Source organism: Stegodyphus dumicola, chromosome X1, assembly GCF_044657685.1.
Source record: "Stegodyphus dumicola isolate Sdum_Otavi_A_Nest chromosome X1, ASM4465768v1".
Classification (NCBI taxonomy): domain Eukaryota; kingdom Metazoa; phylum Arthropoda; class Arachnida; order Araneae; family Eresidae; genus Stegodyphus; species Stegodyphus dumicola.
This window is the reverse complement of record NC_140780.1, coordinates 50,781,829-50,920,770: the sequence shown is the minus strand read 5'-3', so window position 1 is coordinate 50,920,770 and position 138,942 is coordinate 50,781,829. Positions and strand designations below refer to the sequence as shown.

Here is a 138,942-nt window from a genome sequence, read left to right as displayed (position 1 = left end):
TCCGAGTCAGGTCTTTGCATGTTTCCAAAGAAAGTAAGGCGGAACATTGAACCTGATAACTCTTCGAAGCAAAAAGAGCAATTTTTTTTATTTACATTACTCTTGTAAATAAAACATAAAAAATACGGATAACTTCTTTGCCTTCAATTTAACGAATTTTAACGTTTTGATAATTTGATGTCAATGCGGAAACTTCATGTGCTGTTGATCTTCAACCACTTTCTGTTGACATGCAAACTGCATATGCTGTTGACACATTCTTTTTGCATGCTGAGATTGATTATCTGCTGTACTATTCAGATATATTTTTCACAAATGGAATGTAGTAAAATGTAGCATAAATTTAATGAGCGAAGAAAAATGTAGTATAAATTTTGATCAAAATGAAAATAGTGCACTGCAGCAAAGCAGAATTTCAAAGCACAGTTTTTTATTAAATTTACTGTATGACTAGTGTACAGCACGTAAGTTGCTGTATCAACGTGATGATTTATTCTGGCTCGCAATGTGTTGTATCTTTCAGCCATATTAGTCGCACTACCATAAGTCTGGCCTACAAAAATTTTTATACATGTCTATAGACAATTCTTTCAGGTTGCTCTAACTTTTCAAAATGTTGATTTTCTATTTAAAAAAAAATCTTTTATTGTTCCTCTTTTATCGACAAATCTTACTGTAAAAGTTAACTGATTCACTAGGAGAGTGGAATTTACAATAATAGAGTAATAAAGTGCTTTTTGAACTTCTGATATTAAATATTTCAAGACTTCATCACCCACGAAAAACTCGTCATACAGAGCATAAAATACATATGATTCACGTATTCTGTGACTGAATTGCCGAACCTTTCCAAACGGGTGCTCAGGAAAATTCAGAATTCAGCAAACTGTCCTACGCAAGTTGTAAGATTTCCCTTCTGATTGGAATCTGTGTTTTCTTTGAGGCCACGAAGAGCTAATCTCAGATTAGCCAATAATTTTACATTTACAATCATACGTTACGAAACTAATCGCCAGTACTTTCGCTTACTATCAATTTGTACTACGATTTTTTCTAAGTGAGAATGTATATGCTCAGAAATTTATAATCTTTTTTGAAGCGATAACATAGATTTGACATGAGACAAAGAGGAATCCTGTTTTTTCAAGCTTCTCGCCAAATTTCTCCGATCATTTGATCAAAACTCTTTGTTTGATGACTCTGCTGATATAACTGAATGAGGCAAATCGGTTCAAGAAATGAACTGTAGACTTTGCTGTAATGACTGAATCTGTGTATTCAGTTGCTCAAAAAAGGACACTTGTAGTCTTTGTGATACATTAAAAGCAGAGATTATCCTCGTCCCCCCCGGAAAAAAAAACAATGAGTTACATTTTTTAGTTTCCATAGTCCCTTATTTACAACTTCTCGTTTATATACCGTTCGTTTTCTTTATTTTTTATCTATTAACGTTTTAGTAAAAATATTCGAGCAGATTAAGCGTTAAATATATTTTTTAACTCCCCCGAAAAAAAACTTCTAATATTGCGAAAAGAGTATTTATATTTTACTAAATTATTTTAAAAAAGAGCGGAATCTATGAAAATGCAATGAAGTGGATATTCGAAAAGATTCTCTTCGTTGGCAGTAATGATGATTTCAAAGTAAAAACAGATTAAATAACGATGAAACCACGAGCAGATTTATTTACTAATAAGTATTTCTACTTAAATATGTTTACAGATTTATTATGTAGAGTATTTTCTTTCCTTTACACATGCGATAACACCGAAAAGAAATTCTTTTGGGGTTTGTTAGACTTCAGTTCAATAATCCGGTATATTTAGTAGTATGACATCATTAAAGACCCGAACATTGCGGATAATCGGATTTTTTGCTATTCCACGTCGATACGTGGCGAAAGATATAGATAGAGAGATAGATATAGATATAGATATAGAGAGATAAAGATATATATTTAGATATAGATAGATTATATATAGATAGATTTAGATTTAGATATAGATATTAGAGAGATAAAGATAGGTAGATAGATAGGTAGATAAATATAGATAGAGAGATAAAGATAGGTAGATAGATAGGTAGATAAATAGGTATAGATATAGACATAGCCGAAAATTTTTCAACCCAAAAAGCCACATCCCTGAATTATAGCTGGATGGTTAGCAAAGCTAATTCATAAAAATAAATCATAATAATACTTTTAAATGCAATAATTTTAAAAAATTAATTAATTTGAAGTAAATTAAACCATTTTAAAATACCAGTAAGAACTTAAATTGAAAAAAAAAAAATGCTATTTGAATTTAATTAGCAAGATATATTTTGTTCCGACATGACAAGAAATTAATCATACAATATAAAAATAAAAATTATACAATATAATATCAGGAGCTGAGGTAAAAACAAATCTTAAACAACTAGTAACTTGAAAAGCAGCATGGCAAATACATAAACCATCAAAAATAGTGAAATCCAAAACGTTCTGAAAGGCAGAACAATTTCAACAGAAAAGTCAATTTTTGTAATTCTTAACTAAAAATTTAAATTAAAAATTTTGAACTGGATGAGAAGAGAGACAACAATTGTCAAAATAATTTACAAAAAAAAGATGAGAACTAAACATTTCTTATAAAACAGAAATGGTGAATTCAAAAACAATTGAATTTTAAGTCAAAAGTTCTGATAAAGATACCAAATTATAAACAAATACCTAGGTAAGTTACAGAATAATTTTAGAAAAATAGAACTTGAAATACCTGTTTGGTACAATGAACTTTCCATACTGAGGAAAAATTTGCGGATAACAAAGAAATGCAGGAAATGCGGAGTCCGGAAGCGAGTCGGGATATGCCCAGTATCATTATTTTTGGAAAAAGCCTTTATCTAGAATTTTTTAACATCGTGTATATGTTATAACGGCATGTGAGTGCTGATTATAATTATAATAATAATAACAAAATTTTATCGCTTATAGGTGTCATAATTACATATGAAGAGTTATTACGGAACAAATATTTTAATGCGCTTAATTGCAGTAACTAATGTATATTCTTGACAAATATGTTTAAAGCCTTGTTTAACACATTTTATTTAGTCTTAATAATTTAATACTTTTCTAAAAACTCTTTTTTTTAATATACTGTAAAAGAACAGAAAAACAGTATAAATTAAACATTTGATTCCAATAAAACACGAAAAATAAGGAAGCACCGAGTAACTAAACAATAATACCTTTAGTACATTTTTAGTGTTCTCGCAACGATTCTAATCATGTAGTCAAAAGTATTCTTTTCGTGTGCAATCAGATTATGGATAGAAGAAAAAACACTTTTGCAATTGACTTTGCTTACATTTACGAGCAACTGGAATTTTAAGAGAATAAAGAAATACTGAATTGCATATCAAAGCCCAATACGGTTATCTTAATTTGATAGGAAACTTTAGGTGTGAATAAAACACAAAATAAGAATATTTGTACATTTTAAATAAAAAGATAAGATTTTTGGATGCAATTTTCTACTGCATTATAAGCATCACTTGGAATTACTTTTAAAATAGTCCGAAATTATATTTTTTGAGACTATATACTTTGCCCAATTGGGATGGCATCAGTCCAAATACTGAATTGAACGAATTGTGGAACCATCCCAGCGGATGGTATCTAAAAATCGCTGGTTGAAATATGGGTGTTGTGAACCGTGAAACCAATGCGGTAAATATGTTTATAATGTGAAATTAATATCGAGAGAATTTAGAATTTTCGTGATGATGTTGGGTGTTCTGTGCTGCTTCATACACGGGTCATATAATGCAATATGTGGAAACAAACTGAACAGTCAGTGATAAATACAAGTGCGATGCCAATGAGCCTAAATTATTATGAACTGTGAACCAACAGTAACTAAAAGTAGTTGCTGCGAGGTTCTGAAAACATTTGTTAAAATACGCGTTAATTTACAAAGATCCGTTGCTAAAATACGTGTTAATTTACAAAGATCCGTTGCTAAAATACGTGTTAATTTGCAAAGATCCGGTAATCAGTTCTAACAAATTTACTTTTTCATACTCTAACAAATTCAGAATGCAGAGACCTAAATACAAGATAGGAATGGATAATTAAACTGTAATAGTACATTGAAGAAACAATGAATGTCGGTACTTATACACAAATAGTTAGATCGAGGAAGTATACGCGAGTGCATAAGAGCAATAATACGATAAAATAGATTGGCAACACAGTTGCTTAGTTGACATATTATACATTATATTAAATATAGTACTGAGGTTCTACATGTGGTATTAGATGCACAGAATCCTTTGGATACATGGTACATGAAGGATACACGTAAAAGCTTATACGGTTGCAATTATCAAACGGAGGAAAATTTATATCGAGTACCATTACAAAATAACTGTTGCACAATATGCATGTATGAGTCAAAGAAACTATGTACGGATGACTAAAAAATATTCGATGTTAATTTAATCTCTATAATGTTAACAAAATTATATGAAAATAATAACACTTCAGACAGAAGCAAAAGGGCCCACCAGTGGCCGAGCGATATAAAGTCGCTGAGCACTGGTAGTTCGGTCCGAGGCTCGAATCCTGTGAATGGGCTGGCTGCATAGGCGATTTCGTGATTTTCCCAATGTCTAACGTGTACACGAGCCATTTTCCCTCAGAAAGTCCTCCACGAAGGCATCCCTTCTCTAAGGCCAATAGCCCTCGAGGCTTTTAGTAATTAAACAAACCAAACCAGTAGCAAAAGATACATACTTATCCTACTGTTAAAAAGGCAGACATTTGAACAAGTAATAATATTACGATGTTGGATTATATTAAAAAACTAAGAGGAACAAATATTTAATAGCAATTTTTTACCTTGTGAGTTAGTAAAAATACTATGTCCAAGTACAAATGCCTTTCACATAAATTTCAAAGAAATATATTTATAAGCATTTAAAGACAAATAAATAAGTGAATATATATATGAATAAAAAATAATAAATTATAAATCTAATAGATATTTTATATACCCTTACAAAAAAACAAATTATGACTATTATTATGGCTCTGTAGCATAGAAAAGAGTAAGTGAAATATACGTAAACTAGAAAATAGATGCAAAACACTTGAAACTTACAAAACATCTAAAGGAGTATGGATATTTGCAACTGTTTGCGTAATACTGAAGGAGGGTACTACGGATACAGCCGAGAATATAAACTGACAAATGATAAATATGCCTAATCAGTTAATTAGCACCTTTTTGATGTAATTAACACGCGTACACGCCAGAAATCTGTTTTTCCGTTATACTAGCTTTGTTAGAGGTCTTTTCTAAACTCCTTATATTTCTCACATAAGTTTCGCTTTCGTCAGATAAAAAAAAAAAAAATCCAAAAGAAAATACAGCGCATAAATAAAAGCAGAATTAGATATTTTACGTAGATAAATTCGCTATTTTTAGCATGTTAGCGAAATATCTTATGCAGTTTTCAAACTTTGTTTGAAATACAAAATAGGAATAAGCAAATTTATTTTTTCTGCAGTTTTTGTTGCGTCAACGGAAAATTTGGATGAGACAGCCCACTTGCTGAACCGCTTGTTGTTCCTAACGCAACTTTCAAATATTTTCGAGCGTTATCTTAGTCACGAGCCTGGATTATTTCCTTATAATAAACCTAAAATCAATAAAGCCCTTTGGATTTGAAAAAAAAATTGGCAGTATTGGGAATGTTTGCATTCTCATAAGATTCGAATTTCTGGCAAGCAGATTTTGTATGGATTCCTTTTACTAAAATATCTAAGAATTTCACAAAATGAAGTTCCCTTTATATAATTATTTTAAATAGACACGGTGACTTTTAAGTTATTATTATTGTCTTTAATTCCAAAAATAATTATAAGAATTCCTCTTATAAATAAAATATCTATGTTGAAGCATAATACAATCAGTACCATCGTAACTGCTTTCAGTTTGAAATAAGTAAAAGCATTAGATTTTACAGAGCTGTAGTATCCTGTTTTTATTTGAAATGATGTAAATAATACAGAAAATAGCGGCAAATAAAACTTTATCTATCTGCACCCATTTTATCTATCTTTATCTATCTGCACCTATCTGCACCCATTTTATTTTAGATACCTTGTGAAAACAATAATAGTCATTTTAAATGTACGCCACGTCCGTAAGAATATTTAATGCCGCCTTATTTAGCAACCGTTGGTCGTACACACATAATTACAAAAATGCTTTAAATGGGGAAAGTGCGTATGATATGGTATTTTTAAATTTAAAATGCCAGTTTTGTAAAAATTATAAAAGCCTAACTTTTTACAGTAAGACAATCCCTGTAGTTATATTTAGTCAAAATTTAAAATCTAGTCTTCTTTGCTAACATACACTGTAACTAGATCTACTTGAAGACTGTGTTGCAACTTTTCGCAAAGACTCGAAGGTGAATACAACTGGGAAAGGGTGAAAAAGACTGTTTCATTGAACACAATAAGTTTACAGACGGCACTGACTCACGTACTTATACAGTCAACAACCACTTGTGATGAGGAACTTAATGTAACAAACTAAATTCAAAGATAAGTGTTAGTGCAAGACTACATAATTCCATTTACTCTAGCAGGCTGACTCAAACCGACGTGATACTTATTTAGCGGCAAGAACGCGAAGCCCAAGATTCACAATTCAACAGCTGGTAGAATTTAACAGTGTGCGCTCGCTCTGACGAACCGAATCGAATCGAAGTTACCAACTTTCGCAAGTAGGCCTTGACTTCGTAGAGTCTTAATACTGTCAATCATTTTCGTACCTTTGGCCTTTCCCTGGTTGTAGGGTAATGAGCGGTACGAACACCTCACCCTTGGGCGAAAATCTTACCTGAATTAATCATACATTCGTCGTAAGCAATGGCATATTTTCTTGAGAGCAATTGTAGCAATGGCATACAGTCGAAAGATTTCTGATGTGACAAGTGTTGCTTTGCAGATGGTCGTAAAACGTTTGGATCAATATAAATTTTTCCAAAAGGGTATCATATTCACAGAATCACTTAGGAGTTCCTGCTCCAGAGAACAGTGGCGGAGTTCAGTTTTAGCCCATAACCAATTCATAACACTATTTGCCTACATTTAAAAGTAGAGACTATTTCTAGTCCGATGATTTTTGTATGATCCTAAAGTAATAAATTTGCATTTGAAAATAATTAGCGTATTTTTGGCATTGAACACCTTATAAACTACTTGCGTGAAAATGGTTTCGGCGTACAGTATGTAACAGAATTACAAATTAAAGAATGTTACATGCTAATAAATCACAAATAAGTTTCTCAAAATGATATTAAAGATGGAAAATTCAACCTCGGATTATTTTAATTCATTTCTTAACCAATCTCTCGAAAGAAGCTGGGAAAAATACCAAAAATCCCAAATATTGAGATTAAAGAGATTGGACATTTTTTATCCTACGGGAATCAAACGATAAAATATAAACTCTTATTAAATACAACAAACTCTTATTAAATACAACTAAAGAAATTCGAAGGACCGTACAAAATATTTCATTTCGTACCTTCTACAAAACTAGCTTTTTAAATTTAATCACGCCATTGAAACAGATTTTATAATAAGAAGTGTAAACGTCTTACGGGTAACGTTTGCCCAAAAAGGCCGATGAATAACTCTTAAGGACACGGTGCATATTCATTTCTAAATAATAAATAAGCAAATGAAAACTTCAGGCTGACAGATAGCTTTAGATATGCATTCAGAATCTCAGAAGTAAGAGCTGGAATTTCTAATTCTTTGGGCCCAACGTAGGTTCCACCGACGGTGTTACATACGCATGTGCACAGCAAAGCAATAATATTCCTACTTGTTTAAGAAATAATAAACAAACAAATGAAAACGTCACGCTTTTGGAAATACATTCAAAATTTTTTTTTTTCAATACTTAGCATGGAATTTCCTATCCTTTGAGCCCAGGCCCAGCTCTACACCTAAACTATCGAATTTCTCCATGCATTTTCTTCAGATTTTGAGCCATTACTTACTAACCGGAAATTAGAAATGCGAAAAGTACGTAAACTTTTTCTTTGTTAGGGTCCCTGGCTTTAAAACATGATTTTGAACAACAGATTTGACATTGAAAAATTTAATTTATATTCTCCAGACGGTCTGAGATTTTGTTCAGCAAAAGCATGCATATAACAGAATTAGATGTAAATCCTCTAAAATTAAGTAGTAAACTATTGATTACTTGTAACTATAAGAATTGGACATAAATGGGTGCGATAATTAACTCCAATGCTTGGTATATTAAATCAAAATACTAATGTATTCTTAATTTTCTTGGTATGTAGCACGAAGCTCTCTCTGCCCAAGACATAGTTCCATAGACATCGTCATTTTCAAAATCTGTCAGAGTATATGCAACTAGAAATATCAGTGCTTTAAAAATTTTTTTTTAATTCTTCTTAGTTATCGTTAATGTAATTATGCACATGTTTCTATGATCCATTTACACATCCTCTTTAAACTCAGGCGCTTTGTTTTACCACTAGGCACCAAATTAAGATTACCTCGAGACTCATAGCCTGCATAAAATATTTGAATTTCATCTTTGAAGAGTTTAACTAAATATGCTAAGCACTTCAGGAATTTTTAGCATATTTAACGAACATAAGAACTCAAGCAAGAAAGAAAGTTATTTCACATGCCGGGAATGTCTCAGTAAATAAAAAAAAAAAAATTATGAAACTTCATTTAGAAAATAATGGTAATCGAGGACGAGGAAATATAAGTTATTGTCATATGATATTTGTGAGAAATCCATCAACATCATTAACAAATATTTTAAAATATATACAAAAAGACAACAGACACAAAACAGAAGAATTTTACACATATGTATTTAAAAGTATTTCAATTCCACAAATGTATTTAAAAGCATTTCGATTTTCCCTGAATATTCATATTGAAAAAAAAATTATTCTCTTAGATTAAGTTTTAAACTCATTTAATATTACTTTATGTTTAATAAAACATGCTTTTAAGTGCAAGATCACATCGTCTAAGAAATAATTAAAATTTTATATATGAAAATATGATTCGATTTATTCACTTATAATGTTGCTGCGAAATGTCCAGCTGCGGTAACATAACTTCTCTGCAAAAGAGAGTTTAGGGTTGGCAGAAAGTGACAAAGAAAGGAAGAGTTGCTAGATTTGGAGCAAAGTCGCCCATTTGGCGACAAAATTGGCGATATACCATGGACAGAACGAGAGCATTGTAGAACGAATTCTTACCGATTTACCCCAGAATGCTCTCGAAGGCAGGTCAAAAGCTGTACAAACCCTGCCGGTACGCGGAGTAGCAACATATCGTGGTGCATCGTTGAGTGTATCGTGAGTTTTAACGTGAAGAGTATCCTGAGTTTGTTAAACTCCGAGAGCGATCGACCGAGTCGGGAGCTGTATTATTGTTTTGCCGTGAAGCTGTCTTCACCGTTATAGCCTGATGGCTGTGTTGTTGATTGTCTCAGCGTGTTTATTGTAGTTTCTCCGACGACTGTAAGCGTGTCTTTGGAACTCTATTGTGCAATGCTGAGAAATAAATTGTGTTTTGATTCTTCATCAAGTGTTGCCGTCAATCCTTCCTAAACCATGAACATGTAGAGCACAACAACATTAAAACAACGGTTGCTTACTTATCAATCGCAGAAGAGAAATTTTAAATTATTTTTCATTTACAGTCGATTCCGGTTAATCGGACCACATCAGGAAGCGATCGTTTTGGTTCTAGCGATCGGATCAGCGGGTACGAACATGTCCTATGTTGTAAGACGGGACGTGCTATATGTACCAAAACAGTAAATGTACATGTAAATCATGTACTAAAATGTAATTATGACCTTTATTGTGCGATACACACGTACGGCGAACATACATGTACAAACAAGAACTACAGTCGAACTTTTTTCATTGAAGAAAATTAATTTACAAACAAATTCTAAGAAACGACCTCCACAATACTCAGCATAAGTAGCACAATAAAAACAAGTTCTTACCAAGTTCCAGTCAACATCTGAAGAACTTACTCAATATGATATGACGCACTCTCTTGACGAATTGCACATGAACGAAATTGCCACAAACATCTAACGCAACAGTGGGACTACCTTCATTTCCCTCCTGCATGATATACCGACGCAAAGTTTCAATACATTTCCTCGCATCCTGTGTTGTCACTTACACCAACTTATTAGCGGCATCATCATCATCACTTTCTTGATCTTCCGATTTCTTGGTCCGATGCTGTCGTGTGTTTTGCTGCAACTCGAGCAACGATTGCAGCGTCGTAATCTTCATTTTCATCGTAGCATTGAAGCTCATTGTCGATGGGTAAAAATTCTTCGCAATTTTGTACCTATTGAAATTTCACATGTCCGTCATCATTTTCACTTTCAATGAGCATGTCCACATCCATCTCCAAAACCAAGTGCTTAAAGCCACAGTGAGAAAAACAGTTCTGAATTGCTCACTTTTCGCCGGCTGTCGGCCACAAATATAACTGCTTGTAAGATGTTGACCTTTGCACTGACTTCGCTGGTTCACGATGAGGTCAGCAGACTTTCTTCAATTGCTTCAAGGATGTAATTAACCAACCTTGCACGATAAAGGGTCTTCAAATTTTTGATGATGCCCGTGTCAATTGGCTGGACCAAAGTTGTGGTCCTGAGAGGTAGAAATTCCAGTTGGATGTTCTTCAAGCAATCTAAATGAGGATGTGCTGCACAATTGTCAAGAAGAAGCATCACTTTTCTGGACTGGCATTGTAGCTCTCTGTCCCAGTCCTTCAGCCATTCTTGAAAAAGTTCAGAGGTCATCCACGCATTTCTGTTCGCACGATACACAACTGATAAACTGTTCACCCTAAGTCCTTTAAAGCAGCGAGGCTTAGTGCTTTTTGCTATAACTAACAGCTTCCTCTTGTCCGTTCCTGACATGTTTGAGCAGCACAAGACAGTTGCGCGATCCATCGCTTTTTTGGAACCAGAGTGCAACATGTTTGTAATTTAAAGAGCCGTCCGGTGCAGCACGATAATACAGTCCAGTTTCATCAGCATTGTAGATGTCATCTGCTGAAAAATTTTCAAGAAACTCGGGCAGTTTTGTTGATTTCCATTCTGCAGCACCCGCTATATCAGCACTTTCTTTCTCGCCATGTGCTTTCTTGAATTTTATTGTCATGTCTAGATTTCCTTCGAGACAACCAACCGTCCGCAGCTTTAAAGTCATCGTGGCCCAGCTTTTTAGCGAGTTCTTCTGGTTTGCATTTTAACATTGGGCCACTTACTCGCATAGTTCGTCCAGTAACAATGGCAAACCATTCATTAAGAGCCTCATCGACGTCTGGATCCTTGCATTCAACGCTTCCGGTTTTCGGAACTTCCTCCTCGACCTTCACATTGTGCCCAGTCTTCTCGCAGCTCATTATCTTGTTTTATCAAGCGCGAAATTGCAGTCTTTAACAATCCAGTAATTTCCACCAAACGATGTTTACTAGTGTTTCATTTGATCTTATCTAGGAAACCAAATTTCCAGCTAACGCCAAATCCCGTCGTGGCATTTTGGCAGGGGAAACAAGACATGCGCACAGTTCACTGACTAAAGTGGTCTGAAGAAACTTTGGTGTTTCGGGGTCAAGATGTTGAGGTCAAGAGGGAGATAAAATGCTCGGCATTCAAAGCTTTGGCACTAAAAATCATCCCAAAAGGGTGGTGAAATAATAGCTTTCTCGTGTAAACTTTAATCATGATGGACAAGCAAGAATTTCTTTCAGGTGGGGCCGGACACTCTTGTTCATTTCCTCAAAAATCGGAGACGCAGTGGGACCAATAACCTCGCTGACGGCTACTGGGGGCTCTGTTTTAAGAAAGATCAAAGAAAATGGTGCGCGTGTTCACCTTTCACTGGTTTTGCTCTTATCATGCACTTTAATACGCGGACGACTTGTGGCTTGTTTCTTATTCGCTCTCACGTTTTTTAGTCCGATTAAACGGAATTTTGGCCCATATAAGTGAATAATATTAGGCTTATGTACATAGGATTTGTTTCGGTTCTTTAGGATTCGGTCCGAAAAAGCGGCTGGTCCGATTATCCGGTGGTCCAATTAACCGAATTCGACTGTATTTGCTTCAGAACCTCTGCCTATCTGAATATACAGGTTGATTCTGAACAAGTGAGCAAAACTTTAGGGGGTGATAGAAGGCACCTATATGAGCAATATTCGTCATAGATTGTATCGTCGGAACGCAAGCGGTGAGAAGGGTAGTTTTTCACTGTCACATTTAAAGAATTAACACGAGAATGAGAGGAGATACATCAGAAAACATTTTATTAACAGAACATGCTCATAGAAATTGTTCAAAAGATCTTCCGCCAGCTGTAATGCAGACTTCAGACATACGGGATAGGGAGTGAGGCACATTTGCGAAGACACCAGGCATTTCCCGAATATCGCCGGCAACAACGGCGATCTTGGCGACTAGATCCATATTGGTTGCAATGGGGCACACGTAGATTAGGCTTTTTATATGAACCTGCAGGAAAAAGTCCAAACATGAGAGATCCGGTGATCTTAGTGGCCAGGCTACGGGATCACATCGACCAAGCCATCGCCCTGGAAATTTCGTGGTTCGTACAATCAGCAATCCTCTCGGCAATCCACGGTAGAAAATGCCGTTGAGTGGGAGGACCGACACTTTTTATACCAATTATTTACAATGCCCATCTAACGGCTCGGCGTTTGCGTTTCGATCATACATTCTATTGCTCATATAGCTGCCTTCTATTACCCCCTAAAGTTTGGCCCACTTGTTCAAATTTATCCTATAGATTGCATTGAATTACTTTTCTGAACTGTCATAAACTTCTTGTAATTCTTTAAGAGTATCGTCACATAACTGAATTTTTGCTTTGAGATCTGCCGATTTCGACTGTAAAATCCTACTTAAATGGCAATGTTACTGGAAAAATATTTTTGCAATCGAAAATAATGCAGTCATAAAAGCAGTTTCTATAAATTCAAAAATATATAAACCTCCGAAGATGATTTCATATCATGTCAGTTCTTTAATATTTTAATACATGAGTCGAAGGTTTTAGTAATTTCACAGTAAGCATAACAGATTCGCGTCGTTCTACTTAACAAGCGAGATAAAGATTTTTCAGAAGTTTTCTTTGAGAAGATATGTACGAAGTTGATATACTTCCTTACAAAGCAGAATTTCTGGAGTGTTTATAAAAAAGAACATTTTTTAATCACTTCCATGCAATTACGAACATCCTAAATGTGACATACATCAGAAATTACCAAATTAAAGAAATGAGAAGCACAATTTGAAAGCTGAAGAAAATTTTCCTCTCACTTTATACTGTACACGCCCAACTATCCCGAACATCATAGCCTTGACCTCTTATGTAAGTCAAGTGTAAGCATATGGTTACAGCCGAAAACATCGCGGACAAAAACGTCGCGGAGAAAACAAGGTAAGGCGAAAACGTCGTGGTACAAAACATCGCGGGAGAAAATAAAGCAGAAAGAAAACATCACAGTTTTAAAACATCGTGATTCAAAATATCATGGTCGAAAATAAAGCGGTTTAAAAACATCGTTGCGGAAAATATCGCGGTAAAAAATAAAGTACCTACAAATCATCGCACGACGATGATAACATCGCAGACATGAGTTTTTTAGGTCGCATAATGATTTGTGAGTGCAAGATGGAAAGAAGGATAATTTTTATTTTCATATTTTTATTAACTAATAAATTTATAAAAAAAAAACAAGAAATTCAAACAAAAAAGAACTAATTTTCACTATAAGCGTATCAGATTCACAAAAGTGAAGAAAATAGTCTCATAATTAACTTGGCAATTTTTTAAAGATAAGGTTATGCAGTTACTTATCTTCCTTTTTCTAATATTTTTTTAGATTATACTTTTTATAAAATATTACCGGTAAAACTTTATAAAAAATGAATTATTAATCACCTTTGTTAGTTAACTATATCAGTTTAAAATTCTATTAAGTGCTATAAGTTGAATTAATTTCATATGCTTAAGTTTCCACATTTTTAGCAAATATTTATTAGTTAATAAAAGTATGAAAGTAAAAATTAGAATTCTTTCCATCTTGCGCTCACATATCATTATGCGAGTATCCATTTACAATTATTAAAGCCTGAAAAACGTATGTCTGCGATGATAGTAGGTACTTTATTTTTTACCACCATATTTTCGACGACGATTTTTTTAAAACTGCGAAGTTTTTGAACTGCTTCATTTTCGATGACGATATTTTGCACCACGATGTTACAGAATTGCTTTATTTTCTCCCGCGATGTTTTGTGCCACAATGCTTTCGCCTTGCGTTGTTTTCTCCGCGACGTTTCCGTCCGCGATGTTTTCGGCGAACACTTCCATTACCATTTATTATTTCAATATTCACTTATATACATTTACACAGAATTGCGATGACCTCTGAATGGAAATCCACTTTTTCTCCAACAGAATACCACTGTTTTTACTTCCTTGTACAAGGTAAAGGAAGTATTGCAATCGCGAAAAATTTCGGGTTTCATATTTCAACAGCAATATCCATTTTAACCACTCGCGAATCCATTTGGACGATTCTTTTACGTAGAGATAGAATAAAGGACTGCTTTTTCCAAAACGGATTGTAATATGGATTTCAAATGAATTCAAAAGGGATTTTTCGCAACATCTGTACATACGTACGTATGGATGTATGTATCTCGCATAACTGAAAAACAAGTAGCCGTAGAACATAGAAATTTTGCATGAGACTGCTGTGACATCTTGCTGTGCACCTTCTTTTATATATATAAAAAGTCCTTAAGCGACCTTCATTTTCGCAGTCGGTCGGTCGTAGTCATATATCGATATATATACTCCCAATTACATATGTGTTTTAAATGATGAAAATATCTCTGTTTTCCAATGGCAAATTTTAAAAAAAAATTAATTTTCCACAAATAACAAAAGATAACTTTTAATACGATCTCCCGGTTCCCATATTTATATTTCACAAAGTTTTATCTTATATGAAAAAATAAAAAAATATGTATGAAAAATAAAATATCTTATGAAAAAATAAAATTAGTAGTTTGAGTCCATACGACACAAATTGGACGGTATATTTAATTTCAAAATTTGCAATTTTTAAATGTTATTTTCAACTTACCATGAGAAATCGGTTAATTAAGTTAAAATAATTCGAGGAAATAAGTTTAACTGAAGTGCAAAATAAATATGTGTATAATTTAATAGGCCGTACAAGAAGTCAAGTAGTGTCCACATCAGATTTTTTAATTCCGCTTTGCAACAATTTTAAAAATAATTTAACAGAAAATTTTATCTCTTCTTATTCAATTTGAAATTAGTGAATGGACTCAAATTTCTTGATTATATCACTCTTCCTGGGTTCCTTGATCATTAAATTAATAATGATTAATAAATGAATCTTGATAGTTCTTACATTTAAAATAATTTTATCACAAAGCCTAATTATATGCTAAATAGCAACCGAAAAAACGATATAACAATAATAAAAGACAATAAAAGACAGCTCAAGGCTGTGAAGATGATAATAGTTTTAAAATTTGAAGGGTCAGATAATCTTCCTAGATTGAATACAAAATGGGTTCTCTTCAACTTTCCTTTCTTATATGTGGAAAAGGCGCTTTTCTCATTACATATAAAATGTGCATCTGCAGAAAAATCATGGTTTGTCAGTATAACAAGCTCTTCCCCATTCAACACACCTTGCCCATTCAACTCTGTTGGAAGATTCCAATAGAGATAACATCTTCTAAATGCTATTGGGAAAGAGATGCTGTGTTTTTACTCACATTAAATAAAGAAAATGATGCCCTGTTTGAGCAGACATTTGACAAGAAAGGTCACCCAATATTAAACTAAGTTTTTCCCCAAAAAAATATATGTGAATCAGTTCATCTAGAAATACATAACAGTAAAACATTTAGCTGCTAATATTCTATAGACAGGGAGTAAAAAAACTGTAAAAACTAATATTATTTGGTGACGCCCACATTTCCAAAATTCAGTTTGGAAAATCTGGAAGGTAACCCAGCTCACTGATTCACGAAATAAAATATAAAACTCTAACGGAAGAGATACAAAGCAAAAGATACATACTTTGGCTATCAGCACATAACAACTTAAAATAAAAAGATTGAAGTTTAATCTTCGAAAACCTACACTGGAATACAAGAAATGTTGGAAGTCGCACATCTCATAGACGCACAGTCGTAACTAGGGTTTACAGCGCCCAGAGACAACTGAAGATTTTGTGCCCCCTACTGCTTGCCAAGGATGGGAAACATTTAATTCTAAAATGTCGTAACATCAGTTTGGCACCCCTTGGATTCTGCACCCGGGGACAGATGCCACCCCATGCCTCCCTCTAGCTATGCCCGTGCATAGACATGTCGTATTATAGTCATTTTAGTGCGATTAACATGAATACGAGTCAGTTTCTCTTCTCTTCGATCACTAAACATCTGGAACTCCTTCTCCTATTAATAAAAATGTTGCAAAATTTTCATTTGCCTTCTTTTGGGTACTCTGCAAGTAAGATTTAGTTTCTTCCCTCCTCCTTATATTAAGGTAGAATTTACCAGCTTTACCTTATTTAATCTCATAATATACGAATGATACATTGCTTTTTCTGATTCATTATTTGGTGAAACAACTGCGAATTAGCATCCAAATGTGTTCTCTGATTTATTTGCAGAGCAAGTCTTTTCAGTTTATGACTTTATTGAGGATTTCTTCAGTTACTTCTCTAGGACTTCCATATTGTTTTAAACATCTGTCATCAGATTTTCCAGTTTCTCTGGTATTAAGTTTCTTAATTTCTAATGTCTGGCTATATAACCTTAAAACAATGGCCAGACCAGCTGCATGTAGACTGGTGGTCATCCAGATGCCTTCTGGATTGCTCGTTGGCAATCCAACTGTAAATTATGGTCACACGGTATTATCTATGCAGCGTTGTTGAAATCACTGCACATCCTGCACTAGCTTTCCCATCAAATTCTTGAGTGCATACATTGTCCGTGTGCTTTATACCTTCTTCCTATAAGTCCCCAAGCCATGTGCCATTGTATATGCATGTCTTTAAGTGACTTTATTCTGTTGCCCGGGATTGGGTTCCCTGTTGATGGCAGATGTTCTTACATTCCCTCCAGGATGGGAACGTGGAATATGAGTTGCTGAATGCGCCTGTCAACTCGGTTTAGTTTTGGCTCATCGGCTCGACCGATAGATTAGTGACCCCTTGGATCGCCTCTAAGGGTTGGTGCATTTAACTGTGTTAAGGCAGCCTCAAGCTAACCAGGTCTGGGTGCCTCTTTCTCCTAGCGCACTGTACCAGTACCAAGTCTATCTTCTGATTGGTCTTTCAATACATTGATTTGTTCCGCTTTTATGACAGTTTCTCCACCTCGTTCTTAATTTTGCATACCACTGTATTTATAGCACCAAATACATTCATAATTTGGAAATAAAAGTCTAATCCAGCATCTCCTTAATTTTTAAGTAGTCAACTTGACTGCAAGTTAAAACAAAATTCGTAATTACTATTTCAACCTGAAACAGCAGTTCGCGTAAGAAATGGAAGGAACAAGTTTCTGCATTATCAATGCGCAGTATGGACCCAACAATGAAGAAAACAGCACTGGTTACTTACAAAAACAGAAAATTTCTATGTTTGAAAAGTGTCAAGAATTCACTTTTAATTTACCTTAGCAACAAGAAATCGTAGATGACAAACAGTATTTTTACAGATTTTCTTTTAAAAGGAGATAGTGAATTGCAAAATGAAAAATAATTTTAGTAATTAGATAATTGTGCAGTGCACATATCTCTGATCTCTTTCTGAAAAATATTTGTATTTCTTTCATTGAGACTTGACAGCAGGATATAAAAAGAACCAAATTTTATAAAGATGCAAGCATTTTGATGGAGATAAGGACATAAGTTGATATCTTTGCTAGAGGCTATACATACAAGCCACTGCAGACAGTCAATCTTGCAAAAACACAATTAATTTCAAAAATGTGGTTTTGTATGTAAAAGAAGTCTCAGAAGAACTGCAGGCTATAGCTAATGCTTCAGATATCAGTGAGGGAATTTATGAAGATTCATTTTTTAAATATGTGTCAATTCACAACAGTATTGAGACTGTGTATAAAAAATGATTCTGAAAGCGCTAAAAGAACTGCAGAAATGGATAGTGTGTGTATTGAGAATATGGCAAAGCACACTAGGGCTATCTGCCTAAGGGGAGGGATGCCTTTCGTGGAGGACTTTCTAAGAGAAACTGGCTCGTATACATGTTACACTGTTACACATGGGGAAAACCACGAAAACGCCCATGCAGCCAGCCCGTTCGCGGGATTCGAACCTCAGACCGAACTACCAGTGTTCAGCGATTTTACCGCTCGGCCGCTGGTGGGCTCGCAGAAATGGATAGCGAACATGATATGAAACAATGTGATGGCATGCCATAATCAATTGAATCTAGAAGGGCACAGGAAATTCTAAGAACTATCTTAAACTGAAATGTGGTGATCAGCAGATTTACGAAATTGAGAATACCACTGTAAAACTTATTGAACAGTATGAAACGAAGACAGATAGAATAGTTGTAGTTAAAAGATAAAATTTCATCCAAAATATTTTTATAAAAAAAAATTTTTAAAGAATTTCAAAATTGCATAAATAGTTTAATTTTAGTACTAATTTTTATTTTAATTTTAGGATTAATTAACAAATTAGTGATTAGTTATTATTTCATGTAAAAAGTTAAAAACTGATATCACAGTTTGCAATGCAGAAATAGTGGTTCAACTATTTCTGCATTGCAAATTGTGATATCAGTTATAATGCAATATGAAACTATTAAATTTAGTTTTTTAAACTCAAATATATTTGGAACTGAAGTGATTTAATAAGTGGTGAATAGTGTATATAACATTCATTTAACAAATTATTTTCATGAGATTGCAAGTCTGGGATTAGGATACTCTTCAAACTGCTCCTAATATTTTGACTGGAGATAAAATAGTCACACATGTTCTCTTTATTTATCTTATATGGTTACAGTATTAACTTAAAAGCATTAAATCACCAAATTAGCCAAAAGACTGTCATGACTTTTCATCCAATCTAGCATTTAGTTTAAATCCCAAATAAAATACAAAAAAAAAAAAAACTTTGCTATCTTGTGGGTAGGCAAACAGTTCAAGCTTTGCATGAGTTAAGTCCAACGAGAATAATGAAAGTAGCAAAACCTAGTGGCTCCTCTGACTAAGAGTTCACAAAGAAATTCTGGCAAACAGAAAATTTGGTCAGCAAACTAACTAGCAACAGCAGAAAATCTAAAGTAATGGCCAAATGCTGCTAAACACTCTCAGGCCAAACTTTAAAACAAGATGCTTATTTATACCTTAAATTAATTTGCATTCTTGTGGAAGTTTACAAAAGTAAACCAAAATAATGAGATAACTGTCTAAATATGAAAAAAAAAACTTACAATATTTTTTTTATAAACATGCAAGATTAAGTATTACAGACTGGAAACCCAACACATTTAATGAATATAATTTTTTACAAATAAATAACTGATCTATTATAAGATTATCTCACCCCGAAGAAGCAACTAATTAATAAATTTATTTTTATTTATCTGCCACATGTGCAAACCACCATAACAAAAGTTCATTATTGTAGATGAAAACGTTTTCAACCATATATCAGCCTTATTTCAACTATTAAATAACACCTGAAGTGGAGTATATAATGTATATAATTATGCAAATTCAAAAGAATCATCATTTTTTTGTTTAAATATTTTTTTTTTTTTTTGTCATGTGGAATAAAATTCATTTTTCATGAATATATAATGTGCATGCAATACAGAGGGTGAACGGACTGCAACTAATTGAGTATTTCAGTTATCTAGTTATATAAATGCTGATTTAATATTTAAAAATATGTGGAAAACACTTTTTTGAAGTTATAATCTTCACACATGTTTGCAAATCATGAAACTTGTTTTCTTTAATAAGTACAATTATTGGGTATAATAATATCTAAAATTAAAAATAACTAAAGTAAAATTAATGACTTCAGGAGCCTTTGTTAAAAAAATTTAACACGTCAAATTTGATCTATACAAGAATACAAAAAACTGTACAGTTGTTCCAATAGTAGCAATATATGTAAATTGCATTTAGTACATATATTAAAGTTCAGATATACAGATAATTTGATAACTAAATTTTTAATTTGAAACAATACCATTCTCATTCATTCTCATTGATTCTCATTGAATTTTGATACAGAAAGATAAAATCTTGGTTGCTATAGTTTAAAATTCCAAAGATTGCAAAAGAAGGCTGAAAGTAAATACTTATTTTAACTGAGTGCATAATCACTGCTGTTGAACATTAACACTACCTTAACAAATCAATGTTCTATCTTTTTATAAACATGGCTTAAAAGCTCTTTTTAACACATGCTACAATGCAGAGCAGTTTGAATAAATTGATAGCAAAATTATTAAATTTATAAATTTCATAAGTTTAGTTAAAGCAATTTAGGATAGAAAAGATCTAAAATCAAATACAACAAAAGAGTTTTAAAATGCTGATATGTAAATGCTAATAAATAAGTATCAATGACACATTTTAAAATAAAAGGAATTTTTATAATGACCACATTCTCTATATAAGCTAAATATGTATTAATTATTATCTCATAAAATTTTTCCGAGCAGATATTAGTAGATGATTTCTTGGTGATATAGATGGATCAAAAATTGGAGCAATGCAGCTTGGATAACCTAAGGAGCGAAAATACAGGTTAGTTACGATTACAAAATTATTTCAAATTCAACACTTTACATCATAAGTTGTGTAATAAATATCAAATAACCATTAAAAAAATCACCTTGTTCATATAAATAAAGCATCCTGTCTAATAAAATAAGACTCTCAACTATTGGTGCAATTATCAACCTCAGAGAATAAAATATTAGCACTCCTTTCCAATCTTTCAAACATGACTGCACTTCAGGTGATAAAAAGTATGTTTTTGGTATCTGGAATGATACTTTACTAAGGGCTCTTTCTGCATACCTAAAAAAAAATTTTTTTAAGTAACAAAATCTATTTCATAAAGAAATTTGAAATATTAATAGAAAAAGATGCTGACAAAACATTTTAAATAATGCTATGAAACATTATTATTTTTCAAAATATAACTATTTTTCTAAAAACTACAGCCTTCTGGTGAAAAGCGTTTTTCACATAACTTTTGGGTGAAAATATACAAAGATTTCAACATACCAAGTTATTTATGTTCAAAGTCAAAATAAGTTAATTTAAAAAAAAAAAAAAATCTGATCACATGACTTCCTTGTATAGTCTATTAAATTATACACATTTCTGGCTTAACTTTATTTAAACTTATTTCCTCGAATTACTCTTAACTTAATTAATTGATCCCTCAAGGCAAGTAGAAAATGACATCAAAAACTGTGAATTTTTGAAATCAAATATCCTGGTCAGTTTTCATTGTACAAAAGTGAAACTAATAATTTATTTTTTTCATAATGTGTATAAAACTTTCCCAAACATAAGTACAGGAACGAGAAAACTGCATTAAAAATTACATTTCATTAATTATCAAAAATAATTTTTTTAATTTGACGTTGCTAAAGCATAAATATTTTCGTCATTTAACACACTTCTGTAACTGGAAGTATAAGATTACGCCCAATAGTTGCAAAAATAAAGATAAGGGCATTTTAAGGCAGGTAAACATCAATGCCACTGGATACATATTTGGTATTGCTAATTGCAACAAAAAAGGGAGGTGGAGAACTAGATGAAGTTTCATATGCAAATATACAAGCTTTCTACGGCTAAATAGTTTTTGAGTTATGCAAGATACATGAATACATACATACATGCAAGCATCACAAAAATAACTCTTTTGAATCAATTTTAAAACCACTTTACAATCCGTTTTGGAAAAAAAAAAAAAAAAAGAGTCCTTTATTCTGACAGTACATACAGAAGTAATGCAAAAAAAAAGTTCAAATGGATTTAGAAGTGGTAAAAATGGATATTTCCAATAAAATATGATACTTGAAATTTTTCGCGATTACAATTAATCCTTTGCCTCATACAAGGTAGTAAATAACAAATTCTGGCATTGATTTTTAGTTTTATTCAACATCAGCTTAAAACTGTTCAAATCAGCTTAAACCACAGTTCTATTACATTATATAGTTGACTAGTTTTTAGAATTAATATGGAGGGGGATTTTAGGATTTATCTATTTCTGAAGATCCAAACAGAATCTCATTTGCTAAAAGTTACTTTTTATAACTGAAACTAAATTTTTAAGTGAAAACATTTTAATTGCCTCACTTACTTTTCTAAGACTAAGCATTTTTAATAGCCTCACATACTGTTCGAAGACTAAAAAAATTTAATAACCTAACTCATTATTCTAAGACAAAAAAATTGCTATTTAAAATGTATTGTTCTAACTGTTTTTTAAAACTTCCTGTTAAGACTAAAAACACTGCAGAAGATGCATGTTAGCTTTGACAAACACTAGTTTAATTTTGCAGTGAAATTAAGTTCAACAAAAGGATTATTCAGTTCAAGTTAATTTTCACAGCACTATAGAGCAAAAATGATTTATTTATATATCAATAATTAGCTTAAAATGTATCCAGACTCATTTTACTTATTTTAATGCCACTATAATTAATCACCTGTAATATGAATATCCACAGTTCCACGTGATTCTGGTCCTTAGGGAAGTGGCTGCCTTACAGACCAGTGATTGTCCATACTGATGTTTGTATTCTCAAATGTACACAGCAGAAGAGGTTGTCTAAGAGAGTTAGCCACCACAAAAGATTTGACTGAATTTCAATTCTGCTATTCATCAAATTAAAAAAACTTTCTGAACTTGATATAACTACAGTATCATACAGCCAGAAAGTAACCTCATGGGTACATGATGGGAAATATAGCAGACTGCAGTCTACAATTCTCTCTAGGAAATATTTAAATCTAGAGTTACTATTTCTGATAATTTCAGAGTGATATACTACTTTACTTTACATAAGATGTTAAGTGACTTGAATTTATATAAGCAAATACTGAGGTGATTACCCAAAGAATATTGAGGCGCTCTATCTCTAAAGGATATGGCTTCAACTGGAACTTTTTAAATATTTGCATTTAAAAATTACATGTTGAAGAAGTTATGAAAACTAACAAGTCCTGCTATACTAAAAAAATATAATTGCATTAATATTTTTCTAAAATCTTGTGGGGCACCAGTGGGCTCTTCACCTTGACACTGGTTGTATTAGAATAAACTGATATTTTTATTTGTCTTTGCATATGTAATCTATTAAGAAAACGGAAAAGATGCAATGTTACTACTGATAATCTACCCTCATGTCCAAACTTATCTTTAAATACCCCAAAATAATTCCATGAAATATCCAATTGATATAGTCCCTTTTTGCTGGGAATGTGCGAAAGACAAGCCTAATTACCAATATTGAATCAAAAGCGATGAAACAGTTTCTTATATACAAATCAAGGCATTATGTCACCTGACAGTAAACAGTTTATTATGGCTCTGAAGTGTTATTTGGAAGAATCTGTGAGGTGGCAAATCATCAGCCATTCAGAAGCAGGGCAGATAATCATTGAAGCAGTGAGATGTGCGAATATTTCAAGACAATCTCTAAGCTATGGAAATAATTTCGGAACTCTGAAACCATTGTAAAGAGGCCTGGACAAGCCGTAAAAAAATAATAGCTGCTTTTCAAGATCGGTATCTGGCAATAACTGCCCATTGTAACAGGGAGTCTACCGTTCAGCAGAAGGCTAAATGAAAAAGGCCTTTATGCCAGAAAGCCAAGATAATGACTTCACTGTCTCCACAGCAAAAGTGGGATCACTTTAATGGGTGCAAGGAACATCGGAACTGGAGTGAATACAAGTGGTCACATACTCTCTTCACTGATGAATCAAGGTTTAGTTTAACCCTTTCATGGGCCATTTATTTCTCTTTTGAATTTCTCCCGTTTTTTTTTTTTTTTTTTTTTTTTTTTTTTTTTTTTTTTTTTTTTATGTTTTATTATCAACTAAACAATAGCATTTAAGGAAATATATTTTATTTTGCCAAATTTTTTGTTTACATTTAAATTCTAGGGGTGGGAAGTATACTTCCCACAGGACCTTTTGCCAAATTTTTTCTTTACATTTAAATTCTAGGGGTGGGAAGTAAGGACCTTTTATGGTCATAGAGAAAATTCAATTTAAAGGCGATTATTTGCCGTGAAAAGATGAGAAACATATTGCAATGCACAAGGGTACATCACATACCGCACACATATAGCGGGTCCTCTTTTCTTGGGCCTTTGTGCTACATTTCCTACATCGTCTATAGTTGGAAACCATCTTTGGTATATGATTTCCCACATTGGCTAAGCGTATATCATCCGGAATCGCACACCTTTATGCTTGGAAGCTAGCAGGACGGCCTTTCCTTTTTCGAGGAATATCCGTCTATTTGTTGACGAGCTAATGCTATATGGAATGTTAGGTGGTCTAAACTTCTGTTTCTCTTGTTTACTTGCCACAGTATAAAACTATTTACGATGCCAAGATCAATAAGAAAATCAAAAATACGATGCCACCATTCTACAGATCTTCTTCCTATTTGGTATCTTTCTTTTCTTTGATCGAAGCAATCAACCCCCCCCACGATATCATTATATACGGCAACAGCTTTAGGGCAAGGTACTTCTGTTTTAGTACCATCCTTTTGTGTACGATTTACAGATGTAATAATCCCTGAATTGTGTGCAGTAGTCAACAATGTAACAGCCTTTTTGTCCATCCACTTTATTACAGCAACACCTTCCTTAGTTAGGAGCCTCCCCTCTTTGTATTTAGTTTGTTATTAGCCTTCAGCATTGGTGGAAGATCCTTCCTTTGCGGCCTCACAGTCCCCACAGAAAACAGACCACTTATAAGTAGACTTTTTGCAAGCCTAAAAAAGATGTCAAATAGTTATTGTAGGCTATAAGATGTCCTGCCTGTTTCACATCTTCCGTTAGTTTAGTTTGTTTCCCCTAAGCTCAATATTTTACCCTTATTATCAGAAGTTTCTTTTCCACAATAAATTTCAAATTTTTGAATATATCCACTCTTAGAGTCTGCTAAACACTACACCTTGTAACCTCTTTTTATAGGCTTCATTGGCATCTACTGCTTCAATGAAGTTCTCCCTTTGAAAGCTATCATACATTCATCTATTCATAATGTTGACGAAGGTTCGTAGACTTTAGGTATGGAATCATTGAGCTGTGAGAGGATTGGTCTGACTTTATCGAGTTTATCATGCCCAAGTTGCCCACATGGATTTGTGCTGTTATCATTTACATGTAAAATCTCAGTTACTTTTTTGAACCTCTTTGCGATTATTATTCTTGCTACTGATTGAACACTGAGAACAGGGTCTGTTCTCCAGTAGTTTTTCAGTTCAGGCAATTGATGTATACCCATGAGTATATGCATACCTACCCATGCTTTCAATTCTTCTGATGTGATTTCTTTCCAGTTCAGGATAATGTCTTTTGTGGTATGACCCAATCTCTTCCTTTTCTTAGGCTGCTTTGCATATGAGTTTCGTCAACAATATTCTGTAAAATTTCCTCGGTAAAAATCATGCCAAAATAATCCTTTTCTTTCTCAGTAGAATTGAATGTTATTTTCAAATGTATGTTCAAAAATATTCTAATTTTTCCAACATACCTATTGCACGTGGCTTTTATACACGATGCAATAGCATTTTCACTTTTCACCCATTATTTATTATTCAATATTAGATAGTTCTTGCAGAAATATACAAAATAAGAGAACGTTATTATAATAAAAACAGTGTTTTACTTACATTTGTAGCAGAATCGTATAGCAATGCAAATGTCAAATCAAAACAGGTGTCTCAATAGAACAGATCTCACAAAACGCGTTCGAACTTTCAAAACAAATGTGGTAATTCTGTTTTCAATCGATTCAACACAGATGGCAGCACAATACTGAAGTGGGAATTAGAGTTCCCAACGTTATAATACCAAAGCCAATATATTATAGTGGGTTTTGCGCTTCCCACAGGTGTATTTCCCAGGATCATGTAGGTGGGAAGTAATCTTCCCACGGCCCATGAAAGGGTTAACATCTGATTCTAAACACATTTACATCTGCAGGGAATTGGGAATGTGAAATCTTCCTTTGAACCTTATGGAACATGATCATTTCGGTAATGCAGGTGGAATGATATGGAACAGAATAATCACTGATGGACGTACATCCCTACACTTTCAACAGTGGCTCTGTGACTTGCCAGAGATACTGAGACGAGGTCTTAGAATCCTATATAAGACTTTTCAGAAGTGCACATGGAGCTGACATTCCATTTTTGGATAATACTGCTTGCCCCCATCAAATAAACCTTGTTGACAAATTCCTTGAAAGTGAAGACATTGGGCAAATATCATGGTGAGCAAAATCTCTTAATCTTAACCTGCTACAGAACTTATGGGAATACCATTGAAAAGCATTGAGAAGTTTTCCTCCTAGAGATATAAATGTGCTGGAGGAGTGGAACTCAATTTCCCAAACTCTGGTAAACAATATTATTGCAATCACAAAATCCCATTATGATATGGTATACAAATCAGGGAAGAATTTCATAAGCCTTAAATTTTTTTCTGAATTATTCTTTTTTCTCCAGACCTCTTCTTGTACCATATTATTATTATTTTTATTTTTTCATGCTGCAGTTCTATATCATATGCTGTGCTCTTATTTTTTTCCCTTCGTATTCGTGTGCTATAAATCTAATGTATCATTCTATACAGATTTATATTACAGTTCACAGTGTCTGAGGAATCTGTGATTTCATGCACGTAAAAATAATTGTGGACATGGATGTACGTTTAAAAGACAGCAAAACTTAAACTGACACTGTAAAGGGTGTTATTGTGCCACTTGGCACAGAGCCTGAAATATGCGTGACAGAAGTAATTTATTTAATCTATTCATATAAAACACTGGTTCTCAACAAGGGACAATGAACTTTTTTGGGGTGGCAGGGGGTGATGAGCATGTTTTGGGCAGTAGGGGGCAATGAGTACATGTCAACTTTCTAACTTAATTTTAAAACACAAAAAAAAAAAAAAAAATTATTAAATCGATTATCTGATTTACACCATTTGTACCAGCAATAATTGAACTCTCGTGAAAACCCCTCTCATGCAGTTCAAATAATGGTGAGACAAACCTGCAAAAAATTCATCCTGACAAACAAAATAAAGACTAATCGTTTTTCCAGAATATCAGAGCCAAGTTTCTGAAGGCACCATCTGTCTCAGGTTACTAGCAACCTCATAAAAAAATGTGATGATGGTTTGATAACCTTTTATAATATATCAAAATTAATTGCTAAGTAGAAGAAAGCTCATACCATGGACAAAGAGTTGACACAAAAAAGAGAAGTCTACTCTAAATCATGGTAAGAGGGGACTTGCACCTTCATCTCTCTAAAAATATTGAACTGAACATTCAGAAACTAGCTCTGAACCATTAAGCAAATACATCTCATTGATCATACTTGATTGCTTCAATGACTGCTCTTTAGTGTATTTTTTCTGCCCTTTTTTTAATTACTTAATTAAGAATTTTTTAAACATAAAACATTGCTTAAGCAATTTTTCTGCCATTAGTCATTTTCGTTTTAACAAAAGGAATGCAATTACGTTCCAGGCACAACTATCGCATTAAATCAGAAAATTTGGTGCGTAAGTCTACTGAAAAAAATTATGTAGAATTTTTGCCTTTTATAATTCAGGAACCTGTCTTTTCCCATACCTAAATTACAGGATTTCCACAAAAGGAGGGGAGTGTCGAAAAATTTTTCCTTCCTTAGGGGTGGCAGCTTTGAAAAGGTTGAGAATCACTGATATAAATGCATATGAAATAATGAAAACTTTTAAGTTCTAAGAAACATATAATCTAACTTTAGTATCTTAATCTCTAGTTTTTAATTTATACAAAAGTAAAGAAGGAAATTCATTAGGCATCTAAATTTTTATTGAAGACACTATTAATACTCTATATAACAGTTATTTGAAATTCTTTTTTTGTGAAAATAAATTATCTCTAAGTATGAATTTTTTTAAAGCATGCATAAATGGGTAAAAGATGTATCAAGCATTGTGAAAGAAAGAGAATTGTGAAACCCATGTTAAATTATACATAAAACCAACTGTAATATTTTTTAACCAAGCAGTTACAGAAAAATTTATAATCATTTGAAGAAAACAAACTGAAAAAAAAAATCATGTTGAAAAGAACACGTGAACTATAGATGCAAAACAAGAGAACAATTCAGAGAATTCCCAATGGGAATAACTTAAAAGACCTGGATTAAAAAAATATCAGAACTGAATGTTCCAAAATTAAGATCCTATATCAAAGTAACTGGTTGAGAAAGACATAGTTTCAGAATTCACTCTACATACTTTGTAGAGCAAGGTTATTATTTTGATTAGGTGATCATTTTGCACATTCTTACTTGTTAGAAAATTATAAGAAAGAGCAGCAGCTCACATAAGTATTGAGCTAGTGTTAAAAAATACTCTATTTACAAATACACTTGGTTGCAAAAAAATATATCAATTCAGAAAAAATTCAGTCCCAACTTAAAAAACCAGCATGTAAATATAGTTTGGCGAGTTGTGTCAATGATTAAACTTGCAGCACGAATCAGCATTGTAGAGCGATACAATGCGCATCTGAAGTGCACAGCAGATAGAATGTAAAGGGATAGATGCAGCGAGTGGCAAACATTTACAACTGTGCTAGTAGCTTGGATACACAACACTGTAATGAAAGACATCTTTAAGATGTACTCAACAGCATTACTAACAGTTGTCACATTTGAGAGGGGCCACATCATAAGGCTCAAAGAGGCTGGTTGGTCGAACAGGTGGATGGGCTAGCATATTAGTCAAAGCAGTATGGTCGTTATCCGTTCTAGAGAACCACTGGCTCAGTAAAGGTATAATCAGCTCAGGATGCCCTCAGGTCACCAATGTGTAAGATGATTATGCAATTAGAAGACTGCCACATCCACACCAACAATTATGTCATCATCGATTCAATGCCATTTGCTAATTTGCAGGTATCCTGGGATATGATTCACAGGAAACTAGGTGACACTGGACTCAGATCTCTATGTCCATTAAGGCACTTGCCATTGACATTCCATCATACCCAATGTCATCTTGCATGGTGCTGCTCTCGCTCAAGCTTGACAGCATTCTATTGGAGAAATATTATCTTCAGTGACAAATCATGCAATGACCACCCCACACATGTCTGGAGACACACAGGTGAGCAGTCCAATGTACCATTTGTTGACGAACACACAGACAGAATGCAAGGTGAGACAGTCTGGAGAGTGGTCAGTTGGGATAGCCGTTAACTATCAATCGTGCTACGAGACACTCTGAATGATCGCAGGTACATTGACAATATTTTGCAGCCAATTGTACTGCCTGTGCTAGCTCCCCCCCCGGGGGTTGACTCAAGCAAACGCTTGGGAAGCACTGGTTAGGATCTGTACCTAGGTAGTCTCAACCACTGGGGTATATAATCAGTCTTCACAGGACTAGAAACCGAGTATTGTACTTAGGTTGGTTCAGGCTTGGCAGGGACCATACTGGTACTGTTGTGTCTGTTCCTTTGGCCGTGGTGGAGCTATATCATTAGATTTTTCATGACCATCTCAATGGGGGTTTGGCCCTCAGAGTCCCATTGATGGAGACTGACGGAGTAAGGCAAGGTACCAAGATGAATGCATTCAATGCCAAGGGAGTGGTGCCCTGAAGCAAAGATGTATCAAGCGGCGTATTTAGTATTAAGTTCAATGTTTTCGTACTTTCTGAGGCTACGTATAAAGCCAGGCAGGGACTGTAAGGTCTTTGTACCACTGAGCGGTCTCCAAGGCCTGAATAACTCAAACTTGAAAGGTATGAACCAGAACGAGGGTTCTGGCTTTGGCATCCTGCCTATGCTAGCATGTCATTCAGGTTCTGTTTTCCGGCCGGAAAACGCTTGGCCACAAATAGAATGACTTTCCCCAACAATGTCTTCAAGGTGGTAATGTCCTCGACTGGCCTCGAAACCTGTCGCTTATCAAAGATGTGTGGGACATGTTGGGCAGACAAATTCAGTCATAAGCAAATATATCTCAACTTGCTGAGCAGTTACTCCATTTGTGCAAAATCTACTGCGGAGGGACCTTGACAACTTAAGACTCCATGCCCGACTAAGTATCAGCTTGTATAGCTAGCAGGGGCGACTTTACCACCTACTGATTTTCCCATTCTTTCTATTGCTAATCGTAAATAAAATGCTTTTTTCACTTCAGTTTTTGATAATTTGTTTATCTACCCGCACACCAAACTACTTGTGGCTCAATTCTTTCTGGGTGAATATTTTTTTTTTTTTTTTTGGCAACAAAGCACACTTTACTTGTTGAAATTGATATCAAAATAATTTTATTCTAGATATCAATTAAATAAAATAGATAAAATAATAAAATAAAAATCATATCCTATGTTATACATTTCATTTGAAGTATGCTACTCATTACATTGTGAAACAATAAATTTTGAGTTTTTAGTGCAAGGACCGAGTGCAAAGAAATTATACATTGTGCAAACAAAAGTCCATACCCAGCCTTTATTTGCACAACCATTGGTCATAGATATTATAAAAATTTCAATTGTAAAAATTCTTTAAATAATGCAAACATGCATGTTTGGGCATTCATAAATTTTAAAAATAAAATTGTACATATTACAAAATTTTTATATGACCCCCATCCTTATACCATAGGTCTTATATTTACTAAAAATTCCCAAGTCTTCTAAAAATGAGAACAAAGTTTGCCACTTGTAGTACAAAAACTAATCAATATATTTAACATTTGAGCTCATTCGTAAGCATCATTCACAAATTAAAGAATGAAACATTTACACTTAACAACTGTAAAATGAAATATCAGTGATGTTAAAAAGATTGAGTGATGAACACTGTTGTCCAGACTGGCATGAAAAATATTGATAAATATTGACTAACTGTAAATAAAATTAGATTTTATTCACAATATCTTGTAAAATTCATGTTCTAGAAAGCAATGCCAGGCTTTGGCATTTTAACACAAAACATTCATCACATTATTCTCATAAATTAAAAAATAAAAATATTTCTAGTTTAATGAATATTTCATATAATTATCAAAATATGATTTTAAAGTAAATTCCGTGAGAGTATTAATAATATTGGAGTTTTTAATAGATAGGATAGATCTAAAAGAATAAATGCAAAATAAAAAGCAATTCAAAACCTAATGCAAATTAAAATACATAACACGTTTAAAATGCATTCTATATTCAATTTGTAAAAAGATATGCCAAAACCAGGTGGGGAGAATGAAGCATAAAACCAGAAGCACACTGGCAAACTGCAAGAGAAAGGGGGCAAAACATGCAAAAACAAAAAATGAAATATTAAATTTGCACCAAGCCCCAGATGACGATGCTGTGAGAAATGTAAATTCATTTCATTTTTGGTTTTAACATGTTTTGCCTCTCTTTTTCTTGCAGCTTCCCAGTGTGCTTCTGGTTTTATAGTTTTTGCATATGCTTTACCCGAATTGAATATGGGATGAATTTTAAACACATTATCCATTTTAATTTTCCTTACATATGTGCTTTTTATATTGTACCTTTTGTACAATCTCTATATCTTGTGAATAATTTAAAACAATTAGGATGCAATTTAGGAAACAATTAGATAGCTTATTAACTACAGAATTTAAACAGTTTTAGAAAACTAAATGATTAATTAAAAGAAAAGGAAACTGAGCAGCTGGACTTTGTTGAATTAATATATTAACAAGCAGTGTGTGTGCCTTAAATTACAAAATTAAACTGATAACAAAGTTTCTATTAAATCGTGCTTCTTTCTCTTTTACAAACAGTATTTGCTTACTATATTTTAATTTATATTTCACTTACAGCATTTCAAAAATATAAAACAATATTATTTCTTGATTTTTGTTTTTCATTTTTTGGTACATTATTTGTTACTAATCCTTGCATTAATTTCTAATTTTATTTATGTAACAGGATTAATAAATCAACATTATGGCACTTCAGCATTTTTCTCTTTTATTAGGTCAAATCTGTTATATAAATCAATAATCAACATCAGCAATACTCACTTTCTATAAAACAACTTCCTTCACAAATGACCAAAACTGTCTACAATTTTACGTGGTTGCTTTAGAGACAGCAGATATTACAATGCAAGTATGCAATCTTTTTCTATGTTACCATATGAAAGAAAGAATGATAATTTTTTTTCATTTATCAACTACAGACCAGATGTGTAAATATTAATACTTTCATGATCATGCAAACATTCTTAAGCAAAGATCCAGAGGACTTATATGTCATATCATGAAACCTCATCAAAATCATACAAATTAAAAAAATTTCATAATAAAATCATAACTGAAGTTTTTTCTCTAAATATATGCTAATGACATTTAAAGAGACAGACAGGAGTAAATACATACTCAGAAAATTCTAAAAGTTCAGCATGCTTTACTCCTCTCAGGCCTAGATGTTTGTGTTGGGGAAAATGATGCACTATGCATTTTTCCAATGTGGCTCGATAACAATGAATCTTCAAAGATGGTGCATTAGCTGCATTAAGGTATAAGAAAAAGATTTGACAGTTGCATTTAAAATATTGAAATAATATTACACTCAGTGCATATTTCATTTTTCATGTTCCTAAAAAAGGTAAGCATTTAAATCCAAAATATGCTCACCATTTTCTAATGCTAAGTAATAAACATACCAGCTACATAAATATTATCTAATCTTAGATATATTATATACATTTTTCAACCAAGTCAGAACAAAAATAGATAAAAAGGTATATTGCACTAGGTATATTGCATTTTATGACAGTTATTAATTTATAAGGTTATGTAATAATGGTTATTAGTCCAGTAACATCAACTAATATTGTACAACAACAATAACAACTAATACTTAAATATTAGAGTAAATTTATAAAGAGTACACAGCCAGACTTTGACTGACTGAGCTTAACAACAGAATATTACATTGAAAAATTCAAATTATTAAATTTTAAGAGAATGCGAATTTAATAGAACATCAGCTAAAGCTTACAGTTTGATTCTTTAGTAAAAATAATCATTGTCGTGTGTTAATGCTCTGTTCACATTTTCACTACTGTTTTTATGACAAGAGCATGGTTGCAATATGCATTTTTCTGCAACATAATGATGTCTAGATTCTCTACATTCTGTCCGCATTTTGCAGAGATCAGTTTTCTTCAATTTATGATTAGCCTTTCATATAAAGTTAGTGTGTTTAGACACTCAAAGCATATAATACTAAATAAATATGCATTGACAACAAGGCTGCATTCATTTTGCTTTGCATCTACTGATTTATTATTTTACATTTTTCTTCCAAAACTCAATGATACAGCAAAGTTCCAAAAATCAATCATTTATTATTTTATATTTTCATTCCAAGAAACAATCATTCATAAATAACACTGTAAAATTTAGAAAAGTCCTAAAATATTGTCATTTTTCATGTTTTTCTACTGATTAACCAGCTATTTTTTTATTATTATATATTCTTAGATGAGCAGAACCACTGTACTTTTTTCAGAAACAATGCTACTGCACACAAGAAAATATTCTAAAATGACAAATCACAGATAACCTGGCTGGATAAGGGAAGGGAAATAAAGCAATGCTCTTTTCAGATTCATTAGTTCGTATTTTGAACTATCCTATCCTATGTTAGCAGGGGGGTAATGTTACCCGCGTCCGTGATTATCCTTAAGTCACACGTGCCCCCTGGTGATGCTAAATGGGTAACTGTCACAAAGTCCTGTGGCATACTGGGGTTTAGTGGGATGAGGTTCGGTCTGATGATGAGTAATCTTATGACGACCCAACGGACCGCTCTTCCCTAGGAAAACTGGCGATTGTGGGGAGGATTTGAAATTCCGAGGACCCTTGATCTGGAGAGGAGGGGTCTTGGAGGAAGCAGCCATGTAGAGGATACAGGAGAAAAGCTGAGTTTTGCGTCTCAGGCCGCCAGATAGTACAGGAGCCCGGGGCAGCCTAACCAGCATATCCTGGCTGCTCTATCAGCTGGTGTATAATCTCGCCTGCCTTGTAGTTCCAGGTGGTGCCTGGGTGGGGTCCTGCATGGCAGAGCGGGGGGCTCTTCCGAGGTCACTACTGGCTGCTGAATCTGGGGCTAGCCTCTCCAAACTGGCTCTTAGAAAATAGAAAGGAATTTTTCTCCCTCTTCTTTCAATCTTATACCAAAATGGATGCTTGCAATACAAAATTAGATAAAAACGCATCTTCTGAAATCCCCACTATATACACTGTAATTCCTTCTGAGGGAGTGAATGTGCCCTCGGGTGCGGACGCTCTTCTCTTCAGGACTACAGAAACCAGAACCGCTAGTGAAAGGATGAATGTGCCTTCGGACACGGACGCCTTGAACCCAATGGGGATGGATACTGACTCCTCTGTCAGAAGTACTGTGCCAGATGCGCAAGCTGATGACCAGTCACCAATGACGGATGTTGTAAATAAAAGAAGAGAAAAAAGGCAACGCCAGAAAGAGCGGAAACGGCTGGAGAGGGCCATGGAAGGGATCTCGATCTCTGGGGAGAAGGGAGCGAAAGAGAAAACAGATAAAGCTGGGACCTCTGGAGCGATCTCCAAACCGGTGAGGAAGAACCATCCAAGCAATGAAGAGTCTCGTAAGAGAGAATGCATTGCTGGTGACACCCCGGAAATGGCCCTCAAGAAACGACGGCTATATAGTCAAGCTGCAAGAAAGGCAATCACTCTGCGAATCGTCTGCAAGGATGACTCCAGAGACATAACATCGGTGGATTCAGATTTCATCACTTCTATCGATGGCTCTATCACCACCTGCAGGGTCCACAAGACAGTCCTGCAGCCGAATGGCCTCAACATTGCATGTGAGGACCAGGAGACTGTGGACGTCCTAAAGACTTTAATTAATGATCTACCCGGCCCTGAAAAAAACCATCCAGGTTATCATGCCATGGCTCCCGGAGACAGACCCCCCATGAAGAGGTTTTTCGCTTGGTTTCCTGGTAACAGGTCACCAAAAGATAACATCAAGCTCCTTGATGCCTGTAACAAGGGCATGGATGTTAAGAAGATCACCATCAAGGCAGTTATCCCTGGAGACGGAGGTAATACCTTGGTGCTGGGAGTGGAACATGAGCTTATGGATTATCTGGAGGCCCAGAATTTCAAACTTTTTTGTGGTGCCCGTGGCTGTGTACAGCTGAAGGAACCAAGGCAACAGGAGAAATCAATTCCTCCGCCCAAGGATCCTCCAAAGAAACAGTTGACGGAAGAAAGGGAGACCGAAAAGGAGTCGGAACCAGAGCTTTCTTTGGAGGCTCTGGAGAAGACATCTGAATAGTTTTCCCCTGTCACTACTTCCTTTGAAGTAGTATGCTAAGGATGTGGCTTTTAACTAAGTCTCTCCTAAAATCCTTCAGGGTAAGTTCTTTTCTCTCATTTAACCTGTTTTAATGGTTAAGGTTAGTCAGTTAAACCTGCAACATAGCAGAGCAGCTTCATACAATTTAGCTGCTCAATTAGGTAAGCAAGGCACTTTTGTTGCCTTAATTCAAGAATCTTGGGTATACAAGGGTAAAATCCTTGGTAGGCCCATGAACGCGCACTTCTTTTCGACAGAGGGACCTGATAAAAGACCTAGAACTAGCATTTACATTTCTAAACATATAAAGGCTACGAAATTATCCCAATTTACATCAGAGGACTTAACTGCTATTTTAATTAAGGACATAAATAGTTCACTGAGAGGAAACATTTGTTTTTGCTCGGTTTACATGGCTTATGACCTTAACATTCCGCAAGAATTTATAGATCTTGTGAGTTTCTGTGAAATAAACAATATTCCTTTGGTTATTGGTGGTGATGTTAACGCTCACCACCTGTCATGGGGCAGTTCTGATACTAATCCTAGAGGAGAAAAACTCATGGAACTTATAATGAATACCAACCTAACTTGGGTAAACAGGGGAAATCACCCCACCTTTGTTAACAGAAGAAGAGAAGAAGTCATTGACCTCACATTAACTTCTTCTGATATTTATAACCTTATTGAGAATTGGCATGTAAGTGACAATCCCTCACTTTCTGACCATCGCCTTATACAATTTTGTATTAGAGATGAAATTCCAGCTGAATATTTCAGAAACATTAAAAACACAAATTGGGACCTTTATAAGGATTTCCTGGTTTCTAATGTCATTAACCTTCAGGTTTTAGACAATAATTGTACAGTCAAGGAGCTTGATACTCAAGCAAACAATTTGACAAATATCATTATTGAATCTTATCATGCATCATGCCCTCTCAAACGAAGGAAGTACTCTCCTAGCAAGAGAGTTTGGTGGACCAAGGAGCTTGAAAGCCTCCGACTAGAGGTTCGGAGAGCTCACAGGAAAGCAGTCAGAAATAAATCTGAAGTTAACTGGTCTAACTTCAAAATTCTACAAAGGAAATTTAAAAGTGAAATCAGGAAAACTAAATACAACTCATGGAGATCGTTCTGCACAGATATTCTGTCCTACCATGAGACTGCCAGAGTATATAAGATTCTTAAAAGATCTCAGGAGTCTCAACTCTCATCAGTTATGCGACCTGATGGCAGTTATACTATAAACCCTTTGGATACACTTTCGACCATGTTGAATTTTCATCTGGGGGACAAAAGTGTCACCTCTGACCCCCAGGAAAATCCATTGGAACTACTTCATAATCCATTAGATCTGGATTTTGCTAAGACAATTGTGAATTTTGAAAAGGCTAAAGCGGCCCTTGATGTATTTCTTCCCTTTAAATCTCCAGGGAACGATGGCATTTACCCAATTCTGCTTCAGAAAGGCTGGGATATTTTTGGTCACATTCTCGTGGACATATTCGAGTCCAGTTTGATTTTAGGATATGTTCCTAAGGTTTGGAGAACTTCATGAGGTGTGTTTCTTCCTAAACCAGGAAAAGATACATATGAGAAACCAAACTCTTTTAGAATGATCACGCTAACATCCTTCCAGCTTAAGCTGTTGGAGCGATTGATTTTCTGGCACCTTCAGTCAGATAATAATCTGAAACATACCTTTGGCTTAGACCAACACGGTTTTAGGCCTGGCTTCTCCACTGAGTCGGCCTTACACCAACTCTTGTGGAGAATAGAAAAAACAATTATAGACGGACACTTTGCCATTGGGATTCTACTGGATATTGTAGGAGCCTTTGATAACATCGGTTTCGAGAAAATACATAAGGCCCTTACTGGAAGTCATATTCACCCTATGATAACTAGATGGGTCATCTTCATGATTAAAAACAGGAATATCTGTGTTAGTCTCGCTGACTATGAAGTAAAGAGAGATATTACTAAAGGGTGTCCGCAGGGTGGTATTCTTTCTCCGTTCCTGTGGAACCTGGTATTCGACTCACTCTTAGTACTTCTACGGGAGGAACCTGGCATGTCACAGGCTTATGCAGATGACCTTATTGTGTTATTACAGGGTTTCGATATCGGAACCCTACATAATCAAGCTCAGCAGATCTTAAATAAAGTTTCACACTGGGGTGATACAAATGGCCTTTCTTTCTCTGCTGAAAAATCTGAGGTCATAGTTTTCACGTGGAGAAGGAAATGGAAACTGGCAGATTTATATCTAGGTTACCAGATTATTAGACGTAAGGAATGCGTTAAATACCTAGGATGTTACCTGGATAGTAAACTTACATGGATCACCCATATAAAAGAAAAGGCACAAACGGCCACAAATGTTCTAGTACTTTGTAGGCGAATTGTTGGTAAACAATGGGGCCTTAACCCAAAATCTACTCTATGGATTTATACTGCCATAGTCCGGCCAATGCTTTCTTACGGATGCGTTGTCTGGATTAATGTTATTAACAAAAGCACGTATTTAAACATTTTACAAAAGGTGCAAAGACTTGCTTGCCTAAGCATTAGTGGGGCTCTAAATAGTACCCCTACTGCTGCATTAGAATTTTTACTGCAAATTCCACCCTTGAAATTATTCTTGAGCGGAGAAGCAATTAAAGCCATGTATAGATTGAATAAAAATGGCACATGGTGCCAGCGGACAGGTTTTGGTCATAAAAGCCACCTGAAAAGCCACATTGACATATGTCTGGACTTGGGCAATGAGATCCCTATAATCTATATGCCCAAAGACGCAATTACTAAAACAATAGTTCCAGATAAACTATTCTCAACTCATATACCAAAAAGGAATGAGATAGAATCTCTAATTGACCTAATTCCAACAGGATCAATTGAATGTTACACAGATGGATCAAAATCCAACTTCACTGGAGCTGGAGCTATTATAAGAACCAAGGGATCTGAAGAAGATTTCATTAGATTTCATCTATACCTTGGTAAATTAACAACTGTTTTCCAAGCCGAGGTTCTGGCGATCAATATGGTCGCCAGGGAGCTCTTAGCTAAAAATACAGTTGATAAGTATATATATATTCTCTCTGACAGCCAATCAGCCATCCTTGCCCTGGCTAATCGTGTCAAGTTACAAAACTGTGTTTTGAACTGTACTCAAGATCTCAATTCTCTGGCTCAGGCCCATAATACCATTAGTTTAGTCTGGGTCCCAGGTCATTGTGATTTTGCTGGAAATGAACTAGCTGATAAAGTAGCTAAAGATGCTTCGCAACTACCCATGTCTGGCCCAGAACCATTTTACCTAGTTTCATATCAAACGGTTAAAAAAGAAGTAAGAAGCTGGATAAAGAACAAACATGATGATATATGGTCTAAACTACCAGACTGTGCTCATTCTAAACTGGTGCTCAGTACACTTAACTTTTCAGGTAAACTCATACACCTCAGTAGAACTAACTTACGCCAGGTAATTCAAATTGTTACTGGACATGCTTATCTAGCTAAGCATCTCCACAAATGTGGTCTTGTCGAATCTCCTCTCTGCCCAGCTTGTGGAGAAGAGGAAACACCTTTCCACTTTCTGGAACAAAGTCCGGTGTTCTCTGTCCCTAGAAACAAATTCCTTGGGTTTCCCTATATTACCTTTGATCAAGCCCTTTTATACAAAGGGCTCTCTGGCATAATAGGGTTTCTGATGTATACTAAACACCTACAGGTAAGGTGAATATGAAACCACAAGAAACAAGCATTGAGACACCCTATGAGTTCTTTTTTTTTTTTTTTTTTTTTTTTTTTTTTAAAGAAACTATGCAGGGATTTCCCTCTCATAGCTGTGTTTTGGAATATAATTTGAAAACAGATATCAAATCTTTATACACTACCTGGCCATTTGGTTTGAGAATGCACCTCTGCCCTCCTTATTTATTTATTTATTTATTTGACTCTCCATCGCACTCTTGTTTGGTCAAGAATTTGCGTTTGGTGGTTTGGGAGGGATTGAATCGGTTTTCCATCCAATAGGGAAGTTTTCACGATCCAGCCGACACCTTGAACTTAGAGATGGGAGATGGGATCTTTTGCTGATACTATAGATTTGGTGTCAGTTTGAGATCTTATCTATTTATTACTTACCTTTTACGGGAGTTACCATTTAAATCCCTTGATTTAAATGATCAAATGGCGGAAGAGTAATGGGCAATTTTGCCTTAACTCCTTTCCTTCTTTTCATAAGAAGGAAGCGCCCCTATTGTTATGTTATTATCCTATGTTAGCAAATTATCTGTCAAGAAACAAACAGAAGTTTAAATGCAAAAACACTAATTTGAAAGAAGTGTATTGAATAAGATTATTTGGCAGGGGCAAAGTAAATTAATAAGAAAATCTTTCAATCTTCAGCTCTCAATATTTTTTTAAACAAAAATTATAAGAATCTGTTCCTCTGAAACCAAATAATTATAAAAAAATTAATTGCAAAAATGCTCTGTATAGACAGAAAAAATTATAACATATAACAATATTTGGCAGAATAAGCATTATTTTGCAGTTTTCCGAAATTTCATTTCCAAAGTCCCACTGATAAATTTTTGGCCATACAGTTATAAAATAATAATTTAACAAATCCATACAGAATCTTAATTTCAAGCATCTGTTTATTCTCTGAGTCATTCATTTAAATTATATTTGCTACTTACACTTGCCTGAATATTTTTTCACAATTAGTATTTGCTCATACTTTTGTAACAGTTCATAAAATTATATACATATAATTCCTGTTTTGAATACTAGAAAAAAATTTAATGTCTGAAAAATGTGGCTAAATTTTCCGAAATTTCTCAGTACTGCCAAATTTTAATGGAATGTCTACCTTTAGTGACAAAAAGAAATTCATATTTACTATTCCTACACAGAAATTTAACAGCTAATTTTAATAAATGTTGCAATTTTTTATTGCACAGAATCAGCTCTATAACACCTTCCAAAAAAAGTTTCAAATTCAGACAAGAGGCTATCCACATGATGGGAAATGATGACATCCGCAAGGACTTCTCGAGGAAAAATGGCTTGTATTTATGTGACACATAACAGAAAACTTCAAGCAGCCACCCATTCAACTGCCAGACATAAAACCTAGATATCAGAGTTTTGTGGTCTCAGCTATTCAATCACTAGGTGGTTTAATTTGAAAAAGACAGTGGTAACTCTTCAGTTTTTATGTATAAACAAATCAGTACTGTTATTCATATAATAATCATTATGTACTTATCAATGAGTATTATCATGTGTACGTAAGAAAATAACATTAGTAATCGAACCTATGAAGAAAACATATGTATCTAAATAAAAACACAAACATTCATGCAGCTTATTAAAGAATTAGGAAGCCCTAACAGCTTTCAGAGTAAACATGTAAGTAAACACAGTGACAGTTTAAAATTAAATTAATGATAATTAAATTTAAACAAATAATAAGAATGCCCAAGATTTATACTAACAGCAAGATGCTGTTAAAATACAAACTAATTTAAACCTTAATCAATAACAAAAATGCATGATAAGTGAATAACATTATACAGACAAATAGAGGAACTTTTTTTAAACATACCTTGTAGCCTTTGAAGATACATTTCTAAAGCATGACATGCCATTTCTCTAGCTTCATAGCTCAAATGGTGATGAGGTAAAGATCTCACAAAATAACTCAGAGGATAACCTTCATCAACTCTAAATAAGAATTGCATAGAATTAAGTAGAACTGTAAATTAAATAACAATATTGGCTATACAATTCACCTTTTTTCTGATTAAATGTTACATGTCAAATACTTTTCAGATTATTTTTTTAACATGTCGTATACTATTCAGGTGATATTTACAATAATGGGGTTCAAAAAAAATAAAATTTTTTATACATAAGATTAAATCAAGATTCAAGTTCAGTTGTGTGAATATCAACAGGATTGTAAACAATTTATCAACAAAAACTATACAAAAAAATCAGCTATCTTTAGATGGAAGAAATAAAGGACTGCTATTCCAGAAAAACCGGCAAAAAAAGTATTCTTTCAAATCTTTCAAAATCTCTTGTGACAGTAAATATAACAGGTGGCCATAATTAAACTAACAGTGTTCACAGTGTTCTGTAGCGAGATCTATTTGCGAGAATGATGCCACATTTTGTAGGAAGATTAAACAAGACCGGCAAAAAGTATTCTTTCAAATCTTTCAAAATCTCTTGTGACAGTAAATATAACAGGTGGCCATAATTAAACTAACAGTGTTCACAGTGTTCTGTAGCGAGATCTATTTGCGAGAATGACGCCACATTTTGTAGGAAGATTAAACAAGATGGGGGACGAAGGATTCCACGAAAAAAAAAATTAGTTCCAAAAGTCACCACTAGGGGAATATTTGGCGTTGTGTAATAGAAAATAGTGTTAACAAATGCAAATCAATACGGAAATTACCTTTTATTTTGCATTCAAATGAGGTTCAATGTGGTTGCCGTTGTTGTGGACCACATATTGCATTCTGTGCACAGTATGCACAACAGCAGAAAGTAACATGTCTGCAGGAATCTCCCGTACAGTGTGTGATATGTTATCCTTCAACGTAGCCAGGTCCTGGACCATTCCTTGATAGACCTTGGACTCCTTGACAGACCTTGGACAAAGGTGTTCAACATGCGGCGATATTTCTCTCCGGTAACAGGTTTCCGGTCCTGACGGGGTAATGTTCTCATAGAAGAATGGACCTACGATAAATTTTATTCCGTATTAATTTGCATTTGTTAACACTCTATTTTCTATTACACAGTGCCAAATATTCCCCTAGCGGTGACTTTTGGAACTAATTTTTTTTTCACGGAATCCTTGTTTAATCTTCCTACAAAATGTGGCGTCATTCTCGCAAATAGATCACGCTACAGAACATTGTGAGCACTGTCAGTTTAATTATGACCACCCGGTACTTGCACATTTAAAGAAATAAACGTTTAATCTACTTACGTATTTGAATTGAGCTTCATGTAGCAGCATCCAACTGAAAAAAGTACGTGGGATTCGGCACATTTGGTAAAAGTTTTTAAAATTGTAGCAGCAAGGTCACCACAGGTATGTAATCCAAGCAATGCAATTCTTTCCTAATGCAAAATATTTCATAAAATCTCAACTCATCTTCCAGTCACAATATTAGTTGCATGTCAGATTATGTAGTACAAAAAATAACAGAAGATTCAAAAAAAGATATTTTAAGATGATAAATATTTATATAAATTCTATCTTTATTTAAATCATTGAGATAAGTTCATTAAATTATTCAGATAAATTGTGTATAAACAAGGATTGAAGAAACAAATTATTGATGCTGACTTATAATAATTTGACAACAGATTTACTTACTTTGAAGATAAATTTTAAAGCAATAAAAAATTCGAAAATAAATTTTAAATATGCACAATCATTCTTCATAAATTCATTCATCATTCATCTTTAATATCATTCTTCATAAATGAAAATTCAAAACAGAATAAAGCTAAACTACAAATATTTCTAAAACTAAATTCATTATTATCTTAAAAGACCTTAAAAAATAAATTTAGATAATTTAATGTAAGAACTATCTACTGCTTCTTCAATAAAAAAAAAAAGAAGTACCGATAAAAAAAAGAAGTATCGATAAAAAAAAGAAAAATCAAGCAGCACTCAACACCCATACCGATAACATACGAAACATCACTACTTTTAATTCTTAGATTCATCCACATATGAAGAAATTATATGAGATATTATTTAAAATTTTTGGAAACCACATGCTTATACTATAACTATGCATTCAGATTGTTCAAATGTAAGTTTTAAAAAGATAACTTCTATTACTTCAGCATGATTAAATTACTAGCATTAGTTTAAAGTTACCATACATTCATGTATATGATAAAATTCATTTTTCGTTTTGCAAAACTTAATTTTATAGGAAAATTAAATTTCATGAAAATTGCATTTACTTTCCTACAGTGAAAAAGGTTTTAATTTGTTTAATTCTGATAATATTCTTAAGACTAGTTTTGATTACACATCAAAATATTTTCTAAAAGAGATTTAGTAAGCTCAGTAACTTGAACCATCTTCATTGACGATCTGTACAAACATTTTAGTTTCTTGCAGTTTCATTAACAAGTGACATGAGACTAAAATTATCATAGTTTGAAAGACTAGGTTATTTCTTAACTTTTAACCTTGGCTAGAGGAAAAACTTCTCAAAGCATATTCAAACAAGAAATCTTTTTTGACATATCCTGTACATAATCCATAGAATTATAGAATTACATGTGATTAGCGATCTGACTGAGTCAATAAAAACAAATAAGACAGGTAAGCTTATGAGTGCAGAGGCTTCAACATATAAATTATTCACATTATTTGACAAAAATATATCTAACACAACATACCTTACCATCATCAGAGGGACTCTGGCACCAAACATTTTTGAGAATCTGAAGATAAAACTAAATTTAATTATAATTTCTAATGGGATAACACACAGTAACATGCAAATAAAAGCATCACACAAAGAAATCTGAAACGTGCACATTATTACAATGAATGGGGGGGAAATGCATTCCACAACTGAATAAGGATAATCACACTTTAAGAGTACCAATAATAATCGTATAAAATATGATTATTTTACATATACATTAATCAGTGGTAATTTTTAAGTACAATCAAAAGTCGTTATTCCAGACTCGTCGGGACTCCGGATTATAGATCATCAGATTAAATCTGGTAAAATGGCATGCAGAAATTATAAGATTAAAAATATGAAACCGTAATTTACGAAATAAAGAACAATTATGATCTAAAGGGTATCAAAATTTAAAAAAAAAAAAAAACTTAATATTTATTTGTTTACTTTATTAAACATTTCTTTCAATGTAAGTTGTTTAAGTTGCTTCATTTTTTATGTGATAATACATTCTCTTTAATTCTATAAACAGACATAATTTCTTGTTCATTTACAAAGTTCCACTGTTCAAATCCTATAATTGCTGTGTCGAGAATACCGACTAATTTGTCAATCAAAATTTTTTCATTTTCAATAACCTCTGTCACTTTCTTCGCTATCGGAAGCGAATTATAATGATGAGGAATTTGATTTAAATCATATCAAAGATGGAGTACATCGAGATGAAATACTACATTTAGTAAGGAATTATAAGCCAAATAAAATAAAAACATCTGCCCTGAAGATAAGGATAGTGCTGACAGATCAACTTCCAATTCATTGCGCACTGCGGCGTAAAGTTTAGATAAGCAAAGGATATGCCTTTATCCATTTTTTGCAGCAATTCCACTTTTTGTTTAATGGACTTCGAAACATACTTTCGCTTTGTAGATCCTTTACATATTAGTAAATATAAATCAGAAATTCTATTTGACATAATCGAGAGTTCAAGCTTACTTTTATAAAAATGCTCTAACAGTCTGCAAAAAATAATAAGCTGAATCCAATTTGAAGACTAAGGAACAATGCAATCTGCAATATTAATTGAATTAGGTAATTTTAGCTTAGCTTATACCATCCGTTATACATTAAACGCGCATTCGTAAACATATTTTGAGCACGTGCACACGCATATTCGCAGCCGTAAAGGTCTTACACGCATGCGTCAACATGACGCATGCGCAGAAAGTTTGTAGTTTTGAGGTCCGGATTATGGGTGTCTGAATTAACGACTTTTGACTGTAATAGACATGCTCTTAATTCCAATAAATTTGCGAACAGTTCTAAAATTAACTATTATAAATATTAGTGCTTTAAATGCATAAGTTACTACACATTTTGAAAAAGGAAATTAATTTTGTTTTTTCAATGCAGTTTTCAGTACATTTACAGGAAAGCTAATACAGTAAAAGTCCAGAAATCCGCTAAGCTTGGGACCAGAGGTTGTGCAAATTTTAGGATTTCGCGGATTTCGAGACAGAAAAGATAAATCATAATATTCAGGCTAAAAGTGCAAAATAAATAAGGCATATTAGATACAGTTAATTAAATTATTATATACATTATTACAGTAATTCATTATATGCATTAAATTATTATTACATATATAAATTGATTATATATAGGCTCCTCTATTTTTAAATGAGCATAAAATCTGTTTCCCCTTTTTTTTTCAGGAGCAATCCTGAAATTGGTACATCATCATTTGGGCTGCTGCCAAAACCACATGTACGAGACGACATCGAGGTTTGCCAATTTCGCCTTGTGTAAAGATTTCCGGTTTCAGATTCCGGTGTTAGAATCACTGTTGCTGTAAAATTTTAACAGTTTTATTTTTCGGTATATCACACACGATCCGTGCCGCAATTCCGTACGATTCTGCTCTAAACCGAGCAGTAGCCCCTGCCTTTCATCTTTTGCAGAATTTCCACTTTTTCTATTACTGTCAATGCAATGTGATTACGTTTTTCAACATTGCAAGCAGTAAAATCATGAGTGCATTTCTTATCTATCTGTCATTGTATTAAAAAGTGCTGAAATTTAAAATATTCTTAATTTATCCACAAAATATCTGGATTAAAAAAAAAGGCAGCACTACACAATCTCGTGAAATAACAAAGCTCAGAAAGTACAACAACATGAATCGTGTACTTGAAGGAAGAGTTAAGTTAATCATCTGCTTTTTTACCCCTATGCAGACTGGGGGGGGAAAACTTTTATCATGATGTCAATAATTTGGTATTTCCATTATGACTCATTTTATTCGGTAATTATGATGTAATTATCTGGTAAGTATTTTTTCTTCGATATTTCGTACTTCATGTTGCAGTTTCCGAAACCTATAAACTGAATGTTTATATTTTGAGAGGCAACGCGGATTTCAGGAGTTGACGAATTTCAGGTCGGCGAATTTTCGGTATTTGACTGTATTTAAACTAAATTTACGGCAAATAATAAAAAATATGCAATAGGAAATAAAAACATCTGCATCAATAAGAGCAATAATCATAAAGACATAAGCACTTTTGTTAAAGCACTGTATAGTAATAATCTAGGAAATAATTTCAACTCTAGATAACTTCAAAATTTGTATAATTTAGCAGCCTGAAAATGACTGCCTCAAGAAATTACAAGCTAAAAAATTTTAGCCTCACATAAAAATATGACATAAGCAGCACATAACTCATATTTTCGCAAGTTAATTAAAAACAAATAAATCGTTTACATTTTAACTCCCACAGCAAAAAATATTTATGAAGCTTATTCTCTCTTCATTCATCTCAGCTCATCAACTTGTCTTAAAGAATTTCATATCCATATTTACACTCAAACAATTTACAATAGCTTAGCTTGTATTCTCTCCAATATTTCATTCCTCAATATCCTATGTTACCATGTGCTCGTTAATATAAGATTTAGTTTCTCCAAATTTCTGGTCATTCTTACTCCGAAAAATATAATAGTTACTTATACTGATTATAGTTAATATTTCAACAAAAATAACAGAACAGGAATAAAAAATATTCATTGAGATAACATGAGGATTATAAAACATCAAAATTCTCCATCTTAACAGCAAGAATAAAATTGTGATCCAAGATATTTCTAAGACAGCTCTTTAATACAGGTAGAAGCATTTGTTTAAAAAAGAGAAGGCCAAAACTGAAGACTTGCAATTGATTCTTAGCTCTTAAGTAAAATATTGTACTTTCAAATACAAACACGAACCTTTTAACACTGTTGGAATACAAAAAATCAAAAAGTCTCCCACAAAAACTAGGAGTTTCAGGAGTGTTCTCATGATACACGGTGAAGCAATTTGAAAAGAAATCCAAATTGACTTCAGTTCAATTTATAATGCAATATCTCAGTTATTGAACTATTTATAATGCAATTCTGATGTAAAATATATCAATACTATTGCCCAGATGGCATAGTGGTTAGGGGAGCCTGCTGTAGTACCGAAGGGCTCAGGTTCAAATCACAGAGAAGACATGGATGTTTGTACATGTATAGCGTCCATGCAGCATGGAGGCACTCTAAATATGTGCCGAGCCGAAAGTCCTCTTGTGTGATTTAGTGGAAGGGGAGAGGGGTGGGAGACCCCTGGACCACCCCCTGAGTTGCCAACGACAAGCGTAAAACTTGCACTCCCTGCCACGAGGAATTTCATGGGCTTGGGCTGACTAAGATCAGACACGTGAGCATTAGCAACAACACAACAAAGCACACTAAGGCTATCTGCCTAAAGGGCGGGATGCTTCCGTGGAGGACTTTCAAAGGAAAACTGGGTCTTACAATGGGGAAAACAACGAAAGCAGTTATTCAGCCAGCCTGTTCGAACCTCGGATCGAACTACCAGAGTTCAGCGACTTTACCGCTCAGTGCTGGTAAGCCTGTTTTATGTGGAAACTGATCTTTGTAGAACATGTGAAGAACTCATAACTGCAGCGAAAAAACATATTACACTTCTGTGGAAAGATTTTGATACATAGCAAAACTGTTTCTGGTGAGTATTAAATATAATTGAAATTTTCACATATTTACAATAGATTATGCCAATTTATTTTCATTAAGGGCTGTAATATCGTTCAGTCTTTGTTGCTAATCTGCTTTCAGCAGCCATCCAGACGGTATAGTGGTTAGGGAAGCCTGACTGCGATACTGAAGGGCCTGGGTTCGAATCTCGGAGAAGGCATGGTTGTAATTGTCCGTCCCTTCATAGGAGGCAATGGTGGCCTACCTATTAGGTGCCTCCATAATAAAGAGATCACTACATCTGGGCTTGTATACATTAATGGACTTTGTTACACTGTAACTGTTTACAATCTGCCATTGGGAAAAAAAAAAGTTAGAAACACTTTGCTTCTTTGCATACCACCTATTTTTCTTTTGCACACCACTGGTTGAGAATCGCTATCTTATCTAAATATCAGTGGAACACAAAGAAAGAAGGATGAACATCAGGTTCTCCTAAAGAATAATGGCATCCATATTGCCTGCCTTCAAGAGTATAAGGTAAATAGAAATCTTCAGTTCAACATTAAGAACTATACTATCCTACGAAAAGATAGAACTGACAGAATGGGAGAAGGACTTGCTTAAACAACGTTGTCAAATAGAGTGATCAAAATTGATCAGGTGGAAAGAAATTCAGGCCATGTGAAAATCCTCCTCCCAGGACATCCATTCAACCTGATTAGCGTATATCGCTCACACAACACAAGTATCGACAAGGAAGCCCTCTCTGCAATATACCTCACTTCCAATCTCATTTCATTGTTATGCTGGGTGATTTTTAATGCTTAAATTCCAACTCGGGGCTCGCATTCTCTAGATGAGAAGGGAAAGCAGTTGGAGAGTCTATTGACAGACCTAAATTTGGCTACCCTAAATAATGGAGAAAACACTTATCTTTCAAGAACAACAATTACATAGTCGGCTCTTGAACTCACTGTAGTGAGTTACCATGTTTTTAATGCCTGTATATGGAAGATCATTAATAATGCAATGAACAATCATCAACCAATTGTAACAAAGCTCAATTTTAATTCTGAAATCCCTGCCCAAGAAAAACCATCTTGGAATTACAGAAAGGCAGACTGAGCACGTTTCCACCAATATCTCAACAGCCTCTGCCACAGTACTGATTTCCCAGTCAAAACACTTGGAAAACAGTTGGAGAGATTCACACATAACTTCAACACTGCAGCAAAGTGATTCATTCCAAGAGGAAAAAGAAACAAAATTGGATTCCTTATTGAAAGGACTAGAATATAGACTCATTTTTTAACAGAGAAACCTGTTGAATGATCAACTTAAGGCAAACAACACAAAAGAAAACAGAAGACTGCAATCACAGGCATCAAACAGAGTGGAAACAAAAACTGTTGCCATCAAACACCAAAAATGGGCCACAATAAGCCCCTAGATCCAAGAAAAGATACTAAGTATTGGAAAACAGATCCTTCACTCCAATTGCTACCCAATCTTCAAACATCCTAGATACAGCTGGATCAATACAGGTACTCATAAAGAAGTGGCCAATGAACATGTACTGCACTTCTCTACAGTTGATAAAATTACTATCAGATGGAAGATAAGAAAATAAAAACCTCTGCCATAAAATTGCTCCTGGAGGCAAGATGGTACAGGCATGATGAACTGCTTCTCAAGAACATCACTCTAGAAGAATTAGATATAGTTATTAGACACTATTAAAGAAAATAAATCACTAAGGAAATGTCTTACTTTTGGAGAAATAGTGAAAAGCAATGCTTTTTTACCATCTCTAACACATCATGGAACATGCTTATACAGATGGTTCATCTGGTGAGATAATCACTTCTGGAGCTTCTGAAGTATTTCTGACTACCTCAGACAATAGTACTTGAAACACAAAATCAACACAAAATTGGCTCTGCAGCCATAGTCTTCACTTGTGAGCTTCTGGCAATACCAGAGGCACTTGACTTGTATAAATAGCTTCCTGTTTCTGAGCAAGTAAAAGGATTGCGACTCAAAGGCAGCTAGCTCTACAGGAAATTCTCAATATATCCTTAACCATCAGCAGAACTTAATGACATCTCAAACTCGTACTCTTGACCGAAATTCCTTTACTTTTTTCCTTGCAGATGTCATGCAGGCTGAAGAACAGCAACTCACCAAGCATGCTGAAATTTGGGAATTCCCCTTTGCTAAGCTCCTTGTAATTGTATGCTTCATAAAAGCACACCTCAGATTGGAATTGGAACTCCAGTAGCTATTCAACTGTAGCTACAAGTGTTCACTTAAAAATGTAACTAATTTACAACTGCACCACTCTTCAGCTCAGTGACTTAAAACAAAATTTTGCATAACACCAAACACAGTGATTTATTTAACTACTATATAAACAAATGTATTCTTTTCTACAAAAGAAAAAAAATGACCTAATACATTGGTATATACACATATTTAGCAAAAGTAAGCACTAGCTCTAACAAATGTATACTTTGTATGCATTTACTAAAAGGTACGTAACCAAACTTGAAATAATAGTATGAAGGATAATCTCATTTGATTTATTTCCTAAATCTGAGGATTAATTAACCCTTTTTTTTTTCAGAAAGGTGGGCACTATCTTGTCTAATTAATCAATCCTGTTCAACTGATGTTTAGCTGTATAACCTTCAATCATCCTGTATTTCATACCTAAAAGTTTAACACAGAATGGGCAAATTTTCTCTTTCATTCAATGAAAATGACACCTGCAGTACTTCATTGATTTAACTGAATAAAGTCTGTATATTTTTATTTAATGGAAATTGAAATGTTGATTCCTGTAATAATGCTTATCATTAAGGTGCAAGATCATGGCAATTAATGCACTACCCACTTTTTTTCTTTTTCTTTTTTTTTTTTTTCTTCCATAGGAACCCTCTTGCTTTTCAAGGATTTTAAATGTTTTAAAAAAGCAATTTTATAATTTTTATAGCTTTCATTATACCAATGTTTTTATTTGTAGTGTGCCTGAAAGAAAAGGATAATCTCAGATAGCCTCACAAAGTTTCGATCAAATAACTTTGAATACTTAGCTATTAATCATTATTTTTTAACACTACGTTGGATTATTAAAGTCAGCTGTTTTTCATAAATAGTGTGGAGCAATATAAGTAAAATTCCCCATTTGTCTTGTTTCAGAAAGGATACAAAAATCAAGAAAAATCTACCACCAGTTCAACAAGCTACTTAAGCTGCTTTGCAAACTGAATGAGTCAGTTTTGAAGAACCAGTTTTCAACATAGTTTGAACCTGCCCTTTTGAACACAGCTTTTGAAAGACACATTAAACATGCCCTGATTCAACAAATTCTGTTGCCAGAAGTTGCAATGGTTCATCAAATTCTGATGCTGTTTTTTTCTTTCTTACATTAGGGAAAAAGAGACTGTTGTTGCAATATTAAGCTAGATATTTCATACAAAAGGAGCAGATACATTTACAGACAACACCAGAATAAAACACACATCACAAATATAGAAAATCAACATGTATCAGGACGTATAATAAAAATTATTGGAGAAACTGAGGATGTACAGCATAAAAGATACAAAATGTAAGAAAAATAAAAAAAATTAAGAAGAGTACAATATTTTACCAACATTTTCTAAGCACTCTTTTGAAGATTTCAGAGTCAGTGAACCTTCCAGATGATGTGGTAATGTGTAATCCTCCTCTTCATTACCCTTGACTACAGTATGCTTCTTTAAGCGTTTCAAAGTGCTAAATGCCTGTTGAGTAAATGAATACATTATACTCAGCTAATATTTAGATCATGAGTAAATTCAGATTTGGAATTTCTGTCAACAATTCAGTAAGTAAACTATTTTAAAGTTTGAAAGCAAAAACACTTCAGCATCATGCACACAAAAATTCCTTTTGAATGCATGTCATACTAGTACATTGAGTAAAATAACACAAGCATATGAAAATCGAAATATAGTGACCTCAAAAACTGACAACACACTTCTGTGCATACAAAGTTTCTTATTTAATTTAATAAACTGAAAGCAGCAGATAAGAAAGAAAAATAACAAGGAATTCTGATGACTGCAAATATTTGATTGTCCAAATTTTAATTACCTATATATAAAAAGTAAATAAAAATAATATTTTGCTTGTGTTTAAGCAGAATCATGTAAAAAAATATTTTGGCAAATTTTAAAACAAAAAATTGAAAACATGCTTTAGAAAAAAATTAACTCTTAAACTTCAAGGTCATACAAAGTAAATTCTTATCAAAATTTGGAAAAGCCTACAATATCTATAAAAGCATTGTGTTTGGTTTTATTAAAAAAGAAATTAAAGAACTTAGGACAAAATCTTGTACAACAACCAGAATTTTTGTTAGAAAACTCATTTAAGACTTAAAAGCAATTCTTTTAAAAATTTTAATATAATAGGACAAATGATGTGCTTGTGCTCGAAAAATAATTGCAAGAAAGAGTGTACTAATTAAAAATAAAAGAGAAATAGGACAGAATGAAATCCATAACCCAGTAGTAAAATGGTAAATAATCAAATGGATTTTTACCATAATTTCAATAAAAATAAAAGGAAGAAGAAATGAGAACTAAGAAATGAGGATTAGTTCTTGTCAAAAGAAAAAAAAAAATTTTTTTACATTTAGATTTGTGATCTAGTTTCAAATTTATTAAATATTCTAGTTTCAGACTGAAACTAGAGCAGATTGGCTAGCTAAGAAATAATTCTAGCTAATTCTATCACATTGAATATGTTGAAGAAGTTTTGCTTGATGTTGATCCCAATCCTTATATGGAGGAAAGGTTTAAAAATCCTCTAAAATCTTGATAACACCCCCACTATAGAAAGAACAGATAGCTAAGTATGAAACGAACACTTTTTTTTTCCTATTATCATCACATGCGCTATACCTACTCACACAATTTTCTGGAAATTTTGTTTTTTAAAAGTATGAAACTTTAGTTAGAAAGTTCCTTTTTTGGCTTGACAAAGTTCCTTATTTTTTCTTTAAAATCATACTTCTTGCCATTCCATTGTTTACCTGTTAAGTATATAATGCAATAATAACCTATGAGAGACTTGTTTCTCTGGAAGATATGCTTTCAAACTCTACATACTAGCACAGCCATAAAATGTCACATTAAAATTTATGTTAGGTAAATTCAAAATCTGGAATGCTGCAAGCATGGATAATATATGCTGGAAAGCAATAGGAAATTTCATCACATCATCAAAGCAGCAAGTTTTTAGATGCTGTTATGTGGCTTTAAGATCATACAAATAATGAAGGACATAATATAACTATGAAAGTTATTAGCAGGGGATCTTCATAAAAAGTCTGCCATCCTTGGAACATGAAAACAGAGTTTAAATACCTCAAGAATTCATAAACATGCATCATCACAAAGCCATATTGAGTCGTTCTGGATTGAGAGAAGATAACTTTTAGCTTCTACATAACTAAATTTAAGAAAAATAAATTTCGTTTTTACTCACAGCTGATTAAACAGCACGAAGAGACAGAAAATCAGAGATATCTGCACTACATAATAAAATTAGGGAGTGTTGATGCTGTTAATGGAATCTGGGAGAGTTACACTACAACAAGGGCAATGTAAAGATAGCCAATGCTTATATTAACCATTTCAGTATAACCGGATTTAATTCCTAAATAATTATCATAATAGAGAGGAATGAAAAAATAAGAAAAAAACTTCTGAGCCAGCTTTCAGTCAAACATGGAGAGGATACAGTTACAACTGACTTACCATTTTCTATACTTATGCATTTGGTAAGAAAGATGTACAATTCATGAAAATCATAAAAGAAAAGGAATTCAGACACAGCTTATTCCAGCATTAAGAGAATAGTTCTCATAAAAGAAAAGAAATGTGCACCTCGAATGAAAAATAAAAAAGTGCAATTAATAAAATACAATTGCAAAATGTGGATAAAATATCTGTCTTCAATGTTATGAAATATCAGTTAAATATGCTTTTCATATGCCTAAATATAACATTTCCTTAAAATGATATATACCTGGATTACAGCATTTAAAGTACACTACAGCATATTTTAACTCTTAATTTTTTAAAGCAAATCTTGTTATTTTATATCAGAACTTCAGTTTTAATTATAAATTGTAACATTATATATGAATAATTAATACTTAGTTTTAACTTCAAAATTCTACACTTATTTGTATTAAAATAATACACTTAAATTGTAAGGAAATAATCTTATTAGCATTTCCTATCAATGCTTTATTTTTTTAGTGTCCTATTCTAGCAATTTAACAAATGAAAAATGGATTGATATCTCAGAGGTACACTGTGTCAAACTGTGTTGGACTCTCTTACAAAGTGAAGGGATATGCAAGACTCCTCTGTACTTCAGAAAGTATTTGCAAAGATGCACTCTCACTTCATCATGCCAAGCATCATAAAAATACATTGTTTTTTTTGTCTTTTGCTATGCTTAATTTCTGTCTAAGATCTTACCATTTCTCTACATCCAAACTAATTACTTCAAAATTATCTTCACTACTCTTTGTTTCACCATATTAAAATATCCCGTAGGACTGCAGGACATTTCTATTCATTCAGATGTTAATGTTGCTAGAACACCGCTTATGAATAATCAAAAGTTACTCCTAAATTTACCTACTCAACACTCGAACAATTCTGAACCCTCTATTCTTATATGGCATTTGAATCACTTTCGTTTTCACTTCTACTTTCTGCTGTTCCAATTTCATATATCACTCGCTTTAAAATCTTTTTCAACATTCTCACTTATTTCACCATATTTGAACGTCGCATTTATACCATGCATTTTGACACCAGACACTAATATTTTCTTCATCATTATTAATTTTAAGCATTTTTATAGGCTATATGCAACACACATTTACATCTCCGAGATGAAAAATAAAAAGATAGCCATTTTAATATTTTTTAACACTCTGAGCAGTATGAGTTTTTGGATCTTTTCATGAAGACCAGTACTGAAATCACATTTAGTAGCTAAATTAATATAACTACATACTTCAGTCTCTGTTTTCATAAACTTCTATTCATTAAGATGATATTTACATCATTAAAGAAAGTAAGAAAATAAAATATTTTAAATTACAAAGTAATATATCCCAAAAGACAAAAACATCTCATGACCAGATAAAGAAAGGGAGGTCATGCCACTCAGTTAAAAACAGTTATTCACCTTCTCTGTTGTTAGAGTGCAAGTCAAGTGGTGACTGAAAGTTACCTCTCAAGTGGAAAATGCTAAATACTTTTAAAACTGTATTGTTCCGTTTATCACCAATAATTCGTTTCAGACAGAACTTCTGTCTGCTGAACAATAACATCTACAGATGCTGCCAATAATTAGTTTAGATCAGAAAGCTATTGATTAAGTAAAAGAAGAATACTCAATATTTTGGTCATCTTCTTACTTCCAAGGGTTAAGAGTATGTTTAAATACAGAAGTACTGTACTAATAATAATAGGAAGAAAAAAAAAAGATGACACATTTATTTGTTCCAGATGCAAGTTCAATGCAGCCAAACACACCCCAAGAGTCTGAAAATCTTAAAAAACATGGAAATTTGGATAGATGTAGTACAATGATTCGATGCTAATTCATATTAAAAACAGTATTTGCAGTTGCAACATTAATTGATTCAATCCTAAAATCATTGACTAAAATTATAATTTTTCCCATTCTCTTCCTAACACTTTCTTATCTAGTCCTCAGGTTTTCTATGAATGGACAGTCTTCTCTTCATAACTTTAAATGATTTCTCAGAATAATGTATGACAAAACATACCCTGCCTTCTTCAGATTCTTATGATTCTAGACAGAAGATTCTCGCAAAATAATGTTTTCTTTCACAATTAATAATTATAAAATAATAAAAAAGAAATTTTTAAACAAATCAAAGTATATCAAGGAGGTAATATGCATTTTACTTTTTGTTACAGCATATTATTAATCATTTGAAGGTTACCCAAATCAACAATCAATGCTTAGTACAATTTAAAACACAATTTTTATTCCAGTGGGTTTCTAAAATGCCATACTTTTCAGTAAAAATGCATGGTATTAGATAATAAATCTTATTGCTGCTCTTCTTATAATTTTATCAGCAATTTAACTGCCTTAGATTGAATTTTTTAACAAATGCTACTCACACTGTGAAGTAATTAAAAGGATAAATAATATAAAAAATAAATTGATATAAAATACAATATTAAACTTTATGAAACATCAAAAAAATTATAGCATCATTATGTTTTCAAAGCAGCAGGCTTGAAAAATTTGCTATGCCCTTGTTGAGACTTGAATTCCAGACCTTCCACCTGCTAGCCGGACATGCTTCCAATTACACTACAACAATATGCAGTAAACACCGAGAAAATATCTTACATTCTCCTCCAGTTAAAGGGTAAATGCAGAGCACAGGACCCAATCACCAAACCCTGGTGGTGGTGAGTTTCCATCCACCAACTTTTTTTAATTTAGACACCACTAGCAGTCTTTTGGAATTTTTCAGACTCAGGAAAAGTGAAAAATATGCAAAACCTCTGCCAGGACTTAAACTACAGACCTTCCCATTGATAAGTGGACGTGCTTCCAATTACACCACAAAGGCATGCAGTAATACCATACATACCTTGCATATACAAGGAGAAAATATCACATATTTACCTACAGAACTCGCACCCCTTCCCCTCTCCTCAACGTATTTCTTCAAACTGAATTTTTAAGAAACATTGGACACAATGCTGTTAAATATTTTCAATACTAATACTGAAAAAATTCACTTCTAGTGATATCAGATTAATGATGACCAGATGAATATCATTTATCCTTGAATTAAGGCACGTTTTCAGTTGCATACTGATTCACTTCAAAATAGATATGATTTAGAAATTTATCATAAAAAAGCTAAAATATTATAAGAATATGTTTGTCACATTTATATTCATTTCATTTGTACTAAAACTGAATCAGTTTTAATTGGTAAACTTCTATAATTTTACATCACTTTTTTTTTTTTTTTTTTTTCACTTTTAAATCAACATCCCCACTTAATTCATTTTCTGAACTAATAGAGCCAGCTAATATCCAGATTTTCATCAACTGAAAACTTCAGTCGCAATGAATGCCCTCCTTATGAACCTACATGCTCTATTTCATTATTTAAATGATGTTTAATTCCCATTTTTCTCTTTGGCATGGTTTAAGCAAATAAATTTCTGTCAGAACACAGAATGAATGAAGTGTCTGGTGTGCAAATGTAGGAAAATAACACTTCTCTGACTCCAATGGAACCAATATTTTATTCCTTACGAAGTTATAGATTCTTATTCATAAGATTTATTTACATTTTACATGCACGTAGAATCGCGTGATGGAAACCCGAAGTTTGTTTTCTTCATTCTTTGCGGAGACTAGAAGGTATTGCCATTCCGCTTTAACTAAATTTAATTAGAAACTTAACGGAATTGAAGCGACACTACACACCCCCTTCCTAGTGACAGCGATTATGGAAGATAATCTTTAAAGTGACTGGGGAACTTCACATGTCTGCCGGTTCTAGTAGTCTTGGTTTCATGATGAGTTTCTGAATTTTCTTCAGTGTTCTTGAGTGCAGGTGTTTCCCCAAGTTCCGCTTTCTTGGAATGGGAGTTTTGGAAAGAAATATCAGAATCTTGCACTAGGAAACATGGCTTCAGTCTGTCTATTGAAACTCTTTTAACTTTCCCTTGGATTTCAATGTCGAAGTACTTATCCTTTCTTGCTCTTACAGGATACGGTCCAAGATAGACAGGCTGTAGCGACGAATTATTAATGTTGTTGTATAGGAATACGTGAGAACAGTTGGAAAGATGTTTAGAAACAAAGACTGTTCTATTTCCATGGGTGGTGGTAGAACTTGGCTTCATAGCTCTTATTATTTTCTGAAGGTTTTGAGAAAATTCAGACTGTTTCATATGAGGTACTGTTGAAAAGAATTCACCAGGTAATGCTAAAGAGGTTCCGTATACAAGTTCTGCGGATGAGTAACCTAAGTCTTCCTTGATGGCAGATCTTATGCCTAAAAGGACGAAAGGCAATGCTTCCAGCCATAATTTTGATTCGAGTAGATGACATTTGAGACTTGCTTTTAAAGTTCAGTGTTGTCTTTCAATCAGGCCATTTGCCTGTGTCTGGTACGCAGTTGTAGTGTTTGTATGAAAACCAAGATATTTTCCTAAAGCTTGAAAAAGTTGGCTATCAAATTGCCGACCTTGGTCAGATGTTATGCGATTCGGAATTCCAAAGCGTGAAAACCAAGTATAAATCAAAGCTTTAGCAATAGATTCTGCTGATTGATCTTCTAACAGTACCGCTTCGATCCATCGTGTATAACGATCGATGATGGTTAGAAGATATTTGAATCCTTTGCAAGGAGGTAGCGGACCCACCAGATCTATGTTTAAATGCTGGAATCTGTGTGGAGGTACTTTGAATTCTCCCAAAGATGACTGTGTATGTCTGTGAACTTTAGATCTTTGGCAAGATAAACATGCTCTAGTCCATAGTTGGCAGTCTTTATTCATATTGGGCCATATGAAACGTCGTGTTATCAATTTTATCATAGATCTTATTCCAGGATGAGATAAATTATGAATTGAAGAAAATATTTTCTACCGAAACTTTGCAGGGATGTATGGTCGATTATAATTTGTAGAAGTATCACAGTAAATTTTCTTGTCGCTGTCCGGTATAGGGATCTGCAGGATTTTTAAGTTTGGGTTGTTTTTTAGTATCTCCAAGTCGTCATCTTCTTGACAGTCTACTATAGTTTGTAAGTCTATTGCAGATGGTACAGAAATAGTGTCTATGCGAGAGAGAGTGTCAGCGACAGTATTTTCATGCCCTTGTATGAATCGGATATCGGTTGAGAACTGGCCAATATATGACAGTTGTCTAGCTTGTCGTGGCGAAGCTTTTTACAAATTTTGTTGGAAGGCAAATATTAGTGGTTTGTGATCCGTGTATATTGCAAAAATTCGTCCTTCTAAGATGTATTTGAAATGTTTTACTGCTGTATAGATGGTGTTCTTGCCGAAGATAGCTCGAACTTATTTAATGATACTTAACTTCAGTAAGTGGACTGTAATATTAACAATAACAATTTTATTTTAACAAAAACAACATTATTGAATACTAGCACACGCATGTGCTTATAGTTACCTATGTAACTTAGCTAAAGAGCGAGCAACCATATGCTCTTACATCAAGTCAGAAATCATTCATACTAATAAAGCAAAAACGAAATAACTTTAGGGTTACACTAAAGCCAAACTGCTTGGCGTAAAACAATGCTGCCAAGCAATACTCTTTCAGACACCGAACATCCCGCCCGGCGTTGAAATATTAATTTCAAGACAATAAGTAAAATTCAAAAAAGTAATAAATGTTCATACAATACAAAATGATACAATGTAAATTAATGCACAAATTATAATACAAGTAATTACACTGTAAAAAGAACAAATATGATGGATTACAATTCAAACCTTCAAATAAACATAAAAATTCGTACATTATTTCTCAATTGGCAGTACAGCAATTTTAGTAACTGCTCGTTTATAAATACCATTTTTGGTTTTGACAGAGACAACTCGCACAAGGTTGTCCTTCCCATAAAACACATCTACAATTCTCCCTAACAACCATTTACAGGTAGGAAGATTTTCTTCCTTGATCACTGCCATATCCCCTATTTTAATATTTTGTTTAGCAATCATCCATTTATTTCTTTGAATCAAAGTGCTCAAGTAATTATTAGTCCAGTTCTTCCATATATTTTGTACCATTTTTGTAGTTTTTTGCCATAAACTAAGTCTGTTATTATCTACTTCTGTTAAATTGGGTTCAATTATTGAATTGATTGGTCGACCTATAAGGAAATGACCAGGGGTCAAAACATTTAAATCATCAATATTAGAAGTTAACGGTGTAAGAGGGCGAGAATTTAAGATTCCCTCTACTTGAACTGTTACTGTCAAAAATTCTTCGTAGGTTAATACTGAATTTCCTACTGTTCGTTTAAAATGAAATTTAAAGGATTTTACTCCTGCTTCAGATAGACCATTAAAATTTGGTGCTCTTGGGGGTATAAACTTCCATTGTATACCTTCCTCGGCTAGAAAATTAGCTAAAGTTCCATTCTGCTTTAGAAAAATACTCATTAATTTTTTTATTTCTGTATTTGCACTAACAAAGTTTTTTGCATTGTCACTAAATATTTTTTTTGGTTTACCTCGTCGGGCAAAGAACCTCTTCAGACAAGCAATGAATGCTTCTGTGGTTAAGTCATTGACAATCTCTAGATGAATTGCTTTTGTCACCATACAAACAAAAATACAAACATATATCTTATGATAGTTACCCTTGCGTTGCCCTTTGTACTTTATCAAAAATGGGCCGCAGTAATCAATAGCACAACAATTAAATGTAAAGTTAATATTAATTCTCTCTTTAGGTAATTCTCCCATTAGTTGTTGAGAAATTATTGGTTTTGCCTTAAAGCAAATTATGCAGCTTTGGACTATCTTTCTAGCTATATTCCTGCCATTAATGGGCCAATAAATTTGTCTAATAGAATTTAATAGTGATTGTGGACCATTATGAAAATCCTTTTCATGAAAATAAATAAATATAAGTTCAGTTAACTTATTCTTGGCAGGCAAAATAATGGGATGTCTTTGACTATAACTTAAATTAGAATTCTTTATCCTACCACCTACCCTTAACAGACCTTTTTCATCTAAGAAGGGATCAAAATATTTTAACTTACTCTTTGATGTTATCTGTAGACCTTTCTGCAACAAAGAAATTTCTTCTGCAAAATACCTACCTTGGACATATTTAAGGAGTGTATTCCTTGACAGCTCCATTTCATCTATACTAATACTACCTGTTCGTTTCTCACTTGTGTTCCTACAGTTGTAGATAAATCTGAAAAGTAAACTAAGAATTCGTATTAGTTTCAAGAAATCATTAGTTATTTTTAGGAAGTCATCAAAGAATGAATCAGTTTTTAAAGTCAACAAGGAAGTCGTAACTGGTTTCAGTTCTGAAGAATAAAGCTCATCACTAAGTCCATTTTTATCTTGAAAATTGTCCTTGTTTAAAAAATCAGGACCTTTCCACCACAGCTTGTTAGATCCAAGAGTTGTAGCATCTGATCCTCTGGAAATGATGTCGGCTGGGTTCATTTCTGAAGACACATGTCCCCACTGATAGTTAGAAGTAAGTTGTTGAATTTGTGAGACTCTATTACTCACAAAGGTTTTCAAAAGATGCGGTGATGTATTGATCCAGGCTAAAGCAATGCTTGAATCTGACCAGAGCTTAACGTCATCAATTTTGAGTTTCAAAGCTTCTAAAACCTTTTGCATAAGTTTGGACAGGAGTAGACATGCTGATAGTTCTAATCTAGGAATAGTCATAGTCTTGATTGGCGCTACACGAGATTTGCTACAAAGAAGTTTACTACAATATTCACCAGGGCTTGTAATGCTTTGAAGATATATCACTGCCCCAAATGCCTTCTCGAAGGCATCCGCAAATTCCTGTAAAATGAGCACTGAAAAGGTCTCTTTTAAAATGAAACGAGGTACTTGTATATTTTCTATACTCTGAAGAGTTTTAATAAGCACATTCCATTCATTGGCAAGATGTGGTGGTAACTGTTCCGCCCAGTCTAGCTTAAGCAACCAAAGTGCTTGCATGAATATCTTTGCCTTGCTAATAATAGGACCGAGTAGGCCTAAAGGATCATATAATCTCGCTATTTGAGATAAAACATCTCTCTTCGTAACATCAGGATTTTCATTAACAGTAACTTTATATTGCAATCCTTCTTATTATTCCACAACATACCTAACGTCTTCACAGTTGTATTACTATTACGATCAAATGAAAAATTCTGTAAATCAGAGTTCTGAGAATCAAAACTAGTACACCACTTGTGTAGCTTCATTCCTCCTCTTTGGAGCAATTCTGTCAAATCTTTCTGGAGCTGAATGCATTCCTTCAAATTCGAAGATCCAGTAAGACAGTCGTCTACATAGAAATCTTCCAAGACCACTTTCGATGCTACAGGAAAATCCTTTTCTTCATCCTTCGCTAACTGTTGAAGAGTCCTTTGTGCCAAATATGGAGCGCATGCTGTGCCATAAGTTACCATTTTGAGTCTGTATAGTTCTATAGGCTTATCTTCATCTTCCTTCCAAAGTATTTTCTGATATTTGGTCTGCGATGGTAATATTTCAATTTGTCGAAACATCTTCTCAATATCGGCAGTAAATGCATAAATATGCTTTCTAAATCGTATCATGATGGAAAAAAGTTCCTCTTGAATCATTCCACCTTTACATAATATGTCGTTCAATGAACAACCGTTAGTAGTTTTGGCACTCGCGTCGAACACAACGCGTAACTTTGTTGTTTTACTATCAGGTTTCAGCACGCCATGATGAGGAAGAAAATATCCTCCTTCAGTTTCAGAATAGTCTTCCATCCTCTCCATATGATTTAATGATTCATATTCCCTTAAAAATGAAACATAAAGTTCTTTCATTACAGAATCACTCGACAAACGTTTCCACAACTGATTCAGTCTTTTTTCAGCGATTTCCTTTGAATCCCCTAATTGTATGTTTTCACCAATATCTGGCTTGAACGGCATTTTAACCACATATCTTCCATCCGTATGCCGGTAAAATGAGTTTTTAAAAAGTTCGTTGCAATAATTTAATTCAGAATTAACTGTAGATTTAGTTTCATTTACTTCTTCAACTTCCCAGAATGACTTTACTAAGTTATTTAACGAATTAATCTCTGTTGACAAAAAACAATAATTTAAGTCATAATTTTTTACATTTGGAATTCTAATGCTTCCAGAAACTAAAAAGCCGAAGCAGCTGTTTTGAAGAAGTAACTCATTATCTTTTAAACGTATTTTATCTGTTTTTAAAAATTCAAAAAATAATTCCGCACCTAATAATAAATCTACCTTTTTTGCCTTGAAAAATTCATCATCAGCTAACTTTATTCCTTTCGGAATATTTAATTTCGAAATATCAATAGATTTCGATGGTGTCATGTCAGTTATTTTGGGAACAACTAATAACTCTATTTCCCATTCATTTTCCTTTTCTAAGTTTGATAAACGCGTCATTATTTGCGATTTAACATTCAAAGTAGTGTTGCCTATTCCACTAACTGGAATAAATGCTCGTTCTTTTTTTATTCCTAATGAGTTCATAACACCTACAGTACAAAAATTACAAGTCGAAGCTGAATCAAGCACGGCTCTAAAAGGAATTCGTTCATCGTAAACATCGCGAGGATAAACAATTGCTGTATTTATTAACACAAATTTAGATTTATTTGCAGCTGCCATCAAAGTTGTGTGGGGGGGAGAGGGGCAGTCCTCTTTCCCATTCACTGACGAAAGGTTCAAGGTCAATTCATTTTCTTTCGATGATTCATTTTGTTTTTCGTCAATTTTATGTAACAGCGAATGATGTGTGTCTTTCTTACAGAAATAACAGCTAAATTTAGCCTTACACTGCGATAATACGTGTGATGGAGAAAGGCATTTAATGCATAATTTATATTCTTTAACAAAATCATACCGCTCAGAAACAGAAATACTCTTAAATTTCGAATAATGATAAATTGGGTGTGGTTCTTTACACATAATACACTTTCAAAAAGGGTTTGTTTTAGTTACCAAGGATTTTGAATTTCTAGAGCGACTTAATTGATTTGATACTTTAGTAGCATAGCTCTGCTTAGGAAAACTAACTTTGTTTATTTCTTCAAGAACGCGAATTCTTTCTTCGAGAAATTCTAAAAATTCATCAAGTTTGGGAATTTCATTTGATTTTACGTTTAGTTCAAATGCTTTTCTAGATTCTCTATCTAATTTATGCAATAAAATATTTAATATCAAAACATCAGATAAATTATTTCTATCAAATTCTAATACACTTAAAGATCTCAAACATCTTTTAACATTATCTACCAGTGATCTCAACTGAGAAGGTGAGTCATTTATTTTTTCAAATTTCAACAAATTATTGATAAAGGCATCAACTACTGCTCTTTTGTTTTCATATCTGCTTTCAAGTGCAGAAAATAGCGACTCAAATGTATCCTGACATGATTCTAACATTTTTGCTTCACCTTTAAGTGATGCTTTCAAATAAAACAGTTTCTCAGTATCATTTAAATTATTATTATTACCAATCATAGACATAAATTGCACTTTAAAATTTTTAAAATCTTCATATTTACCATAAAATTGAGGAAGAGGTAAATCAGGCAGTTTAAAATTTGATTTAGAAACAGTTTTGATTTCAAATTTATCTTTATTATTTGTTTCACAATTAGAAAGAAAAATTCTAAATCTTACTTCGAACTCTTCGATGCTTTCTTCCAATTCTTGTGTAATGCTTAGATTATCTTTCAAGTCAATTTCCTCTGGCAAATTGGTATATTCCACTATGAGTTGTTTAACCCGAGATTTTAATTCCAACAAAGAATCCAATTTAGTCTTCATAATAACATCATGGTTGAGTTTATTCTCCTCCATTTTATACTCATCAAGGAATTTTATCAAAGCTCCGAGTTTCGTTTTCACTACGCCGCGTTGGCTATTCAATGAAACAATATTAGTAGCCATTTTCTTCTCCGGCTAACGTGAGACCAAACTGTTCTTGCCGAAGATAGCTCGAACTTATTTAATGATACTTAACTTCAGTAAGTGGACTGTAATATTAACAATAACAATTTTATTTTAACAAAAACAACATTATTGAATACTAGCACACGCATGTGCTTATAGTTACCTATGTAACTTAGCTAAAGAGCGAGCAACCATATGCTCTTACATCAAGTCAGAAATCATTCATACTAATAAAGCAAAAACGAAATAACTTTAGGGTTACACTAAAGCCAAACTCTGCTTGGCGTAAAATAATGCTGCCAAGCAATACTCTTTCAGACACCGAACAGATGGCTAAGAGTTCTCTGTGGTAGGCACTATATTTTTGTTGTGCTGATGTCAAATTTCGGGAAAAGAAACTCAAGGGTTGTTTTTCATTATTCACAATCTGATGTAAAACGGCTCCAATGGCAGTATTGGAAGCATCAGTTGTTAGCGATATTTCAGCCTTTTTGGATGGGTGAGTTAAGTTTGTGGCATGAATAAGTGCATCTTCTAAGATCTGGAAGGCGTTTCTTGTTTCTGCCGTCCAGGTTATTTCTTTTCTGCAGTTCTTTTTAATACCACTGAGCAATGTTGTTAAAGGTTGTTGCAATTTCACACAATTTGGTACGAATCTGTGATAAAAATTCACCATACCTAAAAATCGTCTTAAACTAGTAAATGACTTTGGTTCTGGGAAATTTTTGATGGCATCAACTTTCGTTGAAAGAGGTTTAAGTCCTTCAGCTGACACTTCGTATCCCAGGCATGCAAGTTTTGTTTAACCAAATTTACACTTTGCCGCATTAATACACAGGCCATATTCGTTTAGTCTCTCCAGGACTGCTCGTAGATGTTTTCGGTGAGTGTCTTCATCTGGAGAGGCTATTAGAATGTCATCCAAATAGCAAAAACACGAATTCTAGTCCATTCAACACACTGTTCATGAAAACGTTGGAACGTTTGGGCCGCATTTCGTAGGCCGAACGTCATGAATGAGAACTCGAATAAGCCAAAGGGAGTGAGAATGGCCGTTTTCGGTATATCTTCTTCGCGAAATGGAATTTGTTGGTACGCTCTAATGAGCATCTATGGATGAGAAAACTCTTTTTCCAGCTAAAGTTGAACTGCAATCTGTTAAAAATGGGAGAGGGCATCTATTAGGAATCGTGACGTTGTTTAACGCTCGATAGTCTCCACAAGGTCTCCAATCACCTGATTTCTTCATAGCGAGATGTAGTGGGCTCGACCAGTTACTTTTGGATGGCCTGCATAAACCCATTTGGAGCATAAATTCAAACTCCTTTTTAGCCGCTTTAAGTTTCTCAGCTGATAGTCTCCTGGCTTTAGCGAAAACTGGTGGACCTCTGGTTTCGATATAATGTTCGATGTTATGATTTTTAACTTTATTATTAACTACATTCAGTTTTAACAAATCCAGAAAATCATTAATGATACGTTTATATGGATCATTTACAGCATTTAAAATCGGAATATTATTATTGTTATTTTGAAAACAAGGAGTTCCATTGGTTGTTAAGAATGTAGTACCATCAATCAACTTGCGATTTTTAGAATCTACCAAAAGGTTAAAATTTGCAAGAAAATCCATGCCTATTATCAGTTTGTTTACCTCCGCAATTACAAAAGGCCATGTGAATGATCGTCTGAGTCCAAGATCAAGCTTGAGTAATTTTTGGCCATATGTTTTAATTTTCGTACCATTTGCAGCAGAGTTCTAATTTTGAGATTTTTTTTATCTGCAGGTAAGGGAGTAATGACAGAAATTTCTGCCCCGGTATCTATTAAAAATTGGGTAGCCGATATTTTGTCGCTGATGAAAAGACGACTCAGCTGCACCCTTTGTCCCTCCGTCGTCAATGAGAGACGGATTTCCAGACTATTTGTCTGTGATGTTGATGAGTAGTTGCAGGGTTGTTTAAATGACTTATCACCGAATTTTTTATGATAGTAACAAATATCACTAGATCTGTTACCACTGTAACTCCTATCTCATGATTTGGATCGGTTACGACAATAGGGACGACTGTGGCGTTGCTTGTTTAAAGCAGAAACTTGTAAGCTAAGTTCACTAACCTGTTTTTGTAAACTTTCAATCACTTCCGTTTTTACCATTATGGATGATGCAGCAGCTATTTAGGGAGTAACAGGGTTTAATTCCCAAATGTTATCGGCCATTGTAGCCACTTTTGACAAATCTTCACTACTAACAGATATAATGCTACGTATATTAACGGGTAAACATTGTAGCCACAATGTTTTTAGGAAAGTATCTGTTACTTTATCGCCAGCCAAATTACACATCTCACACAGCAATTGAGATGGCTTTTTGTCCCCCAGTTCTAATTTACTCAGTAATTTTTGGGTTTTTTGAGTCTCTGAATCAGCATATAATGAAATTAGTCTATTTTTAATTGCCTCATATTTATTATCTTGTGGTGGACTTAGCAAAATATCAGATACCTGTGACAAAATATCGGGTTCAATGGAACTTATAACATAATCATATTTTGTTTGATCTGCACTAATTTTTGCATTTCTAAATTGTGCTTCTAGTTGAATAAACCATATTTTAGGATCTGGCTTCCAAAAAGGAGGAACTTTAACGCTTACCTTGGCGACAGATGCAGTTGTTGCTTTAATTTCGGTTTCGCCTTCGTCAGCCATTGTAGAATTCGATCACGCCGGGATACACCAGTGAAGTGTCTGGTGTGCAAATGTAGGAAAATAACACTTCTCTGACTCCAATGGAACCAATATTTTATTCCTTACGAAGTTATAGATTCTTATTCATAAGATTTATTTACATTTTACATCAAGTAGAATCGCGTGACAGAAACCCGAAGTTTGTTTTCTTCGTTCTTTGCGGAGACTAGAAGGTGTTGCCATTCCGCTTTAACTAAATTTAATTAGAAACTTAACGGAACTGAAGCGACACTACAATGAATAATGCCTGAATGTATCACTAAATTCTTCGCCATTCCCAGAAAATTATGCAGTGCTTAGGCTATATTCAACAACATGAACAGTTTCCCAAAATTTATACTCATCTGTAAAGTGAAGAACGTTTATTTTTTTCAAGGACAAAATCCACTGTACTGCATGTATTGGGGGGAAATTCCATTTTCTGAGTATGATTCATTCATGTTCTTTAAGGCAAAGACAGCTAATGCAAGATGAGCTCGTTCTAGCAGAGGGTTAGCAAATATTCAGATACCTGAATAAATTCTGGAAGTCCCTCCTGTACTTAATTTAAGATTATCTCACATATCCATGTTACACAAGATCAAACACCATGCATTTCCACATATATATTATAACTGAATCATAAAACTGGGCTTCCTAAATCCAGGGTCATCTAAGGACAAATTTAAAAAAAAAAAAAAAAAAAAAATGAAATTTATATAAATTGAAACCATTACAAAATGCAACAAATCACTCATCAATGTATTTAAAAACCCTGAAAATTCCTCATATTCTTCATCTAAGGCAAATAACTCCAAGTATTTTCAATGTTGAAAAGCTCATCATGTGGGACCCATTCTAAGTTGATTTCCACTTTGTTAGCAGTATCCCACAACAAATCATCCTTAGTCTCATCCACAGCATTCGAAATCTCACAATTCTGAAGGATTTGATCACTGTTTTCACTTTCACTTTTTCCCATGATTTGATTATAAAACCACATAACCACATGAAATAATGCAGCACGCACACTTCCACCTTTTGTATGTGACTTTTCACCACTTATCATCCAGGCATTCAATTGTTCACGCATGTGATTCTTAGAATGGTTTATTCAGAGAAATGTCTAAAGGTTGTAACATCAAAGTTAAACCACCGGATATAACAGAAATCTTAGTATTGCTCCGCGCTATGCGTTTTTTAGCATTCTGAATTATGTGACTGTGAAACATATCCTACACCAACAAAGTGTTATTTTGTGAACACCCGGTCATCTCTGCCGCACATTTCCCATCTACAATTTTGCATCATTCTTATCCATCCACCCCTTTCTATGAAAATATATGAAAATGCCTGGTGGGAATATTATTTTAGGAATGATTTTCCTCTTGAAAATTACCATGGGCTTTAACTTTGTTCCATCTGCCATTCATGTGAATACTATTGTAAACCTGTTTTTTTTTTGTTGTTGTTGTTGTTTGTGTGTGTGTGTGCGTGGCTTGCACTTTTGACATGAACAGGTTTTATGCCTTTTGTTTCCCCAGTTCTACTATTTATCAAGTTGACATTCACTGGTGTTTCATCTACATTTCAAATATTAGATAATGGAAAGTTGTATTTTTGCCTCATACCAATAACAAACTTCAAACCCCTGTCAAAATTTTGTGACTTTATGGTCAAAATACTGTGGTTATTTCTAGGCAATTTTTGTTTTCTGTCATATTACCAGACATTTTTCTATTCATGAAATGACTGCATCAACCTAATGTTGCTTTAAAGTCTTTGCCTTGTTCTGAATTTATCCAAGCCCACTTCAATCAATAAGCAACAACCAGATTTCTTGTAACAACATAACAATCCTGCTCTCTATTCTTGTACTCGATCTGAAACATTAATTTCTAAATCTGGCCAGCAAGCTAATTCTCTCGACACAGAACATTTTTTCATTGGCATTTTTTAATAGAATCTTCATTCATTCTCCAATCATTGAATATATTCTGTTATATATTAAAAAGCCTTCTTGAAGGACAGTTGTTTAACCTGTTTTATGAATTTTTAACTTGAAGCTTGGTTCATATTTCCTTCCTTTCATTGGCTTCATGATTAGGTCCACAATGTACAAATTTTACACTGATTACACTTATAGTGCAAATTGTTTAAATACATGCTACAACTTATAATGAAAGTTGTTAGAAGTATATATGAGTTTGTGATTTAGCATGTGCTTCTACAGGCAGTGTTATGAAATAAAAGTTGTTCCAGATGATCCAGATGTTTCAGCTGATCTAAACTAAATTCATAGGCCATTGATAGTTTAACAATCATCTTATAGGACAGATATATGCAATAACTATAAAACCTTGATGAAAATTTATACCTGATCTTATCTGAAGTTCGTCTTATCAGCAGAAGTATTATATGGTATTCATAAACACTGAAATTAAACTGAAGCAAATCTCCATAACTAAGAAAAATGCCAAACTAAAATTAAGAGAATTCCTCGTTTAAATGTGTAAAATGCATACAGATTTAGCGACACAACAGCTCTCAAAGTATATTAACAAGCAAATAACATTTAAAAAAACTATATATTTCAAAAAATGTAGTGAAAAAATATATATAAAGCATTTAAGAAGAAATTAACACAAATCCAAAACCAATAGATAATGGTCTAAAGCTGTGAGGATGGCATCACCTTTTATTTCAACCTCCATGCTACACATAATTGTATTAAAGGCTATATCAATGAAAGTATTTCCTTTAATAGGGGGAACAGAAAGTAGGTGCATATTATTTAATTCAATTCCATAATTACAATAGTCAAAGTAAAACTCAAGTGCATTTACACTAACTTTACCTGTTGATCAAAATTCATGGCACCAGACACATGATCCTCCTTTGCTTCAATAGTAGCTACATTTAAGTTATAACATAATGCAAGCAGCCTTGAGAGATGGCCTTGACCGGAGCCAATGTCTACAACATGATTTATATCAAAGGCACATGAAACAGTGTTGGCCACCTAGCAAATGAAGAGCATTTATGGATTATTAATTTAAAATACAGAGTACAGTTACAGGAAGCAATTGAAAAATTAATAAATTAATCTGAACTTTTAGTTAAGCTTTCATTACCTGATCTTTCAATCAAAAAAATTTGAGCTTCATCAAGAAAAGATACTGTTAACATATGAGGCAAATTTCAAGAAAATTATTAAAAAGAAATACAGTCAAAAGTCGTTAATCCGGACTCGTCGGGACTTCGGCGATTCCGAATTATCGATTTTTCCGGATTATAGATCATCAGTTTAAATCTCGTAAGATGGCATGCAGAAATTCTAAAATTAAAAATATGAAAGGGGAATTTATGAAATAAAGAACAATTATGATCTAAAGGGTGTCAAAATTTACAAAAAGAAAGCTTAATATTTATTTGTTTACTTTATTAAACATTTCTTTCAATGTAAGTCGTTTAAGTTGCTTTGTTTTATGTGATAATACTTTCTCTTTAATTCTATAAACAGACATAATTTCTTGTTCAGTTACAAAGTTTCGCTGTTCAAGTCCCGTAATTGCTGTGCCGAGAATACCGACTAACTTGTCAATCGAAATTTTTTCGTTTTCACTAACCTCTCTGTCATCTTCTTCATGTCTTTATCCATTTTTTGCAGCAATTCCACTTTTTGTTTCATGGACATCGAAACATACTTTCGTTTTGCAGATCTTTTGGGAGCTCCAGCATCGGAAATTCTATTTGACATAATCGAAAGTTCAAGTTTACTTTTATAACATTGCTCTTAAAGTCTGCAAAAAATAATAAGCTGCATCCAATTCAAAGATTAAGGAACAACGCAATCCATCAACATTAACTGAAATAGATAATTAGATAATTTTAGCTTATACCGTCCGTTATAATTAAACGCGCACGCAAAAACGTATTCTGCGCTTGCGCACACGCTTATGTGCAGTCATGAAGGTCTTACGCGCACGTGTAAATAAATGCCTATGCACATGTGTCAAGTCGGCGCATGCGCAGAATGTTTTTAGCTTTGAGGTCCGGATTATGGGTGTCCGAATTAACGACTTTTGACTGTATCAAGTCAAATTGATAACATTAATTTATTTAAACAAATGTTAATTATTATGTGACAAATTAATATTCTAATTGAATTAAATAATTATTAGTTAATGTCAAATTTGAAAGAAATTCAGGCAAATAAATTATGCATGTAAAGTAGATTTCTCTTAATATTATATATCCATTACATAATATTTTCAAAACCATGAGTGCAACATTAGCTATTTAAATATGAATGCATCCACTGTCATAAATAAACAAATGATGACATGAACAATATTTTCAAGTATCATTTTCTGTGTAACTGTTTGTTACTTTTTCTGGTCAACCAAATACTGGTTTTCAGAAATGAAATTTGAAAGGCACTTGCGACAGAAGGTAAAAACATTTTTAAAAAATAAAAAAAGCCAATATTTTATTAGATTTTGTAGATAAATCCCATAAATAAACCAATACAACAATGGATTAAAATTATCCGTAAAATAATCCAATAAAAAAATCACGTTTTACTGGATTTTGCAGATTTCCTTGTTTGGAAAGGCATCATGGGAAACAGCCACACTAAACTTGGTACTGTACAAAGTCCAAGATCTGAACGTCCAATATCTGGAATGATCTAAAATATGGACCTTAAAGCCACCCAACAACATTTTTTTTAATGCTTTACACATGCGCATTTGATTTTTTCCCACACATAATAAAATATGTGGAGGGTTCCGATTCTTAATTTCACTTTGCTTCATAAAATAAACTTCATAAAATAAATTTGCTTCCCTAAATAAAATACCTCGTTATTCAAGAAACATTCATTTTAGCAAAAATTTGTATGATCACAGCTGTGTTTCTGCTTGGCATATATCTCAAACCGAAACAGTCTACATAGAAACATCGTTGATCTTACACTACTAATATTTTACATCCCTGACACAATCTGGCAAACCATTATTACATTTTGCTTTCATCACCACATGTTTATCAACACGTTATAACTTGAGTAGTGACTTATGCAATGATGCCTAAATATTTTTTATATTAGTAATTGAATATCAAAGAATAGAATATAGTAACCTTTTATGTTGACATTACACTTGCCAATGATTACAGATTTAAGTTAAATGCATTAAGAAATGTTGACGAGAAAAAATTTAACAAAAATTTCTTTCCACATGCTAGAAACAGATTTTGTTAAGAATACTCATAGACCAAAAGTTTACATTTAGTACTATTTGAATAAAAAATAACTGATTTGTTATTCACATAAACCCAGAACCTGTGCAGAGCTCATATGGCCGCACCAGATGCCAAAATGTAAGAAAGAGAAGTTTTTTTAATTTTAGAGAAGCATGGAGCAGCAAAATTAAGGGATGACAAAATTTTTGGAATTTAGGGAAGGCACTGGAACCCAAAATTTAGGGACAAGTGATGGAGAATATGAGCACCACCCCTCTTACCACAGTGGTTAATTGGTATAGCACTGTGTCTCCCTTGTCTACAGCATCCCAAAATGGTATGGGGAAGGGTGAGGGGCCACATGACCCCTCCCACAAGCCGCCGATTTAAAATAATGCGAAGGTTTGTAAAGCTTATCCATTACAATCTTGTGGTAAATATCATATGTAATGGTGTTATCTGTACAAAAGTTTTTCCATGAATTTATTTTTTCCTTCGATAATCATCCATTTGTATAAAGCCGTTTCTTTCTGAAAAATGATGAAGAGTGTTAGGCTCAATATTATTCGTTCTTCTTTGTTTCAATCATCTTCTCAGCGAGCGGAACTTTTTCTATTGTATGCGCTTTCTCTGTTATACCCATAAATTTAAGGGCAGCAGAAATTTAGAACTTGGAAGGCGCTGGATAGCAGAATTTAGGACCTCCAGAGACTGCATCAGGTAGTAAGATATCTAGCAATAAGGCCCGATTGCCTTAAGTACATGTGCAAATTTATTCACTCAGGGCTCGGATAAGCCTTAAGCATGTGCAAAAAATAAACACAGTTATAATAAATACCTAAATTAATATAATTCAGGCTTAACTGCTTCAGTGTGCGATGAAAGTAAGACAAAATTTAGCAGAAGCACTTGTGACAGAGTATCATTAAAATTAGTACACTATTCGAACGTATTTGGTATTGACTCACCTAACCTTAATCCTATTCAGCTTGTCTGCAATGTTTTAATTTAGTGAGTTGTGGCACATCAATTTCCTTCTTGGAAGCAAAACTTTGATCTACTATCTTAAAAGAAAATACTGTTTGATCCTAAATGACTTCACTAACATGGAAAGACGCTGTGAAATGTGTCTTTCTATTACAGTAGACAAAATATTAAATAATGGAGGTGATGCAATTTCTTGTTTCCTTAGGTATAAAATCCAAAATTTGGACATCCAATATCCTGAATGGTCTCCTATCCAGACTACTAGACCACAAGCTAGAAACATAACCCCTTCCACCCTGTTGCAAAGTCTAAAAGTAGAGAATATAATAACAAAAGGTAGAAGGTATGCCATAAATGCGATTTTTCTCCGGACTAACTGAGATTCCTTCAAGTCACTTTCAAACACCTGCTAGAGATGGCCAATAATATGATCGCTTTTAACCAGGATCACATTAACGGTCCTCCAGTAACAGAGGTGGGAGAAATGCCCCACATTTTGCCTCCTCTTTCAATCTCAGTGGGTCCTAAATTCTGCTGCTCAGTACCTCCCTAAATTCTATAAACTTTGCTAAAGTCTACAGTCCACTGCCTCTCCTAAATTCTAAAAATCTAGCCATTTCCCAATTTGTACTGCTTGGTGCTTCTCTAAATTTTAAAATTTGTGTCGTCTTTAATTCTGACACCATTATAAAGTACATCTGTTCTGGTGCCAGCTCTGCCAGAGATTAGCATTCTATCTGACCTAAACAATAAGTGAAGTTCCAGTGTTACAAAGTCTAAATGCTATCTTGCTTGAATTAAACTAATGATCTAAAATCCAGAAATCACTGAAATCAGGAATCGCCAAAATCACAGTACCAGATATCATACTGTATTTTATTTTTACTGAACTGGTAAAGAAGATACTATTATTTATTCATAAATGTTTATGTTTCCAACAAGTTATTTTTCTTTTAATAAAAACTCAGCTTGAATTTATTAATTACAATTTACTGCCGCTTAATTTTGGATGCCAATGTAATATTTCTAATTCAAAATCACTTACAATTCAAAATTGACACCTTGAATCAATCTGGAGCTTTTCAAAACAAAACATGAATATTTGTCTAATACAGAACATTTGTGTAATTGAAAAAGTAAGTTTACAACAAAGAGTGGTGAAAATAAAATGACACATTAGTACTTTCATAGATAAGTACACTGGTGGACAACTGCTGAGGACAGATGACAGTAGCAGTGGTGGTGGTGCATTTAATTATGGCAAAACACACCAGGGCTATCTGCCTAAGGGGAGGGATGCCTTCGTGGAGGACTTTCTAAGGGAAACTGGCTTGTATACATGTTACACATGGGGAAAACCACGAAAACACCCATGCAGCCAGCCCGACAGTAGCAGTGATAGCAACTACAAAATGGAAGGCAGGAAAATGTGGAAATTAGAATAAGTGTGGGATACAATAAGACGTGTTGTGCACCAGCAAATTTTCGATTCCCGAAGTTGTTCATCACATGATGTGTTGATAAAAAGAGATAAAGGATTTGATGCATATTGATCTTTCTTGTTCAAAAGCAAAATTTAACAAAAAAGAATCAATTGAAGAACTTGAACAATTTTCAGTATGTCTTCCTAGCATCCCTTAGATGATTTTGTGCATAACCGGATTGAGGATTGGCAAGATTGAAGGAGGTGAAAAATTAAGAGCTTTTGCTAGGGAGTTGGACATTAGCGACAGTGTTGTTTCAAGGCTTCAGAAATCATTTCAAACAAATGGAATGTGTAGTAAATGTCACAGGAGAAGTTCATACAGAAGATATGCAGAAGAAGTTCATGCAGAAGATAGGTTCACTGCGAAAAAAAAAAAGGGGGAGGGCAGTTCTATATCTCCTGCTCTAATGGGCCGATGGGCCGACTGATGAAATTCAAATTGTGTTTTTCATGTCTCGAAAGTGCAACTTAGGATATATATTAGATTTATATATAGCATTATTCTAACATAGGTATTTTGACACTGTGTGTGTGTGATTACGGCAAAGCCTCGAGGGCTATCTGCCTAAGGGGAGGGATGCCTTCATGGAGGACTTTATGAGGGAAACTGGCTCATATACACGTTACACATGGGGAAAACCACGAAAACGCCTATGCAGCCAGCCCGTTCGCAGAATTCGAACCTTGGACCAAACTACCAGTGTTCAGCGATTTTACCGCTTGGCCGCTGGTGGGCCCGGTATTTTGACACAAAAAACGGACTTTTTCTGAAATGATATGCAATTTTTTTTCCATATTTTGATTCTACAACTCAATTCTGTCTAAATAAATATTAAATTTTCTCAAATTTGGTGCAAAATTTACGAATTCAAAAATTTATCTTGCCGCATTTTTTTTTTTTTTTTCAGTTTGCACCAAGAATAATTTACTTGGCAAACCTTTTTATTTATAGTAACTAACCTTCCTTTCCTTTTTTTCATTGAACACGAGAAGGAAAAAAAAAGTCGTTATTCCTACTTTCAAATAATTTTAACAAAATGTGTAAACCATGTTTGGTGTTATTATCGTTTATAACAAATATGCCAAATTTCAAAACGCACCAGTATGTAAATTCACATATACCTTAGGAAATTTTGAATAAAAACTTTCAGGTATGGTTAGAAATTCTTTCAGGTATGGTTAGAAATGCATCGACTTTAAGATGATAGTAAAACTTTTATAGATTATAATTCAATTTTTTTTTCAAAAAATTTATAAAAATTATTTTTAAATACAAATTTTAAAAATAAATCTTAAAAAATGGGCAAATTATGTTTGGATTAAGCCTAAATTTCAAATTCTGGAAAAAGGAAAAAAGAAATCAAGTAAATTTAATTTTTAAAAAAAAAGAGATATTAATAAATATATATCAAATTCAAGTAACATCGAGGAGCTAAAATTTTCAGAGCTAATTTTTCAAAAACTATTCGTGCAATTTTTACAAAACTTGGCATTTGGGCATAATCTGAGTTGTAGAGTCAAAATGCAGAAAAAAATTGGCATGTCATTTCAGAAAAAGCCCGGTTTTGTAACAAAATACCTATGTTAGAAAAATGGTATATATAAATATAATATACAGCCTAAGTTGCATTTTCAAAACATGGAAAACACAATTTGAATTTTGTCAACTGGCCCAGTAGAATGGAAGGGGTACAGTTGACTTTAAGGTACCTCTTGTATTATCACGAAGTTGTTGTTTCATTTATCGACAAGTTGCTGTTTCATTTTTCATCAAGTTGTGTCATTTATGGTAACCCGAGTAGTTGAACGCTATGGAAACCCTATTATGACGTGGGATGAAAGGGGAAAAGTGCATTAATTGACTGGTGTGTAAATGAAGGTTCACTTAGTAGCCATTTTCTGGACAATCCGGAATATGTAGGATATTTTTTACTCTTATTTTTGTGAATTTATGTGGCGACGCCAATATACGGATTCTAGTTCAGATAATTTTAAGAAGTTTTTGGATGCTGTTAAGGAATTTTGTGTGCCACAGACTGAAGATGAACGAATTTCTAAATAAGGTAAGGGGATTTATGCTTTGTGTAGTGCTAAAATACATAACAGGTTTTTCCTTTTTTGTGTTATTTTATTGTTTGGTTTAAAATGTAGCTTATTGAGATTATGCATTTTTTGTTTGCCTCTACTGTAGAATTGGGTGCTCCTTTGACTTTTTAAGTGAAAATATATCGATGTGTACATGAACAATCTCAAGAGAGTGCGTAAAGCACAGTTTGTGCAATTCGAGGATTTCTTTTTAAGTGAAAATAGGTCGATGTGTACATGGATAAAGTCAAGGGAGAGCAATATGTTATTTTTGTGCAATTCGGAGATTTTTTTTAAGTGGAAATAGGTTGATGAGTACATGTATACCGAGTTTGTGCAATGCTTTGACTTGTTATTTTGGCTTGCGCAGCGGCAATTTTTTTGCCAAAAATCGCCGCTACACAGGCCAAAATAACAAGTCAAAGCATTGCACAAACTCGGTATCCATGTACCGCCAAAAATCGCCAAGTTTCGCCAAGGTGTACCCTAAAATATATTTTTACCAAATGGAAGATATAGAACTGTCCCACTTTTTTCTTTTTTTTTTTCCCCTTTTTGCAGTGTGCATAGTGCTACTGACAAAAAGAAACATTGCAGCAGAGCTATACTTGCTGCTGCTGGCAAGTGAATATCCTGAAAAACTGTAGCCTGACATTTGCATCAAAGACAGCTATACGCCCACCATCCTGTAGTATGCATTCCATTGTCCAGACAGCAACGTACCACCTGTTTGCAATGGTATCACAAGCATCGTAATAGGATTCAACAGAACTGGGTTTGTGTACTATGATTAGATGCAAGTAGGTTCAGTCTGTTACCGAATTATAGATCCCAACTGATCTGGCATGAGAGTGGTACTGCTTATCGTCCAGAAAATATCCAGGAAAGGTGTGATATCTGTGATGCATTATCATGATATGGGCTGACACTATGATCAATGGTCACAAGCCCCTACATGTGGTTGCAACTGGGGCTATGGCTAGCCAACGACACATTAATAATGTTCTGCTGCCTCGTGTTCACATGTTTCATGGTGCTGTCAGAGATAAATATGTTTTCATGGATGACAACACAACATGTAATCGAACAATGCTGCCAAGAGTGTCTAGAGAGTGAGGATATTCAACAACTTGCATAGCCAGCACGTCCTACAGATCTGAATTCCACTGATAATGTTTTGGATGTTTTGGGGAGGAGTCTTGCTGGTTGATAATGCCCTCTAATGAACAAGTACACTCTCATCTGTGCACTGACGGAGGAATGGAATAAATTACTCCAATAGCTGTTGGATAACATTCTGCAAAGTATGACATGAAGTGTGGAATCTTACATCCCCTTAATGGTGACAATACCCTGAACTGATATTTTATACCAGAATGCCTGCGGACGGTAATAGCATTTTTTTCACTTTTACGTGTTTAGCACAATATGACTATTTTGTCCCTTCAACCCTTTTCAAAGCCTTCTAGAATTCAGAGCACAGTAAATTATCTTTATTGCTATGTCCTAGTATTGTGGCTTATTTTATTTCACTTGGCATCCAAACACACATTTTAATGTGCCATATAGGTGTTTGTGATCCATCCTTACAACTGTCCACCAGTGTATATATTAAAAAATCAAAACCTAAAAACACCAGAATTACCTGTCCCATGCGGAATATTTCATGCTGCTTTTTAGGTTTAACATGTCTTCTGCAAAATTCGGGTATTTTTTTGTGCTGCCCAGATTTGTTTTCAAATTCAGATGATGAAAGATCCCACTCATTATCTTCAGCTTGAAGAATGCCATAAAAAAAAAGCACAGTTTAAAAATGTATCAGATTTGAATAAAGAATTATATTTCTAGAATTTACAGAAAACTGATCAATATTTCAATCAGATTTGTTGGAAAAGCCTTAATAAAAATTTCTCTTAAAGGAAAAATTAATAATTTTAAAAAAAAAAATTCCTTCCTTCTCACAAACTGCAGTGAAGATATTTGAAACACACTAGAAATTTATCAACAAAAGATGACATACATGCATCAATAATTTCAATGTGAAAAACTTTTTAATTTAAAATATCCTAATTATATTACCAAGCACAATATAATACAGTGGGATTTATATCAGCAATCAAACTTAAGGTAGATTTCCCATAAAATCGTTATGCATTTATAATTAAAAAGACTGAAATGCCTTAAATTCATTGGATTTTCAAGAATAAAGACAAATTAATATCTACTCATAACAAACTGTGACATGAGACAAGAATTATGATGCGTGATCTCATAGATAATGGTGGTGGCACTGTATATAGAAATTTGGTAGCAATGTAATACACTATGTTCCACAGAAATGCTTACTCAGCCTTTACCTTCATAATCGTTGGTTGTAGACACATTGTTCCAGTTCAAAAAATGCTTCAAATGAAGTAAATATTCATGTTTTGGCAATTTTAAATTTAAAGAAATCAATTTTATAAATATTATAATCCAAGTTTTTATTTGTTCCTCCAGTCCCTGTACTTACATTCAGGAAAATTTTGCACTGATTATAAAAAATAAAATGCAAAAAGTGTGACTTCCATATGACAAAAATTTACCGAAATATTTTATATTGAAATCAAAGATCACAGAAAGTGGCCACAAGCAAATTGAAAATCAAAATAATTGCATTCATATATAACTAAAATTAAAATATTAATTTAGAAAAACTTTCCTGATGTTAAAAGAATGGTGAGCATTTCTACACAGATTATTGTGAAAACTATTGATCATCAAAAATATTTTTAAAAGCGATTTTGTTTACAGACTCTTATAAAATCCATATTGTAGAAAATACTGGCAGGTTTCAATATTGGTAAGTAGCCAATTTATAGCATAGTTTACTTTCAATAAAAATAAAAAATATTTGTACTATAACGAATTTCTTTGCATGATTCACAGATTCTGATTCTAAAATAATAATAGTTCAAAAGAGTACTAATAATGAATTTTTAAATTTTGAAAACTTAAAAATTATTGTCCCAAACTTCTTTCAGCAAATGTAAAAAATATTATAAATTGAAAACACTATTAAATCACAAAATAAAAAAATCAACTTTGAAATATTTTAATTTATTTATTACTATACCATTCAATGCAAACTGAAAATGACGTCAAAAATCGCAAAATTTTGAAATGAAATATCTTGGTCAATTTTTGTCCTACTAGAGTCACACTATTTGTGTTTTATTCCCTATAATAAGTACAAAATATTTCTGAATGTGAAAATAGGCACTGGAGGAACCTATAAAAAGTTAGATTTCATGGTTTTTACAAAACTGGCATCTTTAAAATTGCCCAAACATGAATATTTGCATCATTTAAAATATTTTTGTAACTGGAAGTATATGGTCTATGACCAACAGCTACAAAAACAAAGGCGGGGTAAGAACTTTAGAGGACACAGTACATGATCTCTCAGCACTGAATTCTTGCACATAAAATTTGTTTCACAATGTAATGAGTAATAAAAAATTTCAAATTACATTTATAATATCGGATATAAGTATTTTATTTAAAGGATACCCAGGACAAAACCAACAGCTACAAAAAATAAAGGCAGGGTAAGAACTTTGAAGAACATGGTACATGATCTCTCTGCACTGAATCCTTGCACTTAAAATTTGTTTCATAATGTAATGAGTAACAAAAAATTTCAAATTACATTTATAACATTGGATATAAGTATTTTATTTAAAGGATACCCAGGCTAAAAGTCTTTTGATAAGTAAGTCTTTAAAAAGTAAAAATATTTATCAATATAGTATTTTTGAACACTAGCTCAATACTTATGGGTGTTGGAGAGCTTTGTTTATTATTTTCAAATGTGAGAATGTGCAAAACAATACCAATATACACTCTTCACTAGTTAGTAAAAACGCTGCAATGATAATTTTTTGGCAACATTTTGACTAGAGCTTTAATTTTCAAACTCATTTATTTTCTACGCAGAGGTTTGAAATGATAACTGCAAACATTGCTTTCAAATGAAAATTCACCTAGTTGAATTAAATTTTTAAATAAAATTATAATAATGATTCTAATTAAGAGATATACAGCAATCAATATCTTTAACAAAAAATAAAAGAAAAGTGAACAAAGATGGATGTGTTTTTCAAGATAAATCATGTACTTTGGTGAGGCTATGCACAATGAAATCATATGTTTTATTTTTAATATGGGAATATATCCTAATGCAGTTTATGTTGCCATTACAAACAAAATCAGAAAGTAAATTTCTAAAGTTAGAAGAATAATTGAATGAAGAAAAGCAGCAGTTTCTGAAATGTCTTGCTATGACAACAAAATTTTTAATTGAAGCAAAGAAATCCAGTGAAGCAACAGTCTCATAAGTTTTGTTCTTTCCTGCATCATTGCAAAATGATCAAAACCATATGCTGTAAAACTACTTAAAATTGTTTGATTAACTCAACAGACCTTCTTTCTTCCAACAAAAACACATTTTTTCAGCAATATGATAGCAAAACATATTAACAACATCACTGGCAATTTATAATGTCACTTAAAAACTAAAAACGGTAGATTTTGCAGCATTCTCAATCGCAGTTGATGAGAAAAACTAATATAGCAGTTATAGCATAATTTACCATTTTGTACGAAGTGTTACTGATGACTTTGTAATACATGAGAAATTATTGGGAATAATTCCTTTGAAAGAAAAAACTGTTGTAGAAGATATTTTTTCTGAAATGAAAACTGTAATAGAGAAATATAAATAAACTGCTGCCCATCCAAAATGCAACACCATGAAGGAAGCATTCAAGCAGCATGAAATTTGCATCATATGTACACTGCGATGGAATATGCAAATAATTATGATTTCAGTGAATGAGCACATCATGAGTGACTGCAGCACTCCTTACAATCCACATATAAAGGGATATATATATATATATATAGATTGCTTTTTTAATAACATAAATTGTTTTTTCGTGAGATTTTTTACAGAGTGCAGTTTCAGTATGCCTCATAGAAAAAAACGAGCATCAATCGAGGACATTTCCAAGTTCAATCGAGGTAGAATCTTTGCATACAGAGATTGCAGATTATCTTTCTGAGAAATTGGTCATCATGTCAGATGTAGCAAGGAAACAGTAACACCAATATGGAATTTGTGGATGCAGGAGGGGATAACTAATGACAGGAGCAATTGCAACTGCCTTATTGCACCAGTCCATGAGGAGATAGGTATATTCTGGCCTTCTCACTGATGGAGTGAAACTTCGACATCTACAACCGCATCACAACGAATGCAGTCTGTAACACAACAATCAATGTTTGCATGAATTTGACGTCATTTGCAATATAATGGCATTGCTTCTCTTACCTTTAAACCACATGTGTTTGTGTTTGCAATGAATACACAGATAGACATCCGAATGGCATGGCGGGTTTTCAGACATATCATGCTTCTGCTTGCAGTACCACAATGGTCAGATTAGAGTTTGGAGGCATTGTGAAGAGAGACTGCTCGACTGTTGTGTTATACATTGTGATATCGGTCTCGTACCTAGTGTTATGGTGTAGGGTGGTATTGGATTCCATTCCCTCACCCCCTAGTATGCATTATCAGTACACTTACAAACCAATGATATAGCTCTGAGGTTTTGTATCCTGTTCTCCTTCCTTACCTTCAGGGCTTGCCTGCAATCATATTTCAACAGGCCTATGCACGACCGCACATTGTAGGTAATGTTCAAGCTTTCTTCTTAGCCTACCATAATGTATTGTTACCTTGGCCTGCCTGTTCTCCAGATCTATCAACCACTGAACATGACTGGTCAAATACTGGAGAATGCCTAGCCTAGCATGCTGCACCTGTGGGTGCGCGTAATAAATTTTATCTACGTGTGAAGGTAACATGGCCTGCCATTCCCCAGCAACTCATCCAAAGCCTCTTTCACTTAGTGCCACTGCATGTAGCAGTGGTTATTGACAAACATAGAGGAAACCAGCATTACTTATTTTATCATCTCCCTCACCTGAAAGAAGGCTGTATTTCAAACCAATTAACATTGATATTAAGTGTAATTCCTAAAATAAATTTGGCATTGATAACTCTTGCTCTTCTTCATGGGTTATTTTGGATGGCCAGAAGTTTAATTGGGATAAAAAATGACTGAATTTGCAATTAATGGTGCAGCTGCTATGGTTGGTAAAAATGGAGTAACAGTAAAAGTAAGAAATACAGTGGAAAAGAAAATTTTCAGAAAAATTTCGGTACTATACATTTTTGCATATATATTCATCAAGAGGTATTTTGTGCCAAACGTTTGCAAGTGGATAATATTATTGAAATGCTAATTAAAACAGTAAACTTTATCCGTGGATGAGCGAGTACAGAGAAAGAATGCATTGTGACAAGGTGTGGCAGTTCAATTAAACAGCAGGATTAAAATGGTGTCCTTAATCTACTAAATGAATTAAAATTCTGATGACACAAAAAAATAAAAACATCGGTGTGATGAGGTCACATTGAGTTAATTATTTACTACGTTATGGTAATATTTAGATATTTGCATCAGATTCCATTGGTGACAGTTTCCTTTTTTTTGCCAACTTGTGTTGTAAGGTGAGGAACAGATTTCATCAGATAACTGTTGTAAGTGGAGGAAAGTATTGCATCAGACAACTGTTGTAAGCGAAGGAAAGTATTGCATCAGACAACTAGCGTCTTCACTTCTGTTTGCCTGTGTAGCTGAAGGTATTTTGCAATTGGTTGCCTTCTGATGCTGGCTTTTTTTTTTTTTTTTCCATTGGCGGCAAAACTTAACTGTGGAACTTTATAAAAGGCGGTAATTTTTGTCCACCCGAGAGACAGGAGGAGGAGGAGGATATTGTGAAGGTGTGAGATGGAGATGCTGCATGGAGAAAGACGGTAAGAGTGGGGTGAAATGCAAACTTTTGGAATTTATCGTGCAAGCTTTCTTGGTCTCCCAGTGTGTATGAAGGAAGCGAGTTTTTTTTCTCTTTGATGCTGTAGCTACAAAATTTAAGCTAATCTCCTTTTTTTTCCCGGGCTTGGCACTTTCGCCCAGCATCCCGATGGAGTGAGGAGGCCTCATATCGCCATGTGACACAACGAATTCAAAAAAAGAATCTCTCTTCAGCATTGTTAGTATTCAATAAAGCAAGAATTAAATCTGTTTTCACATGTTTGTCACTCTCTCGTCATGGCGGGCTATAGACCTGGATCTTGTCCTGGGGTAAGTTGCCACTATATTCCTGTTTATCATAACATGTGACATATACTTTTGCCACCACAACCAACGAAATAAACTTTACCGCAATTGGCAATAATACTTGGATAACAGATTTAGCGTTTCTTGTTGACTTAAATGTCAATGTTTACTGTTAGTACATTTGAATAAAGAGATTATCATACACTTTGTAAAGAAAGATTGAATAAGGGAGGAGGTGGCCTGATATTCTTAATACATAAGCTATTGATCTTGACCTACTTCAAAATGACAATGTCATGGAAATACACAGTGTATCAATAAACTGCAATGGTGAGCCAATAAAAATATTTAATGCATACTTACCACTTGATGGGAGAGGTTTGTATGATGGCTTATCACTTGTTTCAGATGAACAGACTTTTTCTACTGGGAGACCTCAATGTCAAAAATATATAGGGCTGCTCTGCCATCAATCAGAATGGCACTGAACTATTGAATATTGTTGATGATACAGCTTTTCTTGTTCTTAAATGACAAATCTCCCACTCAATCCTGGAACAGCTATGCTACAAACGAAGCTTTGAATGTTACTATTGTTAGTTCTGATTTATATTCTAAATGCAAAGGGAAGGTTCTGGATTACAGGAAGTGATGATTTGCCAATTACTTCACTAGCAAATTTTCTTTCTGATTTGTTTTGTAAATGTAATGTAAATTGAATTCTTAAGGACCTTATATTCCCATATTATAAATAAAGTATATGATTTCATTGTACAGAGCTCTACAAACGTACAATATCCCATTTATTTTGAAAAACACATCCCTCTTTTTTCACTTTTCTTTTACTGTTTGTTAAAGACTTGCAGTATAATTTCTTAATCAGAATCATAGTTAGAATTCTGTTTACAAATTTAACTCAATAAGATGAATTTTCATATGAATTGGTATATTTGGTGTATTTAATTATGGCAAAGCACACTAGGGCTATCTGCCTAAGAGGAGGGATGCCTTTCGTGGAGGACTTTCTAAGGGAAACTGGCTCGTATTCACATTACACATGGGGAAAACCACGAAAACACCCATGCAGCCAGCCCGTTCACGGGATTCGAACCTCGGACCGAACTACAAGTGTTCAGCGACTTTACCGCTCGGCCGCTGGTGGGCGTATTTTTTTTTTATATGAAAGCAATTATGAAATTTATATATAATTCTAAACAATAGGTATTAATAAAATGTTAATCCAGCAACAAGCATAAATAAAGTGGTTTTAATGAACCATACAAATAGTTTGTCTCCATCTGCATAATAATTTGAATTGTGCAGCTGAGCATTTAGCTAATTGACTCAAGGAAAGTATATATCAGAAGTATCAACTCAATAGAAAGAATCAGAAACACCAGAATACTGAAGTGCAACCAGCTGTCAGCTGGCAAACTGATATGGGAGATTCTTCTATCTCAGCCTATTCATGTGGCCTGCATATAAGCAATGCAGTGACAAATACCTAACAGAATCATTCTTTTTCCTTCAACAGCGATTAAATACAAGAGCTTAGTCAATATCTCTACATCTCCGTATTTACAACAAACATATGTAATGCTGTTTGGGTTCATGAACTTAATTGATTCTTGAAGGCCATTCATCATCTGAAATGTTCTTAAATTGAATTTTTTTTTCCCACAGGCATTTAAAGTGATAACATGCAAAGATTTATATCATTATATGAACCTTTGCACATTACATCATTCTGCTTAAATTTTGAAGATCAAAGAGCTAGGTTCATCTTCTCTTATTGATCTTTCTCTGAAGAAAGAGACTGTCCAAAATTGCATTCTGTTACTGGTTCTGAACTGACACAGTCAGGGATAGGTTAAGCCAGTTGGGGGGCCCCTGATGGTATTATAATTAGGGCCCCTAAGAAAGTATTTGTTAACATATTTGCTCGAAATGCAATTAGTGCTGAAGTGTAATAAAAAAATTACATACACACCATAAGTATATTATACAAGGTAACCAAAAACGTTCTTATCGTTTCTGATATGACATTGGAAGAGTGAACCACAATATAAAAATAGTCACCAAATCTGGCGATGTAGTGGTTAGGATGGGGGTCCGGACATTGACCAAGAGTATAAAAGTGTGTTGTATCAGTTCTTCAAGCATAACTCACACAATGACTGATTGAAATGGATGTGTCAAAGGCGCTCGTTCAGAGTTGTTTGCTATATGATTTTAAAGTGAGCTGTCAGCAGCAGAATCACCTTGTCTGACAACTTGAATCTAATGACCACTTGCCACTTCAGGTCAGTATTTAAATGATATTTTTCAGGTACAACTTATCAACGACCACTTTGGGACCTACAATCTTATTTTAACCAAGATACCAAATATATTTCCTTTTATGATTTGGTCATGTTTGATTTATTTGAAAATTTTGAGTACAAATACTTGTGCAGCAATAGGATTTTGTGTATGTAATTGTCATGGATAGTTACACACTCAGCACAATTTTAAGTAGTCTGCATATGTTATCACTTTTAAAATAATTACATAATTCTGAATATTTGTGCATAATCTATAAACACAAAAATTTTTTTAAGTTAAATATTTAATGTAAAGAAATACTTTGCATTGCAAAGAAATTAACCACTGAAGCCAAGTATGAAACAAACTAGGAAGCATCTAATTTACTGTTTCTAATGCTTGGCACATAACAAATTGATGGGATGTAACAAATTTATAGGGTTGCCTAAGTCAAACATATACGAACTTCTAGCTGTGTTTTGGATTAACTACTCAACTGAAACGAAACTTTGTGCAGACAATCAGCTATAACCTGCCTGTCTGCTCATATGCTGTTAGTTGCAGGAGACAAAGAATAGACCAGTTACTGATCCTAAACTTTGTTGCAGTATTGATTAACAAATTACATCAAAATAATTATTATGCAAAAAACTGGTGTAAATACCGTTAAAAAACAGCAGAAGTAAACATTGGTTGGCTGGGCTTAGAAGCTAAGAGCAATTCAAAATTGGATTAAAAACCATAAAAAAGTTATACCAATTCTAACCCACCAAAAGAAGTACAGTCAAATATCGAAAGCCCACGAACCTGAAATCCAACAACTCCAGAAACCCGCATTGTCTCTCAAAATATAAACATTCAGTTTACAAGTTCCAGAAACCGCAACATGGAGTACGAAATATCGAAGAAAAAATACTTACCAAATAATGACGCCATGACAAATAATAATGAGTCATAACGGAAATACCAAATTATTGATGTGATAAAAATTTTTTCCCCCTCCATTCTGTATCAAGGTAAAAAAAAGCAGATGATTCACTCAATTCTTGTTTCAAGTTCACAGTTCAAGTTGTATTTTCTGAGCTTTCTTATTTCATGAGATAGTTTAGTACTGCCGTTTTTTTCTTATTTGGATAACTTAAGAATATTTTAAATTTCAGCACTTTTGAATAGAATGACAGATAAGAAACGCACTCATGATTTTACTGCTTGCAACACTGAAAACCGCAAACATGTTGTAGTGACGGTAATGCAAAAAGTGGAAATTCTGCAAAAGATGGAGGCAGGTGCTACTCCTCTTTATAGCAGAATCGTATGGAATTGCGACATGGACTGTGTATGATATACGGAAAAATAAAGAAAAGCTGTTGAAATTTTACAGCAGAAGTGATTCTAACACCGCATATCTTTGCATGAGGCAAAATCAGCAAACGTCGATTCTGTCTTATATGAGTGTTTCCGGCAGTGGCGAAGTGATAGGGTACTAATTTCAGGACCGCTCCTGAGAGTAAAGGGGAAGCAGATTCATGCTGATTTAAAAATAGACGAGCTGTGCGATTTCAGCACTGGTTGGCTGAACAAATTTAAACAGAGACATGGTATACGTTATCTGAAAGCATGTGGGGAAAAACTTTACTGATGAATTTTCTGTGTTAGTGCTTGCCAAGAAAGACATTTGCGACAAGCAAAGAAAGTGCACTGTCAGGGATGAAAGAAACTACAGAAAGAGTTACCATTTTAGTATGCAGCAATGCAGCTCGAACTTACAAATGTAAACCACTGGTAACAGGGTAAGAGCACCAATCCCAGAGCTCTGAAAGGAGTAAAATCCTTACCTGTGATTTACAGGAATAATAAAAATTCTAGGTTCACAAAACAACTTATGACTGAATGGTTCATGGAGCATTTCATTAAAGAGGCTAGAAGGCATTGTAACAGTATGGGGTTACCATCAAATTGCAAGATTTTACTGTTGTTAGACAACTGCCCTGCACATCCAGATGCAACCATTTTAACATGTGATAATGTCATGGCCCTTTTTTTTTGCCCCAGATCCAACCAATGAACCAGGGCATAATACACAGTATTAAATACCACAATAAATCAGAGTTTCTGAAAAATATTCTTTCAAGTGACCATTCTATTCCACTTTGTGATTATAAAAAAAAAATTCACCATCAAAGACTGGATTTATTTGTTAGCTGAATCATGGAATTCTGTTTCTCAAACAACATTGTGTGTGTGTGATTATGGCAAAGCCTCAAGGGCTATCTGCCTAAGGGGAGGGATGCCTTCGTGGAGGACTTTCTAAGGGAAACTGGCTCGTATACACGTTACACATGGGGAAAACCACGAAAACGCCCATGCAGCCAGCTCGTTCGCGGGATTCGAACCTCGGACCGAACTACCAGTGTTCAGCGACTTTACCGCTCGGCCGCTGGTGGGCCCTCAAACAACATTAGTAAATGTCTGGTGTAATGTATGGCCATCTTCTCTGTTTATTGAAACTGAGAATGATGACAGTGATTTTTCTGGTTTTAGAATCAGTGCAGCAAAGGTTAAAGCAAGAGAATTGCTTTTATATTCGAAAGAAAGAATAAATGTGGAGGCTTTGCAAGAAGATATTGTTGAATGGATTATGTGTTCAGATGAGCCAACACTGGCATATCAGATGACTGATGACGAAATCATTGGCTCTGTTTTGAACTCACGACAGGAAGAAGACAATTTTGACACAGATAGTGAATTTGATAGAAGTGAGAAAATATCTTTTAACGAAGGTCTGGAACATGGTGAAAAATACGTACAACTTTTAGAACAACAGAGCTGTATCACAGAGCAAGAGATTATGACTCTATATAATTTACAAAAAACACTTACCCTGGAGCACCTTAAAGTTTTAAAACAAACCTCCATCAGAAAAATGTTTGAAACATGTAAAAAAAATGAAATATTTTATGCTTTACTAATATCCCTTATTTTTATATGTCTATTGAATACATCGCTAATGCTTTTAAATATCCCCGTAATCACTAATGTAAATGAATAATATAATATAATCAAGTTACATATGTAATAATAATTTAATGCATATAATAAATTATTGTAATAATGTATATAATAAATTATTGTAATAATGTATATAATAAATTATTGTAATAATGTATATAATAATTTAATTAAATGTATCTAATATGCCTTATTTATTTTGCACTTTTAGTCTGAATATTATGAGTTATCTTTTCTGTCCTGAAATCCACAAAATCCTAAAATCTGCACCTCTGGTCCCAAGCTTTGTGGATTTCTGGACTTCTACTGTATTAATACTAGATACAGTCAGGGATGTGTGCCCTCTAATTTTTTCAACACGAGGATGGAAAAAAACTGACCAAATAAAGCAGTTTGTATCAATTTCAAATAAATTTTGAAGTACATGAGACCTAGCCTAGAAATGTCATCTACCAGAGATTACTACTATTCATGGCATCATACTAAACAACTGAGCCTGAGAAAATTGTTCTCCAATTTTTTTCACGTGTACACAGAAATTCTCAAGCGTGTACAAACTGAATTTTGAAAACACATACAACACTGCACTATTATCCATGACTGTTAAGCAAAACAATGGCTACTGATGAAAACTAAATCCATTTGTACACTAAAACCCAAATAAGATCATGCCAAGTCTTAGTGTGTTCAAGCCATCATTTGTTGCATTCTGTCAACAATGGAATGTGAGGAAATATGTGGAAGAAAAACTATGTCAATTATGACCTGAAGGTACTGAAGGTATTGCTTTCTTAGAACTATGTAAAAAAATATAGAATGACTGCAAAAAATGTATTATTCATTTGACTGCAAGTTCTTACAGATGCAGTAATACAATTTAACAAAGTTGATCACTGCTGATGACAATACGAGACCACATACAGAATGCATCCTTAAGGAGTGGCTTAATGAATGTGGAATTAAGCTATATATTTATTATGCTTATTCATTTGATATTCAGACATGTAACTTTTACTATTCTGGACTTCTGAAATGTTAGTTAAGTGGTTAAAGATACACTAACTTTAATGAGCTGAAAGTCATACCTAAGTACATTTGTGATGATGGTGTCTTTCAAGATGTGAGCATGCTATTGGAACTCTTATAAAATGCCATCAAAACCATGCTTTCTTATAAACATACCAGAATTTCAACTTTGTAACCTTCTTCTTTCTCTTTTTATTAAAAAAAAATTATTACGTATTATTTGATTTTGGCAACCAAGCAGAATTCCAACCTTTATTCTACATTAATCAAGGAACATCTACACGGTGAAACAAAATTGATGGTCATAGCTTTATGGTATGATACAGCTTGACAAAAGTAAGAATTTTTGCAATATAATATATTGTGAAATATGAGATATGAACACACACAAAAACACAGTTAGCATAAAGAACATGAATGAAAATTCATTTTAATCATGAAGGTGAAATACAAGACGTGAAGATAAAAACAAAGTATAAAGAATATGAAGAATGAAAATTCATTTTAATCATGAATATTTACAAACAATATTTTTTTTATATTTATTCAAAAGACTTCTCAAATGAATGACCTTCACCTGTAACACATGCATCACAACAACAAAGTGATTGGCATACACTTTGGAAGATGCTTATCATATCGTGTACTTGTGCAGCCACGATACTGATTCTGACGACAAGGTTTCAGAAGAGTCAATCTGCGTGTCATGAATGAGATCTATCATAGCTGTGTCATCATCACTCCTTAAAGTTGCACCCATCAATTCTGTTTCAATATGTATATAGGTTCTGTGACATGTATATTTCCTTTTATGCAGCCAAACAAAATATTTTATACTTACTAATATTTAATTGCAGTTTTTCGACTTGAGAACCCAAATTTTCTTGTAGAAATCTTTCAATTGGTTTAGTTGATTTTATAGATGCACGTGGTATAGCTAATGCAAAGGCACAGGCACGAAATGACAGAAAACTTAAAGGCCAAGGTTGTTGATATCTTTAAAAAAATTAAATAAGAAATTTGATTTAGAAAAGCATTAAACAAATGAAAACTTTTCACAGATGCATCAAATTACTAAAACTGTTGGCATTTTAAAAACATTTTACAGTTTACTGGTGATACATTAACCTGTTCAGGACCAGCGCCGCGTATGCACAACACAGCGATTCCACTCCTACCAGCCCAGTGTTCCATATACGCAATGCAATGATTCTGCTCCTACCAGCCCAGCATCCCGTACATGTAACATTAAAACAGAACGATTTATTTGAATTTTTGAAAGCCAGTAGATGGAGCTAAGTGGTAACTGTTTTCACATGGCTGATTCATGTGACATTTGACCTTCATGTAATGCATTAGTTTCTGTTTTGTGCTTCTAGTTTTGATAGATTTATTGAAATAAACAAACTGGGAATCACGGATCATTTTATATATCACGGATCATATCATAATATAAATGCGCCTGTGAATTAAAGGTGCACAGGCATTTTTTTGTTTATTTCGTTATGTTTTTTTTTCTTATTTATTTTGAAACTTGACATTAGCTTTCTTGGTTAATTAAAAAATAACATTTCAACGTTATTACAGAAGAGGAAAGACTATCAGCTTTCTTGAAGCGTTATGCATCTTACTCACTCACATTTCTCAGGAAAGAGCCAGCGTTTTTGTTTTTCTTACTCGATGTAATAGGTCATTATATAGAATGACACAGGCATTATATTTTGGTATATAATGTATTTATTTTACATATAATGTATATATTGACGTGATCAGTAACAGATATCCTGCCAGTGGAGGTCTTTCCTTGATCACTTTCCAGTCATCGTGGACACTGTTTTTGATTTAGAAAAACAGGAAGTTTTCTAATATAAACCTCATGTCACACAGGGTTTGAGGATGAAATATTTCTGAGTGTCTTTTGAAGAAGTTTTGGGACATGTGTTGGGGTTATATTCAGTTTCATTCCATTAGCCATGGCTAACCGAAGTAGCACACGACGTTGCAAACTGGTCCGAGAGGTTGCAAAGTGGTTGTGGTAACTTTTACGATGTCTTTACAACATTGTAAAGATGCAAAATATTTGCCGTTGCATCTTGGCAATTTGTCGACGTCACTGAAACGTCATGATATGACCGCTTTTAGACGTGGTTGATTTAGCACTTTTTTTTAGTTCATCAGTGTTATTTTTAGAATGAAAAGAGAGTAAATCTGCCCTTTCAAGAATCTGAAGTCCGCATAAGATTTACTTTGCAATGTTTCATTACTTTATTTCATCTAAATATATTAATCTAAGGTACATTCATCTAATGAACTGTAAATTTAATATAAATACTTTTGATTTTTTAAATTTAATTAGTATTAAAACTACATGCTAAATAATTGTTTAAAATTTTGTTAAAATAATTAATACTTAAAAAATATTTTTATAAATATTATAGCAAAATATTTAAAAATGAAACTAATCTATAAAGTAAGTTATTAAGTTATGCATTTTATATACTAAAAAAATCATATTTCCAAAATCAATGGAAATCACGTGTTAGCAACTATTTCACTACTGAAATATGACTTTATTTCTTATTTTTTGAAGTAAGGACGAATTCACGGCTGTCCAATATACATGGCGGAAGGAGAAGCAGACCTGTACATCATTTACCGGATGCTTATATAACGAACATCTCAAGATTTGTGCGTGTTGGCTAGCTGCCAAATTCGAACAACTGCGCAATAAATTCAGATTCTAGCAGTTCTTTCAAGTCATTGGGTAAAGATGCCATCTGTAAGGCGTTTGAAAAGACGTACTTCATGTTTGAAACTGAATCGAGCAATGGCTGACATGAATAATATTGCTAATATTAAAAGTCAATGTAATGCACTGTCAATCAAAGAACGCATTGTGAATCTTCTCATTGTTCTGTATCTATTTACCTCAACTGCCTTCAGCGAGTGAAACTATCGTCAGAATGCTGAATTTGTGCTTATTTTGTGTGTGATTATTGTGTCTGCTATTGTGAATCCAGTGTTCATGAAATAGTGTCTCTGTGGCTTGTGAAATAGTGTCTCTGCGGAAATAATGCCTGTCTCCAATCGCTGAGGTTTCAGCAGTGCAATATTTGGATAAACTTACTAGCTTTGTGCTTCGGTTATAACGTTATAAGTGCTATATCGTATATCATTCATATTAATTTATTGTGTTCATATTAAAAAGTTGGCTTTCAGAATTAATTCATATAAAACCAAAAATAACATACAATGATAACCCACTTTCTAGTATGCTTAAAATGCAATGAATACAGAAGCAACAACAATTCAAGCTTTTATGGTATGTTCATTATTTTCAAAATACAAAGATACTGGACTGGTACTAGTACTTAATATGACTGCTGAAGATGAATTAGATATATAAGCAATTAATTAATTATTAAAATTAGTAATAATGAATAATGCACATTCTATAGTATATTGTCTTTTGTACAGTATGTAGAAAAGGTGAATGATTTTAAACAGTGTATGAAATGTATGATTGAAAAACTACTGTTAAGGAAACATTAGCATCTCTATGAAATATTGTAATCTATAATTATGTGATATTTAATTGTTTAATATTAAGAAACACTAAATATGTTTTATTGATTGCAAATTGCAGTTTTATTACTTTTCATTTGGTATCTATTCTTCCAAACACTGTGTAATTCGCGTTTTTTTAAATATTGCCGTTATGTATGTTTATTAGATTATCTCAATAAATGAATGTCGGAAATCAGGTTTTATTTTTTAAATGTAAGTATATGCTATTGGCATTATGTATGTTTATTAGATGATCTCAATAAATGAATGTTGGAAATTAGGTTTTATCTTTTATTAAATTTAAGTACATTCTATTTTCTTCGCTTACTTTTTATGTGCTTGTGATAACAAAGAAATTCATAATAAATAGAAACAAAAAGTTTCATCATGTGCTATTTAACAAAGAGCTTACTTTAACGTACTTAGCTTACTATCGTATACTATATTATTTCAATTATTTCTGCACAGTAACAAAAAAAGGAAAGTTATTGATTATAAAAAGGTGCATGAAATAATCATTGTAATCTACCACTATTCTAAAATGTAGAAACTAAAAATAAGTAAATACATTATGATATGATCGAAAGACATGGTGTTAAGAATCATCAGCATTACTAGTGTAAATACTGCAATCCATAATTATTGCACTTTTAATTGCTTACTATTTAAAAATCACAAATATTTTTTTATTAATTGGAAATTTTAGCTTTGTTACCTTCCTTCTGCTATTTATACTTTCAAACACTACTAGTTCATGTTTTTTTCTTAAATAGTGCTGCCATGTATTTTGTTTCTTAGGTTATTATTTCATTTTAGATATGAATATGGGAAGTTAATAGATTAGGTATATTTTTGATCACATTTATTAACTACTTTATACTGTCTTTCATTTGCATATCTTGGAGATATAGAAGTTAATGGTTATATTTTTTACTGTGAAACGCGAATAAATTTATTGATACTTGAGTTCAGGTAAAATACTAATTATGTTAACTTAAGAACCGCTTCCCAATTTATCATAACAGGGGCAATTTTCAATGTCTCTGAGATTTAAGAGAAATAAATGTGATAATGCTGTTATCAGAAACGCTTTTTTATTTTTACCCACATATATATCTTTACTTTTATGATCTTACTTTTTGAATTATTATCTTTACTTTTATTTATGTCTAATTGAGTTTTATTTACTTAAAACCTACTATTAATGTTATATATTTATAACAACCACTTTCATAATTACTCCCACTTATGGGGAAAAAATGATGAAATCTTAAATAACCATATCTTAGAATTTCAGTTATTTAAAAAATAGTTTAAAGTACTGAAAATAATTAAGGATATTATTAATTATACATATTTAGTCTAAAGAGAAAAAATTGTATTACATTCTGGTTTTAAGGAAATAATAAAATATTTAAACTTTAGAAAAATACAAGGAATACAAAAATTTAAAAAAGAAGAAAAACATATTAATTATTAAGCTTATTATTCTGCATAAATCAATATGTAACACAAGGACATAATAATGACATTTTCACAACTGTTGCAAAAAGGTGGAATTTTGCGAACATTTAGGTATCTTTGAGATGTCGTTATACGATATTTTCACAACCGAAATATCACCCGTGAAAGACACAATAACGACGTCTATGTGACAAAAACCTCATCTGTAAAGACGTAATAAAAACGTCTTTGCAACGATTGCAAAACAGTGGATGTTCACGGACATCTGGGCGTCTTAAAGAGGACATATTGCAACGCTTTTGCAACAACCTCTGTGAAGAGTTTGCAACGTTGTTACAACGTTGCTGTGCTACTTGGGAAGAGACCTTACTTAAAAAATTAAAAATTTATCCAAAATCACCAGACACTCCACCTTTCCGTCTAACTGGAAGACAGTTTCCGAAAAATTACGTTGATGGAAAAGGTAATAAAGGTAGGAGAAGATGCGTTGTGTGCACCAAAATCAAGGGAAAGAGAAAGCAAACAACATATTTTGAGTGCAAAATATGCAATGTAGGACTGTGTGTCGATCTTTGCTTTGAATTATTTCACACACAGCAGAATTTTTAAATTGGAATTTAATTACATACAGGTAATTATTGTTTAGTTTTTTTTTAATTTCATATTTGTACTTTTTTCATGTTTATAGTATTTATTTCTGTGTGTATAGTTATGATTTTAGTATTTTGCCTGTTTATTTCTATTAATGTGATATTCTTTATATTAATACACATTAAAAACAAGTACATTAAATACGCAACTTCAAAAATTGAAGTCATAATATCAAAATGCTGATTTTATATATATATATATATCTGTGTGTGTGTGTGTGTAAAATTAGACTTTACTGCTGAAAATGCCCGGGTCGGTGATGACGATCCATATCAGCGGGTCTGATCCCGTGACTGTGCTTTGTTCTCCTGCCGCTGGGCCTTAAGGGGTTAATACATCCACCCGAATTTTGAAATTACATAACTATGATCTTCTTTTCTTAGATAAAAACATATTAGTTTTTTACCACTATATTCAACTTCATATTCAGTGGTAAATTCTGTTGTATTGCCTAATTGCTTAATTTTCTTACATACATTCAGGATTAGCCCAGACAGTCCTGTTTTTAGTGCTCTTTGGGGTTGCAAAAATGCCTGGGATTTGAGAATTTTATGACTCGTGAGGATTTTTTAAAATTTAGACCAAAATGTTCAACATCGTTGTTGTTCATTTTAAAACATTCTCTTATGGTCATGCATCTCTCAGCCAACCTTGGAGCAAATGCTGATGTCAATTTTGACAGAAATGAGGCTACCGGTCTCGCAACAACATTTTGCTGTCATTTGGCAACACAACAGGGGCAATGTCTGTTTTTATGTGTGAAGAAACTTTTCTCCACGTTTTTGAACATTTCATATCTATTCATTTTTTTGTCTCATCATTTAGCAATAGGCCAAAAAAAATTGTGTCTTTAATGTTAACCTGCAACAGGAATACAAATTTTTGAAATTGTGTAATGATCATAACAATGAACATGTTTATTTCATACCGCGTAGCACAAAATTTTAAAAACAGCTGAACACAGTAGTGTTATTAATGCTACTACTGCAGCAAACATGAGAGAATTTTTTTAAAGATGGGAGTAACAATAACAGTGGTCTGGAGTTTGCTGCTTAAGAACCCACATTTTCATACCACACTGCTAGACATGAACTCAGTTTCAAAACATCAGATTGTGCATCTAAACTGGATAAAAGTTAATGTGACCCAAAATTTTCATCTGCTAGAACCAAAACTGAGGCAATTATTATTAAACCTATTTCGCCATTTATATTTAATAATGTGCTGCATTCTTTGGAGAGTATTAACTATGTTACAGTAACAATAGATAGCTCAAACATAAGTGAAGTAAAACTTGTTCTGATTGTTGTAAGATATTTCAGCCTGGAGGAGAGAATTCAAGTTATAATTTTAAATTTCAATGAAGTATCAGGTGAAGTACTCAAGTTTTGACTCAATTCCTTTTGCAATGTGTGAAAAATACAAACTTGAAAAAAGGTTGGTTTACTATATTGCTGACAACACTAACAGTAATTTTGGTGGTGTGAAGGGAAATGAAAATGTGTTCGTAAAAGTTAAGAGTGATTTAGACAGACCTTTTTTAGGAATTGGCTGTTAAGCCCACTTTGTACACAATTCAATACAAACAGCATGTGATTCTCTACCCCTGAACATACACGTTACTGTTATAAAAATTTATATACATTTTCACATATTTACAGTAAGAGTAATGAAACTTAAAAGAATGTGAATTTATGAAAACATTTAAAAAAAAAGTATTATCTCATAGCAAGACAAGGTTTCTTAGTTTGTAACCTGCAATAAAAAGAATTCTTTCCATTTCTGATGGCCTAAAATCATACTTTTTAATCTTGCAACAAATGTCCAAAATTATTTTGATATTTTTGAAAATCTAGAAAGTGAACTGTTTTTGAAATTTTTATATGGATCTCTACAGTTATTTAACCTTCCAGCACACATGCTTAGCAATTTTACACATCGTATTTTTTACAACATCCATTATTTTACCGTTTTGGGCACGAAAAACGACAGAAATAATTTGAATATTGATAATAAATTTGTTAAGCAATAAAATATTAATCTCATTATTGCAAAATACAAATGTTATCACATTCAAATATAAGTAAATTATTTTTAAGTTCTTATGTTAGTGAGATGGAAATGCAATGATATATTTCATTATAGAAAATTTTAAATTTATTATTTAATAATTATATTATAAAATCGAAGCTAATTTTAATATTCATCAAAGACAAGTATAGAATGTAAAAAAGGAAAACACCTTGGTAGAAAAAAAAGTAATTTTAGCATTACTTACTTCTGCAAGGAAATTTACTTCTTACTGGTTATAAAAATGCACTTTAAACTAACTTAAATGTTTTTATTTATTTAAAATTTACTTTAAATGTTTTTATTTATTTCTAAAAAATAAAAATAAAAGAAAATAAGGAATGGAAATCGCTATTGTTCTCCCATCCAAATGTTTCCTTGTCTTCCTTTTCTTCATCAGATAATTCTTGAAGAATCCGAACAAAATCAGCTGGTTGCACATATTTTTTTGCCATGAAAACCGATGTAAAATTTGCAGAGCCAAATGTATTGAAATTAAAATAATACATGGCAATTAATAACAGAAAATTACGAAATATTTGAAAAAAAAATATTGTCCCAATTTTAAAACACGAGAACGCGTGTTTTGTAACTTTTATGAAAAAGCTGCCATGTAGCACAAAAACCCAGTTAAAAAAAAAAGTCAAATGACTTCCTGTTGGCACATTCCATGATGTGGGGAAGGGTAGAAAGGAGGAATAAAAATAACCTTCAGACGTCTCAGCTTCCATATGCGAAAAATGTGTATTAAAAACTGAATTTGTCATAAATTTTACGCATACGAGCATGCTGGAAAGTTAATAATGTAGTTTTGAGATTTGAAGCTAATTCTATCACAACAGAAGCATTTCAGACATATTCTGAATTAATTAGTTAACTTCAGGAAAGAAAAACCCACAAATTTATACCAGCTCCTGCCAAAGAACTGCTATGCACTCTCAAAGAAAATAATGATGTTTAGGAACAAAAATTCTCAAGCATAGACAATTTTTATTGACATCCAATACTGAGGGTTGTCGAAAACCAGTTTTGATAAAGTTAGTCAAGTTTCAGTGGATAAATTTAGGAAATGAAATTGCTTAATCTGATTTAGAAGTGAGTGTGCAAGTTGTTAATGAAGCTATAAATGATTCCATAAATAATTATGACCCATTTGATGAATGTACATTGTTGAATAAGGTAATTCAGAACTTGTGGTTCAGGTTGTGAAAAAGTACCAGATACTAACTACTGAAGAGAAGTGGAAAGAAGTTTTTAAGGTGTTTCAAAAGACTGATATTTCATGCTGCAATATTTTTAAACTAGTTAAATTTATGATGTCTTTGCCTGAAACATCTACTTCAATTGACAGAGTTTTTCAATTATGGGGAACATCTGGCCTGCAAAAAGAGGCAGACTTTCAGTATCTAAAGTTAAACAGCAGTTAAATGTTAAAATAAATTCAGAACTTTCTTGTGAATTTCATAATGTAATTAAAACAAGCAAACCATTTCTGAAAAAAAAAAGTCGTTGTCCAGTGAAAAATACAACTGAATAAATAGTTTACTTTGTCAGTAAACTGTTCAGACTTTTAAGTAATTTCAAAAATATGTCCCGAGTTGGACCCAAAGAAATGTGATAGCCTAGAAATGAACTATTGTTAAACACAATTTAACATTTAACATAAGTCTTAAACAAATTTGAAAATAATGATTCCTCAAAGTTATCATGTAATTAACATATAAATAAGAAGGTAGTTTTAAAAAAAAATCATTTAGATTTTACATTTATACTGATCACACATATTTTAAAGATTTGAATGGGTATTATATACATATTTAAAAAAACTGTTATTCTTTTAAAAAAATACTCACTAAAAACAGCACTATTAAAATCCCAATCTAAAGAAATTTTACAGTTTCAAGTTACAGATAATTATACATCAGTGTGTCAGTTTTAAAAAGCTATTAGAACAATTATACATTAAACGATGCAAAATATCCATAAAACTACAAAACATTTGGGTTTTTCTAATCTGAAATATTTCTGAATATTTTAACTTATTTATATCTATTTCCTTCCCTTCCATTTGCTTTAATAAACAAATAAATTTTCCTACTATTCTTTGCAACATCTAATGAAGTCTTTAATAATATTTTTCACCGTTAAATTTTCAGATTCAACTAAAAATTCTTCTTGTTCTAAAAAACTGTGTGTATTTAAAACATGCAGAAGTTCCTAATCCTATTTCTTCAGTAAATTCAATATTGCGAATAACTCCATAAAACTTCATGAAATTGTATAATGTGCATGCACTTAAATTTCGATTATCCATTTTCGATTATCCATTTGGAAAGCAATAAAATAGACCCTAAAAACAATGAAACTCCAAATAGTTTATACCGCCTTTTTTTGCTACACTTCCCCATTTACATACGTGCCATGTAGACTTTTCTACTGAGCTCTGTGCACATCTACCGCAGTTATTCGTGAAACACTATATTTACCAAATGACCACCTCATTTAGCAATGCACTTCAGGATATGATTACGGACATTTTGGATGACACACTCAAAAACATTAGTGGTTATGCACTTAGTTTTCTCCTTAATTCTTTTCTTCAGTTCTTCCATACTTCCCACTCTGGTTGCAAATACCTTCTTATCCTTCAAGTATGCCTAGAGAAGAAGGGTCTGATTGGGGAATTTGGCGAGACACTGAATGTTGCCAAAATGCAAAATAGTAAGCAATGGAGATGATTCTTATAATGTGTTCATGCTGAGATAACACATGTGAGAGTAGTTCCTTCTTGTAGGTATCAAATGTCTTGTAGTCATTTGGCAGACATAGTCTTTCACAAATAACTGTACCAAATACACAGCAGTAAAGCCTATGTGGCATGTACGTAAATGAAGAAATGTAGCAAAAATGATGATATAAAATATTTGGAGTTTCATTCTCTTAAGAGCCAATTATATTACTTTCAAAATGGGTAATCAAAAATACTCCACCCTGCATAAGATAAATCTTTAAATTAGTCAGTTTTGATACACATTTTAACAGAAAAATTCTTTTTAACAGATGCCTGTTCATGTGACACGATTAGAATTATTTTCAAAAGTTTCCATACTTATGAATACTGAAAACCTCAAAAATAAAAGAATAGAAAATAAAGGAAAGAGAAATGTTTCAAGAAAAGGACATTTGGGATAAGAGTAGAAAAGATTCTTGTGTATTATTATGGTCCCAGGATTTGTATGCATTTCTGCACATGGAAATTAAGTACTTTTAAGGACCATTAATGAAAACAATTAAGGACCTATCAGCAAATAGGAGCTCAATAAATTCAATTAAAGATATTATCTATGCTTGAACTTCACTTTTGTAATATCATCCTAAGAATAACATAAATCGTAAGCAGGATGCACTATTATTAAACATAATTTAATAAGCATAATTATAAAACTAATTTAAGAATAAAATCAACTTAATTTATCAAGTAGCATTAAATATTTTACACTTACGCTGGAAATGTTTGAAAGAAGATTAGAGACATTTTATTTACAGTTAGTTTTATGTTGACTTTTTCTGTCATGTCGCATTTTGTCACGTACTTGCTCAGTCTAGAGGTTTAGTAAATAACAGGTAGATTGTATGTCAAATGGCATAGGTTAAAATGAAAAGTAAAATCATAATCAGCATGGTTCGAAACAGAAGACTGACTGTTGCCACCACTGCTGCTTGCCTAGAGAGAGACCTGCTGATAAGAACAAACCTGAAAGCATGATGTAGGCACAGTCGGCAAGTTTTGAAAGTTAGTTGCGTTCTGTTTGTCTGATGCAGTTCATGATGTAGCTTCATGCAGATGTCCTGAGGTTGTAACTCAGTTAATATACTTAAAGGTTCCAATAAGCCACTAAAGCCCCAGAAGTGATAAGTTGTTTTGCATTATTTTAAGTCTCACTAGCTGTAAAGAATGCTTTACATTAATTTTTATATTTTTGTGTTGTATCTTATGACCATAGTAAATATTAATGAAAGGCAATAACTCGCTTTAACGTGCAGAGATAACTTTTAAGGGTAAGCATAATTACATTAGGTAATTAGCTACTCTTAGACATTATAGATTTACATGACCACGATCAATTTTTTTTAATTTAAAATTTTTTAAAGCACTATTAAAAATCACAATCTAATAACATTTTGCAGTTTAAAATACATATAATTTATGGCATTGATTCTTAAATGATATTAGAATAATTAACATTTCTATTTTGTAGCAACATACAACAAAAAATTTATGCATCTTTTTAATTTTGTAGGGCTTATTTTACAAGTAATTTTCTAATAGGTATTTTTAATTTTGAAGCACTTTCCTTTAAATTCTCATTTTTCCCCTACAATATTAGAATGAGATTTCAGTATCACATTTTATATAAATGAAGTAGAACCAGTATTTAATGGGAATTTCAGTCACTTCCATAGAAGAGCTCAGAAGTTCTCAGCACAGCATGTTCTGCCTTCGGGCCACATCATTGTTTTAAGCCTGTCTTACTACATATGGCCTACGTGTCTGTTAGTTTTCGCCTGTGAGGTTTACTTACAGGCCAACTTGGTTAGCTATCACTGTATACCTTCAGCTAAAGTTTGGCTAATTAGAATTAGTTTAGTTTCTTAATTTCTAGCTTAAGTTAAAGCCCAAGCAGAGGCTTTCATTTAAGCCTGAGAGGGCCGTCTGTTAGTATTTCTTTGAGTGAATAAAAGGCTATTTTAATCATTCTTTGAAATCATACATTTTATAGTTGTAAGACCAGCGAATAGTCGCTAGACACTTCCCTAAAGTTCTAATAGCCAAGGACATGTAAATTAACCAGAAGCTTTTAATTTGAAGCCTTCCCAGGTATTTTGGCTAATTTATATCAATTTACTTCTCTTTAAGCATCTTTTCTAACAATTAGAAATTTGTTTCAATATGAAAACTGTTGTTCTCGCTAGTTTCTGCATGCTTTATCTCCTAACTTGCCATTCTCTCGGCAATGTACCTATGAGGTTTTACTTGATTTGATAAAAGTTAAATAGTCCAAAACCCCTGTCAGATGTGAAGTAAACTACTGCCATGTCTGAATTTACCTACAAAGTCAAATAAAGTTTTAAATAAACCCCTTATTTAAAAAGAACTCAGAACATAAAGGCACGTTCTTAAGCTAACAAAATCAACTACAGCTCGTAGTGATGTAATTAAACAGGAACAGTCAAATTCAAGCTAAAAATGTGAACTAATAGTCAATGACTACACAATTTAATTTGAATCTATGCTGGCTCAGTAACTCTATCGTCATAATAAATTCAAATGTCGACAGCAATAACACAAAGATGAATAATTACAAATTATCAGAGCTGGCAGGAACTGATGCAGCGTGCAAGCGGAGGCCAGAAACACACTCTGTCTTACAGTTCAAAAACTCCAGTTTAGAAACTATCTAACTGATTTACATTCTGGTGAGGAAATGGAAAGGGGAAGTTATGGTAAAGGCTGAAATTATAAACAACTGGTTAATTTATATAATAATAACTGTACATATCTTTGAAGAATAATTTTCTTTCTCTATACGTATTTAGTTTTTTCTTAAATACATTTCCTCTTCATTTTAGAATTTTTGGATTTAATTAGAGATTTCTTTTATTCTAAAAAACTAAATGCTTTTGAACATGTGGAAAAAGCTGCTAATTTTATTTCTTTAGTTATAAGAACACTCAGAATAAATATGAAATTATATATGGTAAGGGCTGAAATTTTGTGACAGAATTTTTAGAATTTAGTGACACACTGAGCAACAAAATCTAGTACTGGCAAAACTTTTAGAATTTACAAAGGCACTAAGCAGCAGAATTTAGAACGCACAGATATTGCATCAGATAGGAAAATTCCTAGCGCCAACCCTATGTATGACACAGTGAGACATATAAGACAAATCTTTTAAATTGTCAGTTTTTAATTCCTTTATAAACAGAAAAATTCCTTTCTATAAATGCCTGTCCATGTGATAAGATTAGAAGACTTTTTTATATTTTCCATGCTTGTATCTAGTGAAAAGCAGGAGAAAATAAAGGGAAGATAAACATGTTAAGAAAAAGACTTCTAGTATCAGAAGTAAAACATTCAAATATTATACTTTCATTACTCTTCCAAAAATTCTCCAAAAAGTATGAAATTCACCACACACTTCCTGTAAAATATTTCCATTATGTGTTAATACTATGAAAATATTTTTCATTTTGTCACATTCTTCTGGCATCTTCTATAACTGTGGGTCTTTAAATCTTGCATTCAAATCCTTCTAAGCTGTCAAAGTTGCAATATCTAAAATCCTAAAGAAAAATTACCCCTACCAATTTTGTAACAACAAAAGCCATAAAATTAAAAAAAAAAAAAATGTAAAAAAGTGTAAAATTAATTTTATAGAGAAAACTTATGTATATTCTGAGTATTCTGAGACAATTATATGGGAAAAATACTTGCCATGAAAAAAATTAAAAAGAAGACATTTTTAATTAATTACATAGCTATTCTGCTTTTGCTAAGAACTGTTTCGTAAACTGTGCTTTATAGCATTTCTTACCTTTATTGTACAATATTTTGAGTCTGAAAAATAAGTCTCCAAAATGTAAAGTAACGTCACTTTAAAATATGACAGCGAAAATAAAATGCTTTATTTTAATGTTATCTCTTAAATATAATTGCAATATATTACCATTATTTTAATGATTTTTCAATGTTCTGATGTTTAAAACAAAAATTGCCAAAAAATTCCCAGATCTCCGAATGAAAAATTTTTCGTAGAAAGTGATCTTAAAATCGCCAAGATGTTGATAAGTTGTGAAATTTAGAACAGTTTAATAAAAGAATTATCCTCAAAAGCAAAAAGTTGTTTAGAAGCTCATTTAAAAAAAGAAATAATTTCGAAATGCTTATGTTTCACTTCTTGCACAGAAACTCGAATAGCCAATGTTTACATTAGAAACAGAAACAAATTATAACTCGTGAATCCCAAAAAATATTCCTCCAAAATGCTAATTCACACAAAAAATGGCAGTCCTAAAAACAGACAGAAATTTCAGATGATTAAAATTAAGAACCTTCTGGCAATTTTGGTTGAAGTTACGGACTTTTCAGGACCAAAAATAGATTCCAAAAACCTAATGACTAAAAGTCGTTAGGACTCTTAAGGACCATACGAAGCCTAGGTGCCCATTATTGAAAAGGTGCCAAGAGCCTTCTCGTTCACACTAAAACACCAAATCTATCTGAAGCTCTTCACAAGCCATCAATATACAGCTAAGAGTCCTAATTTCAGTGACGTACTGTACTCCCATCACAAGAACAGCTAAGTAGGTTTATTACTTTGGCACATTTCCTGAACTAGAGGGCATATAATGCATTTAAAATAATGAGAAGCCGTAAAACGAACTACCGTAAAAAATTCAGATAACTTCATTTTCATTGTTTTTTCCAAAAATTCACTAAACAATTGGACAATTAATTCAAATTTAAATCCATTGTGTAATTCAAATTTCCTTTTCTTTGAGAAATAATTTGCCCGATAGCTTTATTTTCGATTTCTATGAGAGTGATTATTTGTTCAGCTGAGTTGTATGTGAAAATTTAGAAATTTTTTTTAATAATTTAGCTGTTATTTCAATGGCTTTGTCTTTTTCCATTGTTTGCAGCTAGCTTCAAATTTTTTAAAATGTTTTATGAAATAGCTGATCATAATTTTTTAATCTTTCTTTTCCCCACTGGCGTGCAAAAATTAAGGACAAAGTCGAAAAATTAGCATATCAGCTGAACGAAGAGGCAGAGCGGACAGAAAGACCAATCAGGAGATTAAGTAAGGTGATGTACGGTAGCACATGCGCAGATATGCAGGTAGACGTAATGGAGGAGTGTCTGAGTAGTATAAAGCATGTCGTCGGTGTAAGATCAGTATTTCTGGCAAAGAGATTGCACGCCGTATAGCAGTTAAAATCACACCGAGTTGCTGCCTCAGCGAGAAATGGCGAATAATCAATCTGTTAGACGACATCTGGATGCTTTTACCCGAGGTCGAATCATTGGGAAGTTGGAGGAAGGCCGCAGTGTGACAAGTGTGGCTGCAGAGTTCGGAATTGCTCACAGCATCATTTCACGACTTGGGAGACAATTTCAAACTACAGGAACAGCTATCCGGGGCTTTAGTAGTGATCGTCCACGAGGAACCACACACGCAGATGACCGGTATATTGTCTTACAGGCCAGAAGAAACAGGCGGCAGACAACGGGAGAAATTGCTAGACACACGACACAGGCGACTGGACGACCGATATCGCGTTTTACCGTGGCCAGAAGACTGCACGGTGGTGGTCTGTTTGCACGACGCCCTGTATGGTGTGTACCTCTAACGCCTGCCCATCGAAGAAGGCGTTCTCTGTGGTGCTGGGAACACCGGAATTGGAGAGACAATGAATGGGGACGAGTACTCTTTACAGATGAGAGAAGATTCAGTCTGAGTAGCGATTCTCATCGCATACTAATCTGGAGAGAGCGGGGAAGCCGCAATCATCCCTCGAACATCATGGAAAGGGACAGGTATGGAGGTGGCGGTGTTCTCGTTTGGGGAGGCATCATGCTTGGTAGTCGCACAGACCTTCACATCTTCGACTCAGGTTCAGTCAACGGGACCCGTTATTGTAACGAGATTCTTCTTCCATATGTGCGTCTTTTTAGAGGCTCTATGGGTCCGCAGTTCCTATTCATGGACGACAATGCACCATGTCATCGCACAGTAGCTGCCGAACAGCTCTTAGAGAGTGAGGATATTGAACAGATGGATTGGTCGGCACGATCTCCGGATCTCAATCCCATCGAGCATGTATGGGATTTTCTAGGCAGACGCTTGGCAGCTCGTACCTTACCACCAGTAACGATTCCGGAGCTTCGATTGGCGCTGCAAGACGAATGGGCAGCAATGCCTCAACAACTCATTGACACTCTCATTCTCAGCATGGGCAGACACTGTGAAACCTGCCTAGCAGTCAGGGAAGATCATATCCCCTATTAAAGACCGGATGTTTCTTGCTGGACACCCATCACAGGGATGTTTAGGCCTTCAGTCGCATTGCGCTCCATGCTACTTTTTCAATAAAGCTTCTTTTTTATCCCTCTGATTTCTCTTTTAGTAAGTGTTGCTTACATTACTCATGTCCTTACGTATTGGGGATCTTACGGTATTAAATGTGTTGATTTGGAAAGCTTTTGTACAAAGTTATATTGAAAAAACCGTCTCGTCCTTAATTTTTGCACACCAGTGTATGCTGTAATTAAGTTTACTAACTAGTAAAAATTTATACTGATTTTTTAACATGGCATATTGACCTTTCATTTTACACAGCTTCAAAAAATTTTATTTAATATATTAATTGACCATTTTGTAAACCTGATGCACCTTCCCCTTGTCCATTGTTCTGCTTGAAATTTTGTGTTAATTAAATGCGCTTTATTTGCAGTTTACATGGGAAAAGAAAATGCCATTTATATTTCAAATAGTAGGCTATAATGTCTTGAAGCTCATAGCTCCTCATTACAAATTTGGAAAAATGCACGATCAGAAATAATGGAAACATAGAAATACGAAGCTTGAACCAAATGAGCAATAAAATAACCTAGCACTTCCAATTTTGCATACTTTATGATGCTTTTGGAGCAGATTTTGCTCCATAGCGCAAGTACGCTTGTTGCTACTATTCAGTAAACAACCCTTGCAAGAACTCAGAATTTTCACGATTTTATGTTTTTTTAAGTAAATGTTTCACAAATTCATTTACAATGAGTTTTAAGAAAGTTAATATGGAAAGTCAGCCAATGAAGAAACAGTTAGAACTACCATGGAAGTGTAAAAAAGAGACTTTGAAAAATATGAAGATGGCATGCATATCCAGTACTTGACTTTCCATATACTTCACTTTGAAATTGATAACCAAACAAGGATCAGAGACATTACAGTACTTTGAGTAATTGCTTTTGATCTGGATAATAAAAAACAGTGTGCTGGAAATAGCATATCAGAGGCAATAATTTGCGTAACGGCAAAACTAATACACGCAAATACTGTGAAAAATAAGGCAGGAACGAGTAAAGAAGTGAAGCCAACCTTGGCAAGCGCTTACTTCAACTGTGATCCTCTTATCGCACCAATAAAAATTCAGAGAATGGTCTTTTTCCTGCCAATTTTTTTAGTCTTTACTTTAATTCAACCTCTTTCTTTATTTTAACTCCAGACCATGTGGATATATTCTGTTGTATTGATATGTGAGAGGAAATTCTTGAACATATTTATTCAGACGCATGGAAATAGTTTGCATAAGATTAGATTGACAAGTGTCAATTTAGCAAATTCGTTTCTTTAAAAAAAGAAACCTGAGGAATTTAATTATTTTTGATAATTTTAATTAAAAGTTTCCTTAAAAATGCTGCATTATCATTATAGATTTTTCTAATTCTAACTGTTTTATTACTTTTTCTGTTGGCAATGATTTTCCTTGAAAATATCCGAGTGCCAATTAATTAGTTTAATGCTTTTAAAATTGAAGTCTTCTTTTGTTAAAAATCTAAATTTTGAACTTTTTGGTTATTGATTTAGAGGACTCTGTTTCTATTTCTTTACCACTTTGACTGACACGACTTTTTTGATTTGCTTAGGAAGATGGCTAACAGATGCTGTTTTAAACAGCTTCCATTAGTTAAATTCTTATAATTACTTATTTTAGTCTGTTTTCATAAACTTCCATTCATTAAGATGATAGTTACATTATTTAAAAAAAAAGTAAGAAAGCAAAAATATTTTTAATTGTAATCTAATATATACCATGTGATAAAAAATCTCATGATTGGATAAGGCAGTCATGCCACTCATGGGGTCAAAATTAGTTCTATTTAATTGAATGCAATTAGGATAAATATGTTATTTCTCAATTTTGTTGCTGTTAATGGCAATAATGTCATCAATAAACCTACAGGCAAATTTAAAAACTTCAGGACCATGAAATTTTTAGTACTGTCGAAATTATATTCCCAACCGTGACAAGAATTACTGAGCAAAGTGTTATGTTGCCAAAGTAGGTGACCTAGAATTTTACAAAAATATATTTTATATGGCAACCCACTAAATGCACGCAATGCTGTTTCTGCTTATAATTAGCATAGTAAATACCGTCTGGATTAATGATTGAAGCAACACAAGGTTGTTGCTTTAGTAATTTTATTGTCTGGATTGATTTACATTATTATTGTTAAAGTAATAAAATGCATATAAAATTATGCATTTGAGTAGCTTTGATTTATCTCTGATTTTAGATTATTATAGAAATCTTGCAGCTTGAAAGTAGGTTATGAAATGTTTGGTACTGCTCTGTTATTAGAACTGGATCCAGAAATGTATGTACGTATGGTGTATATGTATTGATGTATGTGTTCATGCATGCACGTATATTTGTAAGCAAGAATATATCTGTGTGTATACATATATGCACATACAAACACATTTCTGAATCTGGTCCTGATAACAGAACAGTACCAAATGTTCTTAGGTGATTGTGATAATCGTTTTCTCCTAATAAGTGCAGTTCTCTGGTATTTTTTTTTAATTAAATCAGTTGATGTGTACATGGAGAGCAGTACCAGTTTGATCTGCAATGCCAAGAATTCTGAAATTCCCCAAATATTTGCAAGTTAAAACAAATCACTGTGCACAAAGACAGAAGACCTAGAAAACGGAAAGTGTTTTATTATGGGTGTTTGCTGTGTTTTTAATTTAGTTAATTTGTCACTGTTTTATAAAATCTTGAGTGTTTCATTATGGATGTTTGCTTTACATAATTTTTACTTTTCATTACATATGTTTCTTGTGTTTTTAATTTCATTAATTCATTGCTGTTTTATGCAATTTTCAGCGTGCCACCATTTTTTAAATGGTTAGTGTTTCATGAGTTAAGTTGGCAAAAAATTAGTTGCCAGCAAATGGTGACTTTGCAGGACCACTGTGCTGATAATGCGAAAGTACCAAATTTTTTTCATAAAACTAAATTCTTTACCAAAGATGGAGAGACTACAAATAGCTATAGAATAGTTAGTACCCACTGGAACTTGTTATTAAAATTTATCTTGAAATTTAATATAATTATGAGAAAACATTTATTTAAATAGAACATGTCATATTACAGTTCAATAGTTTCATTTATGTTTGGAAAAAGACTATATAGTTCAACGAGACTGCTGTAAACTTCATACAGATGTAACATAGTGTATTAATTTTTAAGTCTTAACAGTTGATAATCCTGATGTGAATTTCAGAAATGGTTTTAATGACTTTTGGATCATTTGAGATAATCCAATTGTTATGAATAGTTTTATTAGTGCAATTAACAACACTCTGATAGACTTCTCTAAGAATGGTGGTAAAATCTGAATGTTACTTAGTTGAAGTTTTCCTCGAGACACCAACCCCCAATGGTAATGTTATAAAGAAAAGAAAAATAATTCAATTTTTTAAAAAATTTTATTTCTTTAACTTTTGTGAATTTATGGAATGGTTGTTTGCACTGATCAAATTTCACTTTTGTTTCACTTTGCTGTGTCTTAATTTCTTTTTTAATTCGCTATCAATATCAGTTTAGGTTTTAACATAAAATTATTTTACTTTCTAATTTTTTTATTTATAATTTATTTATATCAATTTTATGCAGTGATTGTTTTACACTATTTTGAGCAAATTTCTTTTTTTCTTTTTTCTTTTTGTTGTTGTTGTTGTATTTTGCTGTATCTAAATATGATTTTTTAATTTTACACTTAAATTATACATACATATGTGTGTATGCACGTTTATGTTTTGATTTAGGTACAGTTTTATATTTTTGCCTTGCCCCCATCATTTTGTTTTTTCATACAATAATAAGTAAATGCAAGAGAAAAATCATTGCACTTGTACTATACCATTTTTGCGTAACACAGGGGAGCCTACTGCGATATCGAAGGGCCCGGGTTCAAATCCTGGAGAAGGTAAGGCTGTAGTTGTCCGTCCCTTCATAGGTGGTAATGATGGCTCACATACTAGGTGCTTCCACATTAAAGTGACCACCACTTCAAGCCTTAATAGTGGCCAAGCCTAAGTCAGCCAAGTGCCTGCTATTGGAGGGGGGGGGGGAATATAATCTTATTTTCATTGTTACTTTGATTTTCATTCTTTCAAATAACTTCCTGCAAACTTCAAGACACCTTATGTAGGTTATGTAGGTTCATGAATTTTTTTTTTTTTAAAATAAGTGAAAAAAAGAAAAGGAAAAAATTCAAACAGATAGATAATTTTCTTGAAAAAAAAATCTGTATAAGGTTTTACAAAATATATTGATGTATATATGTTACGGTGAAACACCAAAATCTGGAGAATGACAGCATTCACATGGTCATTTGGTGTATATCTGAAATATTTTCCAAATACTCTTATTTCTAACTTACACCGGTAAATGTCAACATTCACCCCATGTACTAATAGTGAATGTTGAACATATAAGAATATTATAGTTTCTTCTCTGTAATTCAGTCGTGAAAAAACGCACTTGAGACTTAAAATAAGAACGTAAGAACTAAAAACACACAGTACATTCAAAATGAGAAAGGAAAATAATAGAAGTTAAAAACTTATTTAATTATACAGTACGTTCTAAATGAGAAAATAAAATAATAGTAATAACAAACTTACAAAATTATGTGATTCAAATCTTATTTATTGCAACAATTTAAACTATTATGACGCTTTATGGCCTCTCTTTTCGACCTACACCAGAGCATATCTGTGATTGTCGACATACACCAATGAGGATCCGAATGTACAAGAATGTAATGCAATATTCGATCTTTCACTGACATATTTGGTGAATGTTGACATTCTCCAATTTTGGTTTCTCACGGTAACATATACATAAAAACATAATTTTTCATATATATAAATACATACCTTAAATTTCTTTTAGGATTTAAAAATGATTCTATATCATAAGGGTCAAAATCCTTAACAATTTCTAGCCAGCTAGATGGAAGTCGGTTCCAAAGTGTATCAACAAAATAATCCTGTAAAAAAAAAGAGAAAGGAAAGAGGGAAGAAAGAGAAAAAGAAAAAAACAAAACAAAAAAAATATGCAAATTGACAAATACTCTAAAGATAGCATGACTTAGCAAACATATTCACGCATTAAAGTACTACTAAAAATTTCTTTGACGAAATCTTTATTCACCAAATGCCTCCTAAAAATATTCACAAATTGCTTTCAGCATGCTTATTAAGAGATAACAATGTTACGACATACTCAGCTTGGTGCAAAAGTTTTGCAACACTTTTTGAACACATGTACAATGGACATGTGATCATATAAGATGAACTGTGGATCAATGGCAAAAAGTTATCTGGAATGATCAAACACCACTTTTTTAATGCCTAATAATTTGATTAAGGATTATTTGGATTATAGCAAAGCATTATTTGGATTACAGCGAAACATATTACTGCAGTTATGGCATAAGGTTGTATTGGATTGACTTCATTGTAGAAGGAAAAAGGAATATGGCTCATTATAGTAATATAATGGGGGGACCACTTTTAACACGTTTCAAATTACTTTAGTTATCAACATACACATTTCAAAATAATTTACATTTTTCATTCAAAACCTGTAGCAGCTTTCCCAATCACCAGATCAAAATTCAACTGAAAATATTTAGACTAATTGAAAGAGGAAGTTACTTTAAGCAGAATCAACTGAAGCTGTAATTTCATGTGATATCATCCAATTCCAATGCACAACACTGAGAAAATTGTGAATAGGATACCAAATGATGTGCATTAATAATTGAAAACAGAAATTTTATGCAACATGTTTAAAAGTTACTAATTCATGTAAAATGTTTGATAGTTCGTAATTTTGCCATAGCATTTTCGTTTAAATCTCACCAGTCGCTGAGCAGTAAATGAGTGCATAATAATAGTAGTTCATCCCAGGTTCAAATCCAGACAAACAGCTAACTACATGGTTGGTTTTTGTGATTTTTTTCCATATGTAATGTGATTATGAGTTAGTTTCCCTTAGAAAGTCCTCCAGGAAGGCATCCTGCCCCCTTAGGCAGACAGCCCTCATGTGCTCTGCCATATTTAAATAGCCTAACTCAGGGATGGGCAAACTACAGCCTGCCGGCAGGTTCTACCTGGCCTGCAAATTGAATTTTAATTTGCCTTGGATTGGCAAAATTGCAAATTAAAAGAAATATATATTTATATATTATATATCCATCTCGTTTTCTACTTTATTTAAATATTATTTTTTTCTTCCTTTTTTTCAATGGACTGATGCTCTTTTTACTTTCTCTATTTTTGTTCTACAAAACATAAATTGACGGAAATAGCAAGCACAGACAGCTTTCAATCAGTAAAGTGTTTAAAGCGGAAGTTCTTTGTTATAGCTATAGATTGGCGCCAACAAGTGTTATCTCTTTTTCAGGGAGCAGACACATGGAATCCAATGTAGGTGAATTAGACATCTTAAGGAAAAAACTTAATTATCTTATCTTAATTAAACTTAATCTATTTGCTGGGCAGCTAGTGAAGAACAACTTGTTTCATTTCCCAAGGTTAAATTCAATACCCTCAGTAAGTGAAGAGAAGCTTAAAAATTATGAAGATGGCTTGAAAAACTGCATTTTGAGTTCGAACGAAGATTTCAGTGCCATTCAAACAGAATTGGATATTTTTACAATGCCTTTCAATGTAACTGTGAAGCAGTGAGGTCAGGTTTGCAGCTTGAATTAACTGAGTTCCAATCTAGCAATCATCTCAAGCAGTTGTTTTAAATATGCCAAAGTTAGAATTTTACAAATCATTATCGAAAGTAAGTTTCCTAAATTTAATATCTCACGCCCAGAAAATCAGTGCTATGTTTGCTTTATCTTATATATGTGAACAAGTGGTTTCAACTACAAACCTTAGAAAGAATTATTTTACAAGTAGACTGACAGATGAGCATTTAGCCTCGTTCCTTAGAATCAGTACATCTCACTTTGAACCTCAATATAAGGAACTTTTAAAAATGAAATCGCAAGTTCATTCATCTCATTAATATATTTAAATTGTAATACAGTCAAATACTAAAAATCTGCCAACTCCTAAAACCTGCATTGCCTCTCAAAATATAAACATTTAGTTTATAGGTTCCGGAAACCGCAATACGGAGCATGAAATATCGAAGAAAAAATACTTACTGGATAATGATGCCATAATTACTGAATAATAATGAGTCATAATGGAAATACCAAATTATTGACATCATGATAAGAGTTTTTTCCCCTCCAATCTGCATCGAGGTAAAAAAGCAGACGATTAACTTAACTCTTCTTTCAAGTTTAAGCTTCACGCTGTTGTACTTTCTGAGCTTCGTTATTTCACGAGATTGTTTAGCGATGTTGTTTTTTTTTATCCAAACATTTTGTGGATAAATAAAGAATATTTTAAATTTCAGCGTTTTTTAATACAATGACAGGTAAGAAACGCACTCGTGATTTTACTGCTTGCAACGTTGAAAAACGTAAACACGTTGCATTGATGGTAATGAAAAAAAGTGGAAATTCTGCTAAAGATGGTGGCAGGTGCTACTGCTTGGTTTATAGCAGAATCGTATGGAATTGCCACACGGACTATGTATGATATACGGAACAATAAAGAAAAGCTGTTGAAATTCTACAGCAACAGTGATTCTAACACCGGAATCTGAAACCGGAAGTCTTTACATGAGGCGAAATTAGCAAACCTCGATGCTGTCTTGTACAAGTGGTTCCGGCAGCGGCGGAGTTATGGGGGTACCTATTTCAGGACTACTTCTGAGAGAAAAGGGGAAGCAGATTCATGCTAATTTAAAAATAGAGGAGCCTAATGTAAATGAACAATATAATCAGTTTATATATGTAATAATAATTTAATGCATATAATTAGTTATTGTATTAATGTATATAAAAATTTAATTAAATGTATCTAATACGCCTTATTTATTTTGCACTTTTATTCTGAATATTATCTTTTCTCTCCTGAAATCCACAAAAATCTTAAAATCCGCACAACCTCTGGTCCCAAGCATTGCGGATTTTTGGACTTCTATTGTACTTGTATATTGTTTTGAGAATTTTAGAAAAATTTATCTTGGCCCGCCAAACTTTTTTTTTTTTTTTTTTTTTTTTTTACCTGCAACCGAAAAAGTTCACCCATCCCTGGTTTACCCATTTTCTTTTGAATTTAAAATTTATTTGTTGTTAAGAGGAAATTTTTTAAAAAATGTTTTTATTAGCTTTACAGTTTCCTTCCATTTTCTAATGCATAATATATGTGTTACTGTTAATTTAAATCTCAAAAATCTCTATAAAATGACTTTTATATTGATACATTATTTTTAACATTAGCATTTAAATTGATTTTTAAAATGTCATCAGATGCATAAAATGTATGCTTTCATGGAATATTGCAGAATTTTTGCACCAATCTGTAAGATTACCTCCCTCTGGATCTACAGCGGAAAAAAAGGGAAAGTTTCTTTTCTTACTTGGATAAGCACTAAAAAAAGCAACAGGGAAGAAGCCTGATTAACCAAATAAAAAATATTATGAATAAATTTCTAGCTATATCCTATACCTGATCATTTACATGATTTCATTGGCAGTCTCTTTTTAAAAATTTTAACTTTCATACCATGCTGTTGCTAATCCCAGTGTCTCATGAATAAGCATTAGCAGATAAATTTGGGATCATCCTCCATGTCCACAAAATAACTTTGCCCAGTTCCAAGGACAGCACAAATGCTGGTGCAACCAGGTTGCCACGGTAGGCAGGAGAATTTAGGGGCAGCAAAACTCATGAATGATCCAGGCAACAGATGTTATGAGTTGCATGACCCATCAAAATAGCTCACCACTAAACAGCCATAGGCTAAATGGCCCCCAACAAGATAACCTCGATAAAATAACCCCAAAGTAATAGCTAAGTCTAGTTATAAAATTAATTATATTAAAATATATTAGTAAATATCAGTAAAAAATGAATTTTGACACATGAAAATATTTATTAAAAAATACATTTTAAAAATTGTATATGGTCATATGAATAAATTCTAAATTCGGTTTGGCAGTTCTCTACAAGCTTTTGAGGTTTCTGTTCCTTATCACATTTTTTCAAAATTATATTTCACATGTTTGTTTCATCTGGGATGCTTATGACGAAAGGTGCAAGAACTGAATTTGGCAGAAGCTTATGTAAATAATGAAAATGTGCTTGTTTATATAAAAATATTGTTAGCATTCAGTTTTATACCAGTGCATGATGTTATCAGAGTATTTGAAGAATTAATTGAAAATTGCCCAAACGAACTAGACCCCATTAGAAATTACTGGAAAGATACATATATAGGACAAGTAAGATACAACTGCCAAGCACAACCCTGATTTGCAATACATGAGTGAAATGTTCATGAGTACGTCATCAGAGGACATATAATTCGGAGAAGAGTAGCATAAGGCATTCCAGCAAACTGTAGATTGCTATCATCCACCCCTCTACAAACTCATTGAACATTTCCATTATTAAAAATAAATATTTTCAACTGTCAATATTCCTTTTTTTTTACTAATATTTAATAATACAATTTAATGTAAGTAATTTTATATAATTTTATAATTAGGCTTAGAAAATAATCTGGGGCTGTTTTGTCGAGGTTATCTTGTTAGGGCTGGTTAGTCTATATTTAAGGATGCACCTTAGATTATCACGAAGTTATTGTCTCATTTATCGCGAAGTTGTTATTTCATTTATCGCCAAGTTGTTGTTTCCTTTATGGTAACCTGATTAGTTGAATGTTATGGAAACCCTATTATGATGTAATTGATTGTGTGATTGTGATGAATTTGACCGATGGGAAAATATTTGTTGGATGTCAGTTAGGAAGTACATCACGTATTGTGTGCTGTGCATCGTAAAATGCTGCCGGTGGTAAAGTGGGTGTTTGGTTGTATAGAACGAGAAACCGAAAGGTTTTTTTTTTTTTTTTTTTTTTCCCCTAAGTGGTTGAGGACAGAAGAAAAGAAGCTTTGCTGGATGTAATTCAATGGAATTATAACCATCCTGTTTGTACAAAGAAAATGTAATGTAAGTTCAATGTAAGTTGTTAAAGTTGCTTTGTTTTTTGTGCTTATACTTTCTCTTTAATTCTATAAACAGACATAATTTCTTGTTCAGTTAGAAAGTTCCACTGTTGAAGTCATGTAATTGCTGTGTTGAGAATACCGACTAACTAGTCAATCGAAATTTTTTCGTTCTCAATAACCTGTCACTTTCTTCACTATCGGAAGTGCGCATGGGTAAACGCTTTACACGCATGCATAAGTTTGTGGCTTTGAGGTCCGGATTATAGATCATTCTGGATAACAGACGTCCAAATTACGGACTTTGTACTGTACCACTAAAATCACCAATTTTCGCCAAGAGGCACCCGTAAATATATTTTTACCGTCAGGACCATTTAGTTTGGGGCTATTTAGTCTCTGGCTATTTTGTTGGGGATGGTTGATTTAGTTGTTTGCTATTTTGACAGGGTATCTATAAATTGATAACACCTGCCATTAACTGATGCTTTAAGCATTCGGTCTTCAGAATAGTTTAAATGTCTTTATAAACAACCGTCAGGACCATTATATATTACCATATATTTACCATTATATAACCATATATATACCATTATATATACCATTATATAACCATATATTTTTACCATCAGGACCATTTAGTTTGGGGCTATTTAGTCTCTGGCTATTTTGTTGGGGATGGTTGATTTAGTTGTTTGCTATTTTGACAGGGTATCTATAAATTGATAACACCTGCCATTAACTGATGCTTTAAGCATTCGGTCTTCAGAATAGTTTAAATGTCTTTATAAACAACAAGTGCAGTACTGAAGTTTTAGGCCTAACAATTTGAAGGCATATGCCTATTAATTCTTATTGTAAAATATTTTATTATAAATGTAAATAAATAATATATTTATGTGTTAACACCAGAATCATCATTTATGTGAATACCAGAGGTAATCTGGATTTATACATCACACTAAAATAAAAGAGAACAGTACTATCATTACAGCAGAATTTTGGAGTTGCAAAGTTTGCACAATGCAACATAAAGGCTACAACCGACTCTGCACAGCTGCATCCCAATACTGGTTGAAAACACCATAGGGAAGAGTCTGTGAGTATTGCATCTATCAATCCTACCACTAGTCCCTTAAGGCAGCTTTTAGACCAACAGTATTTTAAATGCCCTTATTTCATGAAAACGTATCCATACCTTCCCTATAATTTGTTCATTAGGCTCATCTGATCAGCAGCTGTAGCCACTAACTATGACATTGATTGGGCAGTAGTGGTTAACTAAAAGCTTTGGGCTACTATGCAAGATATTTTTCGGGCCTTCCTAATTTACAGCATTCTAAGAAAAAAGAAAACAAAATCAAAGACAAGAGTCAGTTTTTTGAATAATTATGTCTTTTGGGTAGGGTAATTTGGGTAAACTGGGATGTAGATTTTTTTTTAGATCAATAAAATATAACAATAAGACTGATAATGAGGCTGTAGAGGTATAAATTTCTAATTCCAGTACCCACAACAATGTCACATATAAACATCTCAGTACTGAGTTTCTTAATAACATCATGCACCAGTTTGTGACCAGCAATAATTCGTCAATGACATGAAACCACTAGTCCCAAGAAGAATCAAAACATATAAAACTTGATTCATTTCTTAATCAAATTCACTTTCAACTGCCGTTTCAGTGTGCATAGCATAGTGTAACAATTCTTTCTTTGTTTAGTTCCAAGAGCCCCTATTCTACATCACATATTTGTTTAATATAGATAAAAACCACAATATATTTCTATTTTTGTTTTTCAATTTAAAGTGAGCAGAACATCTACGGGCCCCTAGTTAGTTATTCAGGCTTTTATGTGTAGGCATACTTTGCATAGCCCTACTTAAGCCACTACTGGGCAGCCAATAATATCAAAAAAATACTGATCAATCAAGATATAAAACTATAACTAAACTTTTAATTTACAAAAAACTAAATAAATATAAATAATTTTATTTTCAAATACTTATTAATCTAATATAAAACAATAAAAATGAAACAAATTTTTTTATATCATTCTATAAAAGCATTTAATTTCCTTGCATATAATTTTTCTAAATCAAATTAAAAAAATCTTTATTAAAAACAACCATTCTAAAATAACATTAAATATAAAAATCTCTATAATATAACTATGGAATTTGATTATGAGAAAAATGGCATAATAATGTGCATATTCAAATAATCCCAACAAAAGCACTGACTGAAATCTGTTAAGTGTGTTTAAAAAAAAAAAAACTTATAACAATTCCATACGCATATTACTAATCCCAATAAAAATATAGAAAATTCTACAAAAGTTTCACTACTACTACATAAAAAAGGCATAGCAAAAGAATGAGCAAATTCTATGAACCTGTGCTATTCATAACAGCAACTACAGCAGAATAGGAACCAGAAAGAAGTATTATAACAATCTGTACTTCATGCATAGTTTTTAAATATTAAACAATTAATATGTTTTAATTTTTTTCCGGGCACTTATTTTAATCTAAACAAATATAAACTTTAAACTGAACTTTTCAGCCGTTGACAATGAAATTCAAAAACATAATGGTTTGAAAATAAAGTAAAAAACATAAAAGCACATTGTCCCAAATTCATCACTACTTGTGACCAAATACTGGTTCCAAATGAAATGAGAACTCAAAGTCAGTAAATATTTTTCTTAAATTTCTGAATATGCTTGTATTTTCTTTTCATTTATTTACACTAATAATATGGCAAAGCTTGCCTTTGATAGTGTGCGTGAATAACTTTAAACATTTTAACAACTGATACAGCCATATTAGCTGAAGAATACCACTGGACACTTTTACCACAATTCACCACAAAATAAAGAAATTTTCAAAAGATATTTATCGCCATCTTAGTTTTCTGACCCCAAATGGTTTAGAATCTGTTTCCAGCCTCCATGCACAATAATATAAAGATAATAGAACATTAAGGTACTTATAAATTGTTAATTTACACACATTTATTAAATACTGTAATTCTAATAAATTAAGGGCATATTATACTCCAATCAAAATCATATTTCAGAAATACTTGGTTTTAGCATTTTCGGTGCTCTAGTTGATCAGTACATTTGATGCTCCATATAAACTAAACATATTAACAATTTAAAATAAAATATGCCTTAATGAGTTATCTTTTATGTAGCTATTGCTAACGAGAACCTAGAAGTTGCCTATGGCTACAGTCAATCTCAGCTGAAGGCCATTATCCAAGAATACAGATGGACAGGGCAGTTCCTAGTGGGAGTGCAGTGTGTAAAAGTATATGCAGGCAGCCAGACTCTCGCGATACCATGCCTAAATATTTTAAATTCATTAAATTCATTGTAAGTGCTTGTCATATGTAAGTACTTTTCATACAGTTTGTCATATGTAAGTACTTAGTGAATACGAAATAAAAATTTTATTAAACATTGAACTTTTTTTTTTTTTTTTTAATTTGGGAGCGGCAATTTCGGGAAAGTTCACAGGCAGCCAATGGCCTAGAATGGCCCTGTGGATAGGCTGTGATTTCTGAAGCTTTAACAACAATCTTAGAAGTACATAATGACTTGGTCAATTAATATTTCAAAGACATAATTCTAATGTTCTCTAGAGAAAGGATGATTGGCAGATAAACACTCCTTGATGCATAAAGAAAAAATAAATCGATTCAGTTTTACAAACATGAACTATGCAGACATAGAAAAACTAATTTTACCAACAACAATGATGAATTTTAAAAAACAGATTTCCAGTGTTATGGGTGGTTCTGATAATGATTTAATCAAGCAAGATTCTCAAAATGAAGATGTTAATAAGCACGTGACCTCAAACTAAGAGAGTGATGCATAAGACCATGTTAAGAACTCATTAATGTTTTGATAAGACAGTTAATAGCAAAGTTTATCATCCCCTTTACTGATTTGTCTGATTATTACTTTTTCCCTGCAAAGAAGATCTGACTTTGAACATCTATATTTTAAAACACATCTATCTTATAAAATCATGACTTCTAATCATGAATACGGAATCCGTCATGTACGGTATCCGTATTAGTAAAAGAACTTCGAAAAAAATTCCCGTATGTTTCGCCTCTCTGCTCTTGTTTAGTATAAAATGAGAAAACAAATGGAAGAAATACACGCTAAACACGGTCAACGATAATTCTGTAGAATTAATATGAAAAATCTAAGCACTCGATGTTAAAGTAAAAAATTTCGAAACTTCAAAATGGCAAGTTTTATTCGTTTATTTTTCATAAAAAGGTTATAATTCTTTGATGTTTCATAGTATAGATTTCTGAGTTCCAAAATAACAAAATATACGTAAATAAGAATACAATATGTTTTTAAGTACCAAAATATAAGCTTCCGTCAAAAACGACGACTCACGAAGAAACACGGTCAATAAATGAGCATGTCTTTTTATATCGTCCACGGTTTTGTCATTACAGACTAAAATACCTTTGATGTCATTTCCGTTACGATAAAAATTCATTTCCCCTTAAATGAAATCAAGTGCATAAACGTACAGACTACAACTTCTTTATGCAAAAGTGATTTACCCTAATTCCCGCTGAACTTTCAAACACGGAACGGAATACAAACAACAGACACGGACAAAGTCGACAGATGTCTTGTTTTGCAACCGCTGAGTCTTTCTACCCGCAGAGAGAAAAATCAAGCTTAAGTGCGAAGAAAGCCAAGTTAAAAAAAAAAAAGCCAAAATAAGGCCTAGACTACGTTCAAAAACTATTTATGAAACTAAATAAGATACATATGAAAGAGGTGCGTGAAGTAACGTAACTAAGAATGTATCCTAATGCTAGAAAAAAAAGGTGACAGTGTTAAAATACTTCGTATCAAGGTATTTAGCATGGAATACAAAGTAATATGTATGCTTGCATTCTGAGACACAACAGCAAAAGACCTATAACATCAGACAAAAGTATATATTAATTTAACTAAAGTAACTTATGCTATTTTCGTTCCCAACATTTTCATACGTTTTTCAAAAAACAGCAGCAAACAAAGAACACAGAACCATGCACAATACAAGACCACAACCGCACACACACAAAAAAAAGTATATATGTTGCGTATGTGTAAATTACAGAGTATATGTATTAAAAAGATAAATTAAACATAGTATTTATAATTTAACTATCATAATTTATTACAAGTTTAATCATTTTACTATCATAATTTATTACAATTAATGCTAGTTTAACACATTGAGGCACACTGTCATTTATATAAGCTCATAGTTCTAAGAATTTATTTAAGGCAATGAAGAATAATCCATCCCTTACATTTGAACATGTAACAGATGGCAAGGAACAGTATCAGAAAAAAAATTGGTGAGGTATAATATTATTTAAAGTCGAAAATATACTTAAGCGATCTAAAAGAAAAGGAAACCAAAAGATCCGAGAGGGAAGTAGCGCTATGCTCCAAATCCCCAATTTTCCCTCTCACGAGATTCTTCAAAACAAGATAAGGGGGGCTTTGTAGGTGGTGACAGATATGAACTGATAACGTTGGCGTCTGGAACCACAAAGGAAGCCACAAGCAATGAGCAATTTCAAATATTGTTTAATGCTAAAATTGATGAAAAATTAAAATTTATTGATTTAAAGGCACTTATTTATAGAAATTTGATTTAGTTTAGATGAAAGAAGGGTACTTATCTTAAAATTCCAGGCTTTCGTAGTATATCCTCACATTGTCCGCTGTTTCATTCTCATCAACATCGGAGCTGAAAGTCTTTGGAAAAGATGTAGGTTTTGTAGAAAAAACACTATTTCAAAGTAATTTAATTGATAATCAAGGGGAAAGGAATGTTTTTCATTTTTTACAGAGCGCTGCGAACTTGCAACCGTTTGCCTCGGTGATCGCAGCGCCATCCATCAAACTTTAGAATACGCACAAATAAATCAAAAGAAATCTGAAAATTACCACACTTGGTCTAAAAAAATTAATATACACTATTACAGTTATTTAGCAGTGAACAAACAATTATTCCATTCTTCTTTCTTAAGTTAAATTAATTTTCATCAATTCCTGATCTATCGCCAGGCCACTGAAATGCAACTTTCAAATCGAATGTATTGACTGGTGCAGCCATCTAGTGGGACTAGTCTAAGTTAATATTTATGTGTCAATAGTTCTTTGTAATCTTCACAATCTCTAATAAAATGCTACATATTTATTACTATAGTTTGAGGTGGTTGTACTTAAATTTTTAGATATGTTGACTTCTAAGAGTTGTTCTATCCCCCCCCCAAAAGGTAAATAAAATGAAAATTAAGAACACTTCCAAGTTGCTGTAGTTGAAAGATTAAGAGGTTACATTAGGAATTCATTTTCTGACAGGGTGTCAGCTAACAGTTTTAATTTATTCAGAAATATAAAAGACAAAAATCTCTAGAAAATCGCCAAATTATAATTCAAAACAGCTTTCAATGAGAAATACGTTTAAACTTTCATAATAAGCTCAGTCTAAAGTAAAGAATAAAATATCTTTTAGCCAAGTTTTCATTGTGCTTAACTGCTTTAATATTCCTAAACTAAAAAAGGATCTAAAGGAAAAACTAAAAAAGAAATAAAATAAAATTCAAGTGTTTTTAATTAAAAAGTTAATAGTTTTAATAATGAAACATAATTAAATTTAATCTCAGCCATATTACCTTAGAAATAGCATGTGAGAAACTCCACAGTGATATTTTTAATTTTCACATACACATACCAAAGTTAAATAAGTAAATACCGTATTTGACGGCATATAAGACGCAACCTTATTTAGACGGCCACACACAAGGAAAAATTTTTAATGGCGTGGTTTCTTTTAGTTCTCACGTTTCGTAAAAGCCAAATAAACAGTTATTGAATGCAATTACCTTCAAGTATAAGACTGTGTCCTTCCCGTATAAGACGCAGGTAACGTTTTTGAAGCCAAATTTAGGAAAAAAAGTGCGTCTTATATGCCGTCAAATACGGTAAATAATGAAATGCACTTTCAGATTTATCATCGAAACGTTATAGTTAATCACTTAGTCAGAGAGTAAAAAAATTTGCTTTCAATCTAATAAATTAAACAAATAAAGTAGTGATAAAATATACCAAGAGACATATTTGAAACATTAAAATTCAGATCTGAATACTCCATTTATTATAAATAAAATTATAAATACACGGTTTAGTAATAAAAAAGAATAAGTCCCTTTTGATTATATGCGTTTTTATCAGCGTAGGCTTATATCTATGTGGGCTTTCATCAATGTGCGCTTTCATCGCTGTGGGCATTTGTCGCGTGGGCAATCACAGTGGGGTTTTGTCGAGTGCGCTTTCGCCCTAAGGAGGTTCTAACTTCTAACCTCCTTGTTTCGTCCAGTGGATTTTTGTCTGGGAACCATAAGATTATACTGACTCATGCTGCCATCTAGTGGCCGAGACACATACTACAGTACATCTTTTAATAGTCCCGACATGGAATACAAGGCAATATTCTTGCTTCCACCTTGAAACTCAATAGCAAAAAATAAACACAACATCAGACAAAAATAGATAAGCAAATTTTCATAAATTTTTCAGAACACAGCAGCAGAAAAAAACAGATATCCACACACAGTTCAAGGACACATCTCCAAAAATAAAGATATATATAGAGAGAGAGAGCCATGCACAGCTGCGATCAACGGAAATAGCATTTAGAATGCACAATGAAGCTTCAGGTAAAAGTACTAAATAATTGAATTAAATTACCAACATTACGAAATAATTCCATTGTCCTAAATAACTGAATAGCCACAGAGATCCCTTAGAGTTCAGGGCTTAATTTCTAAAATTAGAAGAGCCGGAGCCCTACCGTAGACCCTCAGGAAAGAAGAACAAGAAGAAATAAATAAATAAAGTGATTAATAATTAAAGAAATATATTAAAATTTATTTCTTTAGTGATTTTAAATATAATTTAATCTAATAAATATATTATATATTAGATTTTTAGTCCAAAGGGGCTTTGTTCCTGAGGGACTATTGTTTTCGTTTTGCGATTTTGCGTCGAATCACTCTGAATGTTCGTTTCACTTTTCGAACTGTTGCTACCAAATATTATCGCCCTGTATTATATTTGAAGAAATTAAGTAATGAAGAATCTGTATAAATGTTTGTACGAGTATAATAACGACGGAATTAGGTTTACTAGAAGTCTCTTCGAAGAGTATTTCAGGAAGTAATGATATACCATCTAAAATCAGCAGGCTAGAATCGAGTCTGTAATTAAGAGTCTTCGTTTCTAACGCACAGAAGAACAACTTCAGAAACATCAGGATTCTGTTATGTGCGTAGCGAAGTGTTCATCCAAGATAGATCAGTCGGAAATTTAAAGGAAATGCATGTTATACTTCCGTTACGTCTCTAATTAAATCTAATAGTTGAAGGAAATAAGTATTTCCAGGAACTCTATAATAAAGAAATAAGAAAACAGGTATCACCAGTAGATTCCGATAATTCCGTCTGAATCATCCGAAGGACGCATTGATGTGAATGAACTAATAAGTATGCAATTATTTATTACTTTTACTAACAACTTATTTTTTTTCAGTTTTTCCTCATATCTTCACTTACTCATTCTATAACTCTCTGCTACTATGTATTCATAGGGAAATGGTGCAACCCATCTAGACAGCGAAGCTGTACGAAAGCCTTATAAACAAACTCACTCAAACAAAATGGAAAAACGTGGAAACATAAAGTTAGAGAAAAGCGAATATATCCCCCACGTATTAAAATCTATCAGTTCAGAGAGTTTTAATTATAAACAACATTAGATATCTGCAAGATAATTGAAATTTTTTATAATATACAAAAATACTTTTTGAAGAATCTATTATCTGTTTTTGACATGTCTCCACTAAGTATTGGCAATCAATCCCTTGTAACTTCATTCCTATACTATACATACGTCCTATATCAGACCTCAAGGAATGTATGTATAGTTATGGATATTTATTCCTATACTATCCGTAACTATACATACATTCCTTGAGGTCTGAATTACAAATCGGTGAAGGTAGCAGGGAAGCCTCCACTGTTTAGTCAAACCCCGGTTACCATCAATATCACATAATACACAGAACATGAACGTTTTTCAAAAAATATTACAATATGTCATCAAATAAATACGTCTCACTGAATTTTCTCAAATACTTTTCCATTCGATAAACAAATATTTATTAATGATTCGAATACCTTTCTTATTAGAGCCCCTGACACAGAGCTTCCCAGAAACATAACTTAAAACGGCTCCCTTGGGAAGGCTCTCAGGCCTCTCATTGCCAAACACATCCAAATATGCCCGACCCATGGAATGTCATCAGTTCTTAAAAAAATAACTTCTCTATCATTTAATCAAAATGTTATTATCATGCAAACATCTGAGGGCTCGCACAGAAGAGTATCCGCGCATATAAAAATTTAAAAGGTATCTGAAAACATTCTTTAATCCATCTTAATAAGAAATAAATGGCAATGCGGTCAGCCTGGTAAAGGAAATTACACTCATGTCCATAAATTAAGGATAATTCGGAGTCACGCGGAAATCGAACTCTAAAATAAATATATCACCTCTAAAATAACTACACACATCTTCAAGAATCATATGCAAATTTCAGGAAGTAACCAGATGACACGATGGTACGTCACAATGACGAGAGTGTAAGAGAGTGATATATAAGGAAAAAAAGAAAAAAAAAAACTTTTTATCTCCAGCGCGCGGAACTGTGTATCGGAAGTTCTAAACATATGCTCATTTCAAAATTATTTTGCGATATTGCTGTTGAATTGCATTTTATGGTTTAAGTGCAAAGAATAGGATATTTAATAATTAAACGTAACACACAAAATGTTCAAAAAACGCCCCTTTGGACGTAATTTTTTTTTAAATTTATCTCTAACTTTAATAAATCTAATAAGTAATTTTTAATATAATTTTATTGCTAAAAATAAACTTTTCGAGATCAAATATCTATTGAAATTGTTGTTCATTTCCATAAAAGAAGTACCGGAGCTTTCTTATTTAAGGCTCCGGTGCGCTCCGGCTAGAATTATAATTTATTCTAAAAACTAAGAAGTACCGGCGCAATTTAAGCTCTGTTAGAGTTAACATAAAAAATAATTTTTTTAGTCCAAAGGGGCTTTGTCCCTGAAAGACCATTTTTTTCGTTTTGCGATTTTGCGTTGAAAACTTTAAAGGCTGTATCACTTTTCCGAACTACTCTTATATGCGCCCTCAGGTCGCGAAATTTCTCGTCAAACATTTTTGGCGAGAAACTCCAAGCTGCCGTATTACTATCTAAATTTTTGGTCTACATTTCGAACTTTAAGCCTAAAATGTCTCCAAACGCGGTTTTTGCACATGCAAAAACCCCGTTTTGAACACACAATTTAAGCTCAAATTCCGAAACAAAAACAAAAAATTTAGGTAGCAAAAACGTAAAGTTTCTAACCAAAAATATTTGACAACAATCCATGTACACAGCGATATATTTTAACTTAAAAAAAATCTACGAATTGCACAATCTAGGCAACGAATGAATCTAGGAACTACGCACACCCCGCTTTAATAAATTAACGTAACAACATTAAATTTCAAAGAATACCATATACACAGCATCCTGTTTAAACTTAAAAAAACCTCTACGAATTGCACAATCTAGGCACTGCGCACAAATCAACCAAATAAACTAAATTACATACAATTCAAAAAACAACAATAAAAAAATTCATAGTAAAAAAACAATGAACATATCATTCTACAAAATAAAAACAGTAAATAATACATTCCTGAATAAAATTTCGCCAGTCACACAACGTTTCTGAACAAAAGTGCCACGATTTTGCTATATCACATGTCTTTCTGAGATTCAAAATTTCGAAAGTAACGATAAAAACTTCCTCCAAAGTTAACTTACTACACCAAAAGCACAATCCAAATCTTAAACTCCGCTGAACCATATGACTGGAAATCCACACAAGAACTATCAGAAATGCCCTTCTTCGTCCGAGTTCTCATAGCAGCTCCGCATTTCGCACTTCGTTTTAAAAGTGACACAGAAATTCCAAAATTACACTTTAATCCTCATAAACCCATCCGTGAACCGTGAACAAAAGACTCGTTAACAACTCCAACAGCGTACCTTTTAATACTAAATTTACTTTTCACACAATCTAAAATATGCGACTGAAATCTTCCCACCACGTCTATCGTTGCAACATAGGACATTTAAAAACACGCACGACACGAACCAACGAACAATTAAACCACTCCAGGAAAAGATTTTTCAACGTCAACAGGGTTGCCATACAACACGCAATCGCGCCAAAAACCAGCGCAGAACACATATCCCCACATTTGGTGAAATTAGGGCGCATATAAGAGAAGAGCCCATTTTTCAAATCGTTGCACCAAATACTATCGCCCTGTATTATATTTGAAGAAATTAAATAATGAAGAATCTCCATAAATGTGTGTTTCTCGCATTGTGATAAAACAACGGTACCTAGAGCCATCCAATTTTGAATGACAACCGCGAATATGGGCATCTGAAGGCCCAAATTTAGAATTTGTTTTTATTATTGATTTCATATTTTGTAAAACTTTTAACGAATTTTTGATTAACAAACTCAACGATTTAAAAGCGAGAAATGGCAACACTCTACCAGAGGGGGAACCCTTTTTTATCTCCAGCGCGCGGAACTGTGTATCGGAAATTTTAAAGATATGCTCATTTTAAAATTATTTTGCGACATTGCTGTTGAGCTGAATTTCATGGTTTAATTGCAAAGAACATGATATTTAATAAATAAAGGTAACACACAAAACGTTAAAAAAATGCCCATTGGGCATAATTTAAAATCTGAAACCTTTCGGTTTTTTTTTTTTTTTTTTTTTTTAATTATTATTTTTTAAATTGCATGAAATGTTCAAGGAAAATCAGCTGAAACAACATGGAACAAAGTTCAAAAGAAGTAGAGCATAATAGGCATGGATATATTAATACAGTACGCCAGGGAGAAGAGGCACCTAGACCCACCTTAGGAATGCCATACACGGTTACTCGCCCCAACCCGTAGAGGCAGTCGAAGGAGGCATAATCCCCGGGAAGTAGTGTGAATCGTATAACCCAGGGGAACTTATATGATTCACACTATCTAGGTAATTTCAGACAAGTCAAAGGTGCACGACAACGCATCCATCAACAACAACAACAAAGTAGTAAAAGGTAGTCCGGCCCCAAGTGTTGATCAAGGGGAGCCAAACCCCCAAGGACAACCTTCGAAATCTAACCATGTAGCGTCCCCACAACCAAGAATCAGAGAAGACAGTACCATACGGTGCCTGCCTAGCCTGAAACTACCACTGAATAAACGGTGGTTCTACTCCTGTGAAGACTGATTTCTTGCCTCCCCGTGACTAAGTACAGATCCTAACCAGTAACTTCACAGACTTTACCTGCGTCGAGCCCCCGGGGGATATAGTAATACAAGGAAAAGCCCGTTTCTTCCAGGTTGAAGTACGTATTTATTGGCTGCACAGTGAAATGAGGTGTGGTACCGCTTTGCTTTGATAGTCGTTAAGATATTGCGCTTTATGGCATGTTATTTAATTTTCTTTCAAGTACTTATTAGAAAGTTATCCAATTTCACTACACATATCTTGAAAAAAGTTCTTTCGAGTATTTCATATTATAGCTTTCATCCCTTGAAACAGTCAATCATGTTTATGCAAACGAACTTAACGCAAACTACTTTTATATAAACTGCTTCCTTAGTCACCGTCAAATTTTCAAGTACTTTCAATGTTTCCTGCTTTTAAATAAATATTTTTTTTAACACGAATTATTAGTCAGTGGCTCTTCGAATTTTTTCTGCAGCTAGCATGAACATGAACAAAATCTGTTTTTCCATGTCTTTATGTTTGCCCACTCTTCAAGTTCTATTCTTTCTTTAAATTAGAAGGTTCCGCAGATGACAGAAACAATTTTATCTTCCAAAAGAGAATTACTGTTGTACTTTTCTTTCGTACTGGTAGCCCACGACTAGATTTTGATGTATTCGCATTGAAGGATTTTGAGTTTTCTTTTCACCACGAACCCTATGCCCTTATGCAGTTAAAATCTGGTCCCTTCTGACATGTATTTTATAAAAAATGTTGTCCTGTTGAATTCTATCAACGTTGACTTGCTTTAGTTTAAAAAATGAATCGCAAAAGGGAGAAATCGTCTAGTTTAGGAGGAAAAAAATAATCATTGGGTCTTTCCTTGTATCGACCACTAAAAGAACGGAGTTCCTCATGAAGCCCTTTACATGTTTCTCTATAATATAAAGCATACTTCTAGATCGTAATCTTTCAGGTTTCGTGGTTTCCACATATGCATTCGATTATCCAGAAGTTCCTTGCACTTACAGCGAGGCTCTACCCCTAATTGCTAGGAACAGCTTTTTATCTACTCACAAGTTATTTATATACAAAACCATCTTGCATCCCATGCTTTGATACGCCTGCTCAGTTTCAGCTTGGGTGCATACCTGTCGCACCAATCGCAGAAAGTTGCAAACGGCTCAGAACTTCATCCTGAGACAAATATCTGGCTGCCCATAGTTTGTCAGAAATAATAAAATTCACGATTAACTGAGGGTTACTCAACTCTGTGCCAGCTATCATTTCATGACGCGCAATTTTCATTCGGACTTCAGGGAAAATAATAATAGCATTATACCAATATATAACTATAACTACTGGTCTCCAGAAAATGTCAAGGGACTTATGGTCATTTTTTAACAACTTAAAGTAGATGCCATTTCACTTATATAACAGTTTGACATTTATTTTTCTAAATTAAGATACTTTTCTGTGGGCTTTTCTGATCCCATTTACCATATTGTGCTCATTCCTTCTTTATCATTGATTCTTCAAGAGCTCCTCGCGCAAGTGTGTTTTAATAATGAACTTTTCTACGTATCCCTATCAAGTGTTATCGTGCTAGTAAACTATTTAGTGCTTTAAAATACCTAAATCATTAGGACCGGTGAATAATTAAACATTTTTCAATCAGTTTCGACAGAGGTTGTGCCTCGTTCCGAAATAGTCTAGTGAATACACCATTCAACTCCTGTGTGAGATAGGGCGTGACAGAAAAAAGCGAGACTGGTCCAATAAATCATTGTACTTACAGAATCAGTTCTTCGTGATATTATCACCTTCAAAGTAGTCCCCTTCATTCACACACTTCTGCATACGGTGCTACCATTGCTGGTAACAGCTCTAGAACGAGGTTTTTGGAAGGCTGTTCAGGAGATTCTCCGTTTTTACCTGAACCTCTTCAGTTGAGGTAAAATGGCTTCCCTTTAAGCAAGATTTAACTTTAGGAAATAAAAAAGTCGCATGGAGCCAAATCAGGTGAATAAGGAGGATGTTCCATCCCAGTAATGTTTTTGCTGGTCAGAAACTACTTCACAGATAGAGCCGTGTGAGCGGGTCTCCACAACTGTGGCCTTTTTTCCTTAATTGTTTTCCGAAGTTTTTTTAGTACTTCAGTGTAGTAGTGTTGATTACCAGTCTGACCACTGGGAACTCACTCAATCATTACATTTCCATTAATGCCGAAGAAGACAATTAACATTGCCCTGAATTTTTATTTTGACATGCGTGCGTTGTTTCTTCTCCCTGAAAACCCCTTATGACATTCAAACACACGTGCACGAGACAAAGTTTCATCTCCGTAAGTCTCAGTTAACATTTGAAATGTTTCCGTGGCTGATTTCTTAAGTTTCACGAGAAACCTGATGTTGACTCGGTGTTCGGTTTTTACATTAGACATTTTTTACGCAGAATGCAGTTGCACATGTTCACTCAATGACGCAGTACTGCCAACTAGTGTGATCGATTAAGTCGAAACTGGCCGCATGGATAGAGGAGGTGTGCGGGATGACGTCACCAAAACAGTTGTTGCCAGCTCATCTCTTTTTTCAAGCTACACACTTAGTCTCGTTTTTTTTTTTTTTTTTTTTTTTTTTTTTTTTTTTGTGTGTGTGTGTGTGTGTTGTGTGTGTTTCACACCTTGTATATTCCAGTTCAGCTGTTCTATGAGCCCTGTTGTCACAATTAAATTTTCAATGTCTTGGAAGCGAACATTAAAATTATCTTTTAAATTCTGCAGGTGGCTTGTATACAACAAAATATCCGCTAATGAATTGCAATCTTTTATCATAATGGGAAACGCATTAAGCTATCAAAATTATAGGAATTTTTTTCGATTCAGTGTTGATAAAAGCAAGTCAGTTTGAGACCGAAAACCGACAACCGTCCTAGCTTCAATAAGATCTATGTTCCTTCGATGAAGTTTATATTTTGTGGCGTTGGACAATGAATATACATGAATTAAGCAGAAGGTTTTTTTTTTAAATTTTACTAGATGTGTCACCATGAGTTGTCAACTTCAAAGATGAATTCTATCATGATGTTCAAAATGGCCATAAAAGGCTGCAAATATGTACTCTTGAAAAGCCAGCGCACCTTCATGGGAACATGCACTTGTAACTTTCATTATTGTGGTCACAAACTTGCGCAAAGAAAAGATTTATCTTTGGCAGTATTTATTGCTTTTATGCATAACTTCAAAATAATATGAAGCCCTTACTGAATGTTTCTTGCAACTAAATGTTGCCTGTGCAAATAAATAAACAAATAAACAGCTCGAATGTTAAGCACCTTATTTTTTGAAGTACGCTAAAACCGTCGACATTTTCAACCATCGTTGGTGCACTCTCATAAGAATCCGCAGTAATATTGGACAGGGCAAATATCATTCTGCTGGAAAAGGTTTTCAAAGTAAGGAATGTCTTCTTGATTTTTTCCTGTTTCGAGAGGGCTTTGCGCAAAAACTTCTTTTACTATTTCATCATTCACATCACCATAATGACGCATATAATCTTTAAAATGTTGTTCCTTCCAAAAGTCGATTTATGAATGAAACAACTGCAGTTGTTTGGCAAATTTACTAACTCATAACTTGTGGCATTTGTTTAAAAGAATATGTATTTGATTTCTTTACTTTCTGCTTCTTTCTGTCACGAGATTTGCTCATTCCAGAATTTATATAGATCTGAGTGGGAAGTAATTTTGCTATAAAATTTAAAGATTTAAGAATAGAAGCGCGAGAGTTTGTTCTGCGGTCTGCCCTTGCTGGATTAAAGCAAAGTGATGGAGATTCCAGTGTTGGTCTTGATGTGAATGCTGTTACGCTGAGGTTAGGTCCTATTGTAGTAGGTGGTGTGTTTGAATTTCTCTCGTGATCACGGCAAAACTTGTAGTCTCTGGTCAAGTTAGATTTTTAAAATTTTTTAAACTTATAACTATTGTGAAAGGAAGCTTTGTGTTTTGAACCAGGTCCAGGTTGGCTGATAAATTAATGTTTGTATATTTTAATGTAATCCCTATCAAGTGGGTAGTAGAGTAAACCCAGAGCTTAAACTGCGCCGAATCTTCTTAGTTTTGGGCATAAATTACAGTTCTAGCCGGCGCGCACCCAAGGCCTAAATAAGAAGGTTCAGGCACTTCTTTTATGTAACTGAACAAAAATTTCACTAGAACTTTCAATGCCAAAAATATTATTTAGTAATAAAATTATATTAAAAAATCACTTATTTTTAATAACAACGTTAATTTCTGAGAACTCATAAAGTTGAATGTCGAAATTTAAAAAAGAATGTATTAAATACGCTTGCGTCTCTTAAAATATCATGCAAGAGCAAAGCTGACAACTGCAAATCACTATTAAGATGAATATATCGCTGTTATACGTACTTTTTTTTTTTTTTTTTTTTTTTTTAGTCATAGTTTTCACAACGGACAAGGTACAAAAATTTCTTCTCCAGAGACAAAAGAAAAGAAAAGAAAAAGAGCAGCAGTTAGCTTGTAGAGTTCTTGCCAAATGTCACACCTTAGAAAATTTCATCGGCATGCTTTTGCTGTGATTTACTACTTCTGCAGTCTTCTTCTTCTATTTTTTTGTTTGTTTTTGTTTTGTTTTGTTTTCGTGTGCTTTGCCTTTACACCCTGCATTTATCTCATTAAAATTTATATACTTAAAGAAACATAATTGCCGTTTAAAATATATTCAATAAATTTATTGTATTTTTCCACTCATATTATTTTGCATAATTTCTTCCTAACCACAAGGTATAATTTTATGTCATTAAACAATTAATTATTTAATTATTAGTTTTCATACTAAATTTTCTTGTTATCAATGGAATGTTAATTATGCCGATGAACCGCCGGTGCATATTTGGTTATCGACCCTTTTAACGTCATTGACACCCTTTAAATTTACTCAACCCCCCATAGGAGTCAATACTTATCCCATGTCCTAAACCTCTGATGTATATAGAGGGTGTTAAATTGGGGGGGGGGGGAAATTGCTATAACATATAAAATTAAAAAAAAAAAAAAAAGGGCACTTTATCCAAAATTTAAAAAAATCGGAGAAAATCGAAACTGTTTATGCAGTTGTCAACTTCAACCGATCGAAGAGAATACAAACATCCAAAGTTAACGGCACTGAATTACCCGCTGGTGAGTTGAGTCGAGCGCTAAACGTTACAGGTGCACTTACACTAAAAAAGTCGGATTTTTGCCGATATTTTGAATCTGAGTAATTTTGAATGTTCATATGAATGCTTACAAAGTTAACAGAACAAATATGACCATAATGTGCAAAAACGTTTGTGGTGAGGAAACTAGTATAAACGGTGAAACGATTAATGCATTTATGAAAGAGAAATTTGATACCATTTTAGATGAAATAAGCAATATGTAATGCGTATACATATAATACCCATGAGACTGCCTTTTCCTGAAAAATCACCTTGATTGCAAAAAGTCTAAATTCTTTTGGTAGCAAGTGAAGTAAATAAAGGAGGACTTCATAATAGTTTGCAATATAGACAGCATCGAAAATTGTCCTTTTACTAATTATCCCTATGTCAGAAAATTTTAAATGCTTTATATATGTAACAGTACCTCGGGTGAACTAGGACTTCATAAAAGACGTCGGTTACTTCAGAAATCTTTACCAAACGGGTGAAAAATGCGGGATTGGAAATTCCAACTACAAGGTAGAAAAGTACAAGGTGTTTTTTTAAAAAAAACTTCCCAACATAATGAGCTCCTTGCATTCTATCATTCAAAAAATCGAAACGAAATTCCAGATTTTGTTGTTTGAAGGTAAGCATTCGAGATTGGGATGATTTAAAGCAGTATAGAGCTTCCGGTTATGCTTATAAATGAAACAAATTCGAACTTTTCGAATGGAAACACACTCTTTTATTTTTCCTGGGCAAACTGACCAGCAAACTGAAAAACAATAAATGGCGTTGGAACGATATACGTATTCACGATTGTAATAAAATGGTCTTTCTCTAGTAGGAAAGTCACTAGAATAAAAATAACGTGCTTTGAAAGATTCCAAAATCCGGAAATAGGCTCCTATAAATTTCCGAATCGAAAGAGTAAGTTTAGAAGATCTTCTAAGGGATTTAACTTTTTCGTTATCCGAAGAGAGGCATGGATTAGGATACTAGGAACTAAATAATCGGTTTCATCAAGAATGTGTGCATGTCCCAAACACTTCGCTCCTGGCGATTAAAATTTGCTACGTTAGTATATTTCGTATTTTCTGCTTATTATCATAATATTCCAGTTTCCAGTTTATTAGTTTAAAAACGCTTTCATTCGGAAGTTTATAAATTCAGTCTATGGAAAGCATGGGGTATATTAATGCTAGTTTTAAGGGTCATAATTTATTACTAACGCATCTTGTTATTAAATTCATGCAAATTTTTAAAATTGATACACATAACGAACGTGACCCCATACAGTACATTTAGTTGTGTCGCTACAGTGATGTCTCAGCGTTACATTTTCGTCCTATTACATTTATGACTACGATACGATATCACAGAAATGTCACATTGTGATATAGATGTCGTAAGGATGACAGATGCATGTCACAGCACACATTTAATATGACCACCATAAAATTGGCAGTCTCCACCCTGACCTTTCTTGATTTTGCTCACGTAATCCTTCTTCAATGGGAGGAATTCCCCGCCCCCGATGTACTGCTAAATATTTCAATAAACCTTTCAAAATAAATTATTTTTCATACTAATAGCTTGCAGATTTAGTTATTTCTTTTTATTAAAAATATTGGTAACTTTTAGCATGTTTTTCTTCGTGTGGTACTAAGAAATCATTGAACTATATTCTGTGATTCATACATAAACATTCTAGCGTATCACATATCTGGTGTTATCAAGAGAAGCTGACAAAGAATATAGCATTCTTTTGTCTTGAGGATTTTTGCTAAGACTATTGTTTTAGTTCAGTTCCTTATTGTTTTAGTTAGCTGAAAATCTCGTCACTGCTAATTTTTTAGGTAAGCATTGTTTATTGCATATAGATGTGAATGATATCAGTAATAATTAATGTGTAATAATAAAAACGTAATTTAAAAACCATGAACGAATCATTACCAATGATGCCATACTTCCATATCTTTATAAATAATGCCAAACTTCAATAACCAGGTTCTAGTTATATATAAAAAAGTTTTTTAATTATTTAAATTTTATAAATGGCAAATTATTTTTTCAACGCTGAACATTTTTACGTATTTCCTTTATGTAAGTTTTAGAGATTATTTCTAAAATTTATTACATTAGTTCTCGTCTTGCAGCCGCACAGCCGGTATTGTGGTTGATGACCCTGATTGCTGCAGCGATGGGCCTGGCTTCGAATCTTGCAGAAGGCAACTGTCCATCCCTTCATAGGAGACATCGGTGGCTATGTATTAGGTGCTTCCATAATGAATTCCATTCCACCTTCGCTTCTTGCAGTGGCGCATCGCTAATGGCAATTGAATAAAGCGCCAAGCAATTGAAAGAAAAAAAGTTCTTCTCTTCTCGTAAATTATGCCATGCTTTTACATATATTTAAGTTCTGTTGTTAAATTACCTGTAACAAATTTCTTTATTAAGGGATTTAAGCTAGAGACTAAATAGGGTCGGTATCTAATTCGAATCTCACTGGGATACCTCCCCTTCATTTAATTGCGACGAAGTATTCGATCAAAGTTAAAGTACTCCAGTTGAAAGACGATGCTTACCTGAACGGCACCACCTTTTAAGCCTTAAAGTATGAGTCTCCAACCTTATAACTGACTTACCATCCTGCAAAGTATTGTAATTTAATAATCAATACGTACCCATCAGCAATAAATAGTCAAGAATGTCCAAGAGCATTTGCAGACGGCTCTAAAATTCATGGAGAAGGGGGCGCAGCCTCAATAATCTATTCATCTTCCTCTATTCCAACAATATGGCAAGGCAAATTATCTCCAGAAAATTCTGTTTATCAAGCTGAACTGTCAGCAATTCAATCTGCAGTAAATAAAGCTATATCAAATAATTTCAGGACAATAGCTATCTATTCAGACAGTCAATCTGCATTATATGCCCTGAAGGACAGAAACAATAAGAACCGAACTGGTTCAGGATATTCAAAATACAATAAGTGCC

General features: G+C 33.2%; 1 protein-coding gene across 1 annotated transcript; it reads right to left on the bottom strand.

The window, feature by feature from the left end:
• Positions 1-20,820: 20,820 nt before the first annotated feature.
• On the bottom strand, positions 20,821-122,938 carry LOC118180908 (methyltransferase-like protein 25B). The gene is made up of 12 exons (XM_035349986.2): positions 122,658-122,938; positions 113,053-113,165; positions 92,118-92,272; positions 79,354-79,484; positions 70,761-70,925; positions 52,038-52,166; positions 44,342-44,386; positions 42,900-43,033; positions 41,499-41,617; positions 32,893-33,022; positions 21,085-21,272; positions 20,821-20,977 (listed from the first exon to the last, which is right to left on the bottom strand). Exons 1-12 carry the CDS (start codon positions 122,796-122,798, stop codon positions 20,886-20,888), a joined length of 1,542 nt encoding a protein of 513 aa, XP_035205877.1. The 5' UTR covers positions 122,799-122,938; the 3' UTR covers positions 20,821-20,885.
• Positions 122,939-138,942: the final 16,004 nt, after the last annotated feature.

Excerpts from the sequence above, each read along its gene's own strand:
- LOC118180908 (XM_035349986.2), bottom strand. The coding sequence starts at position 122,798 with ATGAATTTTTATCGTAACGGAAATGACATCAAAGGTATTTTAGTCTGT. Across the intron at positions 79,485-92,117 it reads AAAACTGCAATTAAATATTA|CTGAAGATAATGAGTGGGAT; the intron begins GTAAGTATAAAA and ends GCATTCTTCAAG. Across the intron at positions 43,034-44,341 it reads GTCCCTCTGATGATGGTAAG|GAAAGAATTGCATTGCTTGG; the intron begins GTATGTTGTGTT and ends ATTTTGCATTAG.